Genomic DNA, 108,798 nt, shown 5'->3' with positions numbered 1-108,798 from the left:
AAAAGGTAATCCGTTCATCAGAGAGTTAACTTCGTTAATTAACGATTAACGAATTGGCGAGTTAATGCCCATCTAATCCGTTAGGATATAAAAAGCCTAATTGATGCAAGATGGCCAAGCTCTTTCGCAGTAGGAACATATAACACCGATTTTTCTCACAAGAATATTGTGGCGATAACTGCAGCTGAGCCATGAATCTTGGTTTATGCTAGATTATGGCCTACAAACTGTAGGACATAAAGTAATAATAATAATCATATTTAAAATAAGAAATAGTGTTACATACCAGTATTAAATGCGATGTCATATAAAATAATATTAATCACAGTTTTATTAATCACAGTAATAATGTGATATAAATTACGATATTGAATCAAATGTCATTACACCGAAGGCTAAGGTTACTCTCGTAACACTTGGGTTAAAGAACTTCGGTTCAAAAAAGGTCTTGAGATAACTTTGGAGTTGTCACTAAGAAACTTTATCAAAACCTAAACATTCGGCTAAGCATGTATCGTTATTATGAAAATTGTTTGACATAATTTAAAAGGAAACGACTTAAAATTAAATTTTATATTGTAATATTTTCAAATATTGTAATTATAAAGACAGTATTTAAATTTTCGTTTCATTGTTCTATCTTTGACTCAATAAAGGAAACATGTAGCATCAGGGAATTAATAAAAGACAATTATAATTCTAAAATCTTAAATTTATTTGGTAAAGCATAACACAAGTCATGTAATATAGGCATGAAAAAGGCACTCACAATAACTCTGTACTTCATAAATTGTACTATAAAATATATTACATTATTTAAAAAAAAAGCTCTACTTTAAATATTGATTATAGGAATGTTACAAATACTGTTGGATTTATACTTGCAGTTGATTTTGTTTTAAATAATACCAAAACTGCCAGTCACGTCTTTTGGTTAGCATTTGGAATGCTTCAATAAATACTTTTTTTACTACAATTCATCTATTAAAAAAAATCACAGTTACAAATTTCATGAATAATTCATGCACTGTTAATTATAAATATAAATTTTCGAATAAAACATTGAATATATCTTTTTTTGTATACTTAGGCACTTGTACTTCATAATGAGTAACGTTACTGAATATTTTCTAAAATGTTTGCTAAATTATTAAGCGAGCAAGTGGTAGGGAAAATGATTGTGATATTTTTTTTGATATGGCAACATGTAAATGTTACAAAAATATTTTTGTAACTAATTTAGACAACAATCAACACTGCCCGATGTAAATATTAAAATCTTAAAAATGTATAATTATAAATGATATGGTCATTTAGTAATTAGGTTAGTTTTAATTTTTCACTTTCCCTACCAGAGCTATTAAATCTAAATTGTGTTTATTAAATCACGAAGTATCATTCTACGGTGGAATATATTTTTATATTGCACTATCATATAATTATAGTTCACTTCATTAGAATTGACAAAATCTAATTTAATGAGTTTAAAATACTCTTAAATATATAATAAATAAGAAAGATTTTAATTTATCTTCTATTTCACTGGAATGAAAATGAGGCAAAAAGAAATTTCCATGAATTTAGTTACTCGTCACTGACTGCTCCTGTATGTATGGAAGAAAATGGAAGCAAATTAGTGTACATCTTTTAGACTACAAACAATTAAAAAAAAGTCCTGTACTTTTAATTCTAATGAAATGGACCAATCATAGCATTTGAAGGCACATTCGAAAGCACTAAGTTACATTATATTGTATCTTACTACTCATATTTTTGAACTAAATTTATATATCTTTTTTGTAAACGGTTCGTGCTAAAAGGATACTTCTTTTTATCTGTAAAAAAAAAAACATATAATTGCAATTAGGGCAGTAATACGCTTATAAAAAAATAATAATTAACAATTTATCTTATCACTGATTGGTCGTAAGGCCTCCTGACCATCAGACTGTGTCTACAATTGAATAAGTCATTAGCAATATTTATAACGTCCCTAAGTGGGTTCAATGGAGTTATAATTCAATTAAAAAATGGTTGCGATAAAATTCCATGCTATACTTGGTGGTAGGGCTTTGTGCGAGCCCGTCTGGGTAGGTACCACCCACTCATCAGTTATTCTACCGCCAAATAACAGTAGTCAGTATTGTTGTGTTCCGGTTTGAAGGGTGAGTGAGCCAGTGTAACTACAGGCACAAGGGTCATAACATCTTAGTTCCCAAGGTTAGTGGCGCAGTGACGATGTAAGGAATAGTAAATATTTCTCACAGCGTCATTGTCTATGGGTGATGGTGACCACTTACCATCAGGTGGCCCATATGCTCGTCCGCCAACCTATACCATAAAAAAAAAAAAAAAAAAATTTACCTAGTAAAATTATAACACGAAAATTGACAGTGTATCATTGTAGCCGATTTTAAAAAAAGAAGGAGGTCTTTAGATGTTTATGATGTGTTTACGACACGAACGTACCCGCTAGGGCTGCGCGGGGCGGGCGTGGCGCTGCCACTCGCGCTCGAACTCGTGCTCCAGGATCTCGGCGCCGCGCTTGCGCGTGAGGCCCGTCTCCTCCAGGCTGAGCTCGCACATCTGCATGTCGTCCACGCCGGCCCGCAGCAGCACGGGCGTCTTGTCGGGGTGCAGCTCCATCTGGCGCGCCACGTACTGGCCGTCGAAGTGCGCGTACCACCAGCCGCGGCGCTCCTCGCAGTCGGCGCCGGGCCGCACGAAGGGGATGCGGAAGTAGCGGTGGCGCGCGCCCAGGACCTCGCCCCTGGCCGGCAGCCGCGGCGCCTTGGCTGCACACAGCGGCGGTTACGGGCCGCACTCGCACTCGCACTCGCACTCACTCTCGCACTCGCACTCACACTCACCCGCGTCCAGCACGGACTGCGGCGCGCGCTCCTGCTCGGCCAGCGTGCTCTTGCGGGCGTTGCGCGCCTTCCACGCGTGGTACACCTTCAGCCGCCGGTGGAACTCGTGCCGGCACGCCTGCGCATGCGCACACGGAACCAGTACAGTGCTGAGTTACCGCTCACACCGGGGCAAACGTTGGCTCGTCATAAGTAATTGTATTATTTTAAGAAATGGACTGTTTGACTGACTATTTCATAACCTTATTAAATTTATAAGAATGATATAGCAACCCAAAAAAAATGTACATTTGAAACAATAACATATATCATTAAGCCATTACACATTATTAATATTGCATATGGTATCAAGTTCGATCCAAACCATCTGATATATACACAAATGTACTATTAATTAACGAGGACAATCGGAAGACTAGAAACTCCTTGGATTATAATTTAAAAAAAAACCAACGATACCTCTAAAAGCTCAATATCGCAGGATGTATTGATAGTGTCCCGCAGCTCCGAGTACTTCCACTTGGAGAGGTCGTACTTCTGTTTGCCCTGCAGCGCCTGCTGCATGCGCACGCGCTCCGATCTGCCGCGTTACGTACACATAACATCCAATCACTGACGTCGATTCATATCTACCAGCACGTAGCGAGTCCAGTCACAAAGCATTCGTATTTTAAATATGTCTACCGGCGAAAACAATTGCCCAACCTCTTTGAGAAACCTATTCGAACTAATTCAATATAAATTTATTTATTTTTCATATATTTAGAAAAATCGAATCACGTCACAATGGTAGAACTGATTCCAATATCAGTATAAGTAAACAACTTTGACGCCACACGATTGGTCGAGATAAAAATAATGTTATATCATTATGGATTTAATGTAGCAGAGCATTGTCTATTGAAAAAAGCAAAATTATTAGCTATGGTTCGTTTACTCGACAATCGAATAGAAAAATAATCGTACATCAGAATAGGAGAACCGTGCGCTATGCTAGATATGATCACGAAATATTATATAAATAAATACATTCACATATAGACAATATATTATTCATTATTTTATATTCGTACTGGTACGTGTCTGCTACGTGCGTTATCGGATATGAACCGACCTTTATAAATAATAATTTAAGTTTGATGAAAAGAATTTGCATCAATTGAACTAAAAGTTACAACTAAACTACATAAAGGTATCAACTAAATGCCGTAATTACCTCTCTACTATTGAAACAACATTAAGATGTTTTTATTCGTATTAACAAAGATTAGATTACGGTTCTAACTATCTAAAGGAGTTCACACACATGCTAAATTAATTACAATGTCCAATTTTAATTCAGTCATAGTAACGTAATGTCATTCACCATAATTATAGAGACTATGAAATTACTGATAGTATATCAATGTGATATAATCATTCATTTTTATATCGTTTTCATGTATGTCTGTCCGTCTGTTTTGTACAGAGTATCTTCTCCTCGTCTGATTCATCAAATCTATATCTACCAATCATAGACGTAACTGTATTAGAAGTACAGACAGTCATACAGAAATAAATTAAATTTTACTATTCGCAGTTCTGTTACATGAACTTGGGTGACACGCTACCGCGTGTCTAGATAATTTCAAAATCCATAGACAATATAAAGGCAAAGTCATTGTTTATAAAATTCTAACGAATACTCGTACGGATTTATGTAGATGTCTACAAATTCCCAAATAATAATGAATATTACGAAACCCTCCCCACGAATAATATCAAAACTTTGTTTTTTTTTTTTATGTAATGACATTACGTTATTTACAATTACAACCACGTGCAAAAAGAAATAGGAAGCAATAGCCGTAGGGTTAGAAGTTAGTTTTGTTAATGTTTCCTCTTTCAATATATACTTTACTATTTTCTCACATTATCAGAATGCTGAGTAAGACAAGGATGGCAAATAATATCACACGTGCGTGACATACTACGTTTGCTTTTATATAAGACTAATGTAATTGCCACAGGTAATAAATTAAAAATAAAGCTGAACGAATGAATTGTTGACGATAATAATGTATGCTTCGACACAAATTAGATGTAGCATCGGAAAATGCAATGGAATGAAAATAAAACCGATTACTGCCGATTTACACAACCAATAGAAATATCTACCTATCGCGCCTATCGACGCTATTCGTCGCTATAGATTCTCGCGTCAGAGAAAGTAAGTGCATGTAAATCAACGTGTCAAATTGACGATTATATTAGGTCATATGATATTACAAGTTATTACGTTTGTGCAAAGATCATAATCGCATGAGAAATAAATATTGATAATTTGGGATAGCGTACTTAATTCGGATGTGATCGGTTTTACGAATTTTGCCGATGCGACATCTAAGTTGTGTCGTACTATACGTGCAATTATTATATTTTATTAGTTTAACTAATTGGTTCCATAGCATTTACTTGCGAATATATTAAAAGAGGAAACGAGGCAGCGTGCGGAAGGTAAAACTTTTTTTTTTTAATTTAACAGTTATCATTCACTTGGTACCTGTTCAATCTATTCTCTCCGTTCACTGAGTCCATTGTTGGGAAACTGTGCAAACATACAACATTACTGAACCGTGTACAAGCTATGTACAAGAAGACGGGCGAAAATTTGTGGACTTATATTTAATATACATAATTACGTAATATATAAATATATAATTTTATAACATAGCATCATGTCGTATTTGATTATCCCCATGATAATATATAGTTTTACTAAATTCCCTTTTGAATAGTTTCAGTACGCCACAGGATAAAATAATTCGACATGATATTTAACGCACACATACATATTTATTCGCATATAAATTTTATTTATAATATATTGGCATAATTATATTATGTCAAAATTATATTAAATTAAATCTATATGAGAGCGTTATTTTGCCTGGTGGCCTCTTATATTTCTATAAATTATTATTTTACATATAAATATTTTAACGGATTTTTTGCATGGAAATTATAAAGGTAACTTTAGGACATAATGTTGTCTTAAATTTTCGCGATTATTACACATTTAAATAAAACTAATTATAACGGATGAATCGCGTATATTAATTATTTTTAAACATCCCGACGTTTCGAGCACTTTGCAGTGTTCGTGGTCACGGGTAGACTAAGATGACATTTGTCTATTTGAAGAACAAAGGAAATATTATTAACAACTACCGCCAACGATTTCTCAATTGATGTCTTGAGTAACGTTCCGGTTGCACGCAGAAGGCACTAACTGTATCTTTAGGTCTTGCAGTCTGTTGGATTTGGGATTTTAAATTTTTAATAAGTGGATCCCAGGTGTTAGAAAGTCTCCAACCATCTTCTCTATTGAAGTTCGGATGTTTTTGAATTTCAATAGCCTCGCGTATCATTCTAGGAATGAATCTGTGTTCTCTAGCGAGGATCTGTGGTTTATCAAATCGGATAAAATGGTTAGGTTTATCCAGAGCATGTTCACAGACTGCAGACTTTGAAGAACGCCTATTTTTGACATCTCCTATATGTTCCTTGACCCTGGTACCGATGCTTCTCTTTGTTTGGCCTATGTAAGATAAACCACACTCACATTCGAGTTTATATACTCCTGCAGTTTGTAAAGGGATATTACTCTTGATAGGTCTCAAGAACTGGCTCACTTTCTTATGAGGCTTGTAAACAAAAATAATTGTTGTTTAAAAATAATTAATATACGCGATTCATCCGTTATAATTAGTTTTATTTAAATGTGTAATAATCGCGAAAATTTAAGACAACATTATGTGAACCAGTACGGACTGGAAACATCAAATCAAATTCGCCGGTTGGAGTACCTAAAAGTCAAACATGCCCGATTCGTAACGTCCATGAACTTCCTGAAAAGATGCCGTGACCATAATCTTATTCCGGTTTGTGTAAGGATCGCACCTAAGAAGGACATAAGGCATGGTGATAAAATACTCAATCAGGCAAGTAAGAAATTATTATTACAACTCATCCGAGAACATCGATTTGACGCGCGACGGTTAACGGATCAAATTGACAACCTAAGCAAAGAACTCGAGTCGCGATTATCAAAAACAGATTGGCAAAAATGCAACGATTTTACCAATAAACGAGCCGCTACAAAATATAATAACTTAAAATTAAAACAAATAGAAAAGTTCGAAAAACTCAGCGGGGTAAAATCAAATTATAACAACTTCAATAATGGCAACACCGGGGAAATTCAAAAACCTGCGCGTACGTCACTTGTCAATCTGTCAAAACAAAGTTTAGATGAATCGACTGTTGCGGTATTAAATAAAGGCTTAAATTTTGCACCGGCTCCATCCAAAATACCGTTTGAAGACATTATTTGCAATGTGGAGGAGTGTCTTTTCAAAAATAACATCACAAAGGAAGACTCGGAAGCTATTCGACAGGACATCTCGAGTGTTCTACGTCGAAGCCGACCACCGAAAAGAAACCTTACTCGTGATGAATCTATTGCTCTGAAGAACCTACGCAGCAATAAAGACATTACAGTCCTCCGAGCAGATAAGGGAAACGCGACCGTTGTGATGGATACGTGTGATTATAACCAGAAAATTTCCGCGATTCTATCGGATGTTAAAACTTATAAAAAAGTAAATAAAGATCCTACAAATAATATTCTTAAAAAGACATCCGCGTTAATATCAAAACATCAAGAGAAATTAAATCTGGACAAAAAATCACTCGTGCCTACATGTGCAAAGCCGCCAAAACTGTATGGGTTACCTAAGATCCATAAAACTGGTGCTCCGCTGCGTCCTATTGTAAGCCAAATCGATACACCAACATATAGATTGGCTCGACACATAGCAAGGATATTATCACCCCTCCGAGGACACACTGCGGCGTATGTCAAGGATTCTTACCAGTTTGTTGGTGAAATCAAAGACCTTAAATTAACCAACAACGAGAAAATGGTTAGTTTTGATGTCCAGTCATTGTTTACATGCTTACCCATACAAGACTGCATCGAAATTGTTAAGAGGAAGCTACAGACACACAACATGCCTATTGAATATGCAGAGCTGTTACATCACTGCCTCACATCAGGTTATTTATTGTGGAATGATGAATTCTATGTACAAGTTGACGGAGTAGCCATGGGTTCTCCAGTATCCCCTGTGGTCGCCGATTTATTCATGGAAGACCTGGAGGAGAGGGCTCTTCGCTCCGGACCAATAACACCTAGGTTTTATAAACGGTACGTAGATGACACTTTCACAATATTACCTAGTGATCTGACATCTGCATTTTTAGTACATCTTAATTCTATAAATAAAAACATTCAATTTACTATGGAATTAGAGGCAAATAATTCTTTAGCTTTCCTTGATATCCTTATTATCAAGAATCCTGATAATACATTAAGTCACACAGTTTATAGGAAACCCACACACACCAACAAATACCTCAATGGTGACTCGCACCACCACCCTAGTCAGTTAGCTACCGTTGGCAAATCTTTGTTTCAGAGAGCCCACCATCTCTGCGATGCTGAACACCTAGAGGACGAGCTACGTCAGGTCAAGCTTGCACTCCACCAGAACAAGCTGCCCGTGCCTCGCCAGCATCGCAGAAGCCGTACCAAGCCACCCACAGTTGAGCGACAACCTGCATTTCTACCGTATGTGAAAGGAGTTACAGACAGGATTGGCAACATCTTGAAGCGAGCTTCGATTAAAACCGTTTACAAGCCTCATAAGAAAGTGAGCCAGTTCTTGAGACCTATCAAGAGTAATATCCCTTTACAAACTGCAGGAGTATATAAACTCGAATGTGAGTGTGGTTTATCTTACATAGGCCAAACAAAGAGAAGCATCGGTACCAGGGTCAAGGAACATATAGGAGATGTCAAAAATAGGCGTTCTTCAAAGTCTGCAGTCTGTGAACATGCTCTGGATAAACCTAACCATTTTATCCGATTTGATAAACCACAGATCCTCGCTAGAGAACACAGATTCATTCCTAGAATGATACGCGAGGCTATTGAAATTCAAAAACATCCGAACTTCAATAGAGAAGATGGTTGGAGACTTTCTAACACCTGGGATCCACTTATTAAAAATTTAAAATCCCAAATCCAACAGACTGCAAGACCTAAAGATACAGTTAGTGCCTTCTGCGTGCAACCGGAACGTTACTCAAGACATCAATTGAGAAATCGTTGGCGGTAGTTGTTAATAATATTTCCTTTGTTCTTCAAATAGACAAATGTCATCTTAGTCTACCCGTGACCACGAACACTGCAAAGTGCTCGAAACGTCGGGATGTTTAAAAATAATTAATATACGCGATTCATCCGTTATAATTAGTTTTATTTAAACTTTAGGACATTTATTATATAACCGACAGAAAATAATAATAATAAAACTTATAATCAACAAAATATATATACTTCTCTTCGAATATAATATTGTAATAAACATACTCGGTAATTAAAATTGTGGAAAAGAATTCAAGCCGGTTTTCTCGGTAGAATCTACTTTCCGAAACTGTGGTAATTTTACATTTAATTCAACACCAACACGACTATTCAAGCTTAGCTTGAATAAATATTATGAATGTTCTATTTGAGAGATCATATTTTAAACCGCTCCCCAGTAGTTAAAGAGCGGAATGGAAAATCGTCGGTAATAACCTCTCGCTCACACATATGTGGAGTAGAGATAGCGACAGTGTGCGAGAGAGAGATAGATCGATATTTAGAATCCTATTTTTTATCTGCACAAACGACTGCAGACATTAAAGATGTACTTTTTTTTCTTTGCGTCCCGCTCATAGTAAATAACACAGCGTAAAGAAAACTAGTAGCGGATCAAAGGAGGCGTCTAAATAGTACTAGTTACTTTGTAAATTTACAAAATAGTAACTAAATTTGTTTATGATAAAACATTTATTCTATACATCATATTATTAGTTTTATTTCTATATTAGGTATCAGTGTATAGTACGACACAAATTAGATGTAGCATCGGAAAATGCAATGGAATGAAAATGAAACCGATTACTGCCGGTTTACAGAACCAATAGAATAGCTCTCTATCGCGACATTCGACGCTATTCGTCGCTATAGATTCACGCGTCAGAGAAAGCAAGTGCATGTAAATCGACGAGTCAAATTGACAAATATATTGGGTCATATGATATTACAAGTTATTACGTTTGTGCAAAGATCATATTCGCATGAGAAATAAATATTGATAATTGGGGATAAAAATAGCGTACTCATTTCGGGTGTAATCGGTTTTACCAATTTTGCCGATGCGACATCTAAGTTGTGTCGTACTATACACGATATAGAATTATTATAAATAGACAAATGACGAATAGAGGCACTTCGCGAGACTACAATGGCGATGTTCTACTGTAGTTTTTCTGTACGCCGTGTGTGTTGTATCGGAAAATTCTTGTTTCATTTTTAAATATAGGATTTTTGCCAATCCAATTCAAATTAATTAAATTTGTTCACAGGCACGTCAGTCCCATAACCGGACGAATGTATAGTAATTCCGTCGTACATTATTCTTGTTCAGTTACCTCCGGAGTTGCGGCGGAGATCCTTCCACGTGTCCGTTGGTCTCCTTCGCCAGTCGTACCGCCATCTCGTGATCCCGACGCTCCTGTTCCAATCTATAAGCAGTTAGGAGCAAAGCATTATTGAAATGAAATTTAAATACGAGTTTGCTTTAACTTAAATGGTTGGTTATTATTATTTAAAGCGTCGCAATGTACGATACGCCTAGTGCGCTAGTGTGTGTGGCCCGGGCGAGGGTGTGTGTTGCCTAGTGCGCTAGTGTGCGTGTGGCCCGGGCGAGGGTGTGTGTGTTGCCTAGTGCGCTAGTGTTTGTGGCCCGGGCGAGGGTGTGTGTGTTGCCTAGTGCGCTAGTGTGCGTGTGCCCCGGGCGAAAGTGTGTGTGTTGCCTAGTGCGCTAGTCTGCGTGTGCCCCGGGCGAGGGTGTGTGTGTTGCCTGGTGCACTAGTGTGTGTGGGCCCCTGGCGAGGGTGTGTGTGTTGCTTAGAGCGCTAGTGTGCGTGTGCCCCGGGCGAAAGTTTGTATGTTGCCTAGTGCGCTAGTGTGGGTGTACCCCGGGCGAAAGTGTGTGTGTTGCCTAGTGCGCTAGTGTGCGTGTGCCCCGGGCGTAAGTGTGTGTGTTGCCTAGTGCGCTAGTGTGCGTGTGCCCCGGGCGAGGGTGTGTGTGTTGTCTTGTGCGCTAGTGTGCGTGTGCCCCGGGCGAGGGTGTGTGTTGCCTAGAGCGCTAGTGTGCGTGTGCCCCGGGCGAGGGTGTGTGTGGCCTAGTGCACTTGTGTGCGTGTGCCCCGGGCGAGGGTGTGTGTGTTGCCTAGTGCGCTAGTGTGCGTGTGCCCCGGGCGAGGGTGTGTGTGTTGCCTGGTGCACTAGTGTGTGTGGGCCCCTGGCGAGGGTGTGTGTGTGTTGCTTAGAGCGCTAGTGTGCGTGTGCCCCGGGCGAAAGTTTGTATGTTGCCTAGTGCGCTAGTGTGGGTGTACCCCGGGCGAAAGTGTGTGTGTTGCCTAGTGCGCTAGTGTGCGTGTGCCCCGGGCGTAAGTGTGTGTGTTGCCTAGTGCGCTAGTGTGCGTGTGCCCCGGGCGAGGGTGTGTGTGTTGTCTTGTGCGCTAGTGTGCGTGTGCCCCGGGCGAGGGTGTGTGTTGCCTAGAGCGCTAGTGTGCGTGTGCCCCGGGCGAGGGTGTGTGTGGCCTAGTGCACTTGTGTGCGTGTGCCCCGGGCGAGGGTGTGTGTGTTGCCTAGTGCGCTAGTGTGCGTGTGCCCCGGGCGAAAGTGTATGTGTTGCCTAGTGCGCTAGTGTGCGTGTGCCCCGGGCGAGGGTGTGTGTGTTGCCTAGTGCGCTAGTGCGTGTGCCCCGGGCGAGGGTGTGTGTGTTGCCTAGTGCGCTAGTGTGTGTGGCCCGGGCGAGGGTGTGTGTTGCCTAGTGCGCTAGTGTGCGTGTGGCCCGGGCGAGGGTGTGTGTGTTGCCTAGTGCGCTAGTGTTTGTGGCCCGGGCGAGGGTGTGTGTGTTGCCTAGTGCGCTAGTGTGCGTGTGCCCCGGGCGAAAGTGTGTGTGTTGCCTAGTGCGCTAGTCTGCGTGTGCCCCGGGCGAGGGTGTGTGTGTTGCCTGGTGCACTAGTGTGTGTGGGCCCCTGGCGAGGGTGTGTGTTGCTTAGAGCGCTAGTGTGCGTGTGCCCCGGGCGAAAGTTTGTATGTTGCCTAGTGCGCTAGTGTGGGTGTACCCCGGGCGAAAGTGTGTGTGTTGCCTAGTGCGCTAGTGTGCGTGTGCCCCGGGCGAGGGTGTGTGTGTTGCCTGGTGCACTAGTGTGTGTGGGCCCCTGGCGAGGGTGTGTGTTGCTTAGAGCGCTAGTGTGCGTGTGCCCCGGGCGAAAGTTTGTATGTTGCCTAGTGCGCTAGTGTGGGTGTACCCCGGGCGAAAGTGTGTGTGTTGCCTAGTGCGCTAGTGTGCGTGTGCCCCGGGCGTAAGTGTGTGTGTTGCCTAGTGCGTTAGTGTGAGTGTGCCCCGGGCGAGGGTGTGTGTGTGCTCACCGGTCGCGGTCGGCCAGGTCGTCTTGCGCGGCCAGCTCCATCTGGCGCTGCAGCGCGAGCGCGGCGGCGCGGTCCCGCTCTTCGCTGCGCGCGCGCTCGGCCTCCTCCGCCTTGCGGCGCGCCTCCATCTCAGCTTTGCTGCGGACAGGGACAGGGAACATTTTAAATACGGAAATGGTGTTTTTCGAACATGCAGAGTTAGAAATTAAATTTGTAAAAAGTTATAGATTTTTGTATCGTATAATTGTTTCGTTTGTATAGTATATGTAGATTTTTCGTTTTTTTTTTTTTTTTTTTTTTATTAAGTAAGGTCTCTGTTATTTAAGGTGATTGTTCTTTTTCCCTTTATTTTGTTTTCTCTTTATTGTTTTACATTAGATTTATATTTAACATAGTCTAACTGATTTTAAGTATTTTAAGCACATAGTCTATAAGTTTTTAAATAAGCATGCAGTGTTTATCTATAATTAGTTGTACAATTGCGTTTGATATTTTGTTTATTTTAATTGTACCTATAGTAAGTTTTATATTGTAACAACTGTTGATAAACCTAAATAAATAAATAAAATAAAAAAAAATAAAATAAAAAAAAAATAGCTCGGGATAGAGAGTCGAACCTGAGTATTTGAATTTGAGTATGAAAAAAATAATACATCAAAGAATACTCGATCGTAGATGAATAAAATAAAGAGCGAATTTAGACGGTAGGGCAAATCTCACAGTCTACGATTTTCCTCCTCCTGTCTGATCCTTTCTTGCTCTTGTCGCTTGGCTTCCTCCGCTGCTCGCATCTCCTCCTCAATCTTGCGCAGTCTCTCCTGTTCCTCCCTACAAAATAATATAGTATATTTCAGATTTGATACCCCGATTCAACGACCTCCATGGTCGAGTGGTGTGTACACCGGTTTTCATGGGTACGCCACTCTGAGGTCCCGGGTTCGATTCTCGGCCGAGTCGATGTAGATTACCATTAGTTTTCTATGTTGTCTTGGGTCTGGGTGTTTGTGGTACCGTCGTTACTTCTGATTTCCATAACACAAGTGCTTCAGCTAAGTAGCTGTAGCTCTGATCCCAATGTAAGTACATTGGGATCAGAGTAATGTATGTGATGTTGTCTCATATTTATTATTTATATTTATTATTATATTATATATATTAGTAACGTGTGTAACTATTTTTATTTCATTTTTTTCTTTCTTTATTGTTATTAAATTTTTCGTCTGAGACTGACTCAATCGGGAATATATGTATAAGGCGATGTCTATGAATATTGAGAAGGTAAATTTTTTTATAGTAAATATTTAGAGCGAGACGGTACTTATTCTTCTGATCCACCATCGCTTTCTGCAGGGCGGTCATCTGCGACTCGACCGACCCCGTCAGCTCCGCGTACGTGCTCTCGATCTCCTCGCTGGTTATATTCTCATCACTCTGGAAGCGAAACGACTCGCGATCAAACGACGGCGTCAGAAACGGGCGTGCGGACAGAAACGGATCGGCACGCGGGGCGGCGGTATAGTACGACACAACTTAGATGTCGCATCGGCAAAATTCGTAAAACCGATCACATCCGAATTGAGTACGCTATCCCAAATTATCAATATTTATTTCTCATGCGAATATGATCTTTGCACAAACGTAATAACTTGTAATATCATATGACCTAATATATTCGTCAATTTGACGCGTCGGTTTACATGCACTTACTTTCTCTGACGCGTGATTCTATAGCGACGAATAGCGTCTAATGGCGCGATAGGGAGCTATTTCTATTGGTTGTGTAAATCGGCAGTAATCGGTTTTATTATCATTCCATTGCATTTTCCGATGCTACATCCAATTTGTGTCGTACCATACATTATTATCGTCAACAATTCATTCGTTCAGCTTTATTTTTAATTTATTACCTGTGGCAATTACATTAGTCTTATATAAAAGCAAATGTAGTATGTGACGCACGTATGATATTATTTGCCATCCTTGTCTTACTCAGCATTCTGATAATGTGAGAAAATAGTAAAGTATATATTGAAAGAGGAAACATTAACAAAACTAACTTCTAACCCTACGGCTATTGCTTCCTAATTTGTGTCGTAGTATACCTTGATGCGCGCCTGCGCGGCCGCCAGCGCCGCCGCCACGCGCGCCAGCTGCTCGTGCACGCGCTCGCGGCCCGCGCGCAGCTGCGCCGCCGCGCCGCGCACGGCCGCCAGCCGCTCCTGCAGCGCGCGCAGCTTGGCCAGACCGCGCATGCGCGGCCGGTGCCGCCGCCGCGCCAGGTGCCCGCGCACGCAGCGCTGCAGCGTCACCAGGCAGCGCCGCCGGTACGCCAGCTTGTGCTTCACTGCGGACAGAGGACGCGTCAGCGGGCGACGGGCGCGGGGGGGGGGGGGGGGGGGGTTGTGTTCTGGGCGGTCACTCACGCTTCACGATGGACAGCACGGAGAAGATGCCGCGGCGCCAGCGCGACTTAACGAGCCAGGCGAGCACGGAGTCGACGATCGCCCGGAGGCTGTCCGGGTCGGAGCGCATGATCGCGTCGAACTCGGAGTACTTTCCGGGCCGGAAGAAGACGCGCGTCACGCCGAACTTGTAGTCCTTGTCGGACAGGCCGAAGCTGTGCACGATCGCCTGCGGGTGACGGAAACTTACACAGTGCCGACGATTCGTTTGGAGTATTTTGAGTGGGCTTCGGAAGTATAAAGTAACAGCCTGTCAATTCCCACTGCTGGGCTAAAGGACTCCTCTCCCTTTAAGGAGAAGGTTTGGAACATATTCCACCACGCTGTTCCAATGCGGGTTGGTGGAATACACATGTGGCAGAATTTGTATGAAATTTGTCACATGCAGGTTTCCTCACGATGTTTTCCTTCACCGCTGAGCACGAGATGAATTATAAAGACAAATTAAGCACATGAATCAGCGGTGCTTGCCTGGGTTTGAACCCGCAATCATCGGTTAAGATGCACGCGTTCTAACCACTGGGCCATCTCTGCTCTTCGGAAGTATGTGAGTATCGAAACTTACCTGGCAAAATACTTTAGGCGATAAATTCTGCAGCTTCGGTGGCAGGTAGGAACTGTACATGTTATGTAAATCCGCGAACGGAGCCCTCGAAGGGAACCCGTGTTCCATCAGCGACAGCACTGCGATGGTTCCGCTGCACTGCAGCTGCGTGAGGACCAACGAACCCTCGATCTGCTTGCCCACCATGCGCGAGTTGGGCTTGATGCAACGGATGAAGTTTGTGCCCTTTTGGTGGACACACAGAACACCTTGTTATTAGAACATTCTAGATACTAGAAGTTTGTGAAGTAGCTATTATTTATGTTATCGTTACTTATTATTTACACTGAAGTTATCGATTATCGAACAATTATAAAATATGGTAAATAAAAAGCTGGATACTTTCGACCATTTATACAAATATAACTGAAATTAAATTTGTTTTTCTTTCGAATAATTCTCGTTAGCCTCCGAGCTAAGAACAGTAATTAGAATTTAAGTATGGTTTAAAAGAAACTTGATTCGCTTACATTTTCCTTTAATTTGTCCATGAGTTGAGACAACTGACTTTGGAACTTAGCGCCGACCGATATAAAGTTCAATTTCCCTTTTGCGTTGTTGTTATCAGACGTTTCGAACAATTGCTGGACCAAAGTATTGTTCGATTCCTGCACGAGGAACTCCAGGGAGGCATGAAGAGCATCGTTGTTTTTCTCGATGAATTGACTCTGTACGAAATAGAAAGACAAAAATTCTTAAAAATGTCAAGCAATCAGACATTTTTAAATTTGCCGTTTCATAAATTCAAATCATTTGCAACAAATACATTGATGAAAAAGGCATATTATTCAATACAAGATTATACCGACAATAAAAAAGCCTGGAATTAATACTTGTTGATGTCCAGGCAGGATATATCACATGCATATATAATTGTAATTAACTAACATGACTGTTTTTTTTTAAATGTTTAAAAAGAGTAACTACTGTATTTCTTGCCGTTTCATCACTGTAGAATCTACCTTCCGAACTGGCGGTAGCTTCACTTTATAAAGTTGTTTAATGACGATTCAAAAGGGCTCGTAACAACAACAACAGCCTGTAAATTTCCCACTGCTGAGACGAGGCCTCATCTCCCCTCGAGGAGATGGTTTGGAACATATTCCACCACGCTGTTCCAATTCGGGTTGGTGGAATACACATGTGGCAGAATGTCTATGGATTTAGACACATGTAGGTTTCCTCACGATGTTTTCTTTCCGACCGCCGAGCACGAGGTGAATTATGAGCACAAATGAAGTATAGTAAAACACAAATTAGAATCGGAAAATGCAATGGAATGAAAATAAAACCGATTACTGCCGATTTACAAAACCAATAGAAACAGCTCCCTATCGCGGCATTCGACGCTATTCGTCGCTATGGATTCCCGCGTCAGAGAAAGCAAGAGCATGTAAATCGACACGTCAAATTGACGAATCAAAAAAAAAAAATCAAAGTATACTTTATTCAAGTGGGCTTTTACAAGCACTTTTGAATCGTCATTTAACAATTAAGTGAAGCTACCACCGGTTCGGAAAGTAGATTCTACCGAGAAGAACCGGCAAGAAACTCAGAAGTTACTCTTTTTCAACATTTAAAAAAACACAGTCATGTTAGTTAATTTTTAAGTTAATACAATTATTAAATTAATATATCCTGCCTGGAAGTCAACAGGTATTAATTCCACGCTTTTTTATCATCTACAAAATCTTGTATCGAATAATACACCTTTTTCACCAATGTATTTTTTATAAACGATTTGAATTTACGAGACGGCAAAGTTAAAAATGTCTGTGGAATTTTATTATAGAAATGGATACCTTGCCCCAAGAAAGATTTATTGACTTTGCGGAGTCGGAAACTTGGCGTTATAAGCTTATCCTTACTTCTAGTGCATATACAATGATTATCACTGATTTTATCAAAGTTATCAATGTTACTGTGAATATACATGATATTGTTGTAAATATATTGCGACGCAACAGTGAGTATTCCTACTCTGTTAAAAACATCCCGAAGAGAGTCTCAAGCTCCAAGATTATAAATAAATCGAATTGCTCTCTTTTGTAAAATAAAGACAGATTCAGATTATTCAGAATATATTAGGTCAAATGATATTACAAGTTATAACGTTTGTGCAAAGATCATATTCGCGTGAGAAATAAATATTGATAATTTGGGATAGCGTACTCAATTCGGATGTGATCGGTTTTACGAACTTTGCCGATGCGACATCTAAGTTGTGTCGTACTAAACGTGAGTATTGTGTGTGTGTGGGGGGGGGGGGGGGGCACCGTGTTGTAGCAGACGGCGCCGGCGAAGTGTCGCAGCAGGAATCCCTCGTGGTCGCGCAGTGTGCGGTGCGCCTTGAGCCGCGACGCGCGAGGCAGCTGCAGGCGCGCGCTGCAACACACGCACACACTCACTCACTCACACACTCACACGACTCCCACACAAACCGAATAGCTTTCGGTTTGAAGATCTTTATTCTCAATAAGACAATACGTAGTCACTTACTGGTTCACTTGGTGGTAGGGCTTTGACCCATAGACAATGACGTTGTAAGACATATTAACTATTCCTTACATCGTCAATGCGCCACCGACCTTGGGAACTAAGTTGTTATGTCCCCTTGTGCCTGCAGTTACACTGGCTCACTCACCCTTCAAACCGGAACACAACAATACTGAGTACTGTTATTTGGCGGTTAAATAACTGGTGAGTGGGTGGTACCTACCCAGACGGGCTTGCACAGAGCCCTACCACCAAGAAGCCAAGAAGAATATAACATTGCTAACATTCGTCACACCAAGTTTAATCTATTGTGGTTAGTACGAAATTAATAGGAGAATAATAGAAAAGAACAGAAAAACGCACCCACTGTATGCGTTAGTTGGTAAGATAATGCGCAAGTTGCGTTTTGAATGCGCTAAGTGAATGCGTCTTCCTTATACAATACAACAGTATATTGCAAGTATTTCACTAAATTAACTAGCTGTCCCCGCGACCTTGTACGCGTTTGGAATACTATGATTGTAGCCTGAATTACTATTAAAAAAGTCTACGTATTTCACTTTATTTGACAGTCAAACACACACTTTACTTGGTGGTAGGGCTTTGTGCAAGCCCGTCTGGGTAGGTACTACCCACTCATCAGTTATTCTACCGCCAAACAACAGTACTCAGTATTGTTGTGTTCCGGTCTGAAGGGTGAGTGAGCCAGTGTAACTACAGACACAAGGGACATAACATCTTAGTTCCCAAGGTTGGTGGCACATTGACGATGTAAGGAATAGTTAATAATTCTTACAGCGTTAATGTCTATGGGCGATGGTGACCACTTACCATCAGGTGGCCCATATGCTCGTCCGCCAACCTATACCATAAAAAAAAAACACAGTGGAACACAATCAGTGCTACGAGTACCACTCACTTCGCGTTACTGCCGCCGAGCTCCTTGTGTACCGCGTTTGTGAAGTGTCCGTATTCCGGTTTTGGTAACTTAGATTCTTCATCGAGGATATGGAAAACACCGTGATTCTTGCTTTCAATTAGATCTGGAAAATGTAATGATATATGTATTGCCATTGGAATTCATTGTTTATGACGTTCTAGTTACAATGATTATTTACCGATGCAATCCTGGTTATCCACAAATCGGATTTCGGGCACGTTTAATCCTTCCCGTTTGTAAAGTTCCTGTTCATTCTTTAGAATACGTTCGTTGAAGAACTGTTGTAATTTCTCATTGCAGTAGTTGATACAGAACTGTTCGAAGCTGTTCATCTGAAAGTATTCTGATAAAAACGGAATAACACAGTTGATTAGTCTTTAATTCGTTGTAACTGTTTTATCATATACAACATAGATAAAAGTAAAGTAAAGTAAAGTAACAGCCTGTAAATTTCCCACTGCTGGGATAAGGCCTCCTCTGCCATTAAGGAGAAGGTTTGGAACATATTCCACCACGCTGTTCCAATGCGGGTTGGTGGAATTTCGATGAAATTAGACACATGCAGGTTTCCTCACGATGGTTTCCTTCACCGCCGAGCACGAGATGAATTATAAGCACAAATTAAGCACATATATATAGTGGTGCTTGCCTGGGTTTGAACCCGCAATCATCGGTTAACGCGTGCAGCGTTAATCGGTTAAGATATTACAAATTTAAATGAAATTTTTGAAGTTTATTAATAAGCAAAACTTTATACAGGCACTAGTCGTACAATTTATATCAGCAAATTTAATTCACGCACCAAATCCGGCGATGTCGAGCACCCCGATGTAGTAGGCGGACGCGCTCGAGGGGATGCTGCCGTTGATGCGCCGCACGATGAAGTCGAACAGCCGGCTGTACACCGCCTTCGCCAGCGCGTCGCGCGCGCTGCACGCCTCGTACGTCTTCAGCGGCACCCTGCGCACACGCCCGCTCAGACACGCGCGCCCCCACGCACGCCCCGCGCGCCCGGGTCCTACGCATCGCGACACCTGCGCGACTACGCACACCCAGCACGCCCGGGTGCTACGCATCGCGACACGTGCGCGACTACGCACAGCCAGCACGCCCGGCTCCTACGCATCGCGACACCTGCGCGACTACGCACAGCCAGCACGCCCGGGTGCTACGCATCGCGACACGTGCGCGACTACGCACAGCCAGCACGCCCGGCTCCTACGCATCGCGACACCTGCGCGACTACGCACAGCCAGCACGCCCGGGTGCTACGCATCGCGACACGTGCGCGACTACGCACAGCCAGCACGCCCGGCTCCTACGCATCGCGACACCTGCGCGACTACGCACAGCCAGCACGCCCGGGTGCTACGCATCGCGACACCTGCGCGACTACGCACAGCCAGCACGCCCGGGTGCTACGCATCGCGACACGTGCGCGACTACGCACAGCCAGCACGCCCGGCTCCTACGCATCGCGACACCTGCGCGACTACGCACAGCCAGCACGCCCGGGTGCTACGCATCGCGACACCTGCGCGACTACGCACAGCCAGCACGCCCGGGTGCTACGCATCGCGACACCTGCGCGACTACGCACAGCCAGCACGCCCGGGTGCTACGCATCGCGACACGTGCGCGACTACGCACAGCCAGCACGCCCGGCTCCTACGCATCGCGACACCTGCGCGACTACGCACAGCCAGCACGCCCGGGTTCTACGCATCGCGACACGTGCGCGACTACGCACAGCCAGCACGCCCGGCTCCTACGCATCGCGACACCTGCGCGACTACGCACAGCTAGCACGCCCGGGTGCTACGCATCGCGACACCTGCGCGACTACGCACGCCCAGCACGGCCGGGTGCTACGCATCGCGACACGTGCGCGACTACGCACAGCCGGGTGCTACGAGCGACGGGGCGCGCGCGCCTGGCGAGTACTCACATGATGGCGGTGCCCTTGGCGCCCCCGCGCGAGCTCTGCATGAGGCGCGACACGAGCGCCATGCGCAGCTCGGCGGGGTCGACGCCCAGCAGCGCGGCGGCGGCGGCCAGCGCGGGCTCGCTGCGCGGCGCCACGCCGCAGCCGCCGCGCGCGCCGCCCTCCTCCTCGAACTGCACGTTGCCGAGGTGCAGCACGGCCGCCACTATGGAGTATACGGACTTCTTTTCCGCTTCGGAGAGGCCGACCCTCGACAGCGCCTGCTCGAAGAATTCATATGAGTAAAAAAAGTAAAGTAGCAGCCTGTAAATTTCCCACTGCCGGGCTAAAGGCCTCCTCTACCTTTTTGAGGAGAGGGCTTCGAACATATTCCACCACGCTGTTCCAATGCGGGTTGGTGAAATACACATGTGGCAGAATTTCTATGAAATTTGTCACATGCAGGTTTCCTCACGATGTTTTCCTTCACCGCAAAGCACGAGATGAATTATAAAGACAAATTAAGCACATGAAACAGCGGTGCTTGCCTGGGTTTGAACCCGCAATCATCGGTTAAGATGCACGTGTTCTAACCACTGGGCCATCTCGGCTTTTATTCATATGAGTGGGATGGGATTATCGGCGCGTGTGTCTCGGTGTGAGTCTCTTATCATATTCAGTTATTGACGCAAACCTGGTGCAATCTCTGAAAGTCTTCCACGTCGTCTAATATAGGATCACGGAGGCCACCTTTCGCTTGCTGCTGTTTACTCTTTTGACTAGCATTAATTTTCTTTTCTGATTGCACCGAAGTAAAATATTGCGTGCAACCATTCTTGAGATACTGCAAAGACATATTATATTATTATGTAAATATAAATAAATATGGGTTATCTGTAAAACTGTTAAAATGTCATTTGTTTTGGAGCTGTTGTTGTACAAAAAAATTGTAACGACAAAACATTAATGGCGTAACAGCATAATTACCAAATAATCATCAGGCTTGGTTATTTTCAGGGCCGCGCGTAGTTCAGGCGGGGCTCCCGCGCACAGAAGGTAAAACACGTGGTAATTCCTCTCTTCAGAGCTCTGGGTGCATATCCTTGACTTTTCCAGCAGATAATGCGATATGTGTCCGCCTACGACTTGATACTTGTTCGAAAAGTGAACCTCCATAAATTTGCCGAACCGGGAACTGTTATTGTTGCGGGTTGTCTTAGCGTTACCGAACGCTTCGAGGATTGGATTGGCTGGAAAATAAATTTGTTTGATGTTCTATCCAAATAATAAAAATATCCAGAATCAGATCTGAAGTGTATATTAATAATAATGTTAGAAATTATGTATAGTAAGACACAAATTAGATGTAGCATCGGAAAATGCAATGGAATGAAAATAAAACCGATTAGTGCCGATTTACACAACCAATAGAAATAGCTCCCTATCGCGCCATTCGACGCTATTCGTCGCTATAGATTCTCGTGTCAGAGAAAGCAAGTGCATGTAAATCGACGCGTCAAATTGACGAATATATTAAGTCATATGATATTACAAGTTATTACGTTTGTGCAAAGATCATTTTCGCATGAGAAATAAATATTGATAATTTGGGATAGCGTACTCATTTCGGATGTGATCGGTTTTACGAATTTTGCCGATGCGACATCTAAGTTGTGTCGTACTATATGTAACTGTTCTCGCATTTAGCTATGTAAGCATAATTTTATTAGTATATTTTATTCATATATGAGTTAGTCCAATACACGATACAGAAAACATGTTGTTTCTTTAACTAGAAAGTAAGGTTCCAACATCACAGTACAAATAAAACTTACCATCTAAAATCTTCTGTTCCACGGGTCCGGCTCCTTTGGCCCACAAGTCGCACAGGTATTTAAGGATATATTTGGTCGATTCAGTCTTTCCAGCACCGGACTCTCCCGATACTATTATAGACTGAGATTGTTTTAGTGATTTCATATCACGGAATGCTTTGTCCGCTGAAATATACAATAAAAGAACTATAAAATATTGTCAATATTTTTCAAGATTATCTACTAGAATGTGCGAGATGCTTTTTAAATCACGATAATTTAGGGCTGATTTTTCAATCCTCAGATAAACAAACAGATAGCGTTTATTCGGCCGATAGCCAAAAAACCAGTTGTTCAATCGTCAGATAGACTTTATTTGACGAGTAATTCGATTATCGAAGGAATAAATCTATCTGACCCTTTAACGGCCCGATAACCGCTATTCCATAGATAAACGTTGAAAAAGACGTTGATTTTAATTTGTTGAAAGTTTGACGTTAGGTTTTCATATTTTAGAAAAAAGTTACAAATGCAATAATTAAAAATAGATATTGTCGATAGCATTGATGACTATGCATTAGAAGAAGAAGCCATAATAAATTTATATATTAACCGTAATTCAAATGAAAGAAAGAAAAGAATTATAAGATTTTTTAATGCTTTTTTTAAGCCCTTGTATTTGAGTTTTAAGGTTTTCCACGAGCGGAAACTTGTTGTAATTCCGCATGAGTTAAAACCATCCCCAATTTTCTTCCATGCGGCCTCTTTATCTTTATTAGAAACTGCATCGGTCTTTCTATTTTCAATGATCACTTTATATTTGTTGACTAAACTCATGAGTAGCTGAACTTCTGCCTCATTAAAGTTCGCCGAACGCTCTCTTTTTTTAAACTCCATTATGTCTACACCAATTATACCTATTCCAAAAAAATTACTTTCAATTAAACACCACATCCAACCAAATGACAAAACTAAAAATAATGGAAACGGCGTGTGACATGACAGTGACGTTATTGACAGAAATTGTGAAAAACATCTGTCTTGCTCTAATGCTTGTCTAAGCAATATATTTGTCTCGCTTCTTTGAAGTTGGAGTTGCCAGAGTTGAATTATTATGTCAGGTAGTTATCAATGGAATAAATAACAGTCGAAAAACCGGTGAGCATTTATTTATCTGATAAACACCCAAATAATTTTATTCTTTAGATAGTTATTGTACCTATTAACTGAGGATTGAAAAATCGGCCTTTAGTAATAAAAATTCTATAATAAAAAAAAATATAAGGTCATGGGTTTTCAAAGCAAGCAATATGATTCATCTAAAATAGCAAATAGACAATTGCAATGTTCATGTTTTATTTCCTTATTCAGAAAACAGAGACTAAATGAACACTTATTAATAATAATAAAAAAAATACATTTATAACTTTAACGTCTTAAATATTTTAAATAAATAAATACATTTATAACTTTAACGCCTTAAATAAATATTTTAAATCAACTGACACTTCTTACGTCATTAAAAAAAAAATGATACGTTTTTTACTGAGACGACCTCCTCCGACTCAACTGCCTTAAAAAAAGCTTACATATACGAGGGGCGTTCAAAGTATTCTCGGTATCAAGGTGATATACTTATGATAAGGGCAATTTAATTATCTCATTAGTTAACGACACTCTTTGAAGGTATAAATTCAAAATTTCATTTAACTGCCACCATTCGTATTCAAGATATTGCGAAAAGACAACAATGATGACTGATTCGACAATGATGAAAAAAATCGAACATCGCTCAGTGATAAAATTCCTCACAAAACAAGGAAAATCTCAAAAAAATATCCATGAAGAAATGGTGGCTGTTTACCAAGATTCTTCGCATCCATTATCTGCAATTCAGAAGTGGTCGAGTGAATTCGAACGGGGTAGAGAGAGCATTGAAGACGACCCCCGCGCTGGTGGGCCAATTTGTGCCGCTACTGAAGAAAACGTCAAATTAGTCAAAAAACTTGTACTTGAAGATGCCCGTGTAAGAGTGAAAACATTAGCAGAAATGACTAAGCTATCCGTGGGTACCATTCACACAATCCTTCATGAGCCCCTGAATTTATCAAAGGTCAGTGCAAGATGGATGCCGCGAATGCTCATCGCGCTACAGAAACGAGTGCGAGTTGACTGTTGTAAGGAGTTTTTGGACCTCTGTGGTGAAAATCCGCAAGGTATTTTCGATCGGATTGTTACTGGTGATGAAATGTGGGTTCATCACTATGACCCTGAGAGCAAGCAAGAGTCTATGCAGTGGCAAAAACAAGGATCAGACCCGCCGAAGATGTTCAAAGTCACTCCGTCCGTAGGAAAGCTCATGGCCACGGTTTTGGGATTCTAAAGGAAACTTGCTAATCGAGTACACAAAAAAAGGTCAAAGTTTTAAAGGTGCATCATACGCAACCACCCTGCGTAATTTAAAGGAGGCTATTAAAGAAAAAAGACGTGGAAAATTAACCGCAGGCGTGTTGCTGCTTCACGACAACGCGCCGGTTCACAAGGCGCGCCTTGCCTAGGCTGGTGCGGGAGTACGGATTTGAAGATATCAATCATCCACCCAACAGTCCGGACCTGACCCCTAGTGATTATAATCTATTCCCTAATCTTAAAAAAGAGCTTCGTGGAAAGCATTTTTCGGACGGTGAAGAGTTGAAGGAGCAACGAACATTTTCCGGGCCATGAAGGAAAATATTTTTCAGAGGGGAATGAAAAGTTACTTTCACGAACAAATAAATGTATTGCGATGTTAGTTAAAATTCTGAATAAATTTTATTTTTCAATATACTCCATATTGAAAAAAAAAATGTATTCAGAATTTTCCGCCTTTTCCTTCATACCTATACCAAGAATACATTGAACGCCCCTCGTATTATGCAATTGTGTTTCACAATTCATAGATTTTTACACTAAAAAGTTCTATAACATACCTATAGCGAATACATGGGGCGGTAACTCTCCCAACGATCTTCCTTGGTATTTTTTTATCGTATTTGATGAGTACATATCAGGGATATCTTCATACGGATTGACAGCGAGCAATATGTTTGCAACATACGTCTGAAAAAAGATGTATTAATTCATTATTATGGTGACATGTTAAAAAGACGGATTGTTATTGTCATGTTAGAAATACGGATAACGGACGTAATGTGTATACTTATAGTTATAAGATATATTTTTTTAAATTTCTGTAAGATAATAACAAATTTGTGCTAAATCTGCCGCCCTAGGCTCCAGCCTACTTAGCCTATTGGTAAATCCACCACTGTTTTCAATAACACAAGTGCTTTAGCTACCTACATTGGGATCAGATTAATGTATGTGATGTCCAATATTTAACCCACAAACTGACCTAAACATTGACAAACATCTACATACAAATTAAATTCTTAACCGTTTTAATATTACTCATTATTTTCACATATAACATAACCTAGTAAAATAATCAATATGGCGTGCGATTCGTTCAAGGTGAGAATAATTGGGTACAAATTGTTTCATGACATCGTTGTGGTAAATTACAATAGTAGGACACAACTTCGACGCAGCACCGGCAAATTCAGTAAAACCGATTACTGTCTATTTCTACAACCAATAGAAATAGCTTCCTATCGCGCCATTCGACGCTCTTCGTCGCTATGGATTCTTGCGTCAGTTCGACCCGAAAAAGCAAGTGCATGTAATTATAAATATGTATTAAATCATATGATACAGTTATTACTTTGCATAAAGATTATATTAACAAAAGAAATAAATATTAATAATTTGGGATAGCGTACTTAATTCGGATGTGATCGGTTTTACGAATTTTACCGATGCTACATCTAAGTTGTCGTACTATACATTAATATAATTAGGATGACATATTAGGTTGGGGAAAAAGTCTTTTCGCATATAGTATGTATGAACTTGTAATAAAATCTCTTTGGCTATACCATTTGTATCTGGCTGGTTTTGGTATCATTAAAAAGTTTTAATTTTATTGTGATTTTCATTTGTTTTTGTTGTTGTTAAAATGAGTGAATCTAAAGAAGAAATTCGATACATTTTAAAATTTTACTATAAAAAAGGTAAAAATGCAACTCAAGCCGCGAAAAAAATTTGTGATGTTTATGGACCTAATGCAGTATCTGTGAGAGTAGCGCAAGTTTGGTTTAAGCGTTTTCAAGCCAGAAATTTTGATATCAAATATGCATCTCGCTCTGGTCGCCCTGTTACGGACAAAATTGATGCCATTTTTGAAAAAGTGGAGCAAGATCGGCATATTAGTAGTTACGATATAGCTGAAGAACTGGCAATTGACCACAAAACGGTTTTGACTCATTTGAATAAAGCTGGGTACACAAAAAAGCTCGATATATGGGTGCCTCATGAACTCACTGAAAGAAACCTAATGAACCGTGTACTCATTTGTGATTCTTTCTTACGACGTAATGAAACCGAACCATTTTTGAAGAAGCTGATAACTGGTGATGAAAAGTGGATCACATACGACAAGAACGTGCGAAAAATATCGTGGTCAAAGGCCGGTCAAGCTTCACAGACTGTGGCAAAACCCGGATTAACTCGCAACAAGGTAATGCTGTGTGTATGGTGGGATTGGGAGGGCATCATTCATTATGAGCTGTTACCGCCCGGCAGGACCATCGATTCAGAACTGTATTGCGAACAATTGATGAGATTGAAGCAAGAAATTGAGAGAAAGCGGCAAGAATTGATCAACAGAAGGGGTGTGGTTTTTCACCATGATAACGCTAGACCTCACACATCTTTAGCCACTCAACAAAAATTACGAGAGTTTGGCTGGGAGGTAATAATGCATCCGCCGTATAGTCCTGACCTTGCACCTTCAGATTTTCATCTGTTTCGGTCTCTGCAGAATTCCTTAGGCAGTGTCAGGTTAACATCACGAGAGGACTGCCAAAACCACTTGTCGCAGTTTTTCGATCAGAAGCCCCAAAATTTTTACAGCAATGGGATCATGTCACTACCAACAAGATGGCAAAAAGTTATGGAACAAAATGGCACCTACATACTTTAGTCAAATGTAAATAAACTATAAAAAAAACTTTTTGAATTTTCATATAAAATACGAAGAAACTTTTTCCCCAACCTATTATATAAACATATTTTCTGTAGAACTATCGTAATCGCGAAATGTCATACAGTGACGTGCGATATATACAGGGTTATTGGTAATCGACGTATTCCCGTTAGGTTGGATGATTATTTGCAATAATTTTAACCCCCATATGCATTGCAAAAGTGAATCATAATGAAATGTCCATTCCAGATGTGTTACACACATGTACACATAATATATAAAACGAAACGCGTTATTGGTTATTAAGTGTGAACCACAGAGTAATTCGAGTTTAACATTTACATTATGACTAGAGACAATGAATATTTTGTTTAATACAATGTAACTATAACACATATTACAAATCGCAACCATTCATGCACACACATACACAGACTCATACACTTAACTCACTCACACACACATTGCATTGAGCATGCATTTAACTTTTATATAAAAGAAAAAAAACTTTTTATGCGTATCGCACTGTTAATTGATGGTTTACATTTGAGCACTTTTTACCTGTACATTCACAAAAATCCGTTGCAATTTCCATTGAGTTAAACCTATTATTACAAATATCAGTATACCTCTGTATTTGATCACTTTCCCTTTCACCCCATTTTATTTTATTAGATGATTGTGCTGGGGCTACAACTTTAAATTGAATATTATCAATATTGCATTCAAACCAAATGTTAATGCCTACTATTTTCGTTGCTCGCTGTATGTTTATTTTGTAAAAGTATTGCATAAATACTGCTGTGTTTCGGTTTAAATAGTGAGAGAAATGTTATAACAGGGCTCAAGGGACATGACATCTTAATATCCTAAACTGGCGATATATATACCATAAGGGACGAATCTTATCTTACCAAACATATCGAACTACCATTTCATACTTAATCTGTTAAAAAAGGTATGTTCTATGTTCTAAATAATAAAAATTGTACTTACATATATTTTATTGTTCTTGTAACGAGTCAGCATGTTGTTAAGAAGGGTAGCCTCGTTCAGGAACATTAGCTCACCTGAAAACGATAAATATCGGTTTTATCAATTGCTAACCCAAAGTCACGTGTTCAAACCCGAGCCGGCATCACTGAATTTTCATGTGCAAATTGAAAACTTCATATTTCAGATGAAATTCTGTGTCATATGTATCCAACCAACCGGCATTGGAGTAGGCCAGGGAAATAAGTTCGAAGCTTTCTCTAAATAAGACGTCTTTTCTAGCAGTCGGGAATTCATAATTCCTTTAAGCGTGATATCAACAAGATATTTGAGGTCGTAGGGCTTTGTGCAAGCCCGTCTGGGTAAGTACCACCCATATCACATTCTACCGCGAAATAACAGTACTCAGTATTTTTGTGTTTCGATCGAATGACCAGTCAGTTAGTGTAACTACAGGCACAAGGGACATAACATCTTAGTTCCCAAGGTTGGTTGCGCATAGGCGTAAGGAATGGTTATTTTTTTTTTGTGCCTATGGGCAGCGGTGACCACTCACATCAGGTGGTCCAAATACTTGTTCGCCAACCATTAGCATGAAAAAACTATATACTCAAACGAATGCTTAAACAATTGAAGAAGAAAACAACACTTTTCGTTTATGTTAGTTATGTTAAATAATTCTGTAAGTACAACACGTCATCGTAATAGCAAGAAACTAGTTACGCCTGCATCATCCAAGGAAAACGAGTCCACATCACACATGAACTTTTCAAGGCTTTTATCTCCGATTGTTATTTTTACAAGAATCATTTTAATGTGATGCAAAATTATACTATATAATTTAATTAAATATAAATGAATATTGGCCAACATCAAATACATCAGTACGGTACCACAAATACTCAGACCCATGACATCATGGAAAACTAATGAACTTTTTCTATAACGACTCGGGATTCGAACCCGGGACCTTAAAGTGGCGTACCCATGATCGGTGTACATACTACTCGAACACAGATGGCTTTAAAAAATGAAAAATTTGAAAAAGTACAGGAATAATTCCTGAGTACATTTTAAAAATATATATATTTTACACCAAGTCGAAACCTACAATAATATTTTAGATACTACTTACAGTTATCATCGACATCTTTAGTCGGCTCTCCAGCTGGGAAGATGTCGTCAAAGTTGCACACCCTCCTCGGATATTTGTTGTCGACTGGAAACACGTCAGCCTCTTCCCCCATCAACTCCTGGAGCCGCGCTAGCACGAACCCCTCGTTTGGATCCCGGACCCATACTAACTGTTTGTCGATCGTCATTTTTCACTGAAACAAAGATATAAATAAATAAATATGAGACAACATCACATACATTACTTTGATCCCAATGTAAGTAGCTAAAGCACTTGTGCTATGCAAAATCAGAAGTAACGACGGTACCAGAAACACCCAGACCCAAGACAATATAGAAAACTAATGATAATCTACATCGACTCGGCCGGGAATCGAACCCGGGACTCGGGACCTCGGAGTGGCGTACGCATGAAAACCGGTGTACGCACACCACGGAAGTCGTCAAGATATGTTAGTTTAAAAGATATAACAATGTTATTATTGGTCATCTCATATTATTATTGGTCAGGTAAACTAACTATTTTAATAAAAATTTTAAGCCCAACAAAAATATGTCACCCAGATATTATAAAAAAGGTTCCAACTCGTCGCTACGCCACGATATTTGAATTATTATTTCAAACCATCAAGATTTTGTAAGAATTCATTGTTATAATAATTATGCATTAAAAAAATAAACAATTTCGGGCGCTACAAGGAAGGCTATTCTAATCGAAGAAAAAGAATGAAAACAAAACTTTAAATTTACCTAATTATTCCAAGCTATGATTTTTGTTTTAATAAAATTCCGCAGACATTTTTAACTTTGCCGTTTCATAAATTCAAATCGTAAGAAATACATTGGTAAAAAGGCATATTATTCGATACAAGACTTTACAGTTGATAAAAAGCTTTACAGATGATAAAAATACATTAGATAGTTAGATACATAAATAATTGTATTTAACTAATATGACTGTATTTTTTAAATGTTTAAAAAGAGTAGCTACTGAGCTTCTTGCCGGTTCTTATCGGTAGAATCTACTTTTCGAACCGGTAGGAGCTTCACTTAATTGTTAAATGACGATTCAAAAGTGCTTGTAAAAGCCTACTTGAATAAATTTTTTTTTTTTTTAATTTTGAAAACCTTTAAATAAATAAATAAATAAATATGAGACAACATCACATACATTACTCTGATCCCAATGTAAGTAGCTAAAGCACTTGTGTTATGGGCAATCAGAAGTAACGACGGTACCACTAACACCCAGACCCAAGACAACATAGAAAACTAATGATAATCTATATCGACTCAGCCGGGAATCGAACCCAGGACCTCGGAGTGGCATACCCATGAAAACCGGTGTATACACCACTCGACCACGGAGGTCGTCAATTGTTGAATTTCATTAATGTTTTGGGTGGTAAACGAGCAGGCGGATTTGATGGAAAGTGATTACCATTGCTCATGGACATCTGTAACACCCAGGGGCTGGTGGGTAGCCAGTTTTTAAGAAATGAGTACGCTCTTTCCTAGAAGAATCAAAAGTCGTATCAAGTACGTTTTACGATAGCTCAGCTATATCGTGCCTTCATCAGCCATATGTACAGCTGTTATCGTTTTAATTATAAACAATATTTTTTCGAATTTAAACAACAAAAACATGAGCTTTGAATACTAATTAATGCACTCAACTTAATTAGAACACGAGTCACAATTCCAGGCCTTATGAAAAGATGAACAGAAGTGCAACCACGCATAGAGATCAGCAATAATACGACGTTTGAATAATTATGTAACAACAACAGCCTGTAAATTTCCCACTGCTGGTTTAAGGCCTCCTGTCCCCTAGAGAAGAAGGTTTGGAACATATTCCACCACGCTGTTCCAATTCGGGTTGGTGGAATACACATGTGGCAGAATTTCTATGAAATTAGACACATGCAGGTTTCCTCGCGATGTTTTCCATCACAGCCGAGCTCGAGATGAATACGGTACTTCTCTGGATTTGAACCCGCAATCATCGGTTAAGATGCGAGACGCACGTGTTCTAACAATCTCGGCTCATATACCGAATAATTATGTAATCGTTGTAAAAATTACGAGCGAATAGTTATAAAAAAAATACCCAACACGTAATTATATCGAGATTATACCGAAACTCATAATTCACTTTCGTTACGAACGAGTGTGGAATACTTTCGTGTTGTGTAATATGTGTAATTACATTCGTACTGTACGTATTTTCATTTTATAACTAGCTTAGCCGATGACTTCGTTCGCGTTTGAATTTAACGAAAATATTATTGCTGTAGCCTTAGTTACTCCATATTACATCAACTTTTGTCAGTGAAAGATCCTTCAAAATCGGTTCAGCAATTCCAGAGATTTAATTTTAAGCCTGAATAAACAAATAGAAAGACAAATAAAATTTGTAAATAAAGTTATTTTTGTATTTAGTAAAAAGCGCAATTTCAATATTAAAAAGAGTAACATCAATTTTATTATATGTATACACAAGCTGTACCTACGACCTTGTACGCGTTTAAATTTAACAAAAAAAAAAATTATTATTGTAGCCTAAGTTACTCCTTATTTATCAGTGAATGTCCCATCAAAATTGGTCCAGCCGTTCCAGAGATTAGCCGGAACAAACAGACAGACATACAAAAATTGTAAAAAATGTTATTTTGGTATATGTACGGTACATACGTATGCATTGAGTAAATAGTGCTATTTTAATATGACAAACAGACACTCTAATTTTATTATATATATAGATAGGAAGGTGATCGTATAATTAAGATTTTTGTAAGTTATATTAACCATCAGATATTGTGAGGCATCAAGGCTGGCCGCAAACGAAAGTAATGTTTAATTTAATCATACTCAGCGAAATCAAGCACGTATATGACATAAAGTAAATAAAAGATTATGAATGAATGAATGAAAAGTAGAAAAAATAAACTGCAAAGGATTCGCATATATTATGTCTCGACTTTGAAATTACACCGGCTCACTTAATCTCTACACAGACAAAGGATTGATTATTTGACGATCGATTGATTGGTGATAAGTTTTTACTCTATATATATTTTAAATAGTAACAATGCCTCAAAGCAATTATGTAATAATTATTTACTTAGTATCAAACAAGGTCACTTACCGCTGTCTATCCCTATGTATGCTTAGATCTTTTAAATTACGCAACGGATTTTGATGCGGTTTTTTAATAGATAGTGATTCGAAAGGAAGGTTTATTTTTGTAATACATGGTCTATATAATAAAGAAACACTGATAATTTGAGAAGTTACTAATATGAGGTCGTAAAATCAGTAGTATATTTCGCCCGTATCAGTACTGCACCCGTGCGAAACAGGGGCAGGGCTAATTACTGATATTTTAATTAACCTCTCCTTATAAGGTAATCACTTGTATGGGGACGATAATGGCCAAAGGGGTCAGAGCAGATCCTGTGTCTTTTCACTATTGACGATTATACATATAGTAAATATAGCATTTCAATCAAGGGAATGAAATTATCAAACCTTAGATTGACCTATTCTATTATACTGTCCACTACTAACAATTCTTCAGTTGTATATTTTATTGATAATACGAACTTATCCAAATGAACTACTTTTGTAAATTTTAATTATTTTTTATTTTACTTTTGTCTTCTAAAAAACAAAGACGATTGGGAAAAAAATATGTTTGATCCTTTCGGTACACTAATATAGACCAAAGACCAAGACTCTTTATGAATAAGATGACACAGTATTTTTGCCATTTGTTAATATTTTTATTTGTGCTTCGGTAATGTTATCAACAATCGCTGTTGATCGTTAACATTTCGCGTTTCAACGCAGCTGCCGTTCCGGTGGGTGCTTCCGGAAACGAAATGCTAACTAAGCCCCACAGCACCGTCGATCTAAACAACTCACTATCGATCGATAAACAAAAACTGTTACTTTCAAACTATTTTCTCTTAAGTTGTTTACTATTTACAATTACATTTGTTAGCACGTACACGCTTGTTAATGTAAATAAACATTTTTTGGATATATTTCGTCTAAAAACTGTAAATATAAAAAATATTCCATAACATAAAACGATGTATGAATAAAAGTGTTACCAAAAAAGGTTTTTATTTTGGTTGGCGGACGAGAAAATGGGCCACCTGATAAACAACAAAAATTAACCATTCCTTATACGATAATGCCCCACCAACTTTGAGTACTAAGATGATATACCCCTTGTGCCTGTATTAACACTGGCTCACTCCCCTTCAAACTGGAACACAACTGTTGTTTGGCGGTAGACTATAAATTAATTAAAAAATAATCTAAATCATCAATACAAAATTCCCGATGATATATGAGCCAGCAAGTGAAAGTAACTAAATATTATAAAATACGACATCAAACGCAAATTGGCCATTAAGCCATTACACAAATCGCGTACCGTAAAATATTTTTGTGGAACACATGTTATAACAGTTTAATAAAAACTTTTAATTGACCGGATCAAATGAAAACGAAATCTGACAAAAAGATTATACAATAGGAAATAAAATATTATAGATTCCACTTGATATCGTGGAATAGAACTTGAGATTCAGGTCAGACGATAAAGTTATCACAGTGCATGCTATGGATGATCGAAACGAATGTCACTACATATTATGAAGCAAAATGCACCGCGTCTGATAACCAATAAATTTTTGTACAGCTTTAATAGGCTATTTGACAATGCGAAAAATAAATTGTGAAATATTTTAGTCCGTGTATATTATGACTTTAAAAATTGTTATTTACTAACGAAAGTTGAAAATAATACTTAATTTATTCAAAAATCTATAAATAAAATGCATTTCTTTTAAACGTTTGTCACGTGACACAAAACGCTCCGTTTGTCCGGGCTTATGATGAAATCACTTTCTTGTAAACTTTGCTTTTCTACTATATGTACCACAGATTAAAATACAGGAAAGTGACGTCACCGACCCCATTGCAGGGCCATATTGTCCAAGTAGCGTTTTTTCGCGCTATTTAAATATGGAATTTTTAATATATTTTTCGGCTAATATGTACTAGAAATAAAAATCAACTTTTACTGGGTTCCTTAACTTCTACTAAATAATATAAAATGGATTTTAAAAACCAGTCAAATAGCCTATTAATGATGGAATCTGGCACGATCCCGCATACATTTACCTCACGGACTGACGAGATACAGAATAGCATAGATCATACGCGTAAACCTTTGCTATATTATCAATATGAGGAGTCATATTATGAGTAGACAATAGGATTCAAGATAGTATTAAGGGTCGAATTACAGTAATTATAATCTTTTATTGTATAGTTATTCCCGTGTTAAAATCAAAATCATAAGACCGGGCTCTATTGGGTATTTATTGATATTGATTTCCGAGATCTTAATACACTCTGCTCTCGTAAATACTTAGATCCAGCGGGACTAAAATGTTTCGATCCCACAAATACCTGGATTGCAATAAATGCATTCTCTATAACGTGGCGATTAATGATAACAGTATTACGTGCTAATTGGCCAAAAGACGACGATGATTATAATGAAGATGACGAAAAGATCACGCCGATCGAGCCTCACTGGTGTGCGTCACGATTTTTTTATGTATTATCATTGCTCCACAGACGTGCTGTCCTTGCCGTTGTTATATCATATTCTTTACAATTGTTATTTAAATGCAGGCATTTTATTGGTAGACAGCATCGAAATCATAACACTTGGATTATTAGTCTTATATATTACGAAGTCGGTTGTACAATTAATAACTAAATATATATGACACTGTGCCCGCAACATTACGCGTTTAAATTTTACAAAAAAATATATTGTAGCCTAAGTTACTCCTTATTATACCAGCTATCTGCCAGTGTAAGTCCCGTCAAAATCGATCCAGCCGTTCCAGAGATTAGCCGGAACAAGCAGACAGACAAAAATAGTAAAAAAAATATATTTTGGTATACCGTGTATACATACATATGCATTGAGTGAAAAAGCGCGATTTTAATATTATAAACACTCCAATTTTATTATATGTCTTAAAAATAATAACAGATAAAAATACACAAAGATTACTCACATCGATTATGACCGGTCTTCTCTGAGAGAACAATGAACTATATGGAGATAACTTTATGAAGATTGATTGCTGAGATTGTGGAAAAACAAAAACGTATGAATAAATAATAAGCACTGGCGGAAATAAGTGAACATTAGCAATAATCAGAGGGAAACCGACAGGAGTAGCGAAAGCGTGCACAGCCTAAATTGTAATGACGATGAGACCGAACGTACAATAGTCCATTGAAGAAAGTTAATTCGATAGACTCGCGAGGATTTAGATGCAAATCGTAATATACCCAAGGGATGTATTTGTGAAAAGGGATTTTATTCTCATAGGGATTAGGTTTCGATTTCATTTCCGTGCTTTTCACACTTAGGACTGCAGGAAATGTTAATTTAGCAACTGTTTAGATCGAAACATATTTCGAATAAACCTTTTTTTTGGACTCGGGAACCAAAAGTTGTACAAGAACAACGGCCTGTCCCACTGCTGGGCTAAAGTCTTCTCTCCCTTTCAGGAGAAAGTTTTGGAACACATTCCACCACCCTGTTCCAATGCAGATTGGTGGAATACACAAGTGGCACAATTTCTATGAAATTAGACACATGCAGGTTTTTCCACAAGATGTTTTTCTTCACCGCCGAGTATGAGATGAATTATAAAAACAAATTAAGCACATGAATATTCAGTGGTGCTTGCCTGGGTTTAAACCCGCAATCATCAGTTAAGATGCACGCGTTCTAACCACTGGGCCATCTCGGCTCTACAATATCATTACAGATTATATCTTAAAACTATAAAATACAGAAAACTCACTAAATCCTGGGTTGTGACTTCAACACGCCTTACTTGAAGTAATAATTATTTTTGGCGGAATTCGCTGTACAAAGCAAGCCTGTATTAATTTCTAAGAGTTTCTATCAAAATTAAAAAGCAAAGGGAACAGAGACAGAGGTCGATGACCTGTTCAGATTATATTATAAATAGTTATGATACCGTTGTTTCTAGAACAAATTCTTTTTTTAAATTAATTTCAAATTAAGAAAGAAAAGCCGGCGATAAGCAGAGACAAAGGTTTTTTATCCTGTGGTTTATCTATACATATACTAAAATTGGAGTGTCTATTTGTAATATTAAAATAGCCCTTTTATTACATACATATACCAAAATAACATTTTTTACAATATTCGTCTGTCTGTCTGTTTGTTCCGACTTATCTCTTGAACGGCTGGACCGATTTTGACGGGACTTTAACTGGCAGATAACTGAAATAATAAGGACTAACCACGGCTACAATAATGATTTTTTTTTTGTTAAATTCAAAAGCGTACAAGGTAGCGGGCACTGCTTGTAATACATATAGTAATGTTATCATTGTTTTTAGAACAAACTATTTTTTAAATTCATTTCAAAGTAAGAAAGTAAAGGCCGGCGTTTTTTTGTTTTAAAATGAGTTCAGTAATATTACGTCATTATTGATTTTGATATAAAGAATAAGACAAAACATTTGCCTTTTTAAACAGACAAGCATTAGCATTAATCATGTCCGGCCCCCGACATTTTTAGAGCGTGTTGGACAACAATGGATTTTCAATGCAATCTTATAAGACAGTTACATTATGCCATGGTAAATTATACTCAAAAACCTTTAGACTACAGTTTAAATTCCAATGGCGTGTTAAAGTACGGTCACGGTATACATTAGACTTGACCGTATAACCTCAAATTATGGCATTTTCATCGAATGAACCCGAATGGCCGCACCTTCCAATTTCGCTGAGTATACAATAAATGATACTTTTATGAAATACTTGTTAGCCCCCGCGGCTTCGCTTGTGTTTTAGAGGTTTGGTTGTCATATGCTAGACAAAAAAAAGTCTCCTGAGTTCTTCTTTAGAAGTTCAAATTTGCTTTAAACCAAATTTATATACTTGGTGGTAGGGCTTAGGGCTAGCCCGTCTGGGTAGGTACCACCCACTCATCAGTTATCCTACCGCTAAATAACAGTACTCAGTATTGTTGTGTTCCGGTTTGAAGGGAGAGTGAGCCAGTGTACTACAGGCACAAGTGACATAACATCTTAGTTCCCAAGGTTTGTGGCACATTGACGATGTAAGGAATAGTTAATATTTCTTACAGCCTCATTGTCTATGGGTGATGGTGACAACTTACCCTCAGGTGGCCCATATGCTCGTCCGCAAACCTATACCATAAAAAAAAATCATCAAAATCTGTCCAGCGGTTTGGTAGTGAAAGAGCTACAGACAGACAGACAGAGTTACTTTTACCTTTATAATATTAGTACATAAGTATAGATATAATTTTTATGATCTGATACGTTTGAAGATTTTTCAAGGGAAATGATTTCATGACCAACCAGCAACCTTGGTCTGTACTTGGATAATACATGACGCATGAACTTGTAGGTGTATCTTAAACGGCAGATGTTTATGAGCAAACATTTTCTTTGATAACACATTATTTTATTTAACGCTACAAATATTGAGGATATATAATCGAAGGCGTTTATTTATTTAACAGGTTATTGCACTCAATATACGCTATATAGTATATGTTGGCTTATTGCTTTTAAAATTAGCACACTCGTTATCAAGCCTTAGTTTTGATATTTTTTTTTAATTAATCATTTATTATATTGATGTTGCTTTATGCAAGCAATGATCCTAAAGAGCCTGGGATTCTAAGAGCCTTTCACTGGTATTTAACTACTAGGAATTTTCTTATCATTTGTTTATATGTGTATTGTACTAACGGTTTAACCCACACATGCATACAATAACAACTAGGATAGCATCTGACGTATTAAGAGATGTAGATAGAATCTCTTGATAACAGGGATGAGATTGATGAGATAAGACGATCAAATAACGCTCACTGCGCTGAGTTCTCGTGAGTCAGACCATTTAAATTAGTATCAGACGACCTCCGGGGTCGGGTTGCGATTTGCGCAGCAATGAATAAAACATGGACGAATTGATATTCATTAATATTTTGTAATTAGATTGACATTGAGACACTCAAATAAAATAAACAAATATTGGACAACATCACATACATTACTTCTGTCCCAATGTAAGTAGCTAGAGCACTTGTGTTATGGAAGTCAGAAGTAACGACGGTACCACGAACACCCAGACCCAAGACAATCTATAAAACTAATGAAGTTTTTCTATATCGACTAGGCCGGGACTCAGACCGCGGAGTGTCGTACCCATGTTGTACGCTGTACGCACTACTCGCCCACGGAGGTCGTCGAAAATATATCCGAATATCTCTTTCCCTCAATAATCAATTTACTTCAAATTTTCTACGGTCTCATAAACATAATACCGGCAATTATTTATAAAACGAATCGATTTCTATGATATTATTCATTTCAGAATTAGATATTTTATACTACAACTAATACTTGAGAGCTGAGATGGCCCAGTGGTTAGAACGCGTGCATCTTAACCGATGATTGCGGGTTCAAAACCCAGCAAGCACCACTATATATATGTGTGCTTAATTTGTGTTTATGATTCATATCGTGCTCGGCAGTGAAGGCAAACATCGTGAGGAAACTTGCATGTGTCTAATTTCATCGAAATTCTGACACATGTGAATTCCATCAACCCGCATTGGAAAAGCGTGGTGGAATATGTTCCAAACCCTCTCCTAACGGAAGAGGTCTTATCTCAGCAGTGGGAAATGTACAGGCTGTTACTTTAATTTTATTAATACTGCTACTTTGACATGAATAAAAATCGTCATCGTTTACACACACATACATAGGTGGTTTTAGACAAGCATAGATGCAAAAAAAACAATACGCAATTATTAATTATACATTATATTTAAAAAAAAAACAATGCTATAAATACCTTAGTATATCGATACGAAAATAGTTTAAACAATTAAAATAAGTCATTTATTTGACATCGGAACGAATGAAACGTCTTTGTACATACCATTATCTTATCGCGTCAAGGCTTCTGCCACAATGAAAATTCTTAGACGAGAACTGAGTATTTCTCACATTTTGTTTTCGAGAAAAAATAAAGAACAATAACTATGACGCGTCCGAGTCAAACGCGTCATGTAAGTGCATCTGAAATAGGTATAATAAAAGTAACAATTCATCATGTATTGGAAATTGGTACTATACAATAGTCTATAGAGATAATAGTATGTGTATTTCCAATCTATTACCATCTTAGACACACATAAAAAATCATCAAAAGCGGTCGACTCGTATCATTATTATTATTACACAGTATAAAACAAACTCACAACGGATTTTGATGCGATTTTTTTAATAGATAGAGTCGAGATGGCCCGGTGGTTAGAACGCGTGCATCTTAATCGATGATTGCGGGTTCAAACCCAGGCAAGCATCACTGATTCATGTGCTTAATTTGTCTTTATAATTCATCTCGTGCTCAGCGGTGAAGGAAAACATCGTGAGGAAACCTGCATGTGACAAATTTAATAGAAATTCTGCCACATGTGTATTCCACCAACCCGCATTGGAACAGCGTGGTGGAATATGTTCCAAACCTTCTTCTCAAAGAGCGAGGAGGCCTATAGCCCAGCAGTGGGAATTTACAGGCTGTTGTTGTTGTTTTTAATAGATACAGACTCGAGAGGAAGATTTTTGTAAATACTATGTGGACAACATAGTAAAGAAACAAGATATATTTGTATTATTTTTAATATCAGTTTTGCACCCGTGCGAAGCAGGGTTTAATTTCGTACAGAATAGACGGATATTTAAATTGAATGAGCTGAGATGTGATATACATATGTGCTTAATTTGTGTTTATAATTCATCTCGTGCTCGGCGGTGAAGGAAAACATCGTGAGAAAACTTGCATAATAAATAATAAATATGAGATAACATCACATACATTACTCTGATCTCAATGTAAGTAGCTGAAGCACTTGTGTTATGGAAATCAGAAGTAACGACGGTACCACACACACCCAGACCCAAGACAACATAGAAAACTAATGGTAATCTACATCGACTCGGTCGGGAATCGAACCCGGGACCTCAGAGTGGCGTACCCATGAAAACCGGTGTACGCACCACTCGACCATGAAGGTCGTCTAATTTCTTCGAAATTCTGCCGCATGTGCATTTCACCAACCCGCATTGGAACAGCGTGGTGGAATATGTTCCAAACCCTCTCCTTAATGGCAGAGGAGGCCTTATCCCAGCAGTGGGAAATTTACAGGCTGTTACTTTACTTTCTTTATTAAATTGAATACCTACTAGCAGTAAAAATACTTGTAAGTCAATAAAAATATGATGAAATTAAACTTGTATCATTTCCGTATTTACTTGGTAAGGCTTCGTGCAAGGCCGCTTTGGAAGGAACGCCTCAGATATTCTACCGAAAAAACAGCACTGCTCAATATTGTTCTGTTCTGGTTAAAGGTAAGTAAGCCAGTTTAACTAGTATAACGCACGAATGTAACATGTGTGTAACAGGCGCAAGGACAACATCTTAGTTCTTAAGGTTGGAGGAGCCTTGGAGATGTAAGGAATGGTTAAACTTATATTGCCAGTGTCAATGTTCGGTATAACTGGCCATCAGTTTCCTCATTTGCTCGTCAGCCTACCGGTATTTAAAAAAATATATAGAAATCACCCACAGGGTTTCACAGAGATTATCTTTTTTAGGGCGAGTTATATGACAGTATATACTTGAGCTGCCGCTATGCAGGCTTCAATTAATTAAAAAATAATCTTATTAGTCAAGTCTATTATATGCTATGTATTATAATAGATATCCAACAACACATAGATTAATAGCTGGATCTTGTCGTGTATTAACTACATTCATAGTAATTTATACAAAATCGTAATTCTAGCAGATCCTTCTAACATATGATCTACCGGTAACTCTTAGTCATTCCAAAATAACATAGGCTATGTCACTAGTGATATTATTACCTACTTCAAAATCTGCATATTAACTGGTGCTACTCTGCGCAAAATATTGAAGTCGCATTTGTGTTCTCGACATAAATATACGGCTCGAATGCCTTTGCTCATTTACCGACAAACGTTTGATGTTATAGGCAAAAAAGAAAATAGAATGCGGTAGGACAGTAAAACCTCGCAAAAATATGTTAGATGGCGAAAGAGGGAAACTGGTTTAAGAGTCGACGAACGCGAAGATTACGCATTACCTTATAAATGTAGGCGTAACAAGAACACCTGCTCACATCCACGGCTAAAGGCGCCTACGCATCGTTCTTTTTAATATTATGACTTAATTACAATGTTGCTTTTATTCGAAACAAACACGATATACTTATTAACTTCATTATATCTAGTTGAATAACACTTTGAGTCATCATTCGGGTTTCATTCCAATAACAGAACAAGTTACGATGCAACCTAATATTTAATAGTAAATAATTATTAATAGAAGTAAGTTAGTTATAGCATTTAGACTTAGGTCTCGACACATGCCACAGGCACCACAGATGTTTAAGCATCTGATTAGGAAAAGTGTCAGTCCCAATTGTGAAGTATGTTGTGTATTAGAAGACGTTTCACACATGTTGTTGGCATATGTCCCTAACTACAGTTTGAGAGAAACACTAAATTATTAACTTAATTTAAATTAGTTTAATATTGGTGTTTTTAATTCTATTCTTAGTAAGATTTAGTCCTACAGTTTTAATTGTATTTAGCGAAATACAATTTAAAAAAAAAAAAAAAAAAAAAAACGGATTAAATTAAATCATATTTCATAATCAAGATTTATTTCTTCTTGCAAGATTCTTATTGAATAAAGTTTATTTTGACAAACTTTTTTGCTCCTTATAAACCAAGTATGATAATGATATGACAACTCTCAAGTCTGCAATTGAATTTTAGTCACGGAAAGTGTGAAAATTATTGTTTTCGATTTCGACAGAAGTCACGTCAACTGAAGGACAAAGTTTGCTGATCTTTGATCTTTTGTTTCTCTTTTGTTTTTTGTCGATTCTTTTAAATATCATTTATATACAAAATTTTACTTTGATCTTTGTCTCCTTGCACCATGCCATGCCATTGCATTACAAGTCCAATTTAATTGATTGAGATAAAATATTATAGCTCTTTGAGTTCCATGACTCAACTAATGAGTCCAATTGCAGACCCTTTGTGGAGTCGTTAGCTCACAATTATTTACTTAGTTTAATGATAGCCATATTGTAATTAATGGCTAATTCGAGACATTAATACTCAGTATGCTACTACTACTAGATATAATACATCTTTTCGAAGAGGTCGTAGCTTTAAACTCAATTCACCAATTTTGCCACCTGACAGTGAGTGTCTATAAGCAATGACGCTTTAAGGGAACCAAGATGTTATGTCTCTTGTGCCTGTATTTATACTGTAACTCATCCTTCAAACCGGACACACAGCAATAGTAAGTACTGCTGTTTGGTGGCACCTAACCACATGGGCTTCATTAAGCCCTATGATCGTGTAAGAATGACGATTCAAAAGTGCTATTATTATTTTGAGTACAAGTTTAAAATGTCATTACGCCAACTAGACAGAAAAAAAGTAATTTTAATTTTACTGTTATACTTCCATTTAGAAAACTAATTTTTAAGCACCGATGGTATTAATAAAATTTACCAGAAAATATTTGAGAACATCATACTCTAGGCCAGTAAGAAGGATGTTCAGAAGTTGAACTTTATCAAAAAAACAACATCAAATTTGGGATTTTAATTGTACAATCTAAACAAAAAAAGGTAGCGGGCGAACATATCTCGAGTGCTTCACTCAGAAATCTGGATACACTCAGACAAGAAACTGCAGCCGAACTTAAAAATAAAGACAATTACAAATGATTTCGTAACTAGTTGAAGACATGACAACCACAAGGATGAGACTACCACTGGACAAGACACAACTGGGATCCACAGAACCCTGACCTAACCGAGGCTATCGATGAGGAGTAGTCCGGGTAGGGAGGAAAACCTCGAGGAAATACCCAGCTTGCCCTAAGGGCGAGCGGGAAAAACTACCATCCACTAGTTGAAGACTTACATGTAAACGTCAATAGGAACATGTTACAGAAATATATAGTTTTATATTTTCATAATGATAAGGATCGTAATGAAAACATTTGAACACGAATTCAATCACAAATTAAAGAGATGATTCTTTTGTTAACATATTATCACTCAGATTATTAAGAATTGTCGATACATAAAAGTGATTTTTTAATTTAGTTATTTCTAGAAAATTCCAAAAATTCAACCATGGTTTGTGAAACAATGAAAGCTTTATTGAGCGTGACCAGTATCAAAAAGAAAAATTCAAATAAATAGAAGTAATTCTTTATTTAAAAATAGAACAAAAATCTGTTTAAAATATTCATATTAAATTAAGAAAATATATACAAGCTGATTGAGACGTGGCGTCTAAAAACGCAACCATTGAAGCAGTTAATGATGAAATATGGACAGACGATTAAAATACCGTTGTTTTTATAGCATTAATGAATGCTATTCTCGATTTAATGATTCACGGCTCGTTGTTTTAACACGATATATTTACATTCGTATTAAATTATTCTCACACCGCAATGAAAACGTGTTATGAGCATCGATGTGTGTTATTTCGTACATATTTTATCTTTCTCAGCCATTTTCGAGTGCTTTTAAAATATAAGTACCGTGAAAATGTTAGAATCAATTATTTTCATGAATAACAAAACGGTTAAGATTGATTAGGAGTAACATGACGAGGGTTCCGTGTATTTTTTGACACAAAATTGAAAATATTATTTTGGTTCTGTTGTCTTTTAGTTTTTTCTTTAAGCAGTTTAATTAAGACTAGGAATAGGAAGTAGTCGTTTGTAGTCATTGGGTTTTATTTATCAGTGAGTGCAGATATGTTAAGAAGTTTAAAATGTGATGTAGCCCTTTTTTGGAGTATAAAATTAGACACAATTAAAGAAAGAGTGCATACATCTAATATTTATAAATAATATGCATTACAAATATATTTAATTAATTTAACTCTACAAAATTTTACTCTACCATTCTTTTGCCACACACACACAGACATAATATTTAGGAAACGTTCATAGTATCAAACTACCAGTATCAAACTCCATGATACAATCGTGTTAGAGATCAAAATCAATCATGATATTTTTGACATTTGGGTTTTTGAACAACAATAGTTCAGCTCAGGTGCATTTCCAAATGATGAAAGACATAAGTTGATATTAAACCTTGTCAGACGTTCCTGGGTTTTTGGCAAGATCAGAATATTGACATGAAACTCAAGTTTTAAATTTATTCGACTTTATTTGTTTTGAGTTTTGAATGCAAACGTAAAAGATTCATTATTTTTTTTAAGGTATAGGTTGGCGGATGAGCATATGGGCCACCTGATGGTAAGTGGTCACCGTCACCCATAGACAATGACGCTGTAAGAAATATTAACTATTCTTTACATCGTCAATGTGCCACCAACCTTGGGAACTAAGATGTTATGTCCCTTGTGCCTGTAGTTACACTGGCTCATTCACCCTTCAAACCGGAACACAACAATACTGAGTACTGTTATTTGGCGGAAGAATCACTGATGAGTGGGTGACCCAGACGGACTAGCACAAAGCACTACCACCAAGTAAAATAACAATTCTCTTCTTTATGAAATTTTTGTTGTTATAAATCTACTGCAATTAAACAATTAGTAACTTAACTAATGACACTCAAAGCGTACTAAGGCGAACTCATTCTGGTGAGATGTCTCTTACTACACTTGAGATATCGGAAGAAAAATCACTCAAGAAAATAGATTGAAAGTGTGTGTAACTTTCTTACTATTACTTTACTAATAACAACTACAGACAAAACTCAAGTTAAACAAATACAATCGTATATCTACACTTATATTATAAATGTGAAAGTAACTCTGTCGGTCTGTTGCTCTTTCACGAACACTTAATGAAGCAAATTTGAACTCCAAAAAACAGGCTACCTGTTTGCCTAATACGTGACAACCAAACCACCTTGATGTCCGAAAATCCACAACAGCGCGACATCTTAGACATTTTCTGCCTCGCACAACCACTTTGTGGAGCCAGCTTTCGCCGCCGAACCGATACGACATGGGAACCTTCAAGAATAGAGCGCACTCCTTTCTTAAAGTCTGACAACGCATCTGCAAGCCCCCTGGTGTTGCTGACGTCCATGGGCGGTGGTAGTCACTTTCCATCAGGTGAGCCTCCTGCTCGTTTGCCACCTATGCCATAAAAAAACCTCTAAAACGCGAGCGAATCCGTGGGCGACAATTAGTAAAAAATAAAAAATATACCAAAAATAGACACACAATAACAACTACTAAGGGTAATAAATATGCATCACGTTTTAAAATAGTCGTCTTATAAAATGATTAAGATGAATTGCTTATAAAAAAATTCAACAACATCCCAACTGAATACATTATGCTATATTATTAGGTAAGGAATATATGAGCTATCGGTGATCGTTACGTCATGTACAATGCGTTTTTTGTTACAGAGTCACTGTATGATTACTTTGTGTAGGCAGAAATGAACACGTTCACAAAAACTCGTTCCAACCGAGTCTTAGTCATCTATTATCAATGCCAAGGCTGGTTCGCTTTTGGTGCAGTTAGTAAAACTGGTTGTATATCGGTCAGAGCTATTTCGTTAAAGTCAACGGTCCGACGGCGCAACCGGTAAATTCGCTAATGCAACATTAAGAACGCTATCAGTGAAAGCGATACTAAAAAATATCGCTTTAGTCATTTATATTATTATTGATGTAAATTTTGAAGCATTTGGTAATGTTTTGTGCAAACCTAACTAGGGTAGGTATGATCTATTATTATACCGCTTAGAGGCAATGTTTATATGGTCGATTGGTAGTTAAGGTTTGACGGAACAAAATTTATTTTATTTAATTAATGCGCCGCAAATTTGAAAGTGGACACCAGCGCCAACCTTGGTACTAAAGTTGGTGACGCATTGGCTATGTAAGACACAGCACTGGGCCAACTTGGTCCTGACGCCACGGATCGAAAACCAACTGATAGCTGTGGCTGCTGAGGACGCCCACATTCAGCTGACTCAAAGTCAGTCAGGACGACCATCGCAATGTAAGTAACGTTTAATATTTTGGTCACAAAAGTCGTTGCATGTTTTCCATTCCTTGAATTAACCACAATAGTTATTAATATAATCGTTGGGCGTAGAATATCTGAACCCAGATGGGCTTGTAGAAAACCGTCACCAAATAACATTAATAATAATACTATTCGTAAATATAATATTACCGTTCGCAATGGAGTACTGTATTTATTTTATTATGCAGTTCGTATCAAAGGAAGAATTAATGGCGATCTCAAGCAGCCACTGCAATGGAAACGGGTTTATTATAATGTGGTATACTTTCAAAACCTAAAACCAGTTATGATACAGTTAAGAAAAGACGTTCAAGAATACATATTTAAATAAAAATGGCAACACTTAAGACATTTTAAAAGCAAATCTAGCGAAATTATAACAACTAGACTATATTATCCGTGTCAGCTTTTGTGAATATACAATTTAATTTAAATTTAACTTAGACGATTTTAGAAAGTGCCTTGCTTCGAATTTTATACAAAACTTATTGCTTATTCATGTGCCTATACTAAAATTATTAATATAATATACTATACAGTATATAATAAAATTGGAGTGTCTGTTTGTAATATTAAAATAGCCCCTTTTTAGTCAATGCATATGTATGCATACACGGTACATATACCAAAATAACATTTTTTACAATTTTTGTCGGTTGCCTGTCTGTCCGGCTAGTCTATGGAACGGTTGGACCGATTTTGATGGGACTTTCACTGGAAGATAACTGATATAACAAGAAGTTACTTACGCTGCAATAAATTTTTTTTTTTTATTAAATATAAACGCGTACACAGGTCGCGGGCACAGCTGGTGCGAAAGTAAATCTGAGTTGCGTCTTTCACGATCATACTACTGAACCGAATTTGATTGACATTTGGTTCGAAACAAACTTCAACTCTAGGTACGAAATTCGGATACTTTTTATAACTAACAGAGGAAGACAACGAGTTAGTCACTATATATGAGGAGGTGAACTCGTTATGAGACATGATGATATTGGAAATATAAGTCAAGTCGTTCACGTCCGTATATTTCTCCTTATATGCCATCGAAATACGAATCTTCGGCTGTCATTTGTATTCTACGTCATACTGACGTTGCCAGCATGTACGATATACGCATAAAAAAATCCTAATAAAAACTTTTTCGTTCGACATATATATAATGCGAAAATGATACTAAATAGTAATTACCTAAAGTAATTGAAATTACATAAACCTCATTTCTTCCGCAATTATGTACAATCAATACAAGATGTAGAACGTAAAAAAGCGATAGATTCAGCGCTGCCGTGAAGATGCAGCTTCCGGTGTACCGGCTTCCAGTATATGAACAAACATAAAATAATATAATTACTGTTTAAACGTAGCTCTGTTACACAACACACTATCAAAGAAACATAATCTGGTAACATTAATCATTACGAGTAGAAATAATTAAAACTGAGCTGTAAAGTTCAGGTCTATGTAGTATTTTCGTTCCTGTTTTGAGGGTGAGTGAGCCAATGTATCTATAGGCACAAGGGACCAGCATCCCAGTTTCCCTTATGGTGAATTGACGATGTTAGGAATGGTTAATATTTCTTTTAGATCCAAAGTTCCAATTTCTTCCAAAATTCCTAGTCCAAAAATCTTTTATAGCACGATTTCTAATCTTTTTTTTACCTCTCAAAACCACTCTGTGGAACAAGTTTTTGCCGAAGATTTTCCCAAATACGGTTTAAGAAAATTCAAGTAAAGGTCTTACACTATCTATAAAGGACATGCAATCTCCTTGGTACTGAAGATGTCCATGGACGCTGGTAGTTACCATGCATTGGGTGAGCTTCTTGCTTGTTTGCAAGATAAAAACATGACCCGTGGGTGGTGCCTACTCCTAATAGTATCACACAAGATTTACGCATAATTAAATTCACTATAAAAATTGTAAGGTTTCATTGGTTTGAAATGAAAGTAATATAAGTATTAGTTCTTGTAATATGTTGAATTTCACATGACAAATTTGTCCAAACTCGATGCGTTATAAAAAATAAATAGTGCCAGTTTTCACGCCAGCTGGTTTCATCATCAGATCACTTCTCAATTACAATTAATTGCATATAACAGTACAGTCTCTAATCAAACCAAATCAATTTTATTCGAGTAAATTTCTCGATGAAGTTTAGAAGTTCTAAGAATATTTTGTTCGATTATCCCGATTATTTCAACTTACATGTGCAACGAAAAGTTGTCAACTATGAATATAGTACAATGATCTATAAATAACAAGCAATAATTAGTAATCGTCGTAGTTGATATTAATTAGTTCAATCTATATCAATATGTCGATTAACGAATAAATCGTCACGGGAGGCACAGGGCCATATCAATTGATCCAGTTCCCCTCGCACGGATACGTGGCGAGACACGTCACTGCAGGTAAAACGATATAAATAAAACTAACTGTTCGTAATACCATTGTTTAAAAAAACCTACACTAAAATGTGCTCCTACCGTAACACAACTAGTACGGGTTATATTTATCGAAATGAATTGCTTACAATGATGTTCTAGTAAACAGATATGTCATTAGCGCACAAAAAGTGGAGACAAGAAAACGTCCTAATTGGGACGTTTGCCTTTAGTTGTTTTCATCTATATTTATCAATTATGTAGTAATACGTTTTGCGTAATTCAAACATCTAGTTATCCTTTTTACTTATTGTTTTTATCAAGCTATCCTTTTTACTTGTAACGAAATGTAAAATAAACGGTCCCCGGCGCGGCACACTTTTTTTCTTTTGTTTAGTATGGGTATAACATGTCTGTTTATTAGAATATCACTGGTTGCTTAGCATTGCTTCATTTATTATTACATTATATTTTTAATAACTTACGAGATACATTTTATATGACAAATAATTGTACATATATACTAGCAACTAGGCATCGAACGGGTGCAATACTGATACTAAATATACTACAGAATTTGTTTATTTACGACATCACATTAGTAACTTTTAAAATGATCAGTATCTCTTTACTGTATGATATATAAAAACCTTCCTCTCGAATCACTCTATCTATTAAAAAAACGCATCAAAATCCGTTGCGTTATTTTAAAGATCTAAGCATACATAGGGACAGACGACGGTAAGCGACTTTGTTTTATACTATGCTATTATGTAATGATAATGATCATTGAATATATTAGGACTAAGCAAAATTTTTAAAGGTTAATAAATAAATAAAACCTAGCTAAGTAGTATTTATCTGTGATCGCTCAGATTTTCATTTCAATGTTCAGTTAAGCCTCACGTGTTCGATGAATGAGTTAAGCTCATGTGTCCCTGACTCAGTTCAATAATTAATAACGTGACATCAAATGCAGTTCAGTTATTACATTATGTTTGTATTTTCATAGTATCATATCCAGCAAGATAATTATTAGGTCAGTTGGTTTCTCCGCAAGCATAATATAAATTTTCTGTAATTAACTTGGAGGTTTGTTCTTTGTGTCTGTCTGCGTGGGAACTAACCACTCATCAGATATTACCGGTTTCAATTCGAAGATCGACTAAGCCAAAACCACCCAAACCAGTGTGTTAGACTCAAAAAGTAGTAGTGTTCTTCCTTGTAGTTCAAGTGGTGTTCATAGCCAATTTCATCAAATTCGGTTCATCGATTTGGTCGTGAAAGGACGAGAGACAGATAAGTGTTACCTTCACATTTATAATATTAGTTTAAAAGTATATCTACACTTCTAGACTAATATTATTATAAGTTGATTTTGTATGAGCCAGCTTTTGTGATATAAAGTCACAAGTCAGTAAGTTAGTAAGAGGCACCTGAGATTAGCGAGCGGAAAGCGTGAGGACATTGCAGCGTTACTTTACCATTATTTTATACATAATCCAAAAAAGCTATGTTACTTCTTATTACATCAGCTATTTGCCAGTGAAAGTAACGTCTAAATAGGTCCAGCCGTGCCAGAGTTTAGCCGGAAATGACAGACCAAAATTTTAAAAAATGGTCGTTTTGGTATACGTATCATGTATATACATATGCATTTAGTAAATATTTGTTATTTCAATATTACAAACAGACACTCCAATTGAATTATATGTATAGTGATACTTGGCCCTAATCCTATATTAGTTAACGATTTTACAATCTTTAACTCTTTAATATCACTTGAGCACAACTAATGGTGACGCTTACTTCACTTCACATCTGCTACAAAACAAAGCGGTCTTTGATTGTATGTTTTGAAACCATAATAATTGGTTTTAGTAAAGAAACTCCTTCATATTATTATTAACTTTTAATCTTTGTGTTGTAAGGTTAAGGATTGACAATGAAATTGCTACTAATATGCTTATCTTCAAAATTTTATTAGTTACGTTCTCTCGACTTCATTTGTGGTACAATCAACGTGACATTGGAGAAAATCTTTGCCCTGTCGGCATAACTAAAAGGCACTAAACTAATAATTATTTTTTTCGATAAATGAGCCTTTTTAAATTTATTATTAGAAATCTCCAATCTTTCAATGGATATCATTTTAACAAATCATGATTAACAATTTCGTATAATTGATATAAATAAATCGAACAAGGCTGTATAATTAACGTGCTCGATTCATTATGTCTTTTAATTTGATCGATATTTTGATAACTTATTATATTCATTATGACATGAGCTGATGTTTTGACTTTGTTAAGGTGATGGGAGTTAATGGGAATTAATTAATCGACATTGCTTGGTTTATGAAAGTGAAGAAATATAATTTTGCGCAAACACAGGTAGTTTTTGCGCAAATGAACAGTTCCTGCGTTGGACTGGTCTTAGTTATGGCCACCGTGAGCGAAATCGTTCAGGCATATAAATAGAGTCCATTTTGTTACATTTTTTGGAGAATTGGTTCATTATTATTTCAATCTAATTGGAGAAAACCCACAACCGAATACAATCCCTATCAGAATTATAAGAAATACGCCAAATATTTGTTAAATTAATTCGTAGAACTCCTAAATATTTATAAATAATTCCGGAAATCATCATTATATTTAAATAAAAACATGTTCTAGTAAAATTTATCACAAAACATCAATCCTTATCAAAGCATACAAAATATTATATTGAAGTATATTTCCTGTTAATGAAAATAAAAATTTGGATTTTCGCTTAACTAATCAAATTAATTCAATCAATAATAATGAATTGATTTGTTCGATACCAATTTTATTATATTTGTTATCGATTCGAACTCATACACTGAGTCTTTCCTGAGATCCTTGTACAATAATGTATCAAATAATTAATTTGATAGAAAACTGAAGTCTATTACAACGGCTGTAGTTGTAAAGATAAATAAACATCCTTGACCTTGGATTGGAAAAAGTGGCATTTTGAATATTGTGATGGAATTTTTGTAAGTAAAATTATATTGCTTAGTGAATTCTTTTTTATATTGTTCGATAATAATATAAAATAAAGGAGAATGTAAACTTTATGTTAATTCCAGATTTGTTTATGTTTCATACTCCTGCCATTGAAATAGATTGAGACAACATCACATACAAAACTTTGATCCCTGTGTAAGCACCTAAAGCACTTGTGTCATGGAAAATCAGAAGTACGGATCTACCACAAACACCCAGACCCAAGACAACATACAAAACTAATGGTAATCTACATCGACTCGGCCGGGAATCGTACCCATGAAAACCGGAGTACACACCAATCGACCACGGAGGTTGTCATTACAAGTGTTCTGTGAAAATATCGAATAATTGTAGCTATCACTGCGTAAGTTCTATATTTGGGTTAAAATGTTTTGTTATGGACGGAGTAAAGTAAAGTAACAACCTGTAAATTTCCCACTGCTGGGATAAGGCCTCCTCTTCCATTGAGGAGAGGATTTGGAACATATTCCACCACGCTGTTCCAATGCGGGTTGGTGGAATGTACATGTGGCAGAATTTCGATGAAATTAGACACATGCAGGTTTCCTCACGATGTTTTTCTTCACCGTCGAGCAGGAGATGAATTATAAACACAAATTAAGCACATATATATATAGTAGTGCTTGCCTGGGTTTGAACCCGCAATCATCGCTTAAGATGCACGCGTTCTAACCACTGGGCCATCTCAGCTACGGAATAAAGTGCTAACCAATATTTATAAATAGTTTAACTTAAGCGATAATTATAAATACTGCAAGCATGTGCTATCATTACGCCTTCATGATAAGTACATTACCTATTTTTAATTCGTATTTGTATATAATCAATGCGTTCGTGTAAATAAATCCTATATAAATACATACGGTACTATTAAATTAAACCGATGTTAAACAAAACGCTTGGAAAGTAAAGTTTCGTCTTCATAAACCTCCAGCTTTCTAAACATCGATGTATGTAATTCACGAAGCATTAATTCACGAGTGCTGGAAACACATACACAAGGCTATCTGACAGCTTTTACTACCGTTAATCCCAGATAGCTTCAGATAACTGCCCATTGGTCAATAACTTTGTACAGGATGGGCCGTTACATCGTAAACCAAAATCCAATATTGTCAATTTGTCATGAAAATACGTACAGCACGACACAACTTAGATTTAGCATCGGCATATTCATTAAAACCGATTACTGCCGATTTATACAACCAATAGAAATTGCTCCCTATCGCGCCATTCGACGCTATTCGTCGCTATAGATTCTCGCCTCAGTTCAACCCAAGAAAGCAAGAGCATGTAATTGACATGTCAAATTGACGAATATATTAGGTCATATGATAAAACAAGTTATTACGTTTGTGTAAAGATCATATTCGCATAAGAAATAAATATTGGTTATTTGGGATAGCGTACTTAATTCGGATATATCCAAGTTGTGTCGTACTATACGTAGCTAAAGATATGTGTCAATTTGGTTCGAATTCAAACAAATATGAAAATAATGTATGACATATTTTGTCTTAAACATTCAAGAAATCTGCGACATTACATGTCTGTATTATAACAGAACGTCATGTGTGAAGACTGGCATTAATTGTTTTAGTTAATGTATGTAATGTTAAAATAAAAGAAAAAACTAATGAACTTCAGTGTAAATGAAACAAAGCTTATAAAAAATGGAATTCAATTAAATATATACGAATAAGATCATTTTGGATATGTGTAATGGAATGAAGATATTGTCCACAATTTACACATCAAGATTATAAAAATATTGTTATATATATTGCTTGTTAAACACTTGTTAGTATCAAGACTAGTTTATCCCAAAAGTTGAGTTACAGTTACAAATCATAATATCTACGAAAAATAAACATAACATTTCTTACCCCTTTATACAAAAATTTATATGTATAAAATGTTTCTATATACATATTAATATTCTACTATGCTAATATGGAATGACGTGTATCATTTGTAATTGGATGCCCTAATTCAGATATTGTTAGCGAAACATTCATTAAAACTAAACTACATAGATATTGAGTTTCACGATAACCATATTGATATCTAATACGATTAATTTAATTATCATCGGCCACGATAATACAGTTATGGAACATTTCGCTTATATCGTTTTCCAACGAGCGGATGTCACTCCGTTAGCGGGATAATCTACGGAAGATTGACTAACGGTTCTCAACTCAAGGCTTGGCCACAAATACAAACAGCTATTGAAAATTGAATGAGAAAACTGCAACATTCTGATTTTCGAAAGTTCCTACGATATTCCAAACTCTCCTTGATTAACTGTATGACAATACATTTAAAAACTCCATGGAATTTTTGGTGACAAATTCGTCCAGAATATGTAAACACTGGGAATATTATAGTAAGCAAGATATAGATGGAATCGGCGTACCGTAGCGAAGCCTTGCAAGAACGATCGATATCTTGTAACGTGGGAATGTCGGTTAGAAAAAATATTCTGTATACTCTGTTCAGACATATTTAAATAATTAATTATATATTATTTATTATACTTGAGATTGACACATATATTTTTTTATATTGACCTGATGAAATTGACATTGGTACCACATGAATACAAACACTTTTATAAAACAAATACGACACAAACCTTGGGAACTGAAATGTTATGAATACAACAATCATAAATATCGCTGTTTTTAGTGGACCCCTATAGGACTAAGACACTTGTACAGTGCCCTACAGCAAGTATGGAAGATCATTGGCTAGACTTTTGAGACCGCTTGTCAGGCTAAAATCCTCTTTAAGAATACTTTGGCCGATGAATTAACTACGTCGCACAGAGGGTTGAACCACTTATTTAACAAAAACCTATCTCAATCAGCTCTTGCGACCCCTATATGACGTGCTTGTGCTATTCAACTCTACCGGAACCACTCGGCATATTCATAACTTCTAATAAATGAAAATCAACATATACTTTGTGTTAAGCCAATCCAATGGTTCTGAAACTTTAGAGAGTTGTAGAAGGGACTTGGTCCAAAAAACTCAAGACATTTTTTTGTGTTTGTCCTTTAATATGAACATTAAATGTAGATTGTTAGCGTTATTCTGGCCGTGCGAATTCGGGACGGATAGCTTGTTTTACATTACGATAAAGCAACGAACCTTGACTACTGTTTGAACAAAAAGTGTGTCCAAAACTGTTTTGTAATTTTTTTCCATTTTTTCTATTATCGTCCAAATAATTGTTCTTAGTCGATTATCTGACTTACCTTAGACCGTATCGTCATTGGTAAAGTATTACACAACCGGTGAAATAACTTCGTAACATGATTTGTAAAAATAAAGCGCTTTCTAAAGCATTAGGAAAATTGCCAAATCATTGAAGTTTATCAACTCATGCGTTTAAAGTAACTTTCACACAATTAAATTTCAATACATCGATGAGAGGTTTCAGATAACTGACAGTATAATAAGTAATATCTGTATATACTAATGAATGAGGTCTTTTTTTACTAAGCCAACTTTTTTATGTAATATGGGTCGGGGTCTGGCTATGGGCTATCTGATGGTAAGTCGTCACTACTGCTTACAGACGTTAGTACTTTAAGGAACATTAATTAATCCTCATATCAACAATGCGCCACCTACCACTGTAATTACACTGGCTCACTCACACTTCAAACCGAACAACAAGCAATACTTGTTTTTTGCCAATTGTGTGCATGCTGAGCAAATGGTACGTACCAAAAATTTAACTAAAAAATTAACTATACCAATAATTATAAAACTTATATCAGAAGAAACAGCGTGTTTTAAGAGGTTTCAATATATTATACGATTATATAAATACTTTCACTATACAGTTTCAATCGATTTTAAAGTATTGGCATGACATGCATGAATATGAAAAGAAACATCTTATTCTTGTCTGTCTTGTTTATTTATATATTAAAGTCGACAAGTAATAGATAGATATACATAGTATAGGCAGACTAAGCGGAGTTAGGTCACCGTGGTAATCCAGGCTGAGCCCGGTCAAGGCTCAGAAATACCGGTCAAGACCGATCGGTCAATTGTATTATAAAAATTAAGGACAAAAATATCCAAAACACGTCAATACAACCTGTAATTATAATAAGATTATCCGTCTCTTTTTATCTTTTTACAACGTGCGGGCATTAGAGCAGGGGGTGATGATTTTTAAAATAGACATTCGAAATGACCTGGGGTCGGACATCCGTGCTTCCGTTGACTGCCGGCGCGTGACCACACCTTCCGGCCGTGTATGCTTTTGTTTTCAAATCACATCAATGTTTTGTTACATTGACACTAATTAATGTCAGTCTAAAAGCGTTCAGTTAAATCATACGATTATATCATACATCCCAGAAATAGGAATTTTCGTATATTTGGGTATATTTTGTTGTCTTAATTATATAAACGAAACACAATTTTCCCTCTTTTTAACATAACTCATTTGACACTGAAAAGAAAGAGACGCAGAATTAAATTTAATTTGTCATTCTCTAAACATTTATAAGTCTTTAGTTTAGTTACTTTATAATACAGGTATCGGTTTGGGAGAAAAAAAGTATAGACAATGATTATCTACAGCGCTAATGTATAAGTTAAACTATTTTGATCATTTAATGAATTTCATTTAATAGTAAAAATGTTACTTAGTGTAGTCGAAAGTCATGTAAAACAATAACACATCGTTATCGAATTCTACATCGAGAATTATAGATTGTTTCCAAAATTATCTGAAGATATCTATATATATAGAACAACTTTTAGGTGTAATATACTGATGATATCATTAATTATATTACATTACTGATTAATCACACAATGTGTCATATTAAAGGTATGTTCGTATCACAAAAGATAAGTCATATTTTCACCTTTTTATATTGCCCTCTGGAACTCTAATGAGGTAACAAGCATATGCTTCAATTGTGTGAAATATTTTCGTCCATAAGGTTTTATAGTCATACCGCTCGTTGAGGTAACCTTTCCTTGCCAGGCAACGGATTTGCAGCGAGGTTAGATCAATATGCTCGGTGGTGACGTCATTTGTACCTTCAGATAGGTATTTTATTACATTATATTTTTCTAAAGGTTACGTCAAACAGTCAACCGGATAATATGTAACATTTACCTAACGCGAATAGTTAGCAGCATAAATAACGAGGAAAAGTATGTTTTCAATTAACGAATCTCCGGTACGTCTGACTTCTGATTGGACCATTAAAAAATTAAAAGGCTGATGTAGAGAACTATGACGTTTTACAATCAAACAACACTTATATTCTAACAGCAAAAATTAAGTACTTGATAAACTATTCAGTATCGGCATATAATAAATATGATATTAATAGCTTTATTGAATCTATAAAATTGCATTAAACAATCGCATTTTACATCGAGTATTCGAACGTTATCTAATCGCCTTAAGCTACGCATTCTTTCAAGTGTAATTATTAATTCAACAAACCACACCTTACTACGAAATAAAAAAAAGAACAATTATAAAAATAAAAATATTTATTACGTTTAGTTAATAATATTAACAAAGTTTTACGTATCACATCTGACGTCTGTTACCGAAGGAGATGCCACTCTGTTGGCCCTTGTTCGTTCCATATTGAAGCGAAATCACATTCTGACCGGCTTTTAGTTGATCTTCGCTGAACTCACGAATATTTTTATCCGCTTCCTTGGGTCCGATCGAAGGGAGCCCATAGTTGCCGGCTTTCCTACCCAACGATTGCAGACATATTACAACGGAGTAAAGATTTTGCTTCTCCCACAGATCAATCGTTTGGAATGTTTCTTGGGGAGGCACGCCCAATTTCTTCGCGGTCTCCAGGAACGCATTGATATTTTCCATGCACTTGAACGCCATTGTTGACTGATTAATTTTCTTGACCGATCCTTCTTGGAACTTGTTCACTAAATTGCAAAGCAGGGTACCGTCTTTAAGGACTTCGTAAAGATTGTCAGCGTCTCCAGCGGTATTCTCCGGCTGGCCCGTAATACTCTTGATCCATTCGAGGGTTTCATGAGCGATGTCGTTGTTATATTTGCTGTTGATCCTGGCCTGCGCCTCAGCATTGATGCCAGCTTTTCCTGCGCGATAATCAGCCATGTTTGATACTTTGTGCTAACAGCTTTGCGGCCACGTAGTCACTGAGCTCCTTGTGATAAGGGAGCCCTCAGTATCAGGTGCATGACAAATATGATGCGATTGATAGCGATTATCATTACATAAATATAACCGCTTAAAAATTTATCATTTTTACTATCGAAAAAATGATTACATTTTATGAATTGATAACTTATAACAAGAATATAAATTATGAAATCAATTTTATTTTTAAAAATATAGAAATTAATTTGAATAATATACATATTTACCTCTTAGTGACGAATATGCATTTAAAACATCATACACATTGACAACGGTATTATTATTTTTAATTCTTATTTTATTTCATGTATAATAGTTAATAGCCAATAATCAATATGAAGTGCAAATATAATTTATAAATCAATAATGTAGATTAATTGATAGTTTCAGTCAAGGTATGGAAATATCTGGAAAATTTTAGCGGTCAATCTTATCTGTTTTATAATAGATTTGATTATATTGTATTAAATTGATAACACACTATAGGTAAATTTAAGAATTACAATTGTGCTTTATTGTAATTTAATTATTGAAAAAAGTAACTAATATTGCAAATCAGTTTTTCTTAAAATAGTCTATGTTCCTAACCAAAGATATTCGTAATGATTTAAACTTATTACATTACATACAAATGTGTCGTAGGAGTTTTTTGAATGTATTACATTTATTTCGAATGATATGATTCTGTGGAATAAAAACAATACATATATAAATGTATTCAAACTAAATGTCATCGATGTTATCGCTTGCTTTATATTGCTTGGTTACCTATTCGGTATACAAAGGAACCTATATCCTTAAATGGAGTTCAAACTGTTGTTTCATACCTATTAGGTATAAAAAGTAGTCTATGTTTTTCGTCAGTGTTTAAACTTGTTTCAAACTGAATTTCATCAAGTTAATTAAGTAATTTGCCCGTTAAAGTCATGAAACATGAAAAGTTGGTGTTAGTTGTCCAAATATTTGGTTCATATTTCTAACTTTTCACATAAAAATTTTCACATTGACAATATAAAATATATCCGCTCTGTTGATTGATAATAGTTAAATATGAGACCATAGGTATTTGACTCTTCAAATTGTGATGTTGAATTTGTCAGAATACTGTTTAACGTCAGGCCTTTTTCATGTTTAAGACAGGGATGCCCTTACTTTTACTTATCAGAATATAAACAATGAAAATACAAATATTGGTTGGTACACATGATATTTGGCATTATATTGTTGGGATTAGTAATATTAAACCTATGCTGCTTTAGCATAAAAAAAATAATTAAATGTACCGATGCTCAGATCATCAATGTATCTGCTACTATGGAAACTAAGCTTAATATACTTTATGATTATTATGGCATATCCCAACCATTATCATTTCAAAAAGCACAGCCATATAGAATATCGCTGTTCAGCTATAGGATAGCAAGTAACTCTGGTACCCCAGGAATATAATACCCTGCATATATAAAACGCAATTATAGTATTATTTTATTAACATCAGTACCAGTCACTATGAACATTTTTCTGAACTACGAGTGATATTGTTCTAAACGAACAATGCTTGCCCAATTTAACCTTGCTCAATCCCGCAGTATTGCGATATTTTGTTTTATCACCAAATAAAACAATGGAACCAAGTGAATTGTTGGATACAAAGAACGTGCTATCAACTAATGATAAAATAAGTTGCTGATATAGATCTCTAAACACTGATAGCATACCCTCTGTATCATATGCATTGTAATGGATAATTATAGACTAGTTATTATTATTTTTTACTTTTAATTTGTGATATATTGGAATATTAACTTACATGTAAATGAAACACTTTATAAGCTGTAAGAATAACAGAGATTTTTTGCCTAATCTATTTGTTTTAGTAAATAGCAATTTATTAAATAAATTACCAATGTAATATCTTAGAAAACTCTTTTCACGTAATAATGTAATATTTAACACGTCTGATATAAGTTATAACGCATATAAACTAATATTTAAATATAATCGAATTTTATATCAACCTATTTACTTAACCCTTTACCGAATTAAGTAATTTTTGTATATTTAACGTATAATTTTCGAATAGCGGTATTTTCATCTTAGTTCATAAACTCCAAAAATCAACAGCGTTTTTAACAAGGATCTAGTTTCGGTAAGGAAATAAGCTAATTAGACATTTTTTCAACTACTAGATAAATTGATAAGCAATGATATCGTGACCAGGTAAGTAGGTATTTGAATATCATAGATGAAAAGTTAACAAATCATTTAACAAGAAAAGTTGACTTACCTTATTATCGTATTACAGTTTGTACGTAATATGAGCACTTTACACAGAAAGAGACGCAATTAATAAACAATATCCATTTTATTATTTCACAACACCTCACTTTCACGAGATAAAGTTGTTCGGTTTGCCAACGTTGAGCGAACCGTCCGCGCGGCGAAATACTTGTTGACACAACAGCGACTTACATTAATTCTGTGCAACGTTCAGAAACTTTTGCTATCCATTCATTTCAAATGCCACTCGAACCCCCTCCGCCCCTCTGTGGGCATGTGACATTAGTTCCACGTTCCGATTGGTTACAGCTAACTTAAGAGTTGTAAAAATTAAAAGATATGTTTATCGATACTAAAATAAAATTAGAATAATAAAAAATAATGGAACATTCTTTGGATAAATATAAAGAAAGAAATCTTATTGCATAATTAAATTTATTCTATATGGTTATTATTTTTGTTATTAATAAATTTATATGTAATTTTTTTGTTGACATTCATTCTGTTGTGATTGGTATAGTATTAGATTTTTATATAGTATTTGGCTTGTTGAAAACATTTATATATATATAATAAACTTATGATAAGAAAATTTCAATCAAAGACAATTTCATAGTTGCATGTTTAATAAAAACATATAGACTTTTCCAAGCCAAGCAAGAACTGAGCTCTGCTACTCAAACTCAAACTCAAATTCCTTTATTCAATATAGAAGCATAAGGAACACCCTGACCTTGAGAAGAACTGACGAAAGAAACTCAGTGGGTCTTTTTTTTTGTCAAATTGTTAAGATATATAGTAGTATATGATTAGAAATAGCCAGGAGGCGATCGTTTTATTCCCAAGGTGTGCTAAAAGACTGTTACTGTTTTAGAGTGACTGTAATATTACACGAAACAAAGTAATGTTAAGTTTTTGTGATCAAAAAAGTAATTATAAAATCATTGTATAAATTACAACTTCCAGGTATCATATTTCATACGTATTGTTCCTATCGTATAATATTTATTTACTTATAAGCTATTTAAGATTCTTTACATATATTAAATAGTAAATATTAAATTTAATTAAACACAATATACTCTATTCAATGTCTGTAGAAAAGTTATAAATATCAGTCATAAAAAATCGCAACGAACTGATACCAATTTGCATATAATTTTAGTGTTTAATGTTATTTTTATTATGTTAGCATTTAAATCCGATAAGACATAATTTACAGTAACTAAATATCGTTATGATAAACAAGAATGAATTAATACAACTCTTTGTAGGAATATCGATAAGTTGATGAGGTACAACACTAAATTGAAAGGTGACATTGACAGTTTGACATAACACTAACGTTCGGAAACTGTCGACAGTTTGGCTTTAAACTAAATAAAGCGTTACAAATAGTTTTGGTAATTACATTTCATATATTAATTTTAAATGAAGTCTAAGCGTGGGCTAGGAACATCGTTTATTATTTATTATTATTCATAAATTCTTAAAAGATTCATTTGAAATAAAATAAAAAAAAAAGATTTTGAATCGATTTTGATTTAAGTGCTGAGTGCTGTGATTAGTGTCATAATTTATTAGCAATTTAAGAATTGTGCTTATGTGTTGGGGGAAATAAATCATCAGATAAGTTATAAACGAGAAGATATTGTCTACGTATACTGTTTGACTACATCCTATTCTGAGGTACAAACAATGGACGTATTAATATGCAAATTTTATTGACATCCTTTCGTCCAATAAATTGGTTGATAATATAATACTGTTTCGAGTTAAGCAGCTTGTGAACGGGTCAAAGAAACTTTTTAAATCGTAATTGTTATAAAATTCAAAATGGTTTTAATTTGAACCTGAGTTTGAGGGGCTTGAGATAATTTCATCTAATTAATTCTTTTAGTTATAAATAAATTTAATTTAATTCTACAAAACATAAAAATTCCAATTGCATTTATTTACAGTTAGTTAACGATCTTGCACAAGAACGTTGGATCTATATCTCTATTTGTGATTATTATTTACCTCGTTGTTTTAAAAGCTAGCTTAAATGGCTGCAGATGGCGAGAAGCCGCGTTGCATGATCGTGTGGATAAAAGTTATAGAAGAAAGTGATGGAACATGCCCGTAACTCGGAACTCGGAAGTGTCTAAAGCGATTAGCGCAGCGCAAGCGACCAGTCATTATTGAGATGAAAATATTTAATTAAGACTACAAAATATGTAACCAAACTTACGTACACATATTACACAAATACATACTTAATAATAATCGTATTTTTGAATATTCTAAATTGTCTTTTCAATTTGGAACTTATACGAAAGTGTTCTCCAATTCCTACCACAAAGGAGATTAAATATGATTTTAATAAAATGTATGCACCATGCACGAAGATTAACTAGGTCAACGTTTTTATAAGGTTTTTGTAAGATTTGTTTAGGTAACATTTTATTAGCTGAACTAGAACCTCTCTTGAAAGTTTGGCTGTCTACAAGATTGCTATTAAAAAAAAAATAGTTAAGTTCCTGTTACAAATTATTGACAAGATATGCCACTCTCAGTGGTCAACAACACTCTGACCTACCAAATTGTTTGAATGCGTACTTGACGATGATTACAGACCACTGACCAATTTCCATGTGCTTAATTTGTGTCATAATTTACCTCGTACTCGGTGGTGAAGGAAAACATCGTAAAAAATTGAGTGTCTTATTTTAAGGAAATTATTTGAAGAGGCGTGGTAAAATTAGCGCCAAATCATCTCCTTAAAGGTAGAGGAGGCCTAGCCCGATAACAGCTCCTACATTTACAGACTGTTCCTTTTTTAATTTTTAATAACCATCTATGAGATTTAGGTAAATTGGTATTATGTAGAGTGATGTTGTTTTTTATTTTTGATTGGCTACTGTAAGTATATATGTTAGTTATGTGTTTGTGCGCGCTGTGTTCCTATATTTCATACGATAATACTGGTAATTGTAAGGCGCATGTCTGCGAAGGTTTCTCAATTAGTTCTAGCGTTGCACAAAAGATGGCATGTGAGTGCATTCAAATGTCAATCAAATGTTTATATGTTTGTTCTCGATATACTAGATATACATTGACTGCACATTTGAAATAATAAAAGGAAAAATTGAGACTGATAATTTGAACCCTGTAACATGCTTTTTTGAACACTTACAGGCTAGGAATTTACAGTACCTACCTATTTAATAAACAGACTTTTTATTAAACCTAAGTAGAGTTCATAAGGGTACTAATGGTTTTCTCTATTAAAAAACTCAGCAGCAGCATAAACTTTACCAATAAAGGAATACTCAATATTCTTGTGATCCGGTTTGAACCAGTGCAACTACAGACACAAGTGACGTAACATCTTAGTTCCAAAGTTTGAAGACATTGACGAAGGAATGGATAATAATTACAGCGCCAAAATCTTTGGGCACGTTGTATGTATTTTTTAAAAATAGTACATCCGTTAATCTCGCGTGTAGCGTCTGTTTACTTTCCGGTCGCATTTCGGACTGTGAATACTGCATTTGCATTGTAGCATGTACGCACTCATAAGCACTGTTTAGTAGACATTACATACAGCATTGAAGAGTAAAGCATTTTCAGCTGAGACTGATCTCATTTCTGATGTTTTATTGAAGTTTATGTTAATTTATTTGATTGTTAATATATGGCGCTAATACTTCTTTAAATCGCGATTTAATTGAATTATTCTTTTATGTATGTCCAAATTTTCTGGATATAGCAAAAGTTTGTTTCATTCGTCGTCTATCTCCTCGTACGTACGTACTTAAACCTCCTTAAAACCTGTTATCTGATATAATAAAGTGTTAAGGACTGAGTTTTCAGGATATTATTTATTAAATTATTAAGCGGATTTTTTTTTTTCGTTAAAAATTTGCTAAAAGTTTCCAGCTCGAACTGTTTTTAAGTATTGGTTCAGATTGTACATTGTTAAAGTGAAATTAAATGATATACTTCAAGGTTAAGATAGAAGAAAGTGTTTAAATAATATTTTTTTAAGAAACAGTTAATTTCAAAATACGACCAGTCTTCTAGTTGATAAGGAATGTCATAATTATTTTGCTTCATTTGATGTAAACAAATCAGACCGAAGGAATCGACTGCATTCGTTATCTTGCAAATAAATCGTAAGTTGCGCATGCGCGAGGTGCGCGTGCGCGGGCGAGGCGGGCGGCGAGGGCGGATCGCGCGGCGGGCGGCGGCGGGCGGGCGGCCGGCGTCAGTACGCGCGCGCCCTCGCTATGGCTCGGTGGGTGCCGGCCCTCGTGGCCCTGCTGCTCGTATCCGTCGTCTCTGCCGCGCGCAAGACCGCTCCCCCCCCGCGCATCGAACCGCAGATCGAGGAGGTCACCGCCAAGCAGCTGGAGCGAGTGCTGGAGGACAAGGACTACGTGGCGGTGTTCTGGTGTAAGTGCGCGTGCGTTGCTGGCCGGCCGCCAGCGCGGGGGCGCTGCGCCCGCGCTGCCGTCGGCCCATCTCCGAGTTAATGATCTTCGGCCGCTCAGCGCGGTACGCCGCCCGCCTCGCGCGATATTTTCGCTGCGAGCCACGGCCGTTCCCGGTTATGCAACCTCGGAGACAATAAAACCCGAGCCGACCGCGGCGGTCGTCGGCGCCGCCTAAAATGGCGCCGAGACTCGTTCCTCACGGTCCCGTCTCTTCAAGGTCGCCGGGCGCCTACGCTCCCGCTCGGCTAAAGCTATATCAGTGTGTGCCGCACGTTTAGCTGAAATAGATTTCCATTACGTGATATTGGCATTCCGAATGTTTTAGCTTGTCGCCAAGTTAAAGGTCCGTTTCTGTTGACCCATCGAGTGTTTGTTGTCTGTACCGAAATAGTTCCGAGTGTTGAAAGATGATGTATGTCACCTCGCCAATATCTCTCACCCTTCGGTTCTTCGTTACCGTCACATAATTTTGGCGAATTCAATAATACCCTCATTTTCTTGCTTTCAAAGCGAGAAATGTTACATTTTAGTCATTCGAAAATCAGTTCTTGGCTGATGGTCGACGCTTTCAATTCGAGCAGCGGACTTAATGGGAACGACTTGCCTAGACTGTAAATCCACGTCAGAAAACATAATTTGTAATGTGCTAGAACATTACGGCTAGCCGAGGTTAAGTCAACATAAACATAAATAAACAAACCAGGACTACACCAGTCTACACATATTCACAAAAAATGTCCATTTAGTCAAAGATTACTTGAAAAACATATAATATTTAACGAATAAATTAGAAGAATTATCAGCAATTAATATCGCCCTTGTATCGATTCTTAAGAGCTACTTCTGATTGATGATCGCCGGGATATAAAGTTTTTGAGGTTAATTTTTATGGCACAATTAAATTTATTTTTATTAGTTGTCCAAATAACTTCACCAAAGTTTATAAGCCCGTTATAAATTGTCACGGACCTACTTTGCTAATAAAATGACTCAAAGATGTTCAATTTTCAGAGAATTTAAAGTTGATAAAATCTTGTCAATTTTAACAAAAGTATGATTAAATTTGTTTACTGATAAATTAGTGATGAGCGCTCAAACCATTTTACTTTTTTATACTTCTGGTGACCAAAAAGCTGGTGTTGACTTAGCTCATAGATTGAGCAGAGCAGTTCAAGTATTCAAAGCTTCTTCGTTAAATTAAATTAGTTTTATTATATTTATTTATTCATGATTCAAATAATTTATAATTCAATAATAATATATGAAAAAATATTGTAGGCGTGATTTCGATTCTTTAATCCAGTAGGTGATTATGAAAATGTATTATTATGTTAGTTTTATTATTATAATACTGTCATAATCTACACTTATGAAACCTATATCAGTAGTAAACCGCGGCACGCGTTTAAAAGTGTTGGTTGTCAAATCTTAGGCAAAAAAGATAGCCTACGTCCTTTCTTGGAGTTAAATTTTGCTTCACTTCAAATTTCATCTAATTTGGTTCAGCGGTTTGATCGTGAAAGAGTGACAGACGTCTGTCTGTCAGACAGAGTTACTTTCACATTTATAATATTAAATATAGATTTGCCCTGAGTGACTATCAACGCACAGCCAAACTGTATCTAAGAGCTGAATTAGGAACATAGGTTTTGTTAATGACGAAAGCGTCCGCTTGGAAAGGATGTTTGGCAATTCTAGCTTTAACGGCAAACGGATTCAGTAAGTTTGAATGAATTTAACTCGTACGTAGTTGATAACAACAGCTACTAATCAATACAATCGCTGATGTTTGCTCAATGATATTGTTTAAAACAGAAAACGAATCAAAATGAAAATCAAAATACACTTTAATTTATATAACAATTAGGTGACGCTACCTCTGGTTCGGAAAGTAGATTCTACCGAGAAGAAGCAGCAAGAAACTCAGTAGTTACTCTTTTTCAACATTTAAAAAATACAGTCATGTTAGTAAAATACAATTATATATGTATGTAATATGTATATCCTGCATGGAAGTCAACAGGTATTTAATATTAATGTAATATTTAATTTCTTATGTTCATATGAACAGATCTTAATAGTCTTAAAAATAGTCTCAGTTGCCTGGTATAATGTTCTAGAGAAAAGACATAATTACGAAAATTCTGTGTTACAAATGTTTCGTTTGGATTTCTTCCAAAATAATAGTATGTGATCAATTTATTTACTGGATTAATAGAATCTGCGTGTCTTGTTAGGGCGGAGTTTCCGTCGCAATCATTACTGAAGATAATCTTAATTCTAATTGTGACATAGTTTGTCACCACTATCGAGTTATAAAAGAAAACAACAGCGTACACTAATTTCAGAGTCTACAGCGATATGATGTCTTTAGTTTATATTTATTTATTTATTTTAAAATACTTTATTTCACATGAATACATAGTAGAAAGACAAAAAAATAGATACACGGTTCGTAAAGGTGGTCTTATCGCTCATAGCGATCTCTCACGACAAGATATTTGTTTTTCTAATAACAGATTCGAGACGGATCCGCCCGTCATCAAATCACTAAATTTTATTTAGTAGACATATATAAGGTTAATATTGTTATGCGTATCTATCCGTTCGATTATTTATTTTTTGAATGACTACATAGTCTTCTAGTGAGTCAATAATACTCATGTGAAATTAAATATAATTAATTCGATTAAGACGCTATCAACACAATGAAAATTATACAAAGCAAAATCAGCAAGAATAATCAATTGTTCCATTTTTAAAATGAAATTTAATACAATAATTATTTAATTACAACCTAACTTGAAAAATGTTTTATTGTGTGTGTATGTGGAATACATACACGTACACATACCATTCTAGCTTAGTGCTTACACAGTTCCTAGCTAGTGTCATTCAAACATTTTTACTGTGTGCCTTCTGGACTTTACACGTTGACCATCAGAGAGCAATAACATTGGATGTCGTTGATATTATCTGATATTCTCTGATATACAGATTCCTATTATTAATTTCCATGTAAAATTAAAACGTAACGAATCATTTTAAGACATTTTGTAAATTAAAATTTACGAACATTTTCAATATCAAAGTTATTAAGTATTAGCATGATTTGAACTGCTAATTACAATTTTATTTTAAATTTTATTGAAGCCTTTCTGTAAAAAATTCTTGTTTGAATAAAATAATATATGATTATAGGTACTTTACACTTGTTCATACAACTTGCATACGTACAAAACTAATCAGGAATTTGTTCTATATACACTATATACTAAATAATTATGTATTTAAATAAGTAGAGTTGAGATGAATTCGATGTTTTAACAAAACATCAATCGAAGTTCTTTGTGCTTTCTTCTTGAATTGTAATCATAAGAAAAAAACGAGTAAGTTCGTGTTGTAACAGCGACAATTGCTTATACAAACATAGGAAACCATTCTATGCTCTCACACATAATCCTTGTAATAAGTCCAGAAGTGTATTTTCTCTTGGATTATTTGGTTATTCCAGTACCCGAACAAAATATTTGAATAAAACATGGTCAAATTGATAGAAAATGCGAATTTAAAGAACGCATTTATCGAAAGCAGTAGCTGAGATGGCCCAGTGGTTAGAACGCTGATTGCGGATTCAAATCCAATAAAGTACTATTGAATTTGAATCCACTTGTGTTTATAATTCATCTTATGCGCGATGGTGAAGGAAAAACTGTGAGGAAACCTGGATGTATCTAATTTCATAGAAATTAAACTACATGTGTATACACCAACCCGCATTAGAGCTGCTCCATTCCTTTTCATTAAAAGGAAGAGGAAACCTCAGCTGTGGGAAATTTGCAGACTGTTACTATCTATCGTCGAGTGAGAAAATCGACCATCGTTCTCTTAACGAGCTGATTGATTCAAATGTAATGTCTTAATATAACCATTATATAGTAAATTCAGCATGAGAGGATGATTGAGGATGAAGAGGATGAATATTATGTTATTAAACGAAATTAGTTCATAATATGTACTGGATATATTATTAATTTGCATGTTTCTTAAACTTCCAATAAATAATTATTTCAAAATATCCCAATCTAGGTTATGTTATTTATTCAAGTGTACCGTCAGTTCTAGTACATTACATTTAAACTAAAAGTCATTATAAACAGTATAATAATATAGAAAATACAGAAGAGTGAATAAAAATAATCATTAAATGCATTAAATTCCAAATATACCTAAGTCTAGATGGCCTATGTGAGCGTTGTATAATTAAAAAAATTGTATGCTATTAAACGATTTCGCTAATTTAAAACTAAATGTTACCTTTTTGTGGGTTATAAACGGTTTAATAGGGCTTAACGTAGCGAGTATACTTGTTATGAAGGAATTTATGTGCGATTAAAATGGCAATTAATCTTGGTTTATAATTAAGTGATGTTTATTGCTCAGAGCACAGAAGCAGCCACTATTATACTCGTAAACTTTTGGGTTTCATTGCTAGTCACAAAACAATTACTTTTTGTGTTTACTATAAATTTACTTTATTACTTTTATTACTTTATTAATTCAATATATCCATGTTTCATTATGAATAACTAATTCAGTATTGAATCGAAAACTTAGTTAATCGGATTATGGCAGGTGTAAGCAGCGGGTCGAACATGGCAAAACAAAAGACAGTACTGAATGGAAATCTTTAGAGTAGGCCTGTGTCAGAAGACAAGTTAGGAGTAGCTAGAAGTAGGACTAACGACAGCCGATATTTTACGCCAAAAGTTTAAGGCAAATGACGAAAATTTGTTTATAATTTATTTGTATAAATAAGAATAGCAAAAAAGGCTTTATTATAACTTATTGTTATTTAGATTCGAGATGCAGGGGTACCATCAATCGTCACGGTAACATGCGTAAGCTATCCCGTGGCGTCCGCCGAAAGACGGAGAGGCTACCGTTTGTTTTTTAGTGGGTAAACCCGGTGTACTTGGGTGCACTCGGTGTCCAGAACTCCGGGGAGTACCAACACCCCCCCCCCCATTTCCCACTGCGGGAAGCACTTAATGCGATTTTCCAGCGAGAAAAAAAAGGGGTACCATCAACGCGATCGCCTAAATACGGGCTCTTGTATTCCAAAACCTTTCCGTTACAGAATGTTGTCTTAATTTCCGTTACAGTACTGTCTCACTAAAGGACAAAACCCACCCTTAATGAAATAATTTGCTTCGATTTTGAATGTTTACCTGCATTCGATTTAGTTCTTTTAAACAATTTATAACAGAACGGTCAAATTGAGCGAGGGAAGGTAGTTCTGTTTATGTAATTCACGTAAAAAATCGGAATAAAAAACATTGGTAAGGTGAAATTTGCGAGGTTGCACACCGATGTTACAAATTATATACACAAGTTGCACGCTGTAATGCTCTCCACATTTATTTATTTAATGCCGGCGATTGTAAAGACGAATGCTCATAGTGGGTATTTATTTTTTTATAAGTCTTTTATTTAAATACATATGTTAATACAATCATTTACTTTAGTTCCTGATAAGTAAGTAATTTATGAATGTAGGACGAGAAATGGCCTACTTGATGGTAAATTTACACATACTTTAAACATACTTTTAGTTAAAGTTTGGAAATCAGGTAAAAAAGTCCGCCAGCCCTTTATATTTTATAAATCTAAATTTTATATATCTTCCAGGTTTCTCTATTTGACGTCATCTTACAAATACCCATTATTTTCAACCATATTATTTTTCACACAATCCATCCATCGTTTTGTTCAAATCAGGTAAAAAAGTCTTGTATAATATCTCAAAAATCTAAAGGAATATATTAATTCAATTACGTTTAAAAAATACATTAATTTCATACAAATTAAAAAAAAACGTGAAGTGGCCCGAAATGGTTTTTAATTATATCAGACACTGCAAGAGATAACGCTGGTTTAATCGATTTAAAAATAATACTAATGTCTATTTTAAAGACATAAGAATAAATATAAACAGTGTATATGCTGTCTAAGATATGTTTCGTAACAATTTCCGTGTAGAATGTGAATACGTTCGAAAAATGTAAATCTTAACAAAAGATAGCGACCTCGATAACCTAAAAGGTTAACCTATCAGTAAGGCATTAACTTTTTTACCTTTGAGTAATATTTCCTGTGAATATATATGTATATATTGGTGGATCCGGGATAATTGTTTGGAAAAGGAGACCTACCACCAGGAGACGCAGTCTGCATCTCCTTGGGGGTAGGTTTAACAAAAGTAAACAGTAAAAAAACGCTCTTTTCATTCCGAATTTGATTTAACTTTGGTAGCGTAATGCTGCAAAGAGCCGGAATGACACTGTGGTTGGAACGAATGTATCTTAACCGGTGATTGCTGGTTCAAAAGTAAGCAAGCACTACTGAAATGTCATGTGCTTAATTTGGAACCCTGCATGTGACTAATTTCAACGAAATTCAGCTACTGTCTACCAACCCGCATTGGAGCAGCGTGGTGGAATATGCTCCAAATCTTCCCCTCAAAGGGAGAAGAGGCCTTAGCCCAGCAGTGGTATTTACAGGCTGTTAATGTAAAAAGAAATGTAAATATAGTTAATGTTTGATTAAACATTTAATTTGCATTATACCTACAAGGTTAAAGTTCCGTAAAAACTGAGCAAAGAGTAGAACTGAGATTCTGTTAGGGCTTGAGACCCCATTAGGATCCCCTACCGAATCTGCATTAATAATATATATATAGCACCAAAAAATGCTGAGACATAGTAGGCCAGAACTGCACGTTTGGTACACGTGTTCTATCTATTAGGCCATCTCAGATATTAATAAACTGCCACTCAGAAATATTTGTTTTCGAGCATTTTAATATGCGATTCGAGTTGGATGATGCAAAACATCTATACGTATTATAGAACGCTATCTTAGCCGCGTCAATTGGTAATTAATAGACACATCAATAAGCTATTTTTATAATACAGATTAAAAATAGGCGGTACTTGGTAGGGCTTGCGAGACGTGCTTATGAAAGCGCTTCTAAATAGATATCACCTTATCTGTTATTTTAATATTAGACAGCACTGTATACATTTTTTTCATCTCGTGCTCTGCGGTGAAGGAAAAACATCGTGAGGAAACCTGCATGCGACAAATTTCATAGAAATTCTGCCACATGTGTATTCCACCAACCCGCATAGGAATATGTTCCAAACCTTCTCCTCAAAGGGAGAGGAGGCCTTTAGACCAGCAGTGGGAATTTACAGGCTGTTGCTGTTGTTGTATACATTTTTTACGGTGTAAAAGGTAAGCGAGCTAGTGTAATTACTGGCACAAGGGACACTTAGTACCAAAGGTTAGTGATGCTATTGCATTGGTTAATGGTGAGTTCATGTCTAATTACCGCTGGTAAATCAGATAGTTAAATTATAAAATAAACACGTAAAATTTTTGGAAAATAATATCTGTTTTGATTAAAATTAAGGCAGCTGGTATTACATAATCACATAGATATATATCACTTAAAAATTAAGTGTTACCAGTACTAAAAAGTAATTTTATAAGCGGTTTTAATGGAACGTTTTCTTTACTATTTAAAATGCAATAATTTGATTGTTACAATGACATTTAAAACAAGCAATTAATCTTCATTCGCTTTGCGTTCTAGAATTCGTTCTTAGTAAAATCAAACCAAAGATATAATGCGAATACATTCGAGCTATTTTAATATAAGTTACGATGGCAGAAATCTCATTTTACGTAAGTCTGACGTAGGTGCCGCTCCGTTTGTGAATCAAGTCTCATTGAAAATATTTAAATCAGGTTAACGAAATTATAATGCGAATAATCCAATCATTATTGGAAGTTATTGTCGTATTTATTGGGAGTATTAAAGTTCTCACTTTGAGTGAGTTGTACGTTACTTTAATGATACTGTATTCATTTTTATTGCGATTAATAATATTTTGGTCTGTAAAGAGTTTTTTTTTTATTTTTAATTCATTAGCTATTAAGTTCTATACTTAAATTTTGAGTAGGCATCGTTAATTACAATAGTTAAAATTATATAAGAAACCCTGACAAGCATTGTTTTATATCTGAATTAAGATTAAGTGCTTGCTATTATTATAAATATTGTTGTGCAGAGCGACAAATATGTTTTATATAATGGGTTCCTGACCTTACTCTTTTAAAGGGAATACTAAAGTTGATATTGATTGTACTCTCTCTATTATAGATTTATTCACTTACGAAGATATATTTAATAGTTATTTAATATATTTATATATATATTTAATATTATTTTATTAATATCAATAGAATCTAATTAGCATTTTATGCTGACTATACTTCTTGTGCTGTCTGTACTCTCTGTGTTTTAAGCATCGTCTCGCACTCATCCTAATACACTCGTATAATAATGTAACGAACTATTACATTATTATCCGCGTGTGTGGGCTATACTGTAACAGAAAATTGAAATTTCATCGTAGGACACGAGTATGACGTGTCAGAATCTGATACGTGACATTGACTATGACAATTATGACATTTTTAGGATATACATGATGCAATCTCAAAATCAAAATAACGTATCACTAATAGAGCGGGAGATGAGGACACAAAATATTTGGTCATTTGTACCAGTATGGCGCTTCTTCGGGGGTCTAATTACGTAAAGGCAAAAAGGAAAATGATGGTCGTAGCGCTCGAACCGGCGGTCCTATCGCGTGGGCGTTAATCGAACGCGTCGGAAAAATAACCAAATATTTTTTCATTATCATCTCACGGTCTATAAGTCAACTGTTAACATTTTATGTTAGTTACAAATCCCTACAGAATCGCACTGCGTTGGCGCCTTCATCAGAATCGATGTATGTCAGTATGATGTCTCATTGTAAATAACTTTCAGTTAACGCTTCAAGCACGGCACGGCGTTGCTCACGACTTTTGTTATTGAAGAAAGAATTAGACGGACTGTTTGAAATTTCAGAGCTCGAGATATCTTTATTTTGATTCTGTTCTTGTATGAAGTTTATAAATTTGTTTGATTACGTCTTAGCTTTGATTTTTGTCTTCTTTTTTCTTTGTAATCATCGCAATAGTCATCGTCGTCACTTGTTTTGTTTCTTCTGTGTATCACTTTTGCCATTTAGAACAGGTCCTTAAATACATACAAATATGTATTAAAAATAGTAACTATATAATATCTTGATCGCGTAGAATGGTGACAAGAATGCTACCAGCTATTCCCCGTTGAATCGCATCCTCTGGGCAATTAACGAACTAGCCCTCCTATCACCAGTGTAGGCAATATAGGTTAGGTAGTTTAGGTGACTAATGGACGATAATTCAAACGACATACTCAAAATACGTACTTTAAAAGACTTACAGTTGTTCATTCAAATTTTCTCAGTAGTTCTTTTAGGGTTTCTTTAAAACATAGTGTTTGTTTCCAATTAATTGGAAACGCAAGTTTTTCCTGCAGTAAAATTCTTGCTCAGCTTGCTATAATCGCGATTCCTCGTTTGTTTAATTCATGCCAAACAGACCTACTCGTTTCAGGATCGAAAGCTTTTGTATAATAGATACATATATGTATAGGTAGGTCCATATGTATATCTATATATATAATAAAATTTAAATGTCTGGTTTTAATATTAAAATAGCTCTTAAATTTTTACTAATGCATATATATATGTATACATGGTACATATACCAAAATAACATTCATTTACAATTTTCGTCTGTCTGTTTGTTCCGGCTAATATATAGCACGTCTGAACCGATCTTTCACTGGTAGATTACTGATGTAATATGGGAGTAACTTAGGCTACAATATGTTTTTTTTTTATGAAATTCAAGCGCTTACAAAGTCGCGGGCGCAGATATTATATTATTTTGATATAATCTTTATCTTATTTTATATTGTCATGTATTTTATTACATTTAAACTTCAATTAATTTTGTTAGAATTCGTATTCTTCGGGCTTTTAAATTTAATTTCGTCTTGTGGTTTTGGTAAATAATTGATATAGTTTTATAGATTCATCTCTTTTTTCTTGCTTAATTATTAGGTTATTATAAAGGTTACCTGTTGGTTAGGTTACCTATAGGTAGAATGACGTTATCATCACATTGTGCAAACTGTTACCTAAATCTAAGGATCTCTTTTAAGGATATTTTCTAGTTTTGTATTCGTAGTCATCGATGTGCATTTGTGTATTTTTTGTTAACTTATACAGTAGGTAATAGAGATTCTTACTACTGTGTGATTGGACGATATGATTTGCTAATTACATTTAAGTTTTTACATATTGTCGTGTCCATATTTTGGTTTATTTCCAATTAATTATGGTATATGGAACTATGAACTTTTTCTTTATATTATAGGAAATCTTTATAATAATATTTATAAGTATTTTGTTGCTGTAAAAATAAGGTATACCTACTTAATACAAACCAAAAAATACAACAGGTAATATTAATAGAATATCTGTTTATGTTAGTTTTTTCAGTATTTATAGAATATGCCAGTAACGTTAAAAATATATTTGATAAATATATTTGTACAGTCGGGGTAAGAAAAGGTTCGTCACCTTAAGATCTATTTTCGTTTGCTCAATATGAGCGATAATCTGCTTTACCGATCGAGAATGACATATTGCGTCGAAATGATTTGACTTTTAAATTAAAAAAAATACTAAGAGTTTAAGATTTGATAAAGAAATTAATTTGAAAACTGACAAAGGTTTTCTTACTCTGACTGTACATTCATTATTAGAAGTCAGAAGCCCTTTCGGATATTATTCGGTATAATAAAACATATTTTCAGCAACTGCTTTATATAAACACGTCAATAACTTAACACCTCGTACTAAAGCAACATAAATAAATTAAACATTTTTCATCTAAACATATTTTGTAGACGTCGCAGCTAAGAAATATGGTTGTTTTGTAAATTTAATTATAGTAAATATTTATTCAAGGAGAGTTTCATAATGAAGAATAACTTGAAAAATAAAGAAGAGATGACCCAGTGGTTAAAACGCATGCATTTTAATCGATTGCGGGTCCAAATCCAGGCAAGCACTACTATATATATGTGCTTAATTTGTGATTATAATTCATCTCGAGCTCGGCGGTGAAGGAAAACATCGTGAGGAAACCTGCATCTGTCTAATTTCATCGAAATTTTGCTACATGTTCATTCCACCAACTCGCATTGGAACAGCGTGTTGGAAACCCTCTCCTTAATGGACGAGAAGGCCTTATCCCTATACAGTGGGAAAATTACAGGCTGTTACTTTAATTTATTCTTCTATCACTTACAAAATAAAATTATTTTATTTTAATCAAAATTATTGTAGTGCATACAGATCTATAATAACGTAATAATGAATATTTTGTATAAATATATACATATTATCTGTGTAGTTATTCATCTGTCATGTCGAATGACACAAGTCGCAAAAGCGCGGGAAAGCAGTATATATAAAAATGGGCGCGCGGTGAAGACGGTCTTAGCGAGCTGTTATTTAAAAATATTATCTATTCAACCTACTTGGTAAATCGGTCTTATTCATGTCATTCACTCATTATGATGATGATGATGATGTAGTTATTGTCGAATTGTTCAAAATGATGATTGAAAAGATAATTTCATTATGAGTCTGTAATTATATTAAGATTTTACTTGGTGGTAGGGCTTTGTGCAAACCCGTCTGGGTAGGTACCACCCACACATCAGTTATTCTTCCGCCAAATAACAGTACTCAGTATTGTTGTGTTCCGGTTTGAAGGGTGAGTGAGCCAGTGTAACTACAGGCACAAGGGATATAACATCTTTGTTCCCAAGGTTGGTGGCACATTGACGATGTAAAGAATAGTTAATATTTCTTACAGCGTCATTGTCTATGGGTGATGGTGACCACTTACCATCAGGTGGCCCATATGCTCGTCCACCAAGCTATACCATAAAAAAAAGTGTGAAATATTTAAATATGACGCCTTTGACGCCTTTGATAAATCACATTAAATATGTTATTGCTTGACCGCGGCGGTAAAGTGGAAAACTCAAGGAAGATCAGCTGTTCAGTAATATTTTTGTAGAATTAATAAAGAAAATTGTTGTAATTTTTTGACAAGTTTTTGTATTAAAAAAAATCAATTGGTAGAAAAAACATTTTGAACCTTGTTTTAAACTTGACAAAATTAAACAACAATGAAAATAGTTTTAACTAAACACAGTGTGTCGTTCACACACAAACACTACAATCTCTATTCCCACACTCATAATCAGATGGAATGGCAAATCTCATTCAAAAGGAAAAAGTTCAGGCACATGAACAACTTTACGTACCTTCCGAGGCACGAGTATGTTCACTTTTCTAACACACAACCGGACAACAAACAAACAACAAATCGGAATACAACAATGTACCAAGTATTGCTAATTATATACCTATATATAGGACTCGAGATGGCCCAGTAGTAAAGCACGTACATAAACTATGATTTCAGGTTCAAACCCAGGCAAGCACCACTAAATTGTCATGCTTAATAAGTGTTTATAATTCATCTCGTGCTCGACGGTGAAGGAAAACGTCGTGAGGAAACCTGCATGTGTCTAATTTCGATGAAATTCTGTCACATGTAAAGCAACCAGCGTTTGGTAGAGAGAGGAGGCATTAGCCCAGCAGTGGGAATTTTACAGGCTGTTACTATTATTTATTATGTTATGAAACAATATATGAGGAGTGCAACAAAATCAAAATCTAAATAAACTTTATTCAAGAACTTTTTAATCGTCATTTAACAATTAAGTAAAGCTACCACCGTTGCGGAAAGTAGATTCCTCCGAGAAGAACCGGCAAGAAACTCAGTAGTTACTCTTTTTCAACATTTAAAAAAATACAGTCATGTTAGTTAATACAATTATTTAAATTAATATTACAACCTAACTAGATGTTTGCACTCAGCCCTACCATCAAGTAATTTAATCTAAACAAAACATTAATATAATTCAACATAAACGCTTATAAAGAGGCTATCAAATGAATAAGTATCGTAAACGCCGCCCACCAACGTGCTAGGGCTGGGACGTTTATAATCTGCAATCGTAAAAACCGGTAACCGGCGCAAATTCTTGATTTGTATATTTATGAGTTTATTTTCACTCTCCAGTGTTTAAAATATCATCGAATTCTACGCTACGGTAGAGGTCAGTTTAATTCCAGAACTAATATATATTGGTATACATTAACTGATATTGATGAGCTAGGCATGTTATAGTTGAACTAAGTGTTTATTTTTTAATTTCTTTCCAGCAAATATGTCTTGTGTAATTTTGCACTGATAGTCTTGCAGGGTATTAATAAGTAAATATTTAATAAAAATATTGATCGCATCGATTCACAATCCGTTAATAAAATCATAATAAATATTTAAGAATTAGTGATGTTTAGAATCAACTCCAGGGGTATGTTAAACTAATTCTCGATTTTACAGTTTTCCCTTTTGTTAAACAATTTTCTATATATGTATTCTGCTCTATATACCAACTAGCTGTGCCCGCGACCTTGTACGCCTTTGAATATAACAAAAAATATTATCGCAGCCTAAGTCTCTAACGCTAACCTAACTCCCTATTATATCATTATGTTGTCTTAAATTTCAATCTACCCGTGACCACGAACGCTGTAAAGTGCTCGAAACGTCGGGATGTCCAAAATAATTAATATACGCGATTAAAATCCGTAATAACTAGTTTATTGAAATCCCTATTATATCAGTTATCTGCCCGTGGAAGTCCCGTCAAAATCCGTCCACCCGTTCCAGATATTAGCCGGAACAAACACAGACAGACAGATCGATAAAAATTGAAAAAAGTGTATAAATAATCATAATGTATGTATAGATAATCGTAATTTTTTCAAATGTAAAACTTGATGAAACGTTTGTATTTTAAAGAATAGTTCGCTTTGGGTTTTTTTTCGGGAGTAATTCATCCATGTTGCATATTTTATATTTATACCAATATGAATTAAAAATATTTATTATTACTTAACTAACAAGAATATAGTTCAATAACAGAATATTTTACCAAATATTTTTTCTATTTGAGATGCTGTTGGCCCGACTGGCCTTCAGAGATTCAAAACCTTCTTAAAATTTCATGCATTATATTTACGACTTCAGCACAAAATATAAAAAAAAAAAAACAAACAGTTCGGTGTTGCATACCATCGCAACCAAAAATTTTACTTTGATACACTCGAGTAGACCAATAATGAAAAACATTAATATTTTCAATTTCTTACAGATGCCAGGAGCTGTGTAACATGCGATAAAGTTCTAGAAGAACTAGAAAAGATAGATGACGACACCGACACGTTCGGCGTCGACTTCGTTAAGATCAACGACAAGAGGCTCGCCAAACAGTATGGCATTACGAAATTCCCCGCCCTCACGTACTTCCGTGAGATGGAACCGATCATTTACGAAGGTTAATTTCAACAGAGTATTATCTACTTGTATAATTAAAACAATCACAGCTGTTTATTAAGTAATTTTCCTTAGTACAAGTATTTCATGGCGGATTTCTAAATATATCAGCTAGGTCGAGGTCACTGATTTCTATTTAGTATTTTCTTACATAACATTTAAAATTTTGTCAGAACTGTAACGTTAACAGATCTGGATCAGCCCATAGGCGGCTCATTTGTGGACATACTCCAGTTATATAACTATTTCCTAATCTAGTTCTTTTCTTTTAAGCACTGAGAGTATATTTAGGAGTTGTAAACAGTCAGTTGTCGAAGTTATAATATATCACACTGGCCACTGACAGCATAAATCAGTCACTCATAAAATGCTTGAATGGAATGAAGATATATGAAGGAATCTGTTTTACTTGCGTTTTAAACTTGGTCACCTACCAATGCTGGTATATGTTTATATATGTATAAGCAATTTGAAGACTGACATTGACGATATAGCGATTGAAGAAACAAATAGAAATGTCTGCGAGGTTGATCTTTTTGGCAGCTGATCAGATTTAATTAACTTACTTATATTTTAAATACCGCACGCTTACTGGTGTATTTACCAGGGCAATATGGTTATTTTTAGGTATATGGTTAAGGTTTTAGATATATTTTGATGATATTATTGAATTATGTCAATTTGTATTTATAGGAGATCTCATGGACGAAGAGAGCGTCTTGGATTTCCTGACGAGCTTAGAAGCAATGGACCTTCCGGACCGGATAGAAGAAGTCAATCAAAAGATCCTTGACAAAATAATCGAAGACACCGAATACGTTGCTGTTCTCTTCTGTACGTATCTATGTTGTTTAAAGGGGGCTTGTTTAAGGATTTAATGAGCTATTGTGGTAAAATATTGAGCAAACTTTTCTCAACTAACAAAAGTGAAATATTATAAATTCTTTTATGTAGATCTATTGAGTAGATAATTCTCTATCGCTTCCACTGATTAGTATTAAACTAAACTGTTTGAAAAGCAGTACATTGTGCCGTGTGTTTTACATTGTTTTTCACGTAGGTCCTGATCACAAAAATTGCGGCCCGATGAACAGTAAGTAAGGTTTACAGCTAGCGGTATGTTTTATATTTATGTCGTTGTGGCTGTTACTTCTAGCTTTTTAGACTAGCGCAATTCAATGATTCCGACGTGCTTTCCGCTTTCGATGCGGCTGCGGTGGGCAATTTCGGCGACTTATTGGAAATTAGAATAAGAATTGGCGGCTCGAACGGCTGAGGCGAGCATTCATTAATGTTTTGGCCAATTAAATTTTTGGCTCGGTTACAACGTATCACAATAGCATGAATCATTTGATAAAGTATATCGATAGTATTTTGATGTTATCAAATCGAATGCTATATTTGTATGCCGTAAGCTCTTTATCTTTCACGTGCTGTTTACCAAACATCGATTTTTATAGCTTGAGAGCTGTAGCTTCTGTAACATTTGGCAATTCCATTTGTCTAGCGTAAGGGAAGACTAGAATCAAAAACGCGTTTGCATTATCGGAGCGTGCGGCGAGCTATTTCGGCTGTTCTATTTATGTGTTGCCAGCAAGCTCGGATTGACGGACCGACGTGTCACGAACAAGACATCGGTTACATTATCTGCTCTTAACGACCACAAACTATTAAAACTAGGAAGAAGTTGTTTAGTCTGATTGAAGCGCATCGTGTAATGACCTTGACCCAAATCAGACTTAAGGAAATAATAAGTAGTATTTTAGACATCTTTAGAGATTTGGAAATTATTCAACCCATACATAAACTAACCAAAGTATAAGATCTATTTATGAATAGTTGGTATAGTTGCGATGCGACTGATTTTGGTGAACCCTAGATGGACTAAGATTTAAGTATTTGGGGTTATTCGTATTTAGTAAATTCTTAGTTACCCATTCCCTATAAAACACATAAGGACACATGAATTTTTCCTACTTAGAAACCAATTCAATATACAACAAGTGGACCCATCACAGACTCTAGCACCAGCCTTACGCTGAGTTTACTAGCACCACCTTTGCACGACACCGAACGCTTGCCATGCCACACAATACAATTAATTTTCTCTTAACACACAATTACCTGAGCAATTCGCTTAACTGCACTGCTTCGAATCCTATACGAGGCATGATTTTATTAGGTACACATGTTCAATTCTCGAAGACTAATAATAAGTAATCGCGTGTTACAGACAAACCTGAATGCAAGAAATGTGCAAAGGCATTGCAAGAGCTGGAGAATATTGATGACGAAGCAGACCAACTCGGTATAGGTTTCGTAAAGATTCACGATGAGGAACTAGCCGAGGAGTACAGTCTTGGAGATTTGCCAAGATTGGTGTACTACAGGCATCAAATACCTATTATCTATGAAGGTTTGTGAGTCATTTTACTGACGTTAGTAGGTACTATGAAATTTAACATCACTTTTTAAGAGGCCACCATTAAGAAGCTATTGTTTTATGGTTATTTCAAGCTTGTATTTCGAGATGATTTATTTTTTTCATCCAAATTCATCATTTAAAGTTAAATGAATAAAAAGTTCGAATACAAATTTATTTACAAATTTTGATACAAATGCATTACTTTTTCTAAAGTAAATTTGGTAAAATATATTTTCTAGGTGAGCTCAGTAGAGAGGAAGATGTCTTAGAATGGCTCATTGCAAACAAGTCGACTGGGGATGAAGAAGATGTGATCGAGGATGTAACGGCTAAGACTCTCAATACTCTTATAGGAAATGTTGACAATCTTGTTGTTGTGTTCTGTAAGTAAATTTGACAATTCTGTCCTTGTTAATTATTTTTCACTACACATATTTTTATAAAGTAATATCGTAACTATAACTTTGGGCGCGATATCTGTAAAATTTAAGAATCCATTAGTAGTGGAATTTTTTATAACAATAGAATTAGATTCTAGCTGCTTGCACTTATAGTTTCTGTTACTTGAAGTAATACAATTAAATCAATATGGAAATTCTGTGAAACAATCTGTGAATTCAAAGAAATCTGAACCTTTCATAAAAACATTGATATTTTATTTGATTATAACAATGTTACAGATGATCACGGTGATGAGGAGTCCATGACAGTTCTGGGAGAGTTAGAAAAAATTGACGACGACTGCGACCGACACGGAATACAATTCGTCAAAATCGACGACAAGAAAGCTGCTGAAGAGTTTGGAATTGACGATGTTCCCTCAATAGTCTACTTCGAAAAGCAAATCCCCAATGTTTACGACGGTAATATTTAACTCTATACACTTTTATCAGCAATGGAATTGCGATCAAATTGTTTTTAGATATTTTATGAACCTATTAGTATTTAACTGACAATGCGATACAGGCATTGATTCTATCAAGATAGACTGTTACCTATATTTACACTAACGAAAATAGTTTTTCTGAAACTAATTTAGATTATTACTGAACGTTACAGGTGATCTCGAGAACGAAGAAGAAATTTTAGTTTGGCTCGTTGATCAGTTGGAAAAGGATGAAATTGAAGATGTTACCGATGAGATGCTCGATCGACTTATCAAGGATGGGAAAACTGTAGCTGTGTTATTTTGTAAGAATTTTTTGTACCTTAATCTGTCTTCAATCTAAAATAATTGAATATTAGAATACATACATCGTATCCGATGATTGTGTGTTCTGACCCTGCTTGTGTTTGTAATTTATCTCATGCTTGGAGGTGAAGGGAAACATTGTGAGACATGTGTCTCAATCCTATGGGAGCACCGTGGTAGTATAGGCTCCAAATGCTCATTTCAAAGGGAAAGGAGGCCTTAGTCCTGTTGTGAAATATGTACAGGCTATAACTAACTAATTATTACCATTCTTTCAGATGATAACAACGATCGCAGGTCTCAAAAAGTTTTGAATGAATTGGAGAATATTGATGATGAATGTGATCAGCTGGGTATTGCGTTTGTGAAAATCGACAATGATGAAGAGGCAAAAGAATATGGCATCGAAAAAGTTCCCACTCTGCTATACTTTGAGAAAGGTATACCGACATACTACGAAGGAAATTTAGAAGAAGAAGAAAAAGTTCTTAGTTGGCTGCATCACCAAACTGAAAGCGATGAAATTGAAGATATCACCGATGAAATGCTCGATTTAATCATTGAGAAAATGCCCTACGTAGCTGTTTTGTTCTGTAAGTTGTTTTCACGTTTATTTATGTAGTCTTAGCATTGTCCAATCAATTTGACAAAATGCCAGGTTTTTATATTCCCGCATTGCTCAATAGAAAAGTGTATTGTAACACTATAAATTAGCTCACTTTGTTATTTAAAGAACTGATATAAAAATGAGATACAGTCGTTTGCATTTATTCCAGATGATAAGGATCATAAGAAGAGTCAGAAAGTTTTAGCTGAATTGGAGAACATCGATGACGAATGTGATCAGAATGACATCGCTTTTGTCAAGATCGATGACGATAAGGAAGCGAAAGAATATGGTATTGAGACTGTTCCAACAATGGTGTTCTTTGAAAAGGGAATCCCGCATATTTATGAAGGCGATCTGATGAAAGAAGAAGAGCTTTTGGGTTGGCTACTGCATCAAAAACGTCACAGTGAGATACCTGAAGTTACTGACGAGATGATGGACAAACTGATCGAAACTGCTCAGTATTTAGCGGTTATCTTTTGTAAGTATAACTGTTTTTTTTTTCTATTTGTAAAGTAAAGGATATGAAAATTAAAGCCTAAAAATATGAAAATCGTTTGACACATATATAACTATCAACAGTTTTATGTTTTATACAAAAAGTTTTATTATATATTGTTACATAAATAAGTGACCTTCAATATATTTTTTTATCCATACTTTTTTTCTTTTTAAAGATGACAAAGATGATAAACAGGATATGAGAATTCTTAATGAGTTAGAAAATATCGACGATGATTTGGAAAAGGAAGGTATTGTTATTGTTCGGATCGACAATGACGCTGAAGCTAAAGAATATGGTATCGATCATCTACCTACACTGGTTTACTTTGAAGACAATATACCTGCAATTTACGAAGGTGATCTGTTGAACGAGGATGAAGTACTAGAGTGGCTTATTGAACAAAAGAACAGCGCGACGATCGAGGAAGTAACGGATGAAATTTTGGTTGATTTAATAGAAGAACATGAATACGTCGTCGTATACTTCAGTAAGTTTTATTTTCACTTTTATTTATGTAATAATAAACAGACAAAGACAAGACTATATCTGTACATTTTTCTCCGCTGTATTTTTTGTTTGACATTCTTTAGTGTTATCATTAAAAATATCGAAATCAATTTAAAATGTTGAATGTATAATGTCTATGGTCGAACACAAGTTGTTTTAGCTTTAGTTTTAGATCGAATGTTATTTCATTATTATTATATCACTTTATATGATCCTTAGGCAAACAAATAAATAAGATAATGCACATAAAATAAAACAGATAGAACTATACATAAAGAACAATTTAAAATGAAAATGAGTAAAAAATATATAATACATATAATGTACTATTTTATTTACAGGTGGTACTTGTGAAGAAGGTGAAGAATGTGACAACATATTAGAAGAATTAGAAAATATAGACGACGAGCTTGATGAAACGGGTATTATCTTTGTAACCACTGAAGACTTATCTTTGGCTAAAAAATACGGAATCAAGACCTTCCCAACGCTTGTTTTCTTTAGAAATAAAGAACCTCTTATTTACAAAGGTAATTTCTTACTTTGTATATTCGAATAATATGTATAAATTCATACAAATAAGGAATGTAAAAAATATTATTGATTTTTTAGGTGATATCGAAGATGAAGATGAGGTATTGGCATGGTTAACAGATGAAGACACTCTGGAAATTCCTGGAAAAATTGAAGAAGTAAATGCTAAAATGTTGGAAAAAATACTGGAGGAAAACGATCATATTGTTGTCTTCTTCTGTGAGTTTTTATAAATTATGATTAATCATATCGTTTATTTTTATCATATTTGATTGTAACCTTAATATATTTTTTAAGACAAAGAAAATGACAAAAAATCTCAGAAAATCTTGAGTGAACTAGAAAACATTGATGACGAATGTGAAGAGAAAGACATCGATTTTGTAAAGACTTCAGACGACGGAATTGATAAGGAATATGACCTCCCCGACTTGCCCGCTTTAGCTTTCTATCGGCACAAATTTAGAACTATCTATGACGGCGACCTAATGCATGAAGAAGCAATTCTTAAATGGGTTTTGGAGCTACACGATTCGCAGCCTGATGTTATTGAAAATGTTGATAGAAAAACTTTAAAGGATCTTATTGATGACGTCGAACACCTGGCGGTATTCTTCTGTGAGTATAGAATATAATAAGAGCTATAATGTTTGATTCCATATTTAACAAGATATACTCTATCCAAATGTTTTTCTTATTCGAGTATTTTTGAAAATGGAACATTTTTTTGTCAGTTATTCGTAGAAGATATTTATTTCGGAAATTACAAATATGTTCATTTCAGATAATGAGAAATGCGATACTTGTGAAGAAATTCTTGAGGAGTTAGAAACTATTGACGATGACACAGATAAGCATGGAATACAATTCGTTAAGTCTAAAGATTCGAAGCTGGCGTCTGATATTGGTATTTTCAGTTTCCCTGCTTTAGTTTATTATGAAACTGGAGTGCCGATCATGTACGATGGTAAGTACTCGAGTGTAAGGATATAGGGTATTTAAGTATTATATTGCTATTATTTTCATAACTTCTTGTATAGTCTATTCACTCACGAAGGCAACTCCACCTTAAATTATAAACTAACATACAGCATAGATCAGTGGGAGTGATCTATGCTGTAGTAAGTAAGTAAGTAAGCAGAAAGAGGTAAAAAAGTAGGCAAAGATTTTTGAAGTTTAGTTGGTTGAAAAATATATTTATCCTGAGGGAACGTGCTTTCATGAGTGGATATATGAATATATGTTTATGTAAAATATTAATACTACCGACGAGGTAACACAGAGACTGGTATCTGGGTAGGTGCCTTGATCATTTGCTCCAAACGGCAATAATTTGTATTGCTGTGTTGCAGTTTAAGAAAATAATGAGTCAGGGTAATTTCGGGCACAAGACACATATCATCTTAGTTCCCAGGGTTGGTGGTGCATTTGTGATGTGAGGAGTGTTTAATGTATCTTACAGTCCCACTTACCATCAGGTGGCTCATTTGCCCGACCGCCAACTTATATAATGAAAAAGTAAATCGAAATGGTGACCATATATCCGTCAGGAGACAGTGGTTAGAGGAAAGAATAAAATTTCTTTTATAAAAAATAACTTCACAATATTTAAACCTTTGTCCTGTTTATAGGTGACTTAAAGAACGAAAATAAGGTTCTCCAGTGGCTAGTAGATCAAAAAAGTAAGAATCCACATCCATTTAAAAAGTTTATTATGTAATATCTGTTTAAGGTCTAAGGATTTGTTGATGTATTACGAATAATGAGTTACAAAATATTACGTGCATGACATCATTCTTGACATCTCTTTAAATAAAAAATGTTTTACTATACCTACGCCTTAAATGCTGGATGTTTGAGCTATGTCATTTTGCATGACAGTTACTAATGCCTGCAGGTGAAGATAGCCACCGACCAAAAAAAAAAGCTTATCCTAAATCAAAGGCCAAAGCAGATGTTGATAAAAAAACGGGGTTTCTACGAAGTGGAAGTAATAAAGAGTCATCTACAGAAAGTTCAAAAAAAGCCGAATTGAAGAGAACAGGAAACCTTAAGGTATATCCGAGTGCTATTGCTGATAAGAAACGCCAAGAAGGCTCCCCTAATCGTAAGGGAAAAGTTCAGTTGGATGATGACAGTGACGACGATGATGACGATGACGATGATGACGACGACGATGATGACGATGACGATGATGATGATGATGATGACGATGACGATGATGATGATGATGATGACAATGAAGATGAAGATAGTGATGTAGAGGTTGACGAAGACGAGGACGATGACGATGATAATGACAATAGTTTCAAAAGTTTTATTCAAAACAAATTATCATTTTTCAATACTCAACCAAAAAAAGAATCAGGAAAACTATTAACGCGTTCTGGTAAAAAATCTGTTTCTAAAAATGACGATGACGATGATGACGACGATGACGATGACGACGACGACGACGATGATGATGACGATGACGATGACGATGACGATGACGATGATGATGACGATGATGATGATGATGACGATGACGACGATGATGACGATGACGACGATGACGATGATAATGATGACGACGACGATGATGATGACGAAGATGACGATGATGATGATGATGATGGGAATAATAAAGAAAATACAAACATTCGAAATTATAAAAAAATGTATAACTACAAAGTAGGTAGAACGCGTAATCTTGATCAAAACGATGATGATAATGATGACGATGAGAACGGAGACGAAGATAGTATATTCAGTAGGATAAAGAAAATGTTTACAGGTAAATTAGTAACGTTGAACCCTGAGATGTGACCCTGCACGGTGGCACGGATGTACCTCAAACACACATCTGCATGGTCGAGTAGGAGCCCGCATGGGTCCTTTTACACCAGCTGTTGCCTGCAGTCATTCGCGAACGCTTACCAATTTTAAACGTTTTCCAGTTGTTATTAATACTAACATAACCTATAGATGTAATAGCGCGCTCACCGGAACGCGTGCTAAAATTATAAATATGCACAGTATTAACGTAGTTAACTTTATTTATATAGTAATCTTTACGGGTATAAAAACAAATTTTTACTGACTGCAGGCGATCGCTGTTTCTACATTGGATTGGGGGCGAAACCGGCCGTCCCAAAAATGACTTACGAACCCTACCAGTGCTGTCCCACTAAAGTTCAGAGTCCGACAAAAGTAGCGAAGGCGACCCCTACCAAGGTTCCGGCTAAGAAACTCGACAAGGATAAGCTCGCCGCTCCCGAGAAGCCTACCAAGGGCAAGAACAAGGCCCTCGCTAAGCCAGATAAGCCAGGCAAAGGAAAAAAAGGTTTATTCGGCTCTGATAATATTTGGTGGTGGTAAAGAGTAATTGTTAGACTATTGACTATAACGTCACAAAACTCGGTTCTTAGTGGCGCTTGCTCGCGCAGCATCAAGTGGACACGAATGTTAAACATTATTAATATTATCTCGCAGAACGGTTTCTCCTTCTAAATCTAATTGTATATTCTAACGCATCGATATACACACGTATTAACATTACTAGCTTTCAGTAACCTCGTGTCCCTTGATCCCTGCAAGCACTTACCAGGGTTGTATTTATATATTTATTGCACATGGACTGTATTAATATAAACAATTTACAATAACTTCATGATATAAAATCTGTCAAAAACATCGAACATGCGAATGCAGCCCGCTCTACTTATTATATTTATGTATATCAAAGAGTCTTGCTTTTGATATCCTTTTTATTGAGAACTTGTGGAGACTAAATATTGGGATGTCTAGTGATGTTGTCAACAGATGTATAAATCGTTTTTGAATGTTAATTAATTCCAATATTTAGAAATTTACTCAAAGATAACACAACAACACAGGGCATTTTAATTTTAACTTATTTTGTTATGCCACCTTGAAAGACTTATTGTTGTAAGGATTTCATGTTCATATAGTTTTCTAGTCTTCATGGAATCTCATTATTTTGTAATGCATATTATGAATTTACTTCTAGTTTTTTAAAGTACTAGATATCTGCTGGTTGAATTAATATAAATGAAATATTTGAAACCTCAAGCAATGCTAGTACTGTAGATCTTTTGAAACAGAATAGTCCAACAAAACTTTGTTTGCAATATTATTTTTTTATAGATTTTGTTACAGTCATATTCATTTACGGCTTAAAATAAGGCAAATTCATAATTCATTTCGGTCTTACATCTAGCGTTGCATATTATGTTATATATATGTTTATAAGTTGTATTGTTTGGCCGAAATATCGCATGAATGTTTTACTTATTTATTCGTTATGTTGAATTGTCGATATTCACGTTACTATAATTTTTGTTAATAAATACATTTTTTCTATTATCGTATTTCTCATTATTCTATTCAAAATCGAATGATGTCAGCATGGTGTTGCCGTAGTTGTTCGCGCATGCGATAATTGGATGTTATCTGGTGAGTTAATGAATACAATAAAATGGATGTGGTTTCTTTATAAATTTTAATTGAAACGGGAGGTACTTCAATAAAATGTAACACTTAAAACATTTTAGGAAACTTATTGGATGAAACTGAAGTTCTTGATTGGATGGTTAGTCAAAAGGAAGATGAGAGCATCGAAGAAATAGATAGAGACAAATTATTTAAATATATTGAGACAAAAGAATTTTTAGCTGTTGTCTTTTGTGAGTATTAAAATAATATTATGTTATGTTTCGTCAATGTTTCTGTAGGTATAATTCATATTTCTTTTAAAAATATTACAGATAGAGATGACGATCCTCTTAGTCCGAGAATACTGCGTCACGTAGAACTTATCGACGACGAAGCTGCTGAATATGGCATAAAAATTGTTAAATGCAGCGATCGTTTGATGGCGAAGAAATATGGATTTAGAAATCCACCCGGTATAACATACTTTAGGAAAACAAAATATATAAACTATGATGGTGATATGGACGACGAAGAAGAAATACTCGACTGGCTAACAAATCCAGAAAACATGGAGCTTACGGATCACATTGAGAAGGTCAATCAGAAAATGTTCCAAAAAATAAGACAAACATCTGACTACGTGGCTGTATTCTTTTGTGAGTTTTTCCGTTGCATTTATGTAAATATTTAAAAGCAGTTTTTAGATATGAAATTAAACATCCTAAAGTAGCTTACAGTCTCTATAATTCTCTTTCCTAATATATCTTTAAATTCCATCTGTATTCCATTGTCACATGTTTTAGACAGTAATGACTGCAAACAATGTCCAAAAGTACTGGCAGAAATCGAACACATAGACGATGATGCTGATGCCGCTGGTATAAACTTCGTCAAAATAGATGACCGACAGATGGCTAAGGAATTTGGAGTCTTTGCTTTACCTGCCGTACTATTCTTCAAATTGAATTCTAAGGAACCCGTTATATATGCAGGTAACTATTATAATATGTTTAATTAATCTTTTATTGGTAAAGTACTAATGGTAATTAGTAAAGTTGTATTGCTCTGCTAAAAATTAAAATAAATACAGGTGATCTGTACGATGGACAACAACTACTGAGTTGGCTACTGACGCAAAAGAACCCTGCAGGTGATGTTATAGAAGCACTCGAAGGTCAAGAATTATTGGATTTGATAGAAGAATCCGCATCTTTGGCGGTTTATTTCTGTAAGCATTAGTAATTTAATCGTCTTTACTCTTAACATTAAACAGAATATTTTTAAAGAATTTTACATATTAATAAAATTATAAATTTCATTTAAACGTAATTTAGCTTAACAAGTATTGACGTTTTATTAATATACTTAACCCAGAGCAATAATCAAGTAACACGGTAATAAATTTAGAAGAATATAATGAATTATGTAATAACATAACACTATCTTACTTTTTATTAGGGAATAAAACATTGTGCGAATTGTGCAATGCAAAAACAACGAAAAAGCCGAAAAAGAGTATTAGAGAACACGACGACGACGAAGGGCAGGAGATAGACGGTACTTCTCTACCCTTTAAGAGAAACATGTCCGGCCTTGATATTATCCGTCCTGTCTCGATACCATATCCCCATGTTGCATGTCGCATGTCTGTCACAATATGCGCACTCGATCCTTTGTCTGTACGCACACTAGAAAATGTTGTTAATTTTATTATTTCCTAATAATAGGTTGGGGAAAAAGTTTCTTCGTATTTTATATGAAAATAAAAAAGTTTTTTTTATAGTTTATTTACATTTGACTAAAGTATGTAGGTGCCATTTTGTTCCATAACTTTTTGCCATCTTGTTGGTAGTGACATGATCCCATTGCTGTAAAAATTTTGGGGCTTCTGATCGAAAAACTGCGACAAGTGGTTTTGGCAGTCCTCTCGTGATGTTAACCTGACACTGCCTAAGGAATTCTGCAGAGACCGAAACAGATGAAAATCTGAAGGTGCAAGGTCAGGACTATACGGCGGATGCATTAATACCTCCCAGCCAAACTCTCGTAATTTTTGTTGAGTGGCTAAAGATGTGTGAGGTCTAGCGTTGTCATGGTGAAAAACTACACCCCTTCTGTTGATCAATTCTGGCCGCTTTCTCTCAATTTCTTGCTTCAATCTCATCAATTGTTCGCAATACAGTTCTGAATCGATGGTCCTGCCGGGCGGTAACAGCTCATAATGAATGATGCCCTTCCAATTCCACCATACACACAGCATTACCTTGTTGCGAGTTAATCCGGGTTTTGCCACAGTCTGTGAAGCTTGACCGGCCTTTGACCACGATCTTTTTCGCACGTTCTTGTCGTATGTGATCCACTTTTCATCATCAGTTATCAGCTTCTTCAAAAATGGTTCGGTTTCATTACGTCGTAATAAAGAATCACAAATGAGTACACGGTTCATTAGGTTTCTTTCAGTGAGTTCATGAGGCACCCATATATCGAGCTTTTTTGTGTACCCAGCTTTATTCAAATGAGTCAAAACCGTTTTATGGTCAATTGCCAGTTCTTCAGCTTCATCGTAACTACTAATATGCCCGATCTTGCTCCACTTTTTCAAAAGTGGCATCAATTTTGTCAGTAACAGGGCGACCAGAGCGAGATGCATCTTTGATATCAAAATTTCCGATTGACAACGCTTAAACCAAACTTGCGCTACTCTCACAGATACTGCATTAGGTCCATAAACATCACAAATTTTTTTCGCGGCTTGAGTTGCATTTTTACCTTTTTTATAGTAAAATTTTAAAATGTATCTAATTTCTTCTTTAGATTCACTCATTTTAACAACAACAAAAACAAATGAAAATCACACAAATTCCTAATTTGAATTTGGAAGTGCCTTCTTTAAAATTAAAACTTTTTAATGATACCAAAACCAGCCAGATACAAATGGTATAGCCAAAGATATTTTATTACAAGTTCATACATGCTATATGCGAAAAGACTTTTTCCCCAACCTAATATTTACTAGGGTTACAAGATTTTTGATTTCAAGTATTAAGCTTGTAGTTCCTTTATTTTGTAATTCCTACGTTGAGAACTCAGAAATTGAAATCCCTTAGAAATTCCTTAATGGTAGGATTCGTAGATGGCACTTCCTGTATGTAACCATTTCTGCATCTTTAATTTTTTGGCTTGTCAATTTAAGTTACTAACATTGATTTTATTTATAGATTCTCTTGATTGTGAGCAATGTAATGGAATCCTGGAAGAGCTCGAAAACATTGACGATGACTGCGACAGGCATGGAATTAAATTCGTTAAAACTCAAGATTATTCAATAGCAGAAAGTTACGGAGCGACTGACTTTCCAGTTTTGGTTTACTTTGAACATAATATACCAAATGTATATGAGGATTCTTTGGCTGAAGAGGAAGAAGTTCTTCAATGGCTGATTACTCAAAAAACAGAAGATCGCATTGAGCTCATAACTAGAGTAATGTTGGAGAAAATGGTAGAAGAGACACAGTATCTAGCAGTTTATTTTTGTGAGTTAAAATTAAATCATATTTGTGAAATACCCAAAGGATGTATAATATTTATTTGACATAAAAATATTAATAATTTTTTAGACAAATTAAATTGCCACATTTGCGATCATATACTTGAAGAATTGGAAAAGATTGACGACGAATGTGATGTATATGGTATACACATGGTCAAGATACAAGATCCACAGCTAGCGAAGAGATACTCTATAAAGACTTTCCCAGCAATGGTGTACTTTAGGTGAATAATAATAAAGTCATAAGTGTAGTTTAGGGTGTTTTTTTTCTGAAATATAATTTGACAATCAATTTTCCAGAAATGGCAATCCACTTCTCTTCGAAGGTGACTTGCAAAATGAAGAATCTATACTTGAATGGCTGATCGATGATGACAATCGTGAATTAGCTGATGAAATTGAATCGGTTAATGATCGGATGCTTGAGAGACTGCTTTACGAATCTCATTTACTTGCAGTATTTTTCTGTAAGTAGTATTACATTTTTTTATCGTAAATATCCCAAGACTACTACAACGTCATTGATAGCACACAATTACCATAACAATTCATTGATGTACTCAATTAATTTAAATTTATTTTTCAATAACCAAACTCCACAAAAATTGAATGCTTGTTTTGAAAAGTAATCTATATTTAATCATATTTCTCATGTTTTAGACGACGAGGAAGACTGCCCAGAATGTCAAGATATTCTCGAATCTCTCGAACAGATCGATGGAGAAGTTGACCAATTTGGCATAGATTTTGTTAAAATAGCTAGTCCTGAAGCAGCTGCCAAATATAACATCATTAATATACCATCGCTCGTGTACTTCCGAAAACAAACTCCAATGTTTTACGATGGCGATCTCCATCAAGTGGATAGAGTTCTCCAATGGTTAACGTCTCAAGAAGTTTTTGAACTCAAAAATGAAATTGAGGAAGTTAACCGTAAAATGTTGGACAAATTACTGGAGGAAAACGAGTTTCTCGCTGTTTATTTCTGTAAGTTTAAGCATTTACTTTATGTTAATTTATAATCAACAAAGATGCTAATGTTAGTTTTATTTTCAGATGAGAATACAGCAGAAAGCCGCGCAGTTTTAGACAAACTGGAAAAAATTGATAGCGAGACCGATAATTTGGACATAACATTTGTAAAAATGCATGATCCTCGATACGCCCGCAAATGGGGAGTCACAAAGTTACCAGCTATTGTTTACTTTAGGAAACGCTTCCCCAGTATATATAGAGGTAAGCTACTATAACAGTCTCCATTATACTCCTTAAATCAAAAATAACATTTACTTACTTTTATTATATCTTTTAGGTGATGTTATGGAAGAAAATGAGGTATTAGAATGGCTGCGTAAGAACAGATTCAGGCAGCCAGAGCTGAATATATTTATGTACGCGTTGATAGCTCTATCAATAGCGTTCGTTATGTACACCGCGTTTTTGCTTCAGTGCTTTAAGCCCCTCGCGTCAGCGACAGCACAGCATCCGAAGCAAGCGTGATTTATTTTAACAGGTTTTAGGCCTTGAACTTTCGACTGTAACGTAAGCCTCTGGCTTAAAATATATTTCGACATCTACCAGTATACAAAGATTTTATTCCAGTATTCTAACTTAAAATAACAACGTTGTATTAATAATTTTGACGCGCTTTTGTTTCGGTTATTTTCTTCTTATTCTATAAAATATGTTAAACTTATTTTTTGATGTGATCAGCTGAAGGATTTTAATCAGTACCACAGAGTGGTCGGTTTATACTAAGTCAATGAATATTCAAACTAACAATAATATGGGATCAAACTTTATTTTACATTGATAGGTTTTAGAATGAAATGCTTTGTTACTTAATTAAATCCATCGCGGAAATTAATTAAAAAAAACGATTATTAAAGTTTTTCATATAATTATAATCATTTATCTACTTATTCTGCCTTCTCTGCTGTAACAGAAATTATACGGCATTTTTTATTTCAATTAAGACTGTATAATTTTTTTCGTTGTGTGCAACACTAAGTACTTCCTTCTTACAATATGCATGTGGTTTTCTATTTTATTGTTGTCATTTTTATTCGTTGAACGACGGTATTTCAAGTTCATTCTCGCTATATATTTATAAAAGAATTTAATTTTTGCGAGAAACTTATTGTCTCATTATTTATTTAATTTGAATGTCTTTGCGCTAAATCTTTTCTTTTAACGGATTCCAGGTTTTAGCCTTTTTGTTGATGTTATTTGTACAGTAATATATTGTTGTTTTTAACTTTTCAAGCAAGTGAATATTTCTTTTTAATATTATAGATTTATCGATGCTAAAATAAAAACGAAAAACTAACCATTTATTCTCTGCCATTCCCTCTAGAACTTTATCGATGTCGATATGGTCCAGTTACGATATCATATTATGTAAGTCAAGAAACTATGGATTTTTCTAAAAGACAAAAAAGGGGTAAATTGAAACAACTTATTCTGTAACTGGACTTGTACACAGGTTATGTATTATAGGTTCGACCTTTCTTCGAATATGACAGCGAGGGCTGTAAATGCAAAATGTAACGATTACGTTATGCTCAAAAGAGTAACGCGCGCAGCGGAGCCGGCGTGTGTGAAATTGTTAAAACTTGTATATAAAATGTAAATATTTAAAATAAAAATAGTAAAATTTATCGCTTTTTTTTCATTTTACCCTTCCAAGTTCGAATGTTCAAAATTCAGTTTTGTAAAAGTGCACATATTTACAACTCTTAGGGTATTCAAATTTGCGCTAACTTATTGCGGCGTGCGGGTTTACCACGTGAGACTTATTGTTCTAAATGTATTGAGGGCCTAATGAGCCGAATCGAGAGCTCGAAGTGGTCGCCCGCGTGCAACCCCACAGTTTAGCGGTACTTGAAGTCATTATAATAGGAACAATGATCAAATGCTGATTGTTATATACTATTACTTTACTAGCGACCCACACTACTACAGAATTTGTTTATTTACGACTTTACTTTACAATATATATAGAGTCGAGATGGCCCAGTGGTTAGAACGCGTGCATCTTAACCGATGATTGTGGGTTCAAACCCAGGCAGGCACCGCTGATTCATGTGCTTAATTTATCTTTATAATTCATCTCGTGCTCAGCGGTGAACATCGTGAGGAAACCTGCATGTGACAAATTTCATAGAAATTCTGCCACATGTGTATTCCACCAACCCGCATTGGAACAGCGTGGTGGAATATGTTCCAAACCTTCTCCTCAAACGGAGAGGAGGCCTTTAGCCCAGCAGTGGGAATTTACAGGCTGTTGTTGTTGTACTTTACAAACTTCTAAATTTATCAATGTTTTTTTACTACATTGTCCATGAAAAATAAAATATATACAAAAACATTCCTCTTGAATCACTCTATCTTTTAAAAAAACCGCATTAAAATCCGTTGCAATTTTAAAGATTTAAGCATATTTAATTTTAATTATTTAAGCATACAAAGGAACATAGACAGAGAAGGCGACTTTGTTTTATACTATGTATTAATGACTTTCTGCATAATATTATAAAAACGACGTTTTCTTTGATAATTTATTTTTTTGTATTTAGTGGGTAGTACCTAACCAGACGGGCATTCACACAGCCCTACCACCAAGTAAAGGTCATATGTAGATTTTCAAATTATTTCATTATATATATTTTCATCAAATAATTTTTTTGGAATTTTCTTATTATGTGCAAAAAAACATTTGATAAGAGTAATTAATGCTAAAAAAATACAGTATATGTGTTTTTTATCTCTCTATATAGTATAAAACAAGTCCCTTCACAGTTCGTACAGACATAGTCCGAGTAATTCAACTGGAGGATTTATACGTAAAAAAAAGAAGTAAAGTAACAGCCTGTAAATTTCCCACTGGGCTAAGGCCTCCTCTCCCATCAAGAAGAGGGTTTGGAACATATACGTATGCATATTATATTATTTGACGACCTCCGTGGTCGAGTGTGGACACCGGTTTTCATTGGCACGCCACTCCAAGATCCCGGGTTCGATTCCCGGCCGAGTCGATGTAGATTATCATTAGTTTATTTATTTGTATCGTACCGTCGCGCGTGACGTTCGCTCGTTTTTCTATGTTGTCTTGGATCTGGTTCTTTGCGGTACCATCGTTACCTCTGATTTTCCATAACACAAGTGCTACTAACATTGGGATCAGAGTAATGTATGTGATGATGTCTCATATTTATTTATTTATTATATAAAACTCGATAATCTTATTTTCCTTGCCGCAAAAATTTGTATATAGACAGACCCTTAACCGTGTAAAGACAAACCACAGTAAAACGACTGAATAGAAAATCAACAATTTAATATTAAATTTATACATTCGAGTACCCATTACAAATATTTTATTTAAATTATAACATAATATAATACATTTTAATTTGTACTTTCATTGCAATATTATAAAAATTTACTTGATGATAAAAAATCATATGCAGAGGTAATTTTAAACTTTAATATGAAATAAATAGAACGATTAAAAAAGTACCAAAAATCATCCGGGGTATATATCAGTAAATTATTGTACTACACTATCTACATATAGGTGAATTTATAAGGAGTTAAAAGAATTCAATCATATATATAAATATACATGCATTCAAAATTTACTATAAGACTTTTTTAGTCTCCTTTAAAATAGTCATATGATAAATTTCAAATTCGAATATAATAATATAACAAAATACGTTAATCGTATTCAATATTTAAATAGCATTAACAAAGGAGCATTAATAAGAAGCTAATATAGTTCGACAAAACTTAGATGTAGCATCAGCTAATTCATTAAAACAGTTAATGCCGATTTATACGACCAATATAAATAGCTCCTTATCGCGTCATTCGACGCTATTCGTCACTATAGATTCTTGAGTCAGTTCAAGCCGAGAAAGCAAATGCATGAAATCGACGTGTCAAATTGACTAATATATTAGGTCATATGATATTACAAGTTATTACGTTTGTGTAAAGATCATATTCACATAAGAAATTAATGTTGATAATTTGGGATAGCGTACTTAATTCGGATGTGATCGGTTTTACGAATTTATTATTTTTTACCGATGCTACATATAAGTTGTGTCGTACTATACCAGTGTGATTGATTGAATACGCCGTCCTTATTTCACTCTCTATCTAAACTCTTTACCGGATTAGAGTATAGATAGCAACACTGTGCGAGCGAGAGGTAAATAGAAGTGACGCCATTTTAATCACACTCTTTATCTGCGTGGGTAGTGGGCAGTAGTTACGGTAATTATAACCGCAAAGTTTGACACGATGAAAATACACAGTTTGCTTGTATTTATGATGTAAATTTTTTTGGCTTTACTATCACACAACTATATAACAGAATAAAGTCCGATTACCAACATCTAAACTAATATTATAATTAAGAAAGTAACCCTGTATGTTCTGTCTTTAAGGTTAAACTCCGATTTAGATGAAATATCCCACGAAAGTACACGGAGTACTTTTTAAAAACACCCCTCCAGGGGGAAAAATATCGTTGACAGTTTCTATAGATAGGCCTATAAATTTTACGCTAGAAAAAGCACAGGTTAAATTATAGTATTATGCTTTCTTCTGTAGTTGAGGAAAGTATTTACAAATTTAAATTAATTCATAGCCCATAATATTATACATCTTCTAGAAATGTTTGTATAAATAGCTACCTTGTTTTAAGTGATATGACTTTGTCAATTGGTATTGTTTTTTTCATTCAAATTGAGTCATGAGTCATATTACCAGAACTAGGACAATTAGGCAAGACAAAGACTAAAAAATTAGATCGACTAACTAATGTCAGAGAGAAAGAGACGACTTGATAAAACGGCACCGACCTCAAATAAAATAGATGAAATTAAGAGAATAATGACGTAACGATACATGTATTATGAAAACTTAGAATTGGCAATACTTGATTTTACTTGTCACAAAACATTTCACGATTATTATCATGGTATGTTCGTGCATCTAATCACAGGCTTGAATAATTGATACGTTGGCTAGCAGTCTAGGTAATGACTAAGTGTTTATTCTTATGGTCCGTTAAATACTTTGATTTTTCAGATTCAAAGAGGTCGATTAATCTTCGTGTGAACTCAGCGTGTACCGCGTCCACTTCCTCATCAGTCGGGTCTAAGTTTTTCTCTATCTCCATTGGCACACCAACTGAAACATTAGAACAATCTATATTAATATTATAAATGTAAAAGTAAGTTTGTCTCTCTATTTGTCGCTTTTCTACTACCCAACCGCTGAACCGAATTTAATGAAAATGTCCAATAAAGGACATAGGATACTTTTTGCCTGACACATAATAGCCAATACCCTTAAAGCGAGCGAAACAGCGAGTGACTACTAGTATTACAAAACATCTTAATAAATACTATTATGATAATTTTGTTCTATGTTCAGAAGTGACAAAAACTGAAGTTTTTTTCACATGAGGTATTTTAGTATTGTACACTACTAGACGCGAGACTGACTTTCCGTGCTCTCAAGAAAGTAAATTTTAAGAATTACTTTCCAGAACATTCGATAGATTTATTGGTGACCTTGGATTCTAATCTAAGACCGCATCGAACTGACAAGACAGTTAAATAGTACTAAAATAAAAATACATGCAAATGCAAATCGCGAAATGTAAAACGCATAGAATAAGTAAATCTGTTTATTCACATACCATCTTAGATAGGCAATATGTTTTATCTAAATAAATATCAATTGCTATAATATCATCTTGTTAAAACTAATAAGATTATACGATTAACGGCTATCAATAAGTCGAACATCTTATCGAATTAAAATTTACTATGACAAAACTCTTCGAAAATGACGAAATCGGTATTACACGAATTTTTTATCACACTACGTTTGATTAGATTAATTTAAACGTATAAATGAATATTAGGTATGTATCTTTAAATAACCAGACGGTCGTTAGGATAAATTATTGGAATTACTGTCGAAAATACAGGCTAGAGTCTAGGGGGTTTACACTCTCGATCAACGGAATAAAGCATCTGAACTCTTTCCGGTCTTTTCGAATTTTCCATTCCTTCGGTTTGTGAGATTTAGGAAATAGAGACGTAATTAGCTGGTCTACCTTGAGATTGGTCACCGTAGCCGAAATTCGTCTGGCATTATCTAAACATATAATAACATTCGAGTATCTGTTTCCAATATTAAAATAACGGCTTTTTACTAAATGCATGTTTCTATTACATGTTACATATACCAAAACATTATTTTTTACAATTTTTTTCGTCTGCCTTTCTGTTTTTTCTGGTCAAATGGCTTGACCGATTATGACGAAATTTTCACTAGCTTAGGTCTTTTTTTATGGTATAGGTTGGCGAACGAGCATATAGGCCACCTGATTGTAAGTGGTCACCATTACCCATAGACAATGACGCTGTAAGAAATATTAACTATTCTTAAAATCGTCAACGTGCCACTAACCTTGGGAACTAAGATATTATGTCCCTTGTGCCTGTAATTACGCTGGCTCACTCACCCTTCAAACTGGAACATAACAATACTGAGTACTGTTGTTTGGCGGTAGAATAACTGATGAGTGAGTGGTACCTACCCAGATGGGCTTTCACAAAGCCCTACCACCAAGTACAAGTACAGGTTACGACGATAATTTCACTGTTAAATTCATTCGCGCACGAAGTAAAATAATTTGAAATTACAAGCCAACACTTACCAACTGTGGTGATGGGCGATCTAAGAGGAAGCACTCCAAACGAGTACTGGAATACACCTCTCCCTATTGGAAACACTGGTGATATACCCGTGATCTGGCGCACTTTCTCCTGGATCTTACGGAGCAAACTATCTTCACTGTTATTCAGTGGACGATATACATCTGTTTCTCCAAATGAAAATACCGGTACTAGTGGTGCCCTAGAATTTATTGGATAAATTATGAGTAAGTTAATAACATCATTGAGCAGAGATGGCCCAGTGGATGGAAAGCGTGAAATCTTAACCAATGATTTCGGGTTCAAACCTAGGCAAGCATCAATATGTGCTTAATTTGTCTTTATAATTCATCTCGTGCTCGGCGGTGAAGGGAAACATCGTAAGGAAATCTGCATGTGTCTAATTTCATCGAAATTCTGCCACATATGCATTCCACTAACCCGCAATAAACAGTGTGGTAGAATATGCTAATAGGAGCTTTACTTTACTTAATAACACCACGTTTTATCAACACTAATATCCATAAACTTATTACTTCACAAGCTTTTATTTCATTATTATTATTTTTGTATGTGCGTTACCTATAATTTAATTCAGGCTATTTTTATGCGCTTCTAAGTTTTTTTACCTGATATCATCTCTTTCACAAACTAAATTCTAGGCGTTGTTTGAATTTTATCATATCTATAAACACAATAGGTGCTTTGTATCTTCCTATAAAGGTATTTTTTATTAATATTTAAAGCTATAAACTGTTGACTCCAATAGTAATATAAGTATATCGAAGGTGCGCTTGTTATCTATAAAAGGCAATGTCCTGACTGACTCTTATCAACTCACAATTACAAGACACGGATAGTTAGATTTTGAAAAAAAAAACTAGAGGTCAAGCTGACATGTTACATCAAGATTTTTGTCTCAAATTTTTCAACACCCTCTTACCGTATTTGTTTTCGTAATTGAAACCGCGTTGATTAATAATAAGCAGTAACTCACCCAGATTTCATGGCAACACGAACGAAACCTTTCCTCCTGCTCAATATCACTTTGTATTCACCCGGATGTGAATCTAACGCCTCGGCAGCTCCTCCGACAAATAGCACCACACATTTGCCTTGATTTTTATTCTTATCAAGAAGATATAACAAGCTCTCTTGAGAAGACGCGCAACTACCCAGAGCGAGTACCAATTCTCTAAATAATGGCACTCGAAAATGTCCTCCCAGAGTTATCATATTGCATGTCATGCCGGGAAATACCTTGTAGAAATCTAAGGCATTTGTGGCAAATGCGCCAAAAGCTCCAGAGCATACCACGCCATGGGGAAAGCAGGCGAATAGGTAGTTTTTCGAGGTATCCAATTCGGCGGTCTTAACCAGTTTTATTGGATAATAATCTCGGTAATAGCGCCATAATGACCAATTTCTCACCCATTCTACTCTGAAATGAATTTTGTATTAATTACTGTCTTAAAATATCACGAAAGTTATTTTAATAAGCTAGCTGGTCTAGTGGCTACATACAAAGACGCCTTGCGTCATAACCCGAGATAGGGTTAAATGAATAGTATAGAAAAGTATTTCGATGAATCCTCAATAAGTGTGGAGACTGGAAGTTGAAACTATATGAACTCCTATACCTCGGACAATAAGTAAAGCTGTTGATCTCTTTCCGGATGTGTAGGATTTGCCATTCCATCGTATTATAGAGTTAGTGCACACACTTGTGGTCTATAATTTCATACCTGGCAAGATCGTCCAGGTATACATCATAATAATTGCTACATGGAATATATCCTATACAGCATAGATCGATATTATTAAAGTTATTCATTTCGGGATATTTACCATGTTTTTTATTTTTTACGAGACTGTCTCGTGAACAAGACATTCGTAGATAATGTCGAAATATCGAGCTCCACCGAACAAAAATATAAAACATGGTAAACATCCCAAAATTAATAACTTTAATAATAAAAATAACCATGTTAATTTAAAATCTTATATAGTTAGATATTTTAAATATTTTTGCTTAATGTTCTGTAATATCGTATTGGGACAGCGTCATGTATACAGTTTTGCTTTATAAATAATAAAGTAGTGGAAACTTACATTCTACCACCTCGATTGCAAACGTCAAGATCATTCAACATCCACACGCCATATAGCAACGCTAGCCACCAGTACGAAGAATATAAGAACTGGATGTAAATAAAGATGCAGAAGGCTTCTCCGAATAATATAAGGCATATCCAGGCTGCCGCTGCTAAGGTCTGCAGTCTTCGGGCTAGAGGTAGGTGGAGCGGCGCCCATTCTATGCCCAGAGCCGTTGAAATTGCTCTGAAAATAGGTTAATAGTTCAAACTTTACAAACGTTAACGAGTAACAACGATGTTCTAGTAAACAGATATGTCATTAACGCGCAAAAAGTGGACTAGAAAACGTCCTAATTGAGAAGTTTGCCTTAAGTCGTTTTCATCATAATTATGCCAATAATACGTTATAATACATCATAATTATGTAGTAGTACGTTTTGCGTAATTAAAACATCTAGTTATCCCTTTTACTTATTGTTTTTATCAAGCTATCCTTTTTACTTGTAACGAAATGTAAAATAAACCGTCCCCGGCGCGGCACACATTTTTCTGTTGCTTAGTATGGGTATAACATCTGTTTATTAGAATATCATTGACGAGTAAAATTTCCCGTCGAAGTTTGTTTGAATAAATCGCCGTTTAAATGATTATTTAGATAAGCTATCAGTCATACACCTTAATGTTAACGTTAGAGAATTATTAATCGCCATAAAAACGTGGTTATGTACAGCTGTATGTAGGTCATAGTCTTATATTTGCTTATTTACTAAGTCTACTCCCAACAGGTGAGTAAATATTCATTCTAAATGTTGAAAATAATTTATCACTACATAGTATAAAACAAAGTCGCTTTCTCTGTCCCTATATCCATATGGATGCTTAAATCTTTAAAACTACGCAAAGGATTTTGATGTGGATTTTTGTAATAGATAGAGTGATTCTAGAGAAAGATTTTTGTATACAATACATGGATAATATAGCAAAGAAACACTGATAATTTTAGAAGTTTCTAATGTGATGTCTTGAATAAACAAATTCGGTAGTATATTTAGTATCAGTATTGCCGTGCGAAGCCGAGGCGGGTCGCTAGTAGACAATATTTAACAAAGTTTTTACTCTTAATTAGCCTCAACATTAATATTATGCATACATCTTAAAATAATTTCTAAATATATTAATGATCGATAATCAATCTGCTTATGTATGTATTATATAATTATTTTTTTCGTAAGTATATCTTTTATAAATTGGATTAATACTATTGAAACTGTAGAACTGAAAGGGTGACATTATCTTGTTTGAAAAAAAAAACTCCTTAAAAATAAAGGAGAAAAACAAAACATAATGTATATATTCTTATCAATACATATAATAAAATTGGAGTGTCTGTTTGTAAAATTGAAATTGCCCTATTCTACTCAATACATTTGTTTACACGATACATATACCAAAATAACATTTTTTACAATTTTTGTCGGTTTGTCTGTCTGTCTGTTCCGGCTAATCTCTGGAACGGCTAGACTAGATTTTGACGGAACTTTCACTGGCAAATAACTGATCTAATAGGGAGTAACTTAGGCTACAATAATGTTTATTTTTTGTTAAATTCAAACGCGTACAAGGTCGCGGGCACAGCTGGTAAGTGATATATTTTTATTTACTCGGAATTAGGTCTTTGCAATGCCTTCTGAGGAGGTCCATTCGTCTGTTTACATATCTAACGCTAAAAATCGAGTTTGAAGGTGAGTGAGTTAGTGTAACTACAGGCACAAGCGTCATAACAAGTTTGATCTTTGTTCCCAAGGTTGGTATGATTTTAGGTATGATTAATATTTTTTCTTTATACGCTATGGGCGGTAGTGACCTATCGTTAGATTACCCATTTGCCTATGTTATACAAAAATACGGCTACATGATTACATATCGCGTTGTCTTCTTCTTGTGATTGTTAAATTGATGACGACAGAAGAAGAAAGAAGGTAATCTATTCATTCGGCATACAAGGTGATGAAGACCAACAAAAATTCATTTAGCAAAGTATTGAGTTACAACATCAATTAACCAAGTTTAATGCATTTTATAAATGTTTAATTTGTTACAATTTCTAGACACAATAAAGACTCGTTTAATAAAGAATACAATTGTTTTAAGCAAAAGTATTTCATTGTCCTAAGTTCAAAGTAAAAAGAATTGAGGTATATCGTCATGAAATTTGAAATGACAACATCCACGATATTATATATAACTCAGTATCAAAATTTAATTCGTACCAGTAGTATGTTAATTTAAATTTATTGAATGTATACTAATACTATAAATGTGACAGTAACTCTGTCTGTATATCTTTCGTTCTTTCACAACCAAACCAATGAATCGAATTTGATGAGATTTACTGTGAAAAGTAATTGAAGTCCAAGGACGGACATAGGCTACTTTTTGCCTGACAATCAACCTCATTAAACGCAAGCGAAGCCGCGGACTACAACTAGATAAACTGCACAATTGTACATGTACACATGCCTATAAATATGTCTTGTTTTTACGAGCATTACCTACTCACGCAACTCGAAAATTCTATTTAGACAAATAACTTATATTAAAAAACATCTTGCTCTTCCTATTTATAACATTATAGCAAATGCTTTGAGCCCCGCTTTGAGCTAATTATTTTATTAAGACTATGACCTCGACATATTGCCTCCTCTGATGGCAGTAGGTTCGTTTTTTGCCCTGAGGATCAGAAATGATTCAACGGGGAAATGCAGCTAGCATTCTTGCCACCATTCCACGCGATCAATATTTATACATTAACTATTTTTAATCCAAATTTTTAAACATTCAAGGACTTCGTTTGAATAAATAATTTTTCTTTATATAAATATATTAATTATATGACAAAAAAAAATGTAAATGACTACACAGCAATATAACCAATATTTTTTACCTTCGATAATTATATTTTACGAGCAAACAAATTACTATTAGGTACAGATAATTGCACTGAGAAATTATAGGTATATAAAAACTCTTTGTATTGGAAAAATGATATATGTTTATTATTATTGTAATTATCACTTATAAGTGGTAGGTCAAAGTCATTAAATTGTCTTGAATTAACCTAAGCTATTTATTGAATATAAACCCGTGATTAAGATTAATATTACTTTGTATTAAAACATATGTATTTACATACTCGAATTAAATAAGAAAACTATATTTTTTACATGAAATAATATTCATGATAACTTCGATAACTTTATTTATTTATTTATTAACTCTGAATAAAACATTTAACAACATAATTTAATTCAATGACAATAAAATCACGCGGTCAAAATTTATACAATATTTTTTTAAATTCATATTTTTATACCTATGTTTAAGTACTAACTGTTAATAATTCAATAACCTATAATATAACAAAAGTGATTTGGTACTTACTGAAATACTTTAACAATTGTATCCATCATATTATACACTTTTAAACTAAAACTTCGAACACACTTCCATATCACTTCAAGTCTGCGAAACTACTAAACACAATAATCTGTGATTAGTTATATTTATGTAGGTAGTCTCCAGCGGCGTTTCGTTATCTGAGAATTATTATTTTAAATTGTGACACAAAGTTTATTTTCATTATCTGGATGTGTTTAATAAAACTTTGACAATAAATAATATCGCGTGGACTTTAGGCCCAAACGAGTCATTATTTAATATTTAAACGACAGGGTATAAAAAGTAGACAATTTTAATATTTATCAAGTTTTGGATTATAAATTCAAAACTTAATTGTAATCAATCTAGAGATTTTCTTAGCTATTGATGTAGATTGTACTTCTTTGTTTTATCTTTAACGTCGTTAATTATATCACAGAGCTTAATTATCATTTTATAGATAACGTGTAGTGAGAAAATAAATATAAAAGTACAAAAGTAAAGTAAAGTAACAGCCTGTATTTCCCACTGCTGAGATAAGGCCTCCTCTTCCATTTAGGAGAGGGTTTGGAATATATTCCATCACACGGTTCCAATGCGTGTTGGTGGAATGCACATGTGGCAGAATTGTATTGCAGAAATGTTTTCCTTCACCGGCCAGCACGAAATGAATCATAAACACAAATTAAGCACATACATATAGTGGTACTTGCCCTGGGTTTGAACCCGCAATCATCGGTTAAGATGCACGCGTTCTAACCACTGAGCCATCTCAGCTCAGAAAATAAATATAGTATACTAATACTAGCTGTTACCCGCGACTCCCTCTTTATTTCCAAATTTCCAATATTATGATTTGTTTAGATTTTAGTCGTGCTGAAATACCAACCAGATAGTAATATTAATAATTCGTATTATTAGTCTAGAATAATAAATAGGTGTGTCGTAACGGCCAAGTGCAACTTCAAAAGTATTTGTAATCGATAAAAAATGCAATAGTTAATCAGGGCCAATTAGTAACTAAATACATTAAAACTATTTAAAAAAAATCCTTAAATATGTATGTATTTATATGTCCTAGTAACACTATTTTTGGTTGGGAAATTGTAAGTAGAGATATGTAGTTTTTTTAAGATATAGGTAAGCAGACGGGCTAATGGTCCACTTAGCGATACTTAATTTATTAAAATTAGTGCTGTAATTAAATAGACTATTTGACTACGCGAAAAATGAATTGTGAATTATTGTAATCAGTGTATATTATGAAATTTAATATGGTTATTTACTGACGAAAATTGAGAATAATACTTAATTTAAACACAAAAACCATAAATAAAAATGTATTTTTTCAAACGTTTCTCACGTGACACAAAACGCTCCTGGTTGGTCGGGCTTATGATGAAGCCACTTTCTTATAAACTTTGCTTTTCTTCTATATGTACCACAGATTAAAATACAGGAAAGTGACGTCACCGACCCCATTAGAGCGCCATATTGTCCAAGTAGCGTTTTGCGCGCTATTTAAATATAGAATTTTTAATATGATATTTTTCGGCAAATATGTACTAGAAATAAAAAACACAACTTTTACTGGGTTCCTTAACTTCTACTAAATAGTATAAAATATGTCAAATAGCCTATTGAGCCAT

General features: G+C 35.5%; 4 protein-coding genes across 8 annotated transcripts; 1 reads left to right on the top strand and 3 right to left on the bottom strand.

Annotated features, from left to right (window-relative positions):
• Nucleotides 1-704: 704 nt before the first annotated feature.
• LOC124532601 (myosin heavy chain 95F) lies at nucleotides 705-61,388 on the bottom strand. 3 transcript variants are annotated; one of them, XM_047107582.1, is made up of 25 exons: nucleotides 61,135-61,388; nucleotides 29,926-30,118; nucleotides 28,794-28,867; nucleotides 25,681-25,810; nucleotides 22,733-22,897; nucleotides 21,885-22,147; nucleotides 21,592-21,741; nucleotides 20,922-21,178; nucleotides 19,776-19,933; nucleotides 19,152-19,316; nucleotides 18,953-19,076; nucleotides 17,814-17,922; nucleotides 16,008-16,205; nucleotides 15,499-15,723; nucleotides 14,895-15,102; nucleotides 14,574-14,815; nucleotides 13,790-13,902; nucleotides 13,192-13,299; nucleotides 12,472-12,609; nucleotides 10,458-10,550; nucleotides 5,413-5,457; nucleotides 3,330-3,450; nucleotides 2,871-2,988; nucleotides 2,460-2,795; nucleotides 705-1,835 (listed from the first exon to the last, which is right to left on the bottom strand). In XM_047107582.1, exons 2-24 carry the CDS (start codon nucleotides 30,110-30,112, stop codon nucleotides 2,473-2,475), a joined length of 3,714 nt encoding a protein of 1,237 aa, XP_046963538.1. In that variant the 5' UTR covers nucleotides 30,113-30,118; nucleotides 61,135-61,388; the 3' UTR covers nucleotides 705-1,835; nucleotides 2,460-2,472. The 3 variants fall into 3 exon arrangements, with proteins under 3 accessions (XP_046963538.1, XP_046963537.1, XP_046963539.1); XM_047107581.1 differs by having other exon boundaries at nucleotides 2,470-2,795; XM_047107583.1 differs by lacking the exon at nucleotides 5,413-5,457 and having other exon boundaries at nucleotides 2,470-2,795.
• LOC124532602 (myophilin-like) lies at nucleotides 58,184-58,880 on the bottom strand. Its single transcript, XM_047107584.1, has one exon. The coding sequence runs from the start codon at nucleotides 58,803-58,805 to the stop codon at nucleotides 58,242-58,244; it is 564 nt and encodes a 187-aa protein (XP_046963540.1). The 5' UTR covers nucleotides 58,806-58,880; the 3' UTR covers nucleotides 58,184-58,241.
• A 3,988-nt stretch (nucleotides 61,389-65,376) lies between the features above and the next one.
• On the top strand, nucleotides 65,377-96,527 carry LOC124532253. Of its 3 annotated transcripts, XM_047107039.1 has the most exons (26): nucleotides 65,377-65,567; nucleotides 79,926-80,108; nucleotides 80,801-80,941; nucleotides 81,168-81,200; nucleotides 82,341-82,523; nucleotides 82,772-82,915; nucleotides 83,213-83,395; nucleotides 83,592-83,723; nucleotides 84,003-84,317; nucleotides 84,501-84,815; nucleotides 85,012-85,326; nucleotides 85,688-85,876; nucleotides 85,959-86,099; nucleotides 86,178-86,498; nucleotides 86,665-86,847; nucleotides 90,437-90,568; nucleotides 90,650-90,973; nucleotides 91,121-91,309; nucleotides 91,408-91,545; nucleotides 91,776-91,874; nucleotides 93,536-93,850; nucleotides 93,935-94,091; nucleotides 94,168-94,334; nucleotides 94,528-94,854; nucleotides 94,924-95,103; nucleotides 95,180-96,527. In XM_047107039.1, exons 1-26 carry the CDS (start codon nucleotides 65,402-65,404, stop codon nucleotides 95,365-95,367), a joined length of 5,160 nt encoding a protein of 1,719 aa, XP_046962995.1. In that variant the 5' UTR covers nucleotides 65,377-65,401; the 3' UTR covers nucleotides 95,368-96,527. The 3 variants fall into 3 exon arrangements, with proteins under 3 accessions (XP_046962995.1, XP_046962996.1, XP_046962997.1); XM_047107040.1 differs by lacking the exon at nucleotides 81,168-81,200; XM_047107041.1 differs by lacking the exon at nucleotides 91,776-91,874.
• A 1,782-nt stretch (nucleotides 96,528-98,309) lies between these two features.
• On the bottom strand, nucleotides 98,310-107,310 carry LOC124532377 (2-acylglycerol O-acyltransferase 2-like). The gene is made up of 5 exons (XM_047107274.1): nucleotides 107,153-107,310; nucleotides 103,728-103,955; nucleotides 102,613-103,056; nucleotides 101,618-101,817; nucleotides 98,310-100,074 (listed from the first exon to the last, which is right to left on the bottom strand). The coding sequence occupies exons 1-5, from the start codon at nucleotides 107,179-107,181 to the stop codon at nucleotides 99,917-99,919; spliced, it is 1,059 nt and encodes a 352-aa protein (XP_046963230.1). The 5' UTR covers nucleotides 107,182-107,310; the 3' UTR covers nucleotides 98,310-99,916.
• Nucleotides 107,311-108,798: the final 1,488 nt, after the last annotated feature.

The sequence above is a fragment of the Vanessa cardui genome, chromosome 9, assembly GCF_905220365.1.
Source record: "Vanessa cardui chromosome 9, ilVanCard2.1, whole genome shotgun sequence".
Taxonomy (NCBI): Eukaryota; Metazoa; Arthropoda; class Insecta; order Lepidoptera; family Nymphalidae; genus Vanessa; species Vanessa cardui.
Note: the sequence above shows the minus strand (reverse complement) of the source record. Positions and strands in the feature narration are given on the sequence as shown.

Excerpts from the sequence above, each read along its gene's own strand:
- LOC124532601 (XM_047107582.1), bottom strand. The coding sequence starts at position 30,112 with ATGACGATCGACAAACAGTTAGTATGGGTCCGGGATCCAAACGAGGGG. Across the intron at positions 25,811-28,793 it reads ACAAGAACAATAAAATATAT|ACGTATGTTGCAAACATATT; the intron begins GTAAGTACAATT and ends ATCTTTTTTCAG. Across the intron at positions 13,300-13,789 it reads ATGGTGGATCAGAAGAATAA|GGAGGAACAGGAGAGACTGC; the intron begins GTACCGTCTCGC and ends ATTATTTTGTAG.
- LOC124532602 (XM_047107584.1), bottom strand. The coding sequence starts at position 58,805 with ATGGCTGATTATCGCGCAGGAAAAGCTGGCATCAATGCTGAGGCGCAG.
- LOC124532253 (XM_047107039.1), top strand. The coding sequence starts at position 65,402 with ATGGCTCGGTGGGTGCCGGCCCTCGTGGCCCTGCTGCTCGTATCCGTC. Across the intron at positions 80,109-80,800 it reads GGAACCGATCATTTACGAAG|GAGATCTCATGGACGAAGAG; the intron begins GTTAATTTCAAC and ends TTGTATTTATAG. Across the intron at positions 86,848-90,436 it reads AGTGCCGATCATGTACGATG|GAAACTTATTGGATGAAACT; the intron begins GTAAGTACTCGA and ends AAAACATTTTAG.
- LOC124532377 (XM_047107274.1), bottom strand. The coding sequence starts at position 107,181 with ATGATGGATACAATTGTTAAAGTATTTCA. Across the intron at positions 103,956-107,152 it reads ACAATTGTTAAAGTATTTCA|AGCAATTTCAACGGCTCTGG; the intron begins GTAAGTACCAAA and ends ACCTATTTTCAG. Across the intron at positions 101,818-102,612 it reads CGTGTTGCCATGAAATCTGG|GGCACCACTAGTACCGGTAT; the intron begins GTGAGTTACTGC and ends AATAAATTCTAG.